This window comes from Polyodon spathula, chromosome 20 (assembly GCF_017654505.1).
Source record: "Polyodon spathula isolate WHYD16114869_AA chromosome 20, ASM1765450v1, whole genome shotgun sequence".
Classification (NCBI taxonomy): domain Eukaryota; kingdom Metazoa; phylum Chordata; class Actinopteri; order Acipenseriformes; family Polyodontidae; genus Polyodon; species Polyodon spathula.
Window position 1 is genome coordinate 19821001 of NC_054553.1, and position 112094 is coordinate 19933094.

Below are 112094 nucleotides of genomic sequence, written 5' to 3' on the forward strand. Positions count from 1 at the left end.
TTACAAAAATGTAATTATTGAATTGATTATCCAGTGTTTATATCCATGTATATAATGAGGAATGTAATCGATCGAAAAACGGATTTTTTTATTTAATCGTAGCAGCCCTCGTACACACCGATGATTGTACCCATATTTGGAGAGAAAAACACCCAGCCACTATGATTGTCGAATAATTAAAAAATGTTAATGATACGATTATCACAACTATTCATAATCACGATATATCGTTGTGACAGGATAGAGGGCAGAGACTAGGAGACAGTAAAACTGCAGTTAAAGCGCTGCTGCGCTGTTTTAATCAACAAAAATAAATCGAAAAGTCAAACAAAATACTGCTCACGGAGCCAAAAATAAAAGGTCAAACAAAAACTGTTCAGGCTGGGCTGAGCCTTACTGAACTTTGTAACACAAAACAAATTTAGCAACACAATAACATTCACCCCAAAATACCTCCACCAAACAAAGGCATTTCCCCCTTTTTTATAGCATGTGGCTGGAGCCTAATTATCAATTACTCAATTAGCTCCAGCCACATTCTCACATGTATTTTGGCAGGGATAGGAAATTAACTCCATCCCTGCCAACCACCACCAAATCACCACACAACAATATTTACAGACAAGGCCCTGCCACAATCGTACAATCAAAAAATGGTTTCATCCCTTTACAGAATGGCAGCTGGTGTTCGCAGCTATCACCTCATCAATAACAGAGTAGGGCTGCAGCAGGTAGACTCGTGCAGGGCGGTGTGACAGGCCAGCAGGATCAGCGGCAATTGAAGATCCCAATCCCCCTGGTGTTCACTGATGGCAATCTGCTGAAAAGAAATGGAAGAGAACCAAACTCCCTGCTTCCCTAGACCTCTTCAGCTCCCACCTTTCCTCCTTCTCCTCTACTCTCTCCTCTTGCGAAATGCACCGATTTCCAATCTATTATCCAATCCTTCACTAACAACCCCCCGAAACTATTCTCTACCTTCTCCTCCCTCCTCAACCCTCACCCCCCTTCTCCCTCCTCTAGCTGCTCCTCCTCTGATCTTTCTATCTCTATTCCTCTGGAATCTACCATGCTCTCTCTCCTTCTCAGCCAAGAACTTTGGAGTAACCCTGGACCCCTGCCTCTCCTACTCCCAGCACATCTCCACTCTAGAACGCACCTGCCGATTCTTCCTAAGCAACATACGAAGAATCCAACCCTTCCTCACCAACTACTCCACACAACTCCTTGTCCATTCCTTGGTAGTCTCCAACCTAGACTATTGCAACTCCCTCCTGGCCAGCCTCCCTGCGTCCACCACCTGTCGGCTACAGCTCATCCAGAACTCCGCTGCTCGTCTGGTGTTCTCTCTGCCTCACTTCTCCCACGCTCTTCCACTGCTCCTCTCGCTCCACTAGCTCTCAATCACAGCTTGGATCCAGTTCAAAACTCTTCTACTCACCTACCGATGCCTTGACCAGACTGCACCCAGCTACCTCCAGACCCTCATGTCTCCCTACACCCCCACCCGACCTCTCCGCTCCGCCTGCAGTAGAAAACTGCCTGTACCTCCACTACGCTCCCCTGCCTCCAGAGCCCGCTCCTTCTCCACCCTCGCCCCGCAGTGGTGGAATGACCTTTCTACGGATGTCAAGACTGCCCAGTCCCTGACCACCTTCCAGCGCCTCCTCAAGACACACCTCTTCAGACAACACCTGGAAAACTTGACTCTTCCCTTCTGGACAATATAGCACTCTGCCTTTAATGCACTAACTTGCACTTACCTGCTCCCTATTTTACTGTATTTAATCCTGCACTTAACCCAATCTGTAGTATTTTGTATTTCCCTTGCAGTCGTATCTAACCCTGATGTAACTATCAACACAGTTATCTGCTCTTGAACTGCCCCAATATCAAATTGTACTGTGTTTTGTATTTGCTCTTATTAGGACTGAAGTCATTGTATTTTGTATCTTGCTCTTAATTGTACTGTAATTCTTGATATGTTTGTATACAATTGTAAGTCACCCTGGGTAAGGGCAATGCTAAATAAATAAATAAATAAATAAATTATTATTATTATTATTATTATTATTATTATTATTATTATTATTATTATTTTATTATTATTTCAATATTGCGTAATTCATAATTATTCAATGCGTAAAACACCCAATAAGCAGATTATCTGGAGCGCTGGCGCTAACACAACTGTAACAAAAAGACAGTGATTCTTGGTGGTAAATCTTCCTCCTGACTTGTGAGGGCGCTAAGTAACGGTAACAGACTACTTGACCTGACTTTTCATTCCGAGGGTTAAAAGGAAGTCGGTCATGTAGAAAAGAGACAGAGCTTCTGTACACTAACTCATTGACCCGGAAGGGAAATAATATAACAGCCGCGGATTACAGGCGCGTCTGCAGTCGTTTACCAAGGGGTCATGAGTGACGGTATTGTGTTTTTGGGGTAATGAGTGATGGTAATGTGTTTTCCCTTATCAAGATCCCAAGAATGTTACATTACTAGAACTATATGGACCTGGTTAGTATTAAGAAGTAATGAATAGCTAAGATGTAGTGTAACCCATTGATACAAGGTACAAAGTAAAGAAAACCTTTGTCTCAAAAGGGGACTGATTTTAATTGGAATTCTAACCAAACAGGGATTTGACCCTTTTTTGTATACTGTCGTGCAAGGACATTGAATTCCCAGACTATTCTTTTTCAATTAAAATGAGAAAAAAAAAAAAAAAAAAAAATAGCTTTTGCTGAATGGAAAGTAGGAATGTCAATTAAATTCATGGAGTTTGTGCTTCACATAAAACGATGGAATCCAGAGATAGCAGGCAAGATGTATTTTCAGCACCTGTTATTCAAGGCCAGAGATTTGAGCTCAAATAATCTGTTCTACAGAAGCAGTGTACTGCAACAACATACACGAGTCCTGCAGGAAACAGAATTCAAAATTCTTCAAAAAAGAAAATATATAATACTGGTGAACAAGTGTGTCTAATACAAACAGCTCACAAAATTGTCAATTATCTATTGACACGGAAAAAGCCATAGAAGAGATGGGGACAATTTCACCCTCCAGGTGACCAGGCCAGTGCAACACTGTCTGAAAGCACTGATATCAAACAGAGACTTCTTTAACCAAGTGTAGCACCAGCTACCATGGTGTAATACCAGTACATGTATACAATGACTCTGGATCAAAACGGGAAATTTGTGTGTATATATATATAACAAATGCAAGTGCTCACCAGGTAAGGTTTATGGAATTAATTGCAATCGCTTTAAGCCAAATATTATGTTCATTGTTCAGTGTTTCTCATGTGAATTTTCGATACAAAAATAGGTCACTAATCATTGAGTTATCTGTGATATATTAACATATTAAACACTAAGCAGGCTTGCAGCAAATATTGAAAACCACATAACTTGTACTTTAAATGGTACATAAGGACCTTTTTATTTTATTGTGTTAAATGTTCCCATGTTATTGCTACAACTGTTTATGTAAGGTGTGTATATTGTTTTAATTAATTTTTTGAGCACTTTTTTAAACTTTTAAATTACGTTCCCTGCCTCAAGATGGCTTCCCATGTACTCGTATGGACCACTCAGAACTACATTTCCCATCATCCTCTTGCTCACATATGTCAGTTACATATGTGAGCCGGAGGATGATGGTAATGCCAGTACATGGGAAGCTATCCTGAGGCAGAGAATGCCATTTAAAAGTTTAAAAATGTGGTCTAAAAACAAAATGAAAACAATACACACCTTACATAAACAGTTGTAGCAACACATGGGAACATGTAACACAATAAATAAAAAGGTCCTTCTGTACCCTTTAAACTAGAAATGGGGGAACGGAGGATTTTAAAAGAAGGTCTACAAAATCTAATAAAGGTTATAGAATCAAATCCCTCCCGTTGCTCTGTGGTTGTTAATAAAACTCAAGGGGCTTGCTTAAATAATCTTATACTGCAACTCTATATAGTGGTCTCCCGGCATGCACCATAAACCAACTGCAACTAGTTCAGCCTTTCGAGATGTAAAAAATGTGCTCACATCACCCCCCCCGTCTTGCCCAGCTGCACTGGCTACCTGTAAAGTTCAGGATTATTTCCAAAACTCTCCTGATCACCTCAATGCCCTTCATCACACAGGTCCCAAGTACGTCCTCAACTTGCTAACTTGCTATGTCCCTGCCCGCAAGTGAGGTCCTCCGACTCTAGCCTGTTTGTAATCCGTCTCTAGCCTGTTTGTTATCCTAAGGCAAAAGGGCACCACACTTGGAGAACGCTCGTTGAGCTTCATGGCTCCGACTCTTTGGAACTCTCTCCCAGCTTTGGTGCGTGACGCTCCCACCGTCCCTCGCTTTAAATCAACTCTTAAGACACACCCGTTCTCTTTTGCTTTCCATGCTCTTTAAGCCTGATATCTGCTATCAGCTGCTGTGTTGATGATACTATTTCATGTATTACGTTACTATCATGTATTATGCACTTTCCACTGTATTTAGTGTATTATGCATTGTTTTTTTTTTAACTGTATATCTTGTATTATGCATAAAGTATTATGGATTTTCTTGTTGTACTGTGTCTTGTAAAGCACTTTGTGATGGTGGTCCACTATGAAAGGTGCTATATAAAATAAATATTGATTGATTGATTGATTATATGTATCCCTGTTTCATCAGTTCAAACCACTGCTGAACAATCACCTTATGTCTAACATGATTTAGTACTAGATCTTTATCCAATAAAGCTCCACTTATTATTGAGTCAATTAAAGATCATAAATCTTAAGAGAAACCTGGCTACATGCTGACAAAAGTATGTCACTGATAGAAGCATCTCCCCAAACTGTACATTGTTTCAGAAGGCATGTCGTATGGGGTGAGGTGGGAGGATAGCCTCCAATCATTGCTCTAATTATAATATTACACAAAATATTACTGAAAGCTATTCCTCTTTTGAATCATTAATACTAACCTTAACTTTAAAAGGTAAATCACCAGGGATTATTGTAATAAGTTACCGTCCACCCAAATCCAACCTCTGATAAATATGACAGAGTTATTATATATTGATAATGAGTCTGATCCAAAGTCAGTGGAATTTTTCAGGCTCCTAGATTCCTTAGATAATGTTCAGTGTGTTAAAGGACCTCCTCACAATCATTGCCATACTTTAGACCTAGTTATCACGTATGGCCTAGCCGTTCGCAACCTGTCAGTGTTAGAGCTAACCATCTCTGATCATCTTGCTATCCTTTTTGAGACCAATCTACCTGTACCCAACCAAACTGCTCTGCTGCGTACTATTAAAAAAAGGGTAATAAATTCTTCAGCTGCAGCAGTGCTGTCTCATATGCTAAGATTAATACTGCCTACAGCTACGAACTCACAGTCAACTGATGAAGTAGTAGACACTTATTAAAAAACTTCTGTCAAAAATCTCCCTAAAGCGTACCTCACCTTGGGTAAATTCAGAATTATGCCAAATGAAAATAGAAGGTCGTAAACTGGAAAGCAGGTGGAAAAATAACAAACTATATGTCCACTACAAAATAACCAAGTGCATGTCCACTATGAAATAGCCAAGTGCATGTCCACTACGAAATAACCAAGTGCATGTCCACTACGAAATAACCAAGTGCATGTCCACTACGAAAAAACCAAGTGCATGTCCACTATGAAATCTGGAAGCAACAGAGGGCAGCCAGATGTTCATATTTTTCCTCACTTAATTGAAACAAACAAAAATAACTCTCTGGTCCTTTTTTTCCATTATTGATAAGCTGGTAAATCGGTCCTCTGATGCTCCTCTGCATTGAGAATCTCAACTTTGAAATGTGAGGAATTTCTTAATTCATTTCAAAATAAGATTATTAACATTAGGAATCAAATTCCCACGGGTAGCTCTCCTTTGAATATGCTGTGTAATCAGATTAGTTTTGCTATGGAATCTTTTTCTCAGATTACAGTACACGATCTTAGTGCATTGGTCATGCAAATTATTCTTCCACTTGCTTGTTGGATCCAATTCCAACCAAAATTCTAAATGCAGTTTTCAATGATTTGAGTGAAATGATCTTGGGCATGATAAATAACTCTGCTGTTTTCAACAATTCATTTCTTGAGGGTAACAAAGTGCTTGAAAAGTTTCAGTGGGCTTTCCATTCTGCGCACAGTACTGAGACTGTGCTCATCATTGATGAATGATCTACTGTTAAGTGCAGACTCTAGTTGTGTATCTATTCTTCTTTGTTTACATTTAAGTGCTGCGTTTGATACAGTGGACCATACCGCTTTAATTAATCTTCTCAGAAGTTGGGTTAGATTGTCCGGTATTGTCTTAAAATCGTACCTCACCAACAGACAGCAATTTGTTTCATTAGGAGACTCTGGGTAGGATTTTCAAAAAACAGTGTTATTGTATTGAACTCGTGGTATAGTAACGACAGCTTTAGTAGAAAGTGATTTTCAAACGAAATGTGTTAATTAAATCAATCCGTTAATGCATTGGAATTGAGTCGACGCGGTCTGGTGCTTTTTGGGCTATTTTCAAGAGGTCTCATTGGGCTAGAAAATGAAATATATATATAATATATATATATATATATATATATAGAATATATATATATTTTTTGATATATGGATTAACCCCCCGTTTTATTTTAATACTTCTTTAAAAATGAATAACCTAATCACAAAGTATTTAATTGAAATACTGTCCACAACCTTTGCAGCCTACCCATTGCAGTGCACACAAACTATGCAAAATGGTTTCAATAACATATTGTGCATGACCACACCCACCGCTGCGCACAACCATGCGAGTGGACTCAGGAGTGAGAGATGAACGATTGTGTTAATTGATGAGGAGATTGAAGGTTTTTTATGGTTATGTGTTATATTTCAATGTGTGGGGCATACTTACAATTAACCGTTTTTTGTGGTTTTTTTGTGTTTATTTTAAAAAGAGGCAAGCTGTTCGGTCTAATTTTTGCAATGTGTTAATGTGCATTTAATTGACGTGGATGTTTAATTAATTTAATTGATGTGGATGTTTAATTAATTTAATTGATGTTGATTTTTAATTAATTGTATTGATGTTGATGTTTAATTAATTTAATTGATGTTGATCATCTAATTAGATTGGTGGTATAACTTTAACAGATTGAACTGTTTTCTTTGCATTACTGTTTGGTAAACAGTAGCAGCATTCGTGCTTCAGTAAAGGAATCACGGTGTAATCTGGTTGCTCGTATGAATGTTGATTTCACCTATTAATTCGCTCCATTGCCACTGTACTTTGCATCCATACATCCCTTCCTGTGATGTCATCAAGCGATGTGTTCCAGGCTTAAGGTTACAAATTGTTAAAACAAGTAAACAAATCTCATTCATAACTACAAGTATATAAAATATTTCCATAACACAAATATTGAATTATCTAGGTAGTCTCTGTATTGTTGGCATCACAGCGGCAGTCTGTTAAATTTCTGTTTCAAGGTGAGTTATAGTCTTTTATTAATTAAAACCCTCCTTTTCCAAGTGCAAATTAACTGCTGATAAATTATGACAATTAACACGGATTTGCTTTTAAATTCCCATGCAAACAAAATAAATAGTCCCAAGAAGCAGTGCTCCTTAAGATATTAACATTATTTTGTAAATCAACATAATTCCAGAAATCACGTTAGCATGATTATTTAATAATGAGATAGGCATAATGACCCCTAGAAAATGCCCAAAGCAATGCTATGTAACGATTTGTTGATTAACACTGGAGTTATAATTTAAAAACTTTTGAAAATCCTGCCCTGTGTGGACTTTCATGGGTTGCCTGTAGCATTCCTGTGGCATTCCCCAAGGCTCTATACTGGGACCCATTCTTTCCTCTTTGTATATGTTACCGCTGGGTGAGATAATCCATAAACATGGTGTTAACTGTCACTGCTCTGCCGATGACACACAGCTCTACATCTCTGTAAATTCTGATGATACCCTGGCTGTATCAGCCTTAGCTGAATGCTTTACTAATGTGAAGAGGTGGATGTTCCATTTGTTTACAGTTAAATTCTGATAAGTTCTCAACAGCAACTAGAAGTCACAAAATCTCAAAACAAATAGGTATGGACAATTTGACCACAAACATAAAAACAGAAGTGGAAAATCTAGGGGTCTTATTTGAAACTGATTTATCTTTTGAGTCGGATATCCGCAATGTCACCAAAGTGTCCTTTTACCATTTGCAAAACATTGCTAAAATTAGGTCATTTCTCTGTATGATGCTGAGAAACTAATTAATGCTTTTGTGTCTTCCCGACTTGACTACTGCAATGCTCTGTTCCCTGGGCTTTCGGGTTCTCGCCATAAATCACCTGTAGCTTATATAGAATGCAGCTGCTAGGCTTCTCAGCAGAATGAAAAAAGAGACAAGATATAACACCTGTGCTGGCTTCACTGCACTGGCTCCAAGAGAAGTTTTGAGTTGTTTTTAAATTTGACATATGACTTATAAAGCACTCGAATGTGTGGCACCAGATTATACAAAGAGCTTCTAGTCACATATATACCTTCTTGTGATTTAAGATCAGCTGATGCAGGCCTTCTGTGCCTCCTACAAGTGTACACAAAATGAAGGGAGAGAGCTTTTAGCCACTTTGCTCCCAAGCTGTGGAATGAAGTGTTACATCAGTTGATGACTTTAATTCAAAATAGATAAATAAAGTATTGATTGATATTGAAGCGTTGGCTAAAACAAGGTGCCAGTTAAGCGGTCTGTAAGTTCACAAATACCTGATTCTGCATAAAATGTGTAAAATCAGTAGTTTCATCAAAATACTTTTTTCAACTAATTATAAAATACACCTAGTGCATTAGAAACATTCCATATGCAGCAAGTTTCATTTCAGTTTACCACACGCAGAGCTGGCTGTGTCGACACAACTGGTTGACAGTTCCTTAAAAGTGAAATCCCCCTCTCTCTGCAAACCGTGTCCCTAAACAGTACCCAAATACTAGTGGAAAACATTGACAACAGAACATCTATAATACCTATCCCAGCATCCCTCACAAACGTCTGATTTGCATTCAGTGGCAAAACATTGCAACCTGTTTCTCTCATCCTGAAAACACTAGTTTTTTATACTTTCTTCTTCATTTTGACCATGTTCACGGCTGAGGCTGGGTGCTGCACCCATGCACACTGAAAGTGAGCACCATAACCACAATGCAAAAGAGGCGGGCTCGTCTGTATTCATGTTTTTAGAGCTTTGAGCCTCAGCTCAAATCAAATCAAACCAAATCTGACAGGACGGAACTCATAATGACAGTGCATCATACAACAGTGTCTGTTACACACATTCAAGCCCCCTGTCTAGTCCTCCACACTTGCTGTTGTTCTAAGTCTAAATGCTTTATAACAGTGGTCCACAGCAAAAGACATTCCAGCCCAGACATCCTTAATTACATATCTGAACCAATGAAACCTTGTGACAGAAAGACAATGATGCTTCGTGGTAAATCTCCCTCTCGACGTGAGGGCGCTAAGTAATGGGAACAGAGTACTCTGGACTGCTTGGCCTGACACTTCGTTCCGAGGGGTAAAAGAAAGTTGGTCATGTAGAAAAGAGACAGAGCTTTGGTACACTAACTCATTGACCCGGAAGGTAAATAATGTGGCAGCCGCGGATTACAGGAGTGGCTGCAATTGTTTACCACGGTATAAATAGGGGTCAAAGTGATGTATTGTATCTGTTCCTTTGTTATAGTTTGAGTATTAAACCTGTAAGGACCCATGAGAGACCAAGTGATCAAAGTTACCGTGAGTGTTTTGCTTTGTTTGTCTATAATTGTTTTGTTTGTAAATATTAGATGGCTAACATGTTCCGGAGCTGTCTTGTTTCACCCACCACGAACACTGCAGCACGCACCCAGGACTGGTGACCGTTTTTGTACATTGTGGGAAAGATACGTGTGTTTATTATTTGGGACTGCAACCCTTTTGTTTGTTACCAGTGCAATACACATTGTTGTGTATTGTCTGGAATTATTGTTTGGTCACCAGACCAGGATTATAAACAAATAAAAAAACCTTTTCCAACTGGATTACAAATCTCTGTCTGTTCATTGCGCACTGCATCACTCCTGTACCTATACACAATCAATTACTTTGCCACAAACCTCTGTTCAGATATCAGTTCATTAATTATTAGATAACCTCGACACCCTGGTGTGGAACAGCCCTTGAGGACCAGCGTTATGTACTCCTGCTTTAGAATAATGCAGTCAATTCCATTTTTTTTTTTTTTTTTTTTTTTAAATGAACATTGGCAAAAATAATGTTTTCTGATTTGCCTTGGAAAATATTTGCTGCTAACACTGAACAAATCGGTATTATTCACTCTTTTCCCTTGAGAGTCCTTCATAAAGAAAAACATTTCTGTCTGTTTTATTTGACTTCTTTGCTCTCAAAACAAGCAAACAATTTGTTTTCCCCCAAAATGGTGCACGAGACCTTCAGCGTTCGCACAGCTCTTGGTTACATCCTGTGATATCCCAGACGAAGCTCCTGGTATTTATTATTAAGAGTACTGGAGCTACACAGGGAGTACAATGTAGTGCATCAAAGTACCAGAGCAGCACACATCTATATCAAAGGTGCTGCACAGTGAAGAGTGTGGCTGTCAGTGTCTATAGAAGAGAAATGTAGTAGAATGATCCTATACAGACACAAATACATCTATTCTAGCCAGTTACAGATAACTGCTTTTGGTTTATTTGTTGAATCAAGAAATAAAGGACACTAAGACAACCATGGAAAACACAAACACCAATTTGTTTTTCACTTTTATGTACGCACATATTCATTTCAATATCTGCAAAAAACTTTTGAAATTGATTTGAAATCGCTTAGTACCCTTTTTAAAGTCAGACAAACAATCAATAATGGTGGATTAAATCCCTCCCCCGCAGCTCTCTTATTAAAAGACGGTCCTACATTGACTTGCCTCAGACTAAAAGCAAGCTTTCTGTATGCCACTCAGAGGGGAGCCTATCTAAACGCACAGTGCCCTCACAGAACAGGCTGAGCTCTTGAGAGATTAAGAAAGAGTTCTGGGGTAAACTAGAAAACTGTGGTTAAAACCAAAATAGACATGATTTTCAGCTTTCATCTGGAAACCCTTTGCTGGCTGGAGTGTTGCAGGAAATCAGAAACTCTGTGCACTTGAATGAAACAATCCCAACAGCTTGAAATAAACCAAATCAATATCAGGGAAAGAAGGCTTTGTGTGAAAGAGGCATATCAATTAAGAATTCCTGTTGTATTTATTATGCTATATGATGTTTAAAATAATTGTATCTAATAAAATGATTTCATAAATCTCACCTGTTTTGCAATTCTGTTTGCTACATTTTTCGCAAATACAGTTTGAAAGAAATACATTTTATAGCAAACATGTATCGTCTGTTTAAAACATTATATCTGGTATTTCTTTAAGTTCTATGCCTTGTTCTCATGATATCTGTTACATGTACATATCTTGAGGGACTTCATCTCAACAGTGACTTCTGGGTCAAAGCATGTCAGTCAACAGGGGAAACAGCTGATTGATTTATGACAGGAAAGAAGGCAGTGAAGGGGTGGGGACTATTTCGCCTGCCAGGTAATCTGACCAACCAAGTGCAACACCAACCAAAAATACATGTTTACTGTGACCTGTGTTTCTTTCAGACAAATTGAGAGCACAACCAGCAGTGCACAGTTATGGAGGATATACCATGCCAAAATTAAGAAAAAATAAATAAATACATGTAGAAATAAATAAATGAATAAATAAATATAGAAATAAATAAATGTTGAAATAAATAAATACATACATGGACATGTATTTATTTATTCATACATCCATACATATTTAGTATGCAAGTCCTTTTAATGTGCTGGGGGAGGCCAGAGGAAAAAAAATAAAAAAAACAATAAAACGTTTGACCAGTAGATGGCGAAAGAGTTCTGTACATTTCTGAAAGGGGTCTTTCATGTGCACGTTATTTTGTTCCATAAATGAATACATATGTACAGCTCAATACAGTTTAAATACTGTATAATTGCGTCTACAGTATTATATTTGATCCTGTAAGATATGATAGTCTATAGTAACCGATGGGCCTCTGGCTTGCTGCTACCACCTGAACGTACTGATAGAAACTCATCGACGGACATTTTACTAGGGGCCTGAAAAACAATACACTAGGCAGATTGGAGTATGTGTTACATATGTATGGAGGATATTCCCTGCGAAAATTAGAAATAAACAAATAAATGAATAAATAAATACATAAATACATAAATTCATAAATACACAGACATGTAGTTATTTATTTCGAGATTTATTTATTTATTCATTTATTTATTCATTCATTTATTTACTTCGCTGGTTCTTTTTTTGACGTGGTCTCCATATTTATTTTTCTTTTTCAATGTGCCGCAACTGCTTCTGTCAATCACAGCCAGTGGGCGGTGTCAACGACCCCATTGGCTGACAGGGATTGTTCCACTCCCTTCACACAGTCCATGTTGATGTTGATCACATGTTCGTACAGTTAGATGTAGTGTGAGACGAGCTAGAAAATGGAGAAGACGATAAGAAACCTTCTTCGAGAAGCAGCAGATCGATTGGAGAGCACAGCAGCAAAGGTTCAGTCTCCTCCACTAAGCCAGGCTAGAAACCCTATAGACGGTACATTTGACATTTAAAACACAGCAGTTTTTATAAGATTTTCCCTACATTTACCTGATCAGTTTCCCTCCTTTTTTTCAGGCATTGGCCTGTGCCCTGATCTGTTTTTCCAATATCAGTTTATAGTCATTGGAAGTGGTTATTTCAGGTTCAGTAGAACATTTCTTTTTGTAGTTTTTTTAATGTTTATTTTGCTTATCTAGTTGAAGTTTCAAGTATATTTGCACCATATCGAGAATCACCTAAAAGAAGACGATCTATCCCTCTCACTACTAGTCAGCATCGCCGTGTCGGTGTAACATATACTCACTATTTCTGCTGTCGAGGTGGCCAAACGGAGTGCATCGTGCCCAAAAGAACTCAGAAAGATGCTCTGTGTGGCAGGACTGGAGGAGAAAACATATTTAAGAAAACAAACGTGGTTGTTCATATGTATGTATTCACATTTTTAAACATATATATGTTCTAAGTTATTTGTTTTCTAAATACTTTTCTTCCTCAGTGTATACTACTATTGTCTGCTAACATATACATATATATATAGACCACTACAAAAAGGACTTAATATGGAACAAGTAAGAGCAAATTGATTTCTTGTTATATATTCCAGGTGTGTTCATAAAACAATGTCAGTAAGAAGTTTAAATGTATTTAGCATTTTTATGTAGGGGGATTTGAAATATGATATGATCATTTGTCTGTCTTTTTAAATATGCATAGACTTCAGCAATAGTGTAACATTGCATTTGCGGTGAATAATGTTATAAGACTTAATGATTCATTTCATAGGTTCCTGGAATTTCTTCATCTGCTGGACCATCAATGAAGCGTATCATACGTGAGAAAGACTTCTCCTTTTCTGAAATAAAGAGTCGCAGCGACAACTGTAGCGGTATGAATTTTTTCTTGATGTATTTATTGAAGGTTAACAAATGCATAAACATTTTACTTTAGTTTAAATCAATGGTTTTAAACCTTTTTAACCCAAAGACCCGCCAGCAAACGCTTTAAATTTGACTAATGAGGAAATGGTACTTTGGAAGTCTGTTTTGTTTTGAGCGTGACCCGAAGTGTGTGCAGCAGCAGCCTGATTGGCACATGAATATCCGAACTGTGGCTCAGAGCAACAAGGAACATTGCAGAAGTGACTCCAAGAAATGTTAGAATTATATGGTAATAATAGTTGTTAAATGTAAACTTGAATAGCCAAATTGTATCGACCCATCTGAGCATACCTCAGGAACCCTAGTGGGTCCCAACCCACAGATTGAAAACCACTGGTTTTTGTGTGGTATTTATGCCAGTTGTTCTTGGCATTCTTTACATAGCACTGTTGTTTCACAAGGATCCTTAAAGTACTTACAAGCATGTCACAAAGACGGCCAGAGTGGGTGGCGTCAAACCAGAAGCAGGAAAGGTTTCCTGCTGAGGTTTGGCTCAGCATTTAATGAATTAACAGGCAGACAGAAAATAAACTGTTGGAACAATACAAAAATAGGACACGGCACATTCACCAAAATAAATAGACAAACAAGACGGACTAAACAAAACAAACAATGGACAAACAAACAAACACGGTGAGCTTCTATCTAACGATTACTTTTGTTATTATTTCTACCTCCGTCTCCTATCCCGTTCTCCACTCACCGAACACCCAACCACGAATATGTGACAACGTGCATCTATATATACTGTTGTGCTGGGATTCAATTACCAATTAATTATTCACTTGAATCCCAGCACGTGAATTAATAAAGTGCAATTCCCCGTGCTCACATATTACTACATTTTACTTGCACGTGAAGTGCTGTGCAATCCTCGTGCCTAAATACACATATACATTTTTAAACACTCGTGTTACACAGACCCGTTTATATCCCGTGTACCAATGTCTATACACCAACATTTAAACACACCACACGCAACACATAACAGATAATATACACAGGGGCGGGCACTTTGTCACAAAGCATTACTTTACTTTGTCAATTGGTCTAACTCCCACATACCACATTCACTAGATACCAGACTACACCTACAGCAGGAAGATGGGGTGCAAATAGTTTTAATATATTTAACTTATATTTATCAAGAAATAAATTTTTTTGAGTACTCCTGATTCTCATTTACTTGATAATGTGTGGCATCTGCTTATGCATATGATCAGTTATCCTTAATTGCCTTTATGTTAGGACCAACATTGCTGCTCACAACTTTTTAGCCTCTTGATATTAAATTATTTTGAATCCATGTGTGAGGCGTGTGAGTAAAAATGGATTTTCCAGACAGTGATTTACGTGTAACAATTAAAATTTTATTTAATATTACACGAGAAAAAAAAGAAAAATAATAAAAAAAGGATGTGAGGGAGGGAGTGCGGGAGTAATCAAAAACAAAGGAACGGGAGCCTCTTAGTCCTCGTCGCGTTCTGCTTTAATCCAAAAAATAAAACAAAAGGAATAAAAACAGAAAAGAACCAGTTAGTAAAGCCCCCGTTCGTGACACAGTCCACAACAACCAAGTCCTCCTCCAGCCTGTTTCTCCCCGCCTCTATTCCTTAGGACCAACCCCGAACACAGTAGCACGTTCCCTTTAGTATGCAAACCCCGCCCCGGTAGTCAGTGGATCACCAATCCCAAACTGACAGGTATCCTTAATTTCACTTGACTCCAGTGGCTGGAATTTACATACTCGTACTTCCGCCCCTCACCAAGGTGCCGCCCCTTAAAAAGATGACTTTTGTCATGGTCACAAGACCTTGGTAAGGGAAGTCCCGAGTTGGTTTGATGCCTTCTACTGTTGGGAGGCTGAATTGCAGACCGAAACCCCTTTGACTCATCACATATCCCACCCCTCAGAGTGGAGCCGAAGGAACACTCGGAAACCTCTAACCCCTCCTTTTCCCCTCCCTCCCGGGAAAAAAAATCAGCGTTTTGATGTAACTTACCCGCACGATGCCTTATTTGAAAGGCGAAGGGTTGGAGCGCCAGGTACCACCGCGTAATCCTAGCGTTTGAATCCTTCATCGTGTCTAACCACTTTAAAGAAGCGTGATCTGTGATGAGTACAAAGGGTCGTCCCAGAAGATAGTATTTTAAGGACTCCACTGCCCATTTCACTGCCAGGCATTCTTTCTCTACCACCGAGTACCTCTGTTCTCTCGGCAGTAACTTCCGACTAATATATAATATCGGGTGTTCTATACCATCTTTCTCCTGGGACAGAACCGCCCCCAGACCAGTGTGTGATGCATCGGTCTGAAGGATGAACTCTCGGCTGAAATCCGGGCTTATTAATGCTGGGGCCTGACTCAAATTAGTTTTAATAGATTCAAAGGCTGTCTGACACTGTGCACTCCACTTAATTTTATTTGGAGCGTTCTTTTTAGTGAGATCAGTGAGAGGGGCGGCTATAGTGGAAAAGTGTGGAATAAAGCGGCGGTAATAACCAGCCAATCCCAACAATGATCTCACCTGGGTTTTTGTGGTAGGTACCGGTGAATCCAACAAAGCCTGGACTTTTGAAACCAACGGTTTCACTCTACCCTTACCCATTATGAAACCTAAATATTTTGTTTCTTCTTTTCCAATAGCGCACTTTGCCATGTTCGCTGTGAGTCCCGCCTTCCTCAGAGACTGTAGGACAGCTTTTAATCTACTCAAATGTTCTTTCCAGGAAGAACTGTATATGACTACATCATCGATATATGCAGCTGCATACTCTCGATGAGGTTGTAATACCCTGTCCATCAGTCTCTGGAAAGTTGCGGGAGCTCCATGAAGTCCGAACGGCATAGTACAAAATTGAAAAAGACCATCTGGGGTTGAGAATGCCGTTTTCTCACGAGAGGCTTTTGCTAATGGAATTTGCCAGTATCCTTTCGTCAGATCCAAAGTTGAAATAAACCGAGCTCGCCCCAGCCTGTCTAAGAGTTCATCTACCCGAGGCATGGGATATGCATCAAACTTAGAGATAGCATTCACCCTCCTAAAGTCTATACATAACCGTAGTGACCCATCTGGTTTGTCTATTGGTACAATTGGGCTACACCACTCACTTCGGGAAGGTTCAATTATCCCAAGTTTCAACATACACTCCACCTCCCTCCGGACAGAATCTCTCCGACTTTCTGGAATGCGATACGGTCTCTGTCTAACTCTCAGACCTGGCGGAGTGATAATAGCATGTTCAATCAAATGCGTTCTTCCGGGCACGTTAGAAAACACATCACCAAACATTTTGATTAAATTGCTTACCTCTTTGCGTTGATCAGGAGTTAATTGTTCCCCCATCGGAACCCCAGCTGCTGATACTGGCTCAATTGAGGGTCCATAGTCCTCTCCCTCCTGTTCGGGAGATATAAAATGGACCTCCCGTTCTTTCCACGGTTTGAGGAGATTAACATGATAAATTTGATTTTCCTTCCGACGCCCAGGCTGTCGGATCTCATAATTAACTTTTCCAATTGCTCGAATGACCTCAAAGGGACCCTGCCATTTAGCAAACAACTTAGATTCTGATGAGGGAAGCAACAACAACACTTTGTCTCCAGGTCGAAAGTTCCTAATTCTTGCATTTTTATTGTAGCTTTGCTGTTGCTTCTGCTGTGCCACTTTGAGATTGTCATGTGCCAATCGACCGACTAATTCTAAGCGATCGCGTAGCTGTAATACATATTTCACTATATTTTTAGAGTCTTTTGACTGTTCTTCCCAGCCTTCTCTTATGAGATCCAAGATACCCCGCGGCTGCCGACCGTACAAGAGCTCAAACGGAGAGAACCCCGTTGAGGATTGTGGTACCTCACGAACTGCAAAGAGCAAGTAGGGAAGCAGTTTAGCCCAATTACGTTTCTCCTGATCTACAAAGCGGCGCAACATACTTTTTTAAAGTCTGATTAAATCGTTCAACAAGCCCATCCGTTTGAAGATGAAAAACTGAGGTTCGAATTGAACGGATTTTCAATAATTTGTATAGTTGCTGAATACAGCCAGACATAAAATTAGTGCCCTGATCAGTGAGAATTTCTTTCGGGATTCCCACCCTAGAAAATATTTTAACCAATTCATTTGCTACTACTTCTGCACTCATAGAGCGTAAGGGAACAGCTTCTGGATATCGTGTTGCGTAGTCCACTACTACCAAAATATACCGATATCCTGACTCTGCTCCCTCCAGAGGGCCTACTAAATCTACACCAATCCTCTCAAACGGTACTCCAATAATTGGCAGTGAGACCAGAGGTGCGGGGCGAACCAACTTAGGGGCAGCTAATTGACATTCCGGACACTCAGATACATACTTCCGCACAAGACCATAAACCCCAGGCCAAAAAAACCGGGCCAGAATTCGTTCCTGAGTCTTTTCAGTTCCTAAATGACCTGAAAATGGAATGTCATGCGCCAATCTCATGACTTCTGACTGAAAAGGCCTAGGAACCAATAACTGTTTTACGAGCTGTCCCGTCCCGGGAGCCCGGGTTATTCTATATAATAAGTGCCCAGATACAGAAAAATGCGGAAATACCACTGGTTGTCCTTCCTGCATATCCTTCCCCTCAACATATCTAACCTGTTTCCAAGCATACTGTAATGTGGGATCATTTTGTTGTTCATAGCCCAGGTCAATATCTCGGTCCCAATGATTAGGTACGCTGAGAGGAGTGTCTTTTATTATGTGACCTTCCACATCAGTAACCTCGCAGCCCCGGTCACACTGAACACCTACTCCTTTACCCTGCCGTTTACAAGATTGGTTTACCTTTGAGTCAGACCCCTCCCCTTGTCGTCTCAGAGTTCCCTCATATTTTTCCACCCTGCGCTCTCTCTTTGTTTTTCTCAGGCGGATTTTAGGGTTAAACAGGTCGGATTGTAACGGGAAAATCTCGCCAATTGTTTTCTCCTGTTGCTTAGATTGTCCCCTGGTAGAAACTAAGACCATTTCCCGACCTAAAATACGATCAAAAAACGGCCAGTCTCTTCCCAGGAGAACAGGGTATGGTAAACATTGCGCTACAGCCACTTTAACGTAAGCTGAGTAACCATCAACAGTAAGTCTAACTTTAGTGGTGGGATAAACCCGAGTTTCTCCATGGATACATGAGATAGCCACTTTACCCTGTGGCTCCCAGGTTACCCCCTCCAAAAGAGCTTGTCGAATCAATGTTTGTGCACACCCAGAGTCTGCAAATGCATTAGTACTCTTATCCCCGACCTGTACTCTTAATTGATAAGGGCCCTCCCAACATTCCCCAGTGTTCTTACCTGTTACTGCCGACCAGGATCTTCTTGCCAGGTCTACCTCCATCATTGGACAATCCCTGGCTATATGTCCGGGCTCATTGCATCGGTAACAGACTGGGGTAGAAGGCACCAACGGGGTTTGTTTGTCCTGTGAGTCGGTGACCGACAGGTTAGGGGGGTTTTCTCTCGCCCAAGATGGGGCTAACCTCGACCTCCATGGTCTGAAGGTCTGGTTACCTCCTCTGGGCTTCACTGATGGGTTGGTCCTGGTTAGTTTAGGCGCAGGAGTGGGGTCAGAGGCGGCGCCTTCATTCGCATCCTCATAAGCCTCCGCCAGGATGATGGCCTTCTCGAGAGTGGTAGGTTGATTCCTTTTAACCCACTCCCGATTTCCTGGCGGTAGTATGGAGGTGAACTGCTCTATAGCGATCTTCTGCACCAGTTCTTGGGGTGTGTGTTCTTCCGGTTGCAGCCACCGGGTGCACTGATCCAGGAGATACTGTCCCGCAACCCGGGGCCGCACCCCCTTGGACAGCTGGTATTCCCGGAAACGGCGCCGGTATGTTTCTTCTGTGATCCCGAGGCGTGAGAGAATGGCTTCTTTTACTTTTATATAATCCGCGGCCTCCGGGGCCATCAAGGCTCTGTACGCGGCTTGCGCCTGTCCTGTCAAACAGGGTGCCAATTTCATGGCCCAGTGTTCCTTGGGCCACCCTGCTGCTTCTGCCACTCTCTCAAAGGTGACCAAGAACGCCTCAGGATCATCTTCCGGAGTCATCTTCTGTAGCTTTGGTTGTGAAGAAAACATCCGGGCAACCGCTGTTTCCGCCGCTGGTGTCGAGATTTTCTCTACCAGCTGACCAAAGAACTGGGCGAGCTGTTCCTGGCGCCGTGCTTCCCTCTCCTCTCGCTTCTCCTCCTGCTCCCTAAACATCGCCAAAACTGTAGCTGGATCCATATCCCACTTCTGACACCACGTGTGAGGCGTGTGAGTACAAATGGATTTTCCAGACAGTGATTTACGTGTAACAATTAAAATTTTATTTAATATTACACGAGGAAAAAAGAAAAATAATAAAGAAGGATGTGAGGGAGGGAGTGCGGGAGTAATCAAAAACAAAGGAACGGGAGCCTCTTAGTCCTCGTCGCGTTCTGCTTTAATCCAAAAAAATAAAACAAAAGGAATAAAAACAGAAAAGAACCAGTTAGTAAAGCCCCCGTTCGTGACACAGTCCACAACAACCAAGTCCTCCTCCAGCCTGTTTCTCCCCGCCTCTATTCCTTAGGACCAACCCCGAACACAGTAGCACGTTCCCTTTAGTATGCAAACCCCGCCCCGGTAGTCAGTGGATCACCAATCCCAAACTGACAGGTATCCTTAATTTCACTTGACTCCAGTGGCTGGAATTTACATACTCGTACTTCCGCCCCTCACCAAGGTGCCGCCCCTCAAAAAGATGACTTTTGTCATGGTCACAAGACCTTGGTAAGGGAAATCCCGAGTTGGTTTGATGCCTTCTACTGTTGGGAGGCTGAATTGCAGACCGAAACCCCTTTGACTCATCACACCATGTTTATTATTTTAGAGCACAGGTGACTTCACTTCAGAGCACAGACCTTGTAGAAGAAGAAACAGTTGAGGTGCCATCAACAAGTGTGCCACGCGTGCAACAAAGCCTTGGTAATGTGCAACAGCTTCAGCCTCAAGTAATCAAAGCAATTGACAAAGTCTTTGTTGTTGCCCAGGGTGGTTTGTGAATTATTTAAGTTATTTTAATGGCCTTTTGTATTTGTTGAGTAAAATCATATCTTAATTTTCTATGATCAATTTGCATATTTATTTTCAGAGTGGAAAACTGTATCTAGCCCCTCTGTAGCAGATGACCTCTTCAGGACATATTTGATGACACAGCAAGAAAATGAAAAGCCTGTCTGTCAAAGTAGATTTGAGAGGGTGTGGAGAGCCGAGAGAGAGCTGTTTTGTCATTTTACAAGATGTCTAAAATACTATGGGCTAGTCCTTTAACTTGCACACTGGAAGGTATTTAAAATTTGCTAGTAAATCATATTTTTTAGTTTTTAAGGCACGTTTGCTCTGATAATGGCGTCATATTTTATTTCCATAGGCGATGCAGCTGTGGGGGAAGGTGTAAATCGTGTTATTTTTTCCATGATAATATCAAAGCTCCAGTGTGGTTTTAATATTAACTTGGGTAAGCATATAATTAGCAGTAAATTAGGATTTTTAAATATATACCTGTATATAAAAATGCAGTTTGTTTGAAAATATAGATGGAATTTACTTGTTTGTGAATATTACAGATAGTAATATACAGTAATATACATCACATGATTTTGAAAAATATCAAATGTCTGTTTCCTCACTGAGCCAGTGTGCTCCAGAGTTCAGCAGCTTGTTGCTATCTGCCCTAGGTGTGCTGCGTGCAAAAAGGAAGTCTTGACTGTGGGATGGGAATATCGCTGTTTGGTGGGGAAAAACTATATGAACTATGAATATTCTAAATTGGGTAATAAATTGTGGGTAAAATAATTGGGGACAGTAAATTAAAAATAAGTAGCGGTATGTATGTTTAGTTATCTTCAGAATTTTAATTGTATTGCATTTTGCCAAGTCTCAAATATGATTTATTTATTAACCATTCATTCAGGATTCACTGGGAAGACATTGACATTTGAAGGAGAAACCAGTCACCTAATTCCATCAACGTCCGAATTCCTTCTGGAGAGCGACTTGTTACAAGTTTCTGGACCAATGATTGGCCATTTTTTCATTCGTGGTGGTCCATGCCTAGCTGGGCTGAGTCCTGCAATCATACATGTTTTGCTTGGAGGTGCACCAGACACAGCCGCCATAGAAATTGAAGATTGCCCAGACATTGACATTAGAGAGACTATTACATTACTAAGTAACAGGATTTTCATTTGAAGTATGTGTGCACATGTTTATACTTAGAATTCATAATGTTTGACTTTAAAAAGTGTTTAAATATCTTATTATGGTGCTTTGTGATTCATTTTGAACTGCATTACCCACTGATAGTTTATGTATGTTTGTACATCTGTTTTCTCTGTGTTCTAGCTTGGGGGAACCAAAGATCTCACGGAAGAAGAATATCATTCTACAACTTGCAGTTAGCTGGGATCTTCCAGGGGTGACCAAGGAAAATAGGCGCTGGCTGATGTTGAAACTACTCCTTCACGCTGTAATAACTTTGATTATTATTTCGTACATTTCCATTCTAGGTTCACAATTTGGTTTTTGTAATGAACTTAAAACTGGATTTCCAACAGTTAATTTTTTTTTTTTTTTTTTTTGTCAATTCCTATGTGTACATGCTTAGTAATCTTTTATTTACTTTTGTTATTCATTTAAAACAAAAATGACATTAGTTTAATCTCTGAATTGTTCTGGTAAGTTATTGGCAGAACAACAAGGCAGGTAACAGCTGTGGAAGGGTCTTAAAAAGACTTCAATTTGGCCTCTCCTAAAGGAAAGAGGAGACGTGGTTCCTTTACTATTTCCAAGGGCCTCCGAATCTATGTATAGCTCTCAGGTATGTTACATTTTTTCACACTTGGTTTTTAAAGCTTGTCTATTAGCAAGTATTAAAACCAATCACTTTGAACAGGACTATAAGATGATGCAGAATTAAAGACAGGTACTGAACCATTTCAATGTAGGAATTCAAAAGAAAAAAAAATGCCCAGTAAGAATCAATTATCTGCTTCAATCTGCAGTTAACTGTTTGTCTTCACTGATTTTCTTTTTAAAGGTAATACTAGAAAGAATTACCTGGCCTACTGTCAGTGAGAAGGAGGAGGAGTGGGGTGATGAGGATGAAGATGATGAGTGTTCTCTGGAGACAAAATGTCATATAACAGGGTTCTTTAGGAGGTTTATTGAGAACAGTAAAATTCAACGTAGTATAATGTAGAATTAGATTTTTAACCATATCATCAATTCTGTACAGTAAATGATGTAAGCATTCTTTTAAAACAAGAAAGTGTATTTGTTTAAGTGCAAAGCACGATTAAATGTAGGGTTAATGTAGGTATTAAAACAGTGCTCCTCAGTTAATTTCCTCTCTCTCTCTCTCTATGTGTTGTAATTGGCAAAATTGAAATTCAGTTTATGTCATGACCACAAATTGTCACAAATTATGTCTGCGTGGGAATCATGATATTGAGCAGGTTGTACTGGTATTTTTAAGCTAGTAAGGCAAACTGATAACTTGCTTGAAACAAAAGCTGTGTTTTTACAGACTGAAAATGGAATAATCAGTTTAAGATTTGTATACTGTGTTAGTAACTCAATTTTTCAGTTGCCAGTACTAAAAACCATACAGTTAAATTTAAAAGGGAAAAAAGCACTAATATTTTTTTCTTTCTTTTTTTTTTTTGTAGCATCACCAAAAGAGCTGAAAAATATTCTCAAATTCTGGGTTGGGTGGGAGATCCTTCCAAAAAAAAAAAAAAAAAACACAAACACAAAAAAAAAAAACCTTTCTGTTCAGGTAACAGACAGCAAACTCCCCAACGCATCTACCTGCTTTGAAACTAGTGAGAGCGTTTTAAAAACAATTGGGCATTCCAAATTGGGTGAAAACAGGAAAAGTAATTGGCAAAAAAAAGAAAGAAGCTGTTTGGGGGGGTTTTCTTCTATTTACAGAAGCATTTTTTTGTTGTTGTCTGTTAGTGGTTTATTTCTGAAAAGCTCCTCTTCTCGTTACCCTTTTTTCCCCCCCTCAGTCTCCGATATCTGACTGATTAAGAGGTTGGGACAACTTTTACTAAACCTGGTTTTATTTTTATTATGTTTGTCCCAATATAGTGGTTTAAGGCCATAGTTTCAGGAATTAGCATGTGTTTTACAATACAGTCAAACCTGTATTAAGTTGTAACTGTATAAGAAAAAAGAAAGGAGGGAGAAAACCAAAACCCCCGACACTCCACCTTCAACCCCCATCCACCCACCACCCCGATTGTCCCCAATGAGAAACCATATACTGTTTTTTTTTGTTTGTTTAAAAACCACTTCAAATGTGAATTGTTTTCATTTATTTTGTAAAACATATGTCTTTGTCTAGTTCTCTAGTGTTTCTGAGATTAATTGCACAGTTTCTGTATAAATACTCCAATCACACTCATTTTGATCTTCGGGATTGGGCAGTGATAAGATTTCTGTTGCTGTTAGCCAACAAGGAAGTTGAATTTCAGGGACAGACATTCCCTCAGCATCAGGATTGTATGGTCCAGCCCAATCAATGCCATATTTCTCATTAACCTTAAAAAATAAGATACATAAAACTCAGTTTATAAATGCTGCATCTATTTATGTCTTTCAAAAAATGGTGGACTGTAGTAAACATTTATTTTTGAATGCACACAAATGTCAGACCTGTAATGGCTGCGATAAACTAATGTTTAGTCAAGTCATGACCTGAGCAAAAATGAAGTTCAAATATTTTTAATTCTAAATGGTTGTGACCCGTCAGTCCCCCCCTCCCCCCCCCCAGTACAAAATGTAATACCCGGGTAGGATCTTCTCTGGCCCATTCAGAGTTGTATCTCAGCCATAACTGGACTGGAGTCTGGTTACCTTCTGTTCTCAGTTTGTTTATTCCAGCCCTCTGAAGAAACTGAGTTGCTTCTGGATTTGCAGAAGTCCAATGCAGTGCATAAAGATGTATTTTATTGTCTGGATTGAGCAGTCCCTCAGACTCCAGATTGTAGAAGAACTGATAGAACAGATCCACGACATTACTAAAAACATCCCTCCATAACCGTTCAGTTCTAAAAATAAAAAAGTATAACAAAAGCATAACCAAGACCACTCTTGTTGATATGTACAATTTATATTTTCCTCCTTCAGTATTTCAGTTAAAGTGGTAGATCCTCAGGATTTCTTACAGCTATTCTCGCAACAATGAAAAACATGCCCACCATGTGAATTAAAAGGGCCCGAATTATTCAAATCTACTTCAGTTTAACAGCTTTAAGCTACTGAAGGTCAGTTAAATTGATAATGTAGTACCACAGACAAGAAGCGTCATCCACCTAGTGTAATATTAAGTTCATATTTACCTTCGATTGTGCACACTTCGTCCAGTGATGTGTGAATTTGAAGTGTGCCACATCTACATTTTCCTCACCTTTATCTGATCTCACCCAGTGTTCAAGCACAGTTGAGGCTTGGTGGTTGGTGGCAGCTTTAAGGTAGACAATCAGCCGGCTAAATCCGTCAATCCCTCCATGAATGACTATATGCCACCTGTATAACAAAGAGATTTCAAAACAGGTTCAGCTCACTGATTCTGACATTTCATAGCTATTGCCAAAAGTAATAAGGGTTTCTCAAACTTTAAAATCATTGTATTAGTACAGTACAAGGTGCGCTCCTGTTGTCTTAATTTGGGGCAGTGGTTTATAACACCTTTAGGACTGCAATACAAAAGTTTTAAAGATTAAACATTATTTAAAACAAGGCCAATATTACACAACATTTCAAAACAAGAACTTCACTTTTTAAAAATGCATTTCACTCAATTTGAATTTGTTTTTGAGGATTTCAATGTGGGACTGCCAGGTGAAATGCAACTACATGCGTGAAATTCAAGACAAAAATGGTACCTAATGAGTTTGTGGTTTCCATCGATGCGCCACAGACAGCTAGGAGCTGGCACTGAATATTTTCTCCAGCAATGACACACCCTTGTGCTAAATCACCTACAGGTCGATTTGTACTTGACATTTTACAGCTTTTTAAACTCAAACTAAAATCTAAAACAACTGCACCTGTTTATTTTCAGCAAGACAGTAATATATCCTAATTAAAATAACCACTACTAATAAGGGTTACTCTGTTGTATGTTGGTTCGTTTCTGGTTCCACTTAGGAGTGGGGAAAACTAACAAGAAAAAAAAAACAAAACACACACACCTTGCTCTGAATCCGAATGCCTCGCGATTTCAGGTGACCGAGCATCATTCTGTAACCAGCACTGGGGTGGTTATGATGGATTTCAAAAACAATACCATCCAGCTCATCATCACCCAGAGTTGAATAGAAGTCTGAAACCCTACTGGGAAAAACAACAAGCACTTCTGAAACAGACGTCAAGAAATAAACCGTAAAACCAATTTGTGCATTTCGCGCTTTCTTACCCAATACTACTCTCTTCCATTCTTCTCGGAATTGTTCTTTCAGACACTGACATCAAGTTGGCACTGTCGGAGGCAGTCAGACCAGACACTATGATATTCGACCGCGCTGACTGCTCTATATATACATACATACATACATATATATATATATATATATATATATATATATATATATATATATATATATATATATATAAGGAATGCAGGCTCGCCATTCTTCATCACTCCCAATGCATTTTTACAACGATACCCCTCATCATACTCTCGAAATCTGAGCCTGTGCAGAATTTATTCCAATTACACGGGATCTATATCATCACCTGTAACTGCTAACACCTGCCCTAATCGCTCCAGCAACCATTCAACACGGTATAGAATATAGTCCTGAGACACAGAGTTTGCATCTATGTGATTAGCAAGAATCATCAGGTCTCTTCTAATAATATTGGAATATTAAGCCATTTTTGTAACTACTTTGCTGGAAAAAAAACCTACTGGGTAAAACAGTAGACAGCATCAACTACTCCATTGGCTAATTATTAGCCAATGGGGTCGTTGATGCCGCCCACTGGTTGTGATTGACAGAAGCAGTTGTGGCACATCGAAAAAGAAAAAGAAATAAATAAATCTCGAAATAAATGAATGAATGAATACATAAATAAATCTCGAAATAAATAAATGCCTTTGTATTTATGTATTTATTTCGATATTTATTTATTTATTTATAATGTTGGCAGGGAATATCCTCCATACATATGTGCTTGTTCTCGCGTCCGATAATATTTTTAAATGAACGTTGGTTGCTTGTGGCTTGTATAAAATAGAGTTAATATATGAAGGTGTACTGCAACAGAGTGACTATGTCAGCCCCAGTGGCCTAATGGATAAGGCACTGGCCTCCTAAGCCAGGGATTGTGGGTTCGAGTCCCATCTGGGGTGAATAGTTTTTTTTTTTGTAAATTTAAATACGTTTACGATTTTATTTTTTCACGACCTGTGTTATATTTCATTATTGTTTTTTCACAAGCTGTATTTCATTGTTTATTCCAGTGCCTTTTCTTTTTATCCTAATTATGAGTGAAATAATTATAAACTAAAACGGCACATTAGCATTCAGATTCATTTTACATGGCTATACATGCGTTTATTTTTATTTTTTTTTTAATGTTTTTCTCGGTCGTTGCTTATTTTTGGTATTGACTGCATTACATCAGGCTGTCTCAGTTATCTTAAGACATTATATTTAAAAAAATGAATAACGTAGCAAAATAATAATGTGACGTACGAAGACAATAACCAAAAACTGGAATACAAGTTAACATTGAGCAGAGTGGCGCAGCGGAAGCGTGCTGGGCCCATAACCCAGAGGTCGATGGATCGAAACCATCCTCTGCTAATTTATTTTGTCATTTTATATTTTAGCCGCTTTTACATTTAATATAATTGAACTCGGACTACCATTATAGAAATATATATTTCGTATTAACAATCACAAAGCAGTATCTATAGTTTATATACAACCATTATTTCACAGAAGCGTTAGTCAGTTCAGTGTGCCGAGTAGGAGGGGTGGCACATGGGTTTATTTATTTGTTCATTTATGTATTTACATTTTGGCATCCTCCATAAATAAATAGCTGTTGTGGAATTGTAATGTCTTGAAATAGTCTAGGGAACCAGCCAGGACATGAATTATAATATATTGAGGTTCCATGGTGTAATGGTTAGCACTCTGGACTCTGAATCCAGCGATCCGAGTTCAAATCTCGGTGGGACCTTAAGTTTTTAGTATTGTAGCCTGGCGAGCTGTAGTGGGCTCGACTCGGCTGATATGAACAAAAACAATCGGATACAGACTGCAGGAACAAGAGCCTTTATCTTCATCTTCAGACAAGACCACACAACACGAACTGGCTGTCTATACCGGTCGAGCTGGAGCCTCAGTACAATCCGCTAGAGAGCACTACACACTACAAAATACTATTCATTTATACATATTTCATTTTGTCATAAAGTATCCTCGATAATAGTACGCCAAAATGAAAAATACATATAAAAAGGTCGAAATAAATAAATGAATACATAAAGAAATCATAAATATATGTCTATATGTATGTACTTCTTATTTCAAATCACACGTCGCTATTATGATTAGGGCGGGACATATCTCCATACCAACCAAACCAAGTCTCCGAGCAGCATATTGCCGCAAACGCAAATAAACTGTGGTGAAAAAAAATAAAATAAATCCATTCAAGATGGCAGCGTCCATGCTCCGAAGGGTGTCTGTGTGTGCCTCACGATTTAGTTTGGGAACTCTTCGGATCCAGGCTGGATTTCTTCACGGGAATACAGGAAACGATTTCAGAAGCGCTTATAGTTTAGAGAAAATCTATCCAAATTCGAGTTTCAACTACGGGAGCAGAGCTGTGGTTAGTAGTAATAATTACAATTAAGGACAAACTGCTTGAAGCCATGTTTTCCTGATCAATGTATTGCTCTAGTACAGAATCAATTACAATAACTGCCCACACTAACATGTCAGTCACTGCGTTACTATTGTAAAATAATGTTCTATCTGCATACAGTATAATATGTGAAATACATTTAGAAAACAGAAAGTACTGATTAGAGGAGAAGCCACAAAATGGAGCTAGGTAGAGTACTACAGGGATCAGTATTATTACGCCCTCCTCTCGCCCTAATCTACATTAATGATTCTGGTATAGTAAGCAAACTTGTTAAATTTGCAGATGACACAAAAATAGGAGGAGTGGCAAACATAGTTGCAGCAGCAAATGTCATTCAAAATAATCTGCTTTCAAAACTGGGCAGACACATGGTAAATTACTTTTAATATAGAAACGTGTAAGGTACTGCACGAGTTTATGTTGAAAAAAGGCCAACAAAATGTTTGGATATATAGTGAAAAGTGTTTAATTCAAATCAAGGGAAGTAATGTTAAAACTGTACAATGCATTAGTAAGACCTCATCTAGAATATTGTGTTAAGTTCTGGTCACTTCACTACAAAAAGGATATTGATGCTGTAGAAAGAGTGACCAGAATTATTCCGGTTTTAAAAGGCATGTCTTATGCAGACAGGCTAAAAACAAAAATTAAATTTATTCACTCTTGAACAAAGAAGACTACACGGCGATCTGATTCAAGCATTCAAAATTCTAAAAGGTATTGACAATGTCGACACAGGGGACCAGGGGTCACAAATGCAGATTAGATAACTGGGGATTCAGAACAGAAAATAGGAGGCACTTATACAGAGAATTGTGGGAGTCTGGAACCAGCTCCCCAGTAATGTTGAAGCTGATACCCTGGGATCCTTGAAGAAGCTGCTTGATGAGATTCTGGGATGACTAAGCTACTAATGACCAAACAAGCAAGGTGGGCCGAGTGGCCTTGCCTCGTTTGTAAACTTTCTTATGTTCTTGTTATAGCGGTACGTACACAACGTTTCTCACAGTCAGAAGCATATGAACACCAAAAAGACTTATTTTTGACTGTATATACATATAAACCAGTATGATGGACCCCTTGTCAGTTAGTCCCAATGTAACATTTATGAAGATGCTCTTTTACTTCTATACAGCAAGAACAGGCTGATGTTGACCCCTACAGTAGTGTGTTATTGACATGCCATGTTTTAATTGTCAACTTTTTGTGCTTTTGTTTTCAGGGTGGAGGACAGCAGACTGATTGTGATATACCTGTAGGTAGGTGTTCTGTTAACTTAAATACCCACACTGTGCTGTTTAAGAACATGACCCTTGAAAAGATATTTCTGTACTATTTCTTATTTTTTAAAAACTTTATAATTGGAAAAATGCAATTTGACAAGGTCCCCAGGCAGTCCTGGAAACACTCAGGTGTTTAATTGCTCCTGTTTTTTCTATATCGATTTTCAGTCTTTCTGAGGATTGCGTTACATGTTGGCCAGTTCCTACTTTGTGTGTCCATGAATGGTCCCCCACTGGTGTTGACAGTCCAGGGACTCCTCCGTGTGTGTTACAAACCTTGTCATTTTTACACCCTTCCAAGTCAACGCAACAAGCATTTTCTGGATTATTTTAAGATTGTTTTCAATCAACAGAACCCTTAATTATCTGGTTTCACACTCCCTGATCAGCACTAATCATGGACTACCATACCCAAGGTAACATTACACAGTCCAAGATCAGTTTTAGTCAGGGGTGGTGAAAGCAGCTGAAGGTGTTTACAATTAATTGGATCTGGGAATCAAGAGCTTTAAAAACAAATAAGCCCAGACTGGTTTAGAAAAGCTTGTCTTCGTTCAGAGTGTACAACAGTCCCCCAGCTTTCACTGCTATGTAGTGTTGCATTGATTTACTACTTTTTATAAAGTATGTTATTGTGAAGCACAGCAGGTTTACTGACTTGCACCTTTTTGTTTTTATGTAGATCGCCTCACCATTACCTACTGTCGAAGTAGTGGCCCTGGAGGCCAGAATGTTAATAAAGGTATGGAAATGGAAGTCTTTGTTAAAATATTCACAAGCATGTTTAATGTACAGGGTGATCAGTAGCTCTGTTGTGGGGAAGCATTCTCCTCAGAGTTAACATCACAGGTTATAGAGGATCAGCAACTGTTGTTATAGTACACTGAGCTAGCAAGCCAAATCCATTATGTATTACCAGCACTTATGTTCCTATATAAAAGATGGATACACTATGTTAAACGCTTCAAATTAGATTTTTAATGGTATTTTTTTCACACCTATTAGTGAACAAATAAATCTGGCTAATGACTTTTGAGCACGACTCTTAATGCTGCCATTCCCGTCATGAAGGAACACAGTCGACATTGTGTATGTATTTACTGCAGATCATAATCATTTTTTGTTTTATGTCTTTGTATTGTCATGCGACCAAAACGTGTTAAATTTACTAAGTCGGGTTATAAAAATAGATAACCTATTGCCATTTAAACATGTTCTGTACCTATATATCTATTATTAAAGCAGTTTAAAAAGGGACGTGTTGATGAAGACACCATGGGACTAACTTGCCTGATGACCTTACCACAATAACATTTAAGACAAGACATGGTCACGTGCTAGACGTGTCTCGCCTTGCAGGCTGTTTGTAGTTAACATCCATATATAATCAACACTAGTTTAAATATTGTCTTTCAGAGATTATCCTTTGTATTTAATGTATTATCTTTTTGGTACTGAAGCTATTCAGCATTAAGTTAGTATTCCTCAATTTAGTTGCATGTTATTCCTCCCTTATTGCATAATATAATCAATAACTTGATGACCTATTATTATTATTATTATTATTATTATTATTATTATTATTATTTTTTAGTGGTTGCCTCTCGCCCATCTCAAACTTTTCTCCTTTTTTGCCATCTTTATTTTTGTGGATCGGGCATAGAGCCAGTAAGTGATATATCATCAGAATGTGGTATGTGTACCAAACTTTGACCCGTGTAACGTCACAAAATGGGAAGCTGTCCATGCTTTGACTGAGCACTGCATAAATCACTACGAACAAGACAAACTATAGTTCAACCCCCAAATCCTATATGTTTACAATTCAACCCAATTTGTTGCTCAGCAGTTAGTCACATACATTTGCTGATTAGTGATAAATGATATTAAAAAAAAAAAAACTTTAAGGGCCCAACCCAGTACATCGTCCCCCGTTCATATGGGCGTTTCCTTGTTTTTCTGAGCTGAAATCATTTCCACATATCCAGGGGCAAGCACAGCAAGGTGGACCACTTTTTAACACCTACCCCAAAATAATACCACCCTATTGTTACACACCTACCACCATAATAATGTTGGACTCCAATGTGAACTATGCTGTGTTAAACAACTGGAAGCATCAAGTCAATATTAAGACACAATTTAAAAAGGAAAAACTTTGGCGATTGTTGTAAAATACTGTATTATAAATTTAAAGTATGTATAACTTAAGTGTGGGTATTTTTTAACTCAAACTGTGGTGCGGCCTTATCATACTCTGACATTCACAATACCGGAGAGCATTCAATAAAAATGTGGTTATTTTGGATATTAAGAACTTCTATTTAATGAGAGCTCAACAATAAACCTTTTAAAAAATAATTTAAAGAAATAATGCATTCTGGCATATAAATATCTGCATTTATCATGTAAATTATGATTTTTTTTCTTATTTTTTGTAGTGTAATTATTGACACCTAAGGTTCGAAACTGGAATTTTGAGGTGATCTCTATCTTCTCCCATGCCATAAAAAGAAAAATATAAAAAACAAAACATAACACCTGCAGCATATTGTTAAAGCCTCTTGTAATAATTTTTAGTAAAATAACCCATTGAAAACATATATAACAAAAGAGTTTCTTAATTTAAGGTACTTGATGACTGCACCTATAATCTCACAAATACCAAGGTTTGTTCATCATTCTTAAATGCTCTTATAGTAAAAATAAAGCATTTATGTTTTCAGGGTGTCTATAGAGCGTAGCAGATATTTTAAAACATGTACCTCCATAGAATAACTTCATAATAAAAGATAAACTTGAACAAATGTTACAGGGCTTATTGTTACCAGGTATTGGAGACTGACCCCCATTTCTTTTTAAAGTTTGGCGCAATATTAACCAATCCTCCCCAAAAAAGAAAAAGGACACACCCTCCCTCATTTTAGAAAGATCTTTGGCCGGAGCAGGGTCTCTCTAAAAGCTGTTCCGTACAGTTTTTCAGGACAGCTGACTACAATAGTTCTTTAGTAGAAGACTATACTTATAGTTATTTTCTTTACTCTATAGTTAACATTTTTAGAAAGTGTTAAACTCTATTCTGTTTTATTCATGTATACATGTGCCTAATTTTCTTTCATTTGTTTTGTTACAGAATCATAACATCTTGCTTTTATTCAATGATACCCGTTTGCTTGTTTCTAATTAAACTTCACTTAGTTATAGCTATTTTCTTTACTCTGTATTTAATGCTTTCAGAAAAAGTTCTCTTTTTTGCTTAGTTGTTTTATTTTGTTTTATTAATTTATACATGTTGAACATTTTCTTGAAGTTGCTTGTTTCAGGGTACAAAATATTCTCATTTGTTAACGCTCATGCTGACCTATTTTAAAATGACTTTCTATAATTTTAGCGGTTTTTAATTTTATTTGCTTTTTAAAAACATGATTAAGCAGTTTTAGTGTATAGAATTGTATTCATGTTTTTAATCTTAACGACAAAACTAATAGTCAATGGCCCACAAATGACAGTAAACAATCTCCTTAAGAATCATGTTTATTTCCCCCCAAATACCCCAGCTCTATATCTATCTCTATCTGTCTGTCTGTCTATATATATATATATATATATATATATATATATATATATATATATATATATATAATATTATATATATAATATAAGACCTATTAACATTAACTATTTATTTAGTTTAATTTCTACAAGAAACCTTGGATAAAAAGTCTGCTTAATAATAATAAATTAAGGACCTCAACTAGAGCCTTAATCTTAATAACCTATATTTATTGATCACAGTCAAATACCTTATAGTACAGTACTTGAATAAGAAATGTTTTTCTACTGTAAAGTGCTTTGGGGCTTAGTATCGTTTTTTAATTCTTATTTTTAATGTTTCCATCAATTAACTGTTACTGTTAAACAAGTATCCCAAACATTTAAACGTGTAAGAATTAACACAATTACAAACAAAAATATTATTTTATATAGTACATGTGAGTCCTTCTGTTTTCCTTCATACGAGGCTGATATATATACACACACACAGTGATTAGTAAAATAAAAGAAATGACGCTATTTTATTTTCCCCAGAGGTGTGGCTGCCTGTATGTAGATAAATATCTATAGAGATCATGTAGTTATAGGATACTTAGCAGTCGTTATATTTTTAATATATTTATATATATATATATATATATAGGAGGGGGAACTATTAATAATAATTTAAAAAAAAAACAAGCCTGGTCTCTTTACACATGTTTTAATATCTAAACATGTAAGAGGCAGAATATTTTGATAAAAACTTTACGTTCTATATGTTTTTTTGTATCTTTATTTGGCTGTAACATTTAGATGGTAATATAACAAAAATTGCAAAAACTTTTAAACAGATGCTTAGCTTTATTTTTCTTCAATGTTTCTATATTTAATCTGTAAAAACTCAAAGACCTATATAGACACTAAATGCTTTTGGCGAGTCATCCCCACACCAGCAATCAGAACTAGTGTTTTTGGCTTTTGTTACTTCTCTACACACCAATTTAAAACTTTCTATGTTTTATTCAGCATTTCTCCTTTTTCTTTATCTTTGTTATTGTGAAAGGATAGTGTGTTTTATTTTATTTTGATGATTCTCAGGCCTTTCTCTGAAATGATTCAACCTTGAATTTTAAGAGATTTTAAAAATAATAAGTCATTTTATAATTCTCTATCCCTTTAAAACCACATGTGTGTGTGTGTGTATATATATATATATACACACACACACACACACACATACACACGTTAGAAAGTGTGTATTTCCTTAAATGTAACTTAAGGCATTTTCTCTCTTTAAACACCAATATAGGGTATTTTCTGTTTGATTCTCATATTCTACATTATTATTGTGTGATGTGATAGTGTGTTTGATGTTCATTATGTTTATCCTAAGCACTGTTGTTACATAAGCATATAAATGTAAAAAACACAGGCCCCTCAAATGTCTTCGTTTATCAAAGACTGATTTATTCATTAGTGTTTGTATCGTACGGACATATATGCAATAAGAAAATATATATATATATATATACGCATGTATGCATGCAATGAGCATATATGTGTTGTATAAACACAAATATGTAGGTATGGTTTGAAGTCTATAGACAATAAAATGTTTTAAAAAAAGATATGCAACTATTCTTATATTCATATATGTACACCCCCCAAAGGTCAAAGGTGTCATCAATCAAAACTAAACAGTTTTGACATAAGCTGTAGTACTTGTACTACTCCACATTCCTCATTGTAAAATGCACAAGAAAGCTAAAAACACTTTTACATTTTGTTCTAGTAAACACAAAAGCTGAAGTCCGGTTCCACATACAAACGGCTGATTGGATTCCTGAAGATGTGCGACAAAAGATGATTTCTCAGGTAACATCAATATTAAGATTACATATTCACTGGAGTTGACTGCTAATAAAATTTAAGAAATTTGAAATTTGTGTTATACCAAGAAAACATAAATTAAAATCAGACATTTGTCTAATTAATTTGCTGTAGTTAAGGCTATGATTTTGGCGCTGTACTTTTTAGTACATTTTCCGGGCAAGGTGCAGCAAAAAAACAAAAATTCACGGAAAGTTCACCAAATATAGGTTTAGCTACATCAACATGCACAAGAGCTTTTAAATAGTACACCAAAACCAATAACTATTGCTTTTGACTGCTGGCAAGTTTAGAGTACAAAACTTCAGACTCCGACATCATTTCTGGTCAGAGTCAAGGGTCTCCGACCCTGTGTGACAAGTCAGAATTACGTCATCTACAATCTTGCAACGCACAGCTTTTTTATAAATCGTCAAACCTTTCACCTGTCTTTCTAAAATATCTCACTGTCACATACCCGCATCTCTTTAATTAATGTTTGAAATTCTCCCTTTCGGGTTCTCTGTTGGTTGAGAGGACGGATTTTGATTATTTATTTTTTAAACCTCTAGTATAGCGGTACAAACTCAGCACATCTACTTAAATGTATTCAATGATGTAAATGCAGTTCGTATTTAAAGTATGAACAGCTGCAACCACTTTGCGCAATTAAAAGGATTGAAGCTGCACTGCTAGCTGTCTGCGCCTGATGTATCACATTTATCTGTGACAGAAGAGTGAACCAGTATTTCGAGTTTTCCACGATTCTGAAATTGCATGTTGTAAAAGTGTCTCTAAGTCGGAAAACTTCTGTTCTCCCATGCATTGTTCTTTCTTTACAGAAAACAGCTCTCACTTTTTTTTTTTGTATTTTAGCTGCCGTCCATTTACATGCTTGCTCGTTCAGCTATCTCATTTACTGGCCTACATCGATACAAGTACTGCATGCATACACAAGCAAACAATTTACAGACGCTCGCAGATTTGTATTTTCAGTGCACGACACTGCATTTTTTAAAGGAATTAAAGGAAGCGCCTTATCAAATATGTTTTTACATCCATTTTCAAGACTTTATTCAAATTCACGATTTTCATGAGTTCCATGACCTCTGTGACAAAATCATACATCAGGGGATAGCAGCGTGACATAGTGCACAGTTGCTTGACACTGGGACATTTATGAAATTGAGGAGGTTGTATGTACTTTTTTTTTAAGTAAATAAATATCAAGGACTTTAATATGTTCTACTGTTTTGCACTACATTGTAATACGCCAGGCCTCAGAACTGGCTGGTAAAACACTGTTTATTTATTAATTTTGCATCTCAGCACACAAACCGAATAAACAGAAGTGGTGAGTTGGTCATCACCTCGGAAGTGAGCCGGTACCAGATGCGCAATCTGTCTGACTGTTTGCAGAAAATCCGAGACATGATCACTGCTGCCAGCGTTAAACCCAAGCAGCCTTCCCAAGAAGACCTGGCTCTCCGACGCTACAGGTAATCTTCCTGTCACACCAGGGTCTGATCAGGGCTGCCGAGAGCTCATATAAAACTGTGGTCCTTCCCTTAGCAAACAATCTAACCGCACTCTTCACTTTGCTCTAAGAGGGTTGTTATATTGGGGTCACTTCTTGGTTTTTGGGTAAAGACATAATAGATATTGTTTTCATACTCATTTTCTCTAATCCAGTTGTCTTCATGTTATAAACCGTTTGATCAGAGATGCCATACCCTTAAATTATGCCCCCAGGGGCTGCTTAGGGAATTATTATTATTTTTTTTTTTTTAATTTAGTCATTGCCAATTTTTTTTTTTTTTTTTTATATAATTTTCTCTCAATTTAGAATAGCCAGTTATTTTTAGGCTCAGCTCACTGCTGCTACGACCGTGCTGACTCGGGAGCAGCGAAGGCGAACGCATGCTGTCCCCGAAGCGTGTGCCGTCAGCCGACCGCTGCTTTTCACACTGCAGACCCACCATGCAGCCACCTCAGAGCCACAGCGTCGCAGGACAACGCAGCTCTGGGCAGCTCACAGGCAAGCCTGCAGGCACCCGGACAGTCTACAGGGGTCGCTGGTGTGTGGTGAGCCAAGCACACCCTGGCCGACCTAAGCCCCCCACCCCCATTCGGGAGGCCTGCTGCTTCTGTATTTCTAAATGCATTTGTGTGTATAAATACCTCACAGTGGAGGTCGCTCCCCGCCCCCCTCTTTATGTAGAGCAAATTAACATTGTTTTTTTTTTTTTTTTCAGGATAGACAAAATGAACCGAGAACGTCTGCAACGAAAGAAAATACACTCTGCAGTGAAGCAAAGCCGACGCGTGGAGTTTGACTGAAGGCGATGCCAGAATATGAAGGATGGCTGCTTTGAAGCAATCTGTAAAGAATAAATGAATGATTTGTACAAGTTGTTGTCTGTTCCTCGTTTATTTTGTTGGCTGGTTTTGCTGTGTTGAGTAACTGGAAGTTATGGATGATTTTCTAAAGAGTTTCTCAAATATTCCACGTACATAAAAGTTGATCAATTTAAAGAGGCATGTTCACTGTTACTTTAAAATACTGGCTGGCACAGTGGACTGTAAATTAACATCTTAAAATAGTCATTTCTCAGGTTGCACGCTTGCCTCTACTGCACATTGCTGTGTGTTTACAATGGTTGTGGGGTTGGAAACGTAGGTCACTTGTTTGCTGAGCAGTGTCAAAGTATGGAAATGGTAAACTGAGTGTGTGTCAGATTTTTTATGCCTAAAAAAAGTAGATAAGCAGCTTGTCTGGACTGCTGGTTTTAGTTCTCAAAGGGATTTATTTAAGCAAAGTGAAACTGGACGTGTACACTGAACCTCAACTACGTCATCACCAGTGCCTAAGATTACCATATGGTTCAGCGGGACAGTTGAGGCTTTTCACCTCGCACCCCACTGCAATCTGGTGTATTTAACCTGTCTCCAGTACTCCAGTACAGCAGGACTACTCTTACCAGAAGGCGTTGGGGTGTGAGTTGAAAAGCCTATAGTTTAGACAATTTAACAACAGTTATGATGGCCCAATAACTTTTAAAACAAATAACAACTTAATAGAAAAGAAAAATGTATGTTGATATGTTTATCTAGTTGTTTTCTGTTAAATATCACTGTTTTGTATATGTGGAATGTTCTCCCAAATAAAAACTTCTGTTTGTTTAAAACATTACCACCTGTCAATAGGTCATTCAGTACACAAACTGGTTGTATTTCAGGTGGCAAATAAATTGTGTAAATCTGTGAAACCAGTCGTGGAACTAATCTAGGTAAGGAATAGATCATTTGAAATATACTGCACTATACATGAGTTATGTTTCTAACGAGATCAGACTGAGGTAGAACGTATTTCTATAGTTAAGTTCAATTATTTTCGTTAGCACACTAAAGGAAAAGAACCCATATCACTTTTTAAACCACATAAACAACTACACTGATTTAAAGTGTATTATTTAATATAAAATAGAAATTAAACACGATTAATAAATAAAATTAAAAAAAACGACCACGAAGGGACTCGAACCCTCAATCTTCTGATTCGAAGTCAGACGCCTTATCCATTAGGCCACGCGGTCATTCGGAATAATAATGTTTTTTCGTAAATACTAGTTTTTTTAACGAAGTGAACAAATTCAGAACAACCAGAGTCCCAGAGAGGTACATAATTGAAAAAGCGGCTAGTAGGTCCGCCCAGCGCCTTAGTCTAAAACTACGTACTTACCGAATTGTCTGTTATTTTCCTATTGCTGAATCATGCCCCACCCCTCGTACTCAGGGCACAAATGGAATTGACTGACGCGTCTGTGAAATAATGGTTTATATAAACAGTAGATACCGGGATGTGATTGTTAATATGAAATATATATTTCTCTATTGGTAGTCCAAGTCAAATTATATTAAAATATAAACTGACAAAATAAGTTAGCAGAGGATGGTTTCGATCGATCGACCTCTGGGTTATGGGCCCAGCATGTTTAATACTACGATCAGAGATCTGCTTTCCACAACCGTTCAATTAAAATATAACACTATTTTACTGTATTAATATAACAAACGGATTGATACTTTATATGAATTATACACGAATGTAAGAATTTTTTTTTTCTGTAGTGGTGTACTTTTTTCTTTCAAATAGCTTAAATCTATAATCGTTTGCGCGATGTATTTTAATATCAAATATATACACTATTGCAGTTTTGTTACAGGATACATTAGTTTATCTCTAATGTAATCACAGTTTTACATATAGACTGCACCTGTTTTCATTTACGCCCCAAAATCTGGGCCGCTTTGCTTTTCAAATAAAATTCAACCCAGTTTTTGGGACTCAGCTGACAGCGGAGTTTCTAAGTCATGCATGCACAGGTTACAATAACTGGATCGTGAATTAATTTATGAGTAACCCTTAGTACATTAATCAAAGTTCATGTATTTTTTAACTTGCCCCAGAAAACATTTATTTTATGAAAAAACTGAAATAAAATGTAAATGTTAAAAAAAAAAACATATTTCTTATTACAATGAAGAAACTACACTGCACTGAAATAGATGCATGCAAATTCATTAAAGCAGTCTTTTTCCTTTATTAAAGTATAATATTATTACAAATTTTTGGGAAGGAACATGGTATTCCAAAAAAAAAGACATCTCGTTTGCTTATGTAATGCCCACCAATATATTGTAGCATTTGGGGTTCTTTTGGGGACAGAAATGAGACTGCCACCATGAGTAGATGAAGGCTGTTTATTTTGACAATAATTAAATAATCACAAAATAAAGTGAGAAAAGGGGACTGAGTCGAAAGTGAAAATAAATGATAGTTTTTCTTTTACCCTACCCTTCCCAATCTTTTCCCCCTCCCTCTTTTCCACCAAACCTGCACTCCCTCCCATACACACCACCATACAACCCCTGCACACATACACCCACCATGCAACCCCTGCACGCACACACCACCATACAACCCCTGCACACATACACCCACCATGCAAGCCCTGCACGCACACACCACCATGCAACCCCTGCACACATACACCCACCATGCAAGCCCTGCACGCACACACCACCATGCAACCCCTGCACGCACACATCAACATGCAACCCCTGCAAAGGCGCAATATAAATCTGGTGATATGGAGCAATGAATCTGCTAGTAGGGGCCTCCAATCGTGGTCATGGAGGGCCGGTGTCCCTCCAGGTTTTTGTTCCAACTGTAACCTTAATTACTTAAGTAACAAACGTGTGCGCTAGGCTGAAAATTGCTACAGAGCACCTGTGGTGCATGCAAATAATGAATCCAGAAGCACCTGTCCTTAGGTGGCACAAATCACACTGTTGCCTTATACTTAAAGCCATCACTTTTAGTGCATATTTCTGAAACAGAAGCACCTAGAACCACCATTCAAATGGTTCTAGACTCAGGGGACCAGCCTGAATGTAACATGCCCAGTTATAGCAATTCTTGGGAAAAAAAAAAATTCAGGGTGTTCAGCCCCATCCATGTCTATGTCATGATGAAAAAATGACTTTGCCGAGGCGTCCTGACACCTAGAACCATGTAAAATGGCAACTCCTTGTGCAGGGGCCCTGTGGGCCTCAACAGAATCCGAGATATGCCCTGTCAATAACGTCTAAAAACTATCCTTCTTGGGGTCATATCTTAATGACCCCGGGCCCTAGAACCCCTCTTTCTCAGGTAGCCATCCGTTTTTCAAATGCTACATTTTCAACACATTTTCACATTTTCAGCATGATGGCTTGTCAAGGCTGGATTTCCAATAGCTTTTGAGCTCCAGGTTGGCAAAAAAGTCTAGATTGGGATTCTTTCCAGCTGGGGACACGTCACTTAGAGGGATCGACAGGGGTCCCAAGGTGGACCCCCGTACCAATTTTCAAGTCTCGTGGACCTCCGAACCCGAGATACAGCACCCTGAAAAATGTCTATGGGAAATCCCATTATAAAAAACACCTTTGGAGCAATGCCCGCCATCTGGCGGCGGGTAGCGTACGAACCAGTGGCCGGTTATTTTCTTTAACTGAGAGTCATGTGCACATGAAGGAAGTGCTCCCTTGTTCCTTGCCCCATGGGTCGTGGAGATATGAAGTACGATATGAGACCATCCCCTCCCTATGGCAAATCCCATTATAAAAACACTATTGGGTAAGGCTCGGCAAATGGCGGTCACGGGTTGTACGAACTCGAAGGAACCCAATTTCGTTGGCCCAGGGTTTGTGGCCTTATAGAGTATGACAGGAGGACCACCCCCAAATGTGATTTCCTATGGCAAAATACTACAAACAATGTCCATTATATATAAGACCTGAAACCTTTACATTTTGTAGTGTACTTATGCAACAGAAGCACCAGTTAAATCCGTTTGAAGTGTTTTATGATCACAATCTTGAGGTTTGATCTTGAGGTAGACATTTTTAAATGTCACACAATTATGCAGAGATGGGAAAAAAAAAATACTGTGCACACTATTTTGTATTAGTTATATTAATTTTGACAAATATAAAGCAAATACGACTGTTTCCAAAGAGATTACCAAATACTGGTCTTTTTAATTCTGTGCATCCAAATACAGTGCCTAGAGAAAGTCTACATCCCCTTTCAAAATTTTAACCTTTTGTTGCTTTATAGCCAGGAATTAAAATGCATTAAAATAGTTTTTTTTTTTTTCTGTTTCTCTACACATCCTACCCCACAACTTCCAAGTGAAAAAAAAATTCTAGAAATTTATAGAAAATTAGTTAAAAATAAAAACTGAAATAGCTTGGTTGGATAAGTGTCCATCCCCCTTGTGATAGCAATCCTAAATTAGCTAAGGTGTAACCAATCGCCTTCAAAATCACACACCAAGTTGAGTTAAATTGTAGTGATTCACATGATTTCAGGATAAATTCAGCAGTTCCTGTAGGTTCCCTCTGCTGGGTAGTGCATTTCAAAGCAATGACTCAACCATGAGGACCAAGGCGCTTTCAAAAGAATGCCGGGACAAAGTTGTTGAAAGGCACAGATCAAGGCATGGGTATTAAAAAATATCAAAGGCTTTGAATATCCCTTGGAGCAAGAGTCAAAACGATTGTTAAGAAGTGGAAGGTGTATGGCACCACCAAGACCCTGCCTAGATCAGATTGTCTCTCAAAACTGGATGACCGAGCAAGATGGAGATCAGAGAAGTTACAAAGAGGCCAATGGCAACCTTTGCAATAGCTACAAGCTTTTATGGCCAAGACTGGTCAAAGTGTGCATGTGACAACAATATCCCAAGCACTCCACAAATCTGGCCTGTATGGTAGGGTGGCAAGAAGGAATCCATTACTCAAGAAAGCCCACCTTGAATCCTGTTTGAAGTATGCAAAAAAACACTGTAGATTCAGATTCTATAGCCATGTGGAAAAAAGTTTTGTGGTCTGACGAAACTAAAATGGAACTTTTTGGCCTAAATGCAGTGTGTTATGTTGGCGCAAACCCAACACGACACATCACCCCAAAGAACACCATCCCTACTGTGAAGCATGGTGGTGGCAGCATCATGTTATGGGGATGCTTCTCATCGGCAGGGACTGGGGCACTTGTCAGGATAGAAGGGAAAATGAATGGAGCAAAATACAGAGAAGTCCTTGAGGAAAACCTGCTGCCCTCTGCAAGAAAGCTGAAACTGGGACATAGGTTCACCTTTCAACGTGACAACGACCCAAATCACACAGCCAAAGCTACACTGGAGTGGCTAAGGAACAAAAAGGAAAATGTCCTTGAGTGGCCCAGTCAGAGCCCTGACCTAAATCCAATCAAAAAGTTGTGGCATGACTTGAAGATTGCTATCCATCAACGCTCCCCAAGGAACCTGACAGAGCTTGAAAAGAAGAATGGTCAAATATTGCCAAATCTAGGTGTGCAAAGTTGGTAGAGATCTATCCCAACAGACTCACAGCTGTAATTGCTGCCAAAGGTTCTTCCACTAAGTATTAACTCTCCATTTTATTGCAACTGAGGTACTGTTCAGTTGAGCGAAAATTGTAAAGGGGTACTTGAGCTGAAACCTCCAGGTAGAAGGGGGTCCTGTAATAAAACTACAATAGTGTAGATATTTTATATTAAAATACATTGCACAAACGATTACAGATATGCTATTTGAAAGAAAAAAGTACACCGCTACAGAAAAAAAAACAATTCTTACATTCGTTCATAACATGATAATTCATATAAAGTAATAACCCATAGTTTGTTATATTAGTACACCAAAATACCACGTTATATTTTAATTGAAAGGTTGTGGAAATAACGTTATCTAAAAATCAGAGCAGCCCAGAATTTGGGGCGTTATCTGAAAATTATAGTGGCCCAGAATTTGGGACGTTATCAGCAAACCAAATCGGCCCAGAATTTAGGACGTAAATGAAAACAATGGCAGTCTATATGTAAAACTGTGATTACATCAGAGATAAACTAATGTGTCCTGTAACAAAACTGCAATAGTGTATATATTTAATATTAAAATATATCGCGCAAACGATTACAGATATTTGCTATTTGAAGGAAAACAGTTTCACCACCACAGAAAAAAAAAAAAAATTCTTACATTCGTGCATAACATGATAATTCATATAAAGTAATAACCCATAGTTTGTTAAATTAGTACAGTAATACCACGTTATATTTTAATTGAAAGGTTTTTTAAAACAGATCTCTCACTTTCTTTCTCTCTTTGATGGCGACCGCAATGTTAAAAATGCCTACAAGCTTTTCCACTCGTGTGACGACATATTCATGTGAAAGACATGGACCAATTAAAACGCGAGACTGTTCTGCGGTTCCATCCCAAAAACCAGGCGGGAGTCTTATCTCTTCGTATCGTGTTTAATATGATGCTGTTAATTAATTAATATAGCTTTAATCGTAGTGGTTAACGTTATTTTAGGGTGGTAAGGTAGTTACATTTCTAAACGCAGTGAACTTTATATTATAATTCTTTGTGGTAGATATATTTAAATAAAATCAATAAATGCATTATTCTGTGTATGTGAAGATCATGCATTGTCGTGCGATTTATTTTCATGTGCAATTGTATTTGTGTTAGAATGTGTAAGCATTTTATAAAAAATGAACAGGAATTTGTACGACCCCCTACTCAAGACAGTTGAATATATATTTTTAAGCAATACAGTCTATATATCAGTATTGAAACTATATTAATCATTTAGTTAATATATGTATTACACGTATTGCATGAGAATAATGAGCTTATTGTGGATTTAAAACAAGCATGCATGCAAAAGAAATACAATAATGTGTACCCCTGCTGTATTATTATTTATTGAACGCTAATGACAATAACAGTTAGTACAGCTGTTACAAACGTGTACCATAGAAAAGGGTACAGCAAACTTAATGTTAAAGCAGTGATGTATGGTACAGCATATTAAACGCAAGGTAAATATTGGAAAACTGCAAGAACCACTGCAAATTTACTGTGGTGACTTAATTTAAAGAAGCATACATAAACACAGTACAGTACTTTCTATGATGGGAACGACATTTTTAAAGCAAATAGTAAGGTTTTGTCTAGGAGTGAGTTCAACAAATAAATTATACTTAAATGTATTTAAAAAGCACTATATATACTTTTTTTGTTGCTAAAAACACATTTAATTAAATATTCAAAGGCAGACATTTGTTAACGAAAAAAAACATATTTGAGCAATGCAATAGATAAATATACATTAAACACGAATTTACATCAGACAGATAAGATGAAAAGATAAAAAGCGCATGTGCAGTATAGGTGAGATTTACTTTCTTCGCGGTCTACCAATTTCCCCAGACAACGTGTTTAAATGGTTACTGATGCAACTAACAACTTGAAATATATGTTTGTTAATTTTTATGAAAAAAGCAAACTGATAAAGTTAAAATTAAATTCAGTTAGATTCTAATTGTGCATATGGGCATTTTGCCAAAAGTAAATTAAATAGCTAAAGAGGGGATAAACATCTGGAAAGATTATAATCAGATGGGACTCGAACCCACAATCCCTGGCTTAGGAGGCCAGTGCCTTATCCATTAGGCCACTGGGGCTCACGTAAGGTCGTACCTTTTTGCACAAATTTGTGCGCCTGGCGATCGCAAAATACGGACAAAGGTACCTGGTAAAAAAAAATAACGCTTTACCTTTTACCGGTACTATGCAATATTTTACTGTCACCTCGGATTTTTCAGTACACTTTGCAAAAGCAGACACAAGCAAATGAAAAGTATTTCCGAAGGTTATACTTTAGATTTGATGGCTAAAGGTGCCATCCCACAACTGCGTTGTATTTAACATCAGCCATTATGATAGAAACGCTTGTTCAATTAAACACTTTTTAGTAGCTTAGAAATAATAATGCTAAAAGTAAGGTCCCACCGAGATTTGAACTCGGATCGCTGGATTCAGAGTCCAGAGTGCTAACCATTACACCATGGAACCCCTGTACGTGCTTTGGCACAAGGGGGCGATACACCATGGCAGCGGCTAACGACAGTAGTATTGGTGTGAATCAATCAGAAACAATTTTATAAAGGAATAAATATGAATTTACAGAAAATAACTGTTCCAAAATAAATGCATAAAATAAGATAAATGGGTTGGCCAAGAAATAAACTATGCCCTGCATTCTCGAGATTGTGGAATATTCATAGAATTAAACTTCATGCTGAATCAGCTCTCTGCACACTGTACTGCATTCCCCATATCCCTGCCTGAATCAGGTCTCTGCACACTGTACTGCATTCCCCAGACCCCTGCCTGAATCAGCTCTCTGCACACTGTACTGCATTCCCCAGACCCCTGCCTGAATCAGCTCTCGGCACACTGAACTGCATTCCCCATATCCCTGCCTGAATCAGCTCTCTGCACACTGTACTGCATTCCCCATATCCCTGCCTGAATCAGCTCTCTGCACACTGTACTGCATTCCCCATATCCCTGTCTGAATCAGCTCTCTGCACACTATACTGCATTCCCCATATCCCTGCCTGAATCAGCACTCTGCACACTGTACTACATTCCCCATACCCCTGCCTGAATCAGCTCTCTGCACACTGTACATTCCCCAGACCCCTGCTTGAATCAGCTCTCTGCACACTCTGTTTAACACATTGCAGGTGGCAATGCCATTTCAATACAGGGCTTTAACAGCCCTGCTTAATGCCAGTCTCCCAGGAATGACAATCAAATTCAGTGTGGCTGCACTACCCCTGCTTCACATTATTTTATTTTGCTGCCTTTATTTAATTGTTTTAATGTATGTTTGTTCGGTGGCTAGTTTTGCTGTCTGTGTCTAAATAACAAAAAAGACTTAATCTATGTCTAGAGTACTTGTTGTGGTTAAACGTTGCAAATGCTTTGTCATTGACATTGTGAGTGTGAGATCTACACTCTCAGCGGCATTGTAAGCGTAGCTGCTGATGACAGATTCCAATGGGAACGCAGCTTATAATGGTGAACAAAAAACATTCAACTAATGCATCTGCCCGTGTGCATTTTTGAAACACCTAATCTATACATTATCAGACTTTCTTCTGTAAGACAAGCCACCAGCCAGTAAAACAAAACAGACCTGGTATTACTTTAATAACTCTTTTATTGTGACAGAATTAGAAATGTAGAGACAAAAAAAGCTTACGATACATTAAGAAATAAATACACTTTTATATGAGTTTAATGGCTTGTTATAGTGTCAAATAATAAAGAGCAAAGGAGTAATCAATAATCTAAACACAATAATCAATAATCTAAACACAATAATACAATTTGGCAACCCTCGCCCTCCATGGCTAAATATTACAGGTAACACTGTTTTGTATTTTGTTTTTATTTTACAGTATCATGTCCCATAGGTTGAGATGTAAGGGAAAATATATTGTGTGTTGCCTGAAAAAGAACACTTGTCAAGACAGGGTTAAATACTCTCCATTTGTGAAGAGGAGCTCCTTCTCTGTACCATCCTGTTTGGCACAGTTCGCTTCAGAGCACATTTACCAGAGCTCTTAGACATTAGTTATAAGTTAATTACATTAGTGAAAACTGGAGTCACCCTGAGAAAATCCGAGCAGTCCTCATGAGAACGAGTCCTGCTGTGGTAGGAGAATTGCAATGTACCTCTTGGGGTCTAGCTTTCGAAGCCTGGTAACATCATGACATCAGTTACTGGTAACACAATTATGTTTGTGGTAAAAACAAAAAAACAACAACAAAAAAAAAAACTAAATTGTAAGGCAAAAGACCTAAAACATTTGTTTTTGTTTTAGAACTGAGAAAGTCCCAAGGCTGCATCATATATTGCTACATATATTTAAAACATATTTTTCATTTTATTTGCCCTCAGACAACTCTAAAATCCTGCTAAAGCTGCAGCAATATGAGAATACACAAGTTGTTGTGTTAAGTGATTCTGCTACACAAACCCTGGCAGCACCGATCATGTCTGAGAGAGACAATCCCCATTGCAGCCCCTATACAGAGACTCAGCCTGACAGATTTCAGTGTCTAGGAACAATATGCTTTCTCCACCATTGCCGTTTAGTGCCCAAGTGATTTTATAAATAAACTGGTATAGATTAACAGAAATTGTTTCTTTTTATAATAACCACATAATAACTGATATAACTGATATTTCTTACCTGTACCAAATAGCTCTATAAACACAATTTTTAATTTAAATGTACAGGCTTTTGTGATAACTTCCTGCTGTCTGAAAAGGCTGGTGGTTATTTTTAAAGAAACACACAAATTCACATGTTCCCAATTAACATACATTCCACATTGTACAACGCTGTAGTATCGCTGTTGCAGTGATCTACATTATATTACGCCGTAACTGTATCATGTATGACAGTCTTATTACCTGAGTAGCAATCAAGTGGCTTGGTAAGTAAAACATTAAAAAAATGTTTCCCTGAAATTGGCAAAGCAACCTTCTGGCTGGAAAAATAATTGTGAGGACAGCACAAGTTCAATTCCTGTCTTACATGGTAGAGGTGGGGTCCTATTACCTGTAACACAGGAAGGAAATGAGGAGAGGAGGCCAAGAGCAGCCAAGAAATCAGGACAAGGTGACAAGATAAACGTGTTTCATGGGAGTCCAAGTGAAAAGAAGATGTGGAAACAAACAAATCAGCATGAAAACTCAACCAAAGTTTCAAGGTTACAGTATGCTTTAAGGCAGGGCTTATCAAACTCGGTCCTGGGGACCCGCTGTGTCTGCTGGTTTTCATTCCATCCGAGCTCTCAATTACTTAACTAGACCCTTAACTGAACTGATAATTTGCTTAATTAGAATTTTTTACTTGTTTTCAGCTCAAACAGTTGCAGTTCAATTTACTTATACAATGTTATAGCTAACTTGAAATAAACAAGTAAAAATGTCTAATTAAGCAAATTATCAGTTCAATTAAGGGTCTAGTTATGTAATTGAGAGCTCGGATGGAATGAAAACCAGCAGCCACAGGGGGTCCCAAGGACCGAGTTTGAGAACCCCTGCTTTAAGGCATGGGTGGGCAATCAGCCCTTCAGCCCTTCAGGACCAGGATTGCCCACACCTGCTTTCAGGTGATGTTTTTAAAGCCTTGGGTTTTTATAGTAAACTATAACACTAATTTAACAAGAACTTGTATTGTAATATTGTGGAATGGCCAGGAATGTTCTCAGTTAAATCAACAGGTATTTATTTACATGTAGGGCGTCTAGTTTTCGTTTTTATTTTCCATCTCTCTCCCTCCCTTTAATTAACAGTTGTTAAGTTAAGTTGTTAACGGAATACCCGACTGTTTAAATTAGCGATGCACTACTACAGGGCTTCTCAAACTCAGTCCTGGGGACCCCATGTGGCTGCTGCTTTACATTCCAACCGAGCTCTCAATTACTTAACTAGATGCTTAATTGAACTGATTTTCTTTTACTTGTTTTCAGCACTTGAACAGTTGCATATTTCAAGGTAGCTATAACATTTTACGAGTAACTTGAACTGCAACTGTTTAAGAGCTGAAAACAAATAAAAAGGTCTAATTAAGCAAATTCAGTTCAATTAAGGGTCTAGTTAAGTAATTGAGAGCTCGGTTGTAATGTAAACCAGCAGCCACATGGGGTCCTCAGGACCGAGTTTGAGAAGACCTACATTACTAGAAACTAACGCAGTGAAAATTAATAAGCTGAATTCGGCGATTACAGCCAGAATGAAATGCAGGTTAAAATAGAATCAGGTGAGATCAATGCATGTAATTTCTTAACTCAATCAAGATATGAGGGTAAAAAGAAACAACTTCCTTTGGTAATTAGTTTTTGATTAAGAAAGCAAATTGGCTCAAAATATGTTTAAAGGGACAGCACATGATCAAAAATAAAACCTGAAAACTAGAACCCCTATTTATATGTTAGTTCAGTCCCAGGTTCTATAGAAGGGTGAAAACATTTTATCATGAAAAACATAAGAACACTGCATAAGCAATACTTTCGGAATATTAAAAATGAACAAAGACTATAAAAAAATTAATAAAACATAGCTTTCATTAAGGGACATGCCCCTTCATATTAGGATAAAACACATTCACTTATGCAGCTTCAACACTGTTATGTAGCACCCTCACAGCTCATAAAATGAAACCATTCTTTCAGTGTCTTAAAAACCTTAATTCAGTTCCAGCACACAGGGCTAATTATAATAATATTATTATATTAATAAGCCAAGGCTCAATTGATCTCCATAAGGACAGTGTTATAAGGCAATGCCTAAATTCACAAAAAAAAAAACCTAAAGGCTAAATCAAGCCTTTTTTTTTACTACGCAATTTAGTTTGCAACACTGTGGAATGCTGGAATTCAATCTGTAAAATAAAGATATATGTCTAAAGCGCCCTGTCTTTGTAAGATAGTACAAGCTCTGTGTGTGTTTTAGTAAGCGGATTACATGTTTGTTCCCATGTTACAGCTTCATGGGTGTTTACGGTTCTAAAGGTGAAATACATTTCTTTGCAGTGAGTGTAAGAGGGGTGATCCCTCAAAAAACAGACCTAATGCTACTGCATTAATACTGAGAACCCTGGCTGCAGATTCCCTGCTCTTTATCAGCGGTTAATTAAGCCAGGCAGGTAGTCCAGTAATACGATGAAACGGAAAGGGGAGCTGCGTGGTTCTGTTTATTTGCTGCTCTTGCTGGTTTTACTGGATTTCATGTCTGTCTTGGTCTTCTGGATGCGTGAGAAGATCTCCTTGAAGAGGGCCTTGTACTCGGGGGTGGTCTGGCCTAGCCTCTTGTCCACCGCCTCTACGTGCTTGCTGATGTTCTCCACGGCCTTGCGCTCCTCTGCGTCTTGGGAAAGCTCTGGCATGTGGCAGTCCCTCAGGGAGGTGTCTCGAGAGACGGGCCGGGAGGTCTGGACGCCCATGTGGCGCAGGCTCTCCTCATGGCGCCGGCACTTGCCCAGGAGCTCCTCATACTTCTCCAGCAGGGCATGGTACTGCTCATCCACCTCGCGCAGGATCGACATGCCCCGCTTGCGCACGTTATTGGCATGCAGGGTGTAGTTGCCTTGGTGCCGGCTGGCGGCATCCTTGGTGACGATCGTGTTGAGTGCTGTGTCGCTGCAGCTCTTCCGCACTGGGCTGGCGGCCGGGGGGCTGGTGGGGGACAGAGCATGGCTGCGGCCTCCGCTCCCCCCTGCTTCGTCCGTCTCCGGGGTGTTGTTAAGAGGCTCCAGCAGGGCCTCGGCCAGGCTGTCCTCTCCGATCAGCAGGTACTTCTTGATCTGCTTCATCTGCTGCAGCTCCAGCAGCTCAGCCTCCAGCTCGTGGATGCGCAGGTGGCAGCCCTCCGCCTGGTGCAGCCGGTGCTCCAGCTCTGAGTACTCATGCAGCATAGCGGCGCACTCCCGCTCCGCCCCCTCTTTGCGCTGCCGCTCCTGCTGGATCTGAGAGCGCAGCAAGCTCACCGTCTCCCGCAGGCGCTCGTTCTCATGTTCCAGCGGCTTAGGCTCCAGCTCCGACTGCGAGCTCCGGATCACAAAGCCATCCTCGTACCTGCAGGAGTGATGAAAACAAAATGAGTGAGAGGGACCGCTTGGAACATCCAAGAACTGTCACAAATTTTAAAAGGCACTACTTGAATCGGGAGCTAAAAAGCAAATTGGTGAGGGTACAAACGTGCAGGGTTACATTTACAGTATGGTCAGCATGTGCTGAGGAAGGGCAGCGTTAGTATGTGTGAGGGAGGGCAGTGTTAGCGTGTGTGAGGTAAAGCAGTACTATCGTGTGTGAGGGAGAGCAGTGCTAGCGTGTGTGAGGGAGGGCAGTGTTAGCGTGTGTGAGGGAAGGCAGTGTTAGCGTGTGTGAGGTAAAGCACTGCTATCGTGTGTGAGGGAGAGCGGTGCTATCATGTGTGAGGGATGGCAGTGTTAGCATGTGTGAGGGAGAGCAGTGCTAGCGTGTGTGAGGGAGGGCAGTGTTAGCGTGTGTGAGGGAAGGCAGTGTTAGCGTGTGTGAGGTAAAGCAGTGCTATCGTGTGTGAGGGAGAGCGGTGCTATCATGTGTGAGGGATGGCAGTGTTAGCGTGTGTGAGGGAGAGCAGTGCTAGTGTGTGTGAGGGAGGGCAGTTAGAGCGTGTGTGGGAAGGCAGTGTTAGCGTGTGTGAGGTAAAGCGGTGCTATCGTGTGCGAGGGACAGAGGTGCTAGCGTGTGCGAGGGACGGCAGTGCTAGCGTGTGCGAGGGACGGCAGTGCTAGCGTGTGCGAGGGACGGCAGTGCTAGCGTGTGTGAGGGACGGCAGTGCTAGCGTGTGTGAGGGACGGCAGTGCTAGCGTGTGTGAGGGAGGGCAGTGCTAGCGTGTGTGAGGGAGGGCAGTGCTAGCGTGTGTGAGGGAGGGCAGTGCTAGCGTGTGTGAGGGACGGCAGTGCTAGCGTGTGTGAGGGACGGCAGTGCTAGCGTGTGTGAGGGAGGGCAGTGCTAGCGTGTGTGAGGGAGGGCAGTGCTAGCGTGTGTGAGGGAGGGCAGTGCTAGCGTGTGTGAGGGACGGCAGTGCTAGCGTGTGTGAGGGACGGCAGTGCTAGCGTGTGTGAGGGACGGCAGTGCTAGCGTGTGCGAGGGACGGCAGTGCTAGCGTGTGCGAGGGACGGCAGTGCTAGCGTGTGCGAGGGACGGCAGTGCTAGCGTGTGCGAGGGACGGCAGTGTTAGCGTGTGCGAGGGACGGCAGTGTTAGCGTGTGCGAGGGACGGCAGTGTTAGCGTGTGCGAGGGACGGCAGTGTTAGCGTGTGGGAGGGAGGGCAGTGTTAGCGTGGGGGAGGGAGGGCAGTGTTAGCGTGTGGGAGGGAGGGCAGTGTTAGCGTGTGTGAGGGAGGGCAGTGCTAGCGTGTGTGAGGGAGGGCAGTGCTAGCGTGTGTGAGGGACGGCAGTGTTAGCGTGTGCGAGGGAGGGCAGTGTTAGCATGTGTGAGGGAGGGCAGTGCTAGCTTGTGTGAGGGAGGGCAGTGCTAGCGTGTGTGAGGGAGGGCAGTGCTAGCGTGTGTGAGGGGGGGTAGTGTTAGAGTGTGAGGGAGCATGTGGCGGTGTGTGTACCTGGGTGATGAGCACAGCTCTTTGAGGCAGGGGAAGGAGTGGATGGTCTTGCGCCTCTCCCTCTTCTCTCTCCTGACACACAGCTGTTCCAGGCTGCGTAGCTCTTCCACCTGCGCCTGCAGCGCCTCCACCTGGCCCTGCAGGGTCTCGATGGTCTCTGTCATCCTGGGGAGAGGGGAGGGAAGCTGTTAGCAAGACAAGACCCGGGTCAGACTGTTAACAATAGAGACAGAATTCAAGCTGTAAACAACAGGGCTACTGAGGTCAGGGAGTACAAAACAAGATTCTCCCTGAGCAACACATCAGGTGCATAGGAATCAAACAGCTCGGCCGTCTGTCCTGGGGCTGAGCAATCCTGGTGCCTGTCATGTGTAATTACACACTGCACTTCTCCCAAAACATTTTTATTTATGAAGAATTTGCAGGCCAGTAAAGTCGAAGGAACATTGTCAACAAAAATCCTTCATGTGCCAGATAGGCAGTGGGGTCCAATTCAAATCCCAGTGTGTTACCCTGAACCCCTAGCAGAACCATTAGCAGACTACAGCATTACCAGCAATGGCAACATGATGGATTGGGAACACATGTTGCACAGCGGATTCTAAATACTTTCACTCTAAGTCTATATGAATCCCTCTTGTGTTTCCCCCAGCGGTGAGCTATTGACTCCTATTGTCATCCATTAAAACATTGGAAAGGAGTCCATGATAAAGCAGTATTAGGAGTTCAGGGAGGCGATATTCAGATCTGCTGCTGTCTGCTACTTCAATGGATTACCAGCAGTGTGTCTTAGTTCATGCTACTGGGATTCCCCAAAGTCAGAATACAAACATATTTTCCACTGTGACACTATTCAATCGATGGCATATTGTAGCAGCCCTTCAGTTACACAGGTCTACCGCATTACTATTGCAGCATCATGGTCTGCATTGCCATTGAAGATCATCTGGAAAGGGCAATGTTTTTCAAACAACCAGAACAGGTGCTAGAGCAACACTGCTGAGCATGTGCAGCAGCATGTTAGTGCTTGAGCAGGGCAATGTGCCGTGCAATATCCCCTTCACACAGGATGGAAATGACTGCTGCCACACAGCTTCAGCAGCCAGCTGTCACTACCTGCTGCCTCTGAATCTAAACACAGGCTGGGAATGGTGCTAGACTAATGACAGAGCCGTTATGCTTTTAGACATCTGAAACCTGCACGTGGCTGCACTGGTACTTTCCTGCCCTTACCGGTCACTTTTCTGCTGGGCTGCCTTGCTCTCCAGGACGAGCCTGTGATTGGTGCGCTCCAGGCTGCGCGCGCTCACGTCCAGCTGCTCGTACACCTTGGCGTGCTGCTCGTTCATCTCCCGCAGCATCTCCAGCTGCTTGGACAAGTACTGTGAAGAGACAGCACAGAGACAGGCCCATCACAGACTGCCTGACCAACCCAGGGACTGGTGGCGACGCATAGGCCCGTCACAGACTGCCTGACAAACCCAGGGATTGGAGGAGATGCTTGGGGTTTTTGCAAGGAAAGTACATTTGAGAGATTCTAGGTTTGGATACAATACTAAAACAAATTTCTTTACTTTAATACAAGCTTAGTTAAATATGTACATATCACATAATGAAGTAAGAAGATAACATAAACCTATAAATATATGGACTGCCCATGCTGCTGTACATTTGGACAAGCCCAGAACACATGTTACATGTTGCCCCCTGTACCCCACACTGCCGCCAACCCTGTGATGCTGCACTTCTCAGAACAAACTCCCTCCTAATCCAGAGGCTGGAGGCACTTGCTCTTAATTGCACCCCGACAATATGTTTCTGCAGTGGGCACTGCAAGTCTTAATATGGGAAAATTATCTAATCAGGCATTGTCTTTCACGCCTCTTCTATCAATGAGAGATTTCTCTGAGGAGGCCTCATCTTTCACTCCTCTTCTATCAATGGTTTAATTCCTTCATTGATTATCTATGTATTACATTTCATCTCAAAATGAAATCACTTTGATTCATGGCATCCCTATAGACATGTTTTAGAGATAAATTAATTGCAGGTTTGCTGCTGGTGTGCTGTGTGTCAATATAAATCAGTGTGTTGGTTAGCTGGCTTTAGTGATTGGTTTCATGAAGCCATTTCCTTCCTACTTTCTAGTTTCCAATTCATAGGCTGGTTATGAGGTCAGCATGTAACACTGCTGTGGAGGAATGCAAAATAAAATCCTTCACAGTGGCAGTACATACACGTTTTCTGGTTTTAGTTTTGATCATTTAAATTATATCACCTTTTGGTTCAAACACCAACATAAATAATGATTTTCAATATGCTATTTAAAGTGTTGCATATTCAGTAGAAGTTGTTATAGTGTAGCATCATACAGGTCTTATGTTGTTGTCATTGTTAAAGGATTTAATATCAGTATATTATAACTGATAGGTTTTCCATTTCATGGAGAAATGGTTTCCTGGACTATTTTACAATGTTTCTATACCAAGTCCACAATTACAGAAGCATTATTAGATGAGGCAACTTCAATGATTTATTCAAACACAAAACTTAGTGATATTGTTATCTTTACTTTTTCCAAAAGTATTATAGTAGTTCAATACTGAAAAATGAAAACACACCAAATATTAATTACATACCAAATGATTTTGTGTTCACTTTTCCCCATTCATGGTTCAGTCACTGTATCCTGTTGCAATGGAGGTACAGCACGTACTGTGGACAATTTTAATGATGTTTCCATGAACTACTCTAGTTGGCTCAAAATGAATACATTACTCTCCACAGTACATCAATTGAACCGACTTTCATTGCACATCCCACGTCTTCTTTTGAAATAGAAAGTTAAAGGGTAACCTGTTTTTGTGTATCGGCACTCCTCACATTTTCAGTTCATGCAAATACATGTACAGCAAAACCGTGCCACTGACTTTCAATGCAGCCTTCCTGGGTTCCGTTGCACGGCAACGTCACTCCTCCTGGGTTCCGTTGCACGGCAACGTCACTCCTCCTGGGTTCCGTTGCACGGCAACGTCACTCCTCCTGGGTTCCGTTGCACGGCAACGTCACTCCTCCTGGGTTCCGTTGCACGGCAACGTCACTCCTCCTGGGTTCCGTTGCACGGCAACGTGACTCTTCCTGGGTTCCGTTGCACGGCAACGTCACTCATCTTGGGTTCTGTTACAGGGCAACGTCACTCTTCCTGGGTTCTGTTGCAGGGCAAAGTCACTGTGCAATTGCTATTACATGCTGGTGGGACCAGCATGATACTTGTTTATTTAAATTCACTGTGTTTGTTAGTGTGTCGATCTGCTCACCGTTTAAGTGTTAGTCTGTTTTTGTTTGTCCATTTATTTTGGCGTAAAGTGCAGTGTCCTGTTTCTGTTTGTTTAAACCTTTTATTTTCAATAAACCTGCGCCAGCAAGCGTCTCCATCATTTCACCTCATCTGTCCTGTCTCTGTGTATTCATTTCCTGGTTCTGACGTCTTCACTCGGCCGTCTTTGTGACAGTGACATACACAGGTATGTAAAGACAGATGGACAGGTACACTGATTCTCTCAATAACCAAGAGTGTCCTAACCATACGACTGTACCTGCATGAGCAGCTCTGTGGGTTAATGTAAAACTCCTAAGTGTGAAAGGCTTACCTGTACAGGTAGATATGGGCATCTCATTGAAGTGACAATATTGGGCAATTGTTGAGAATGGTATGTAGGGCCAGGGGCATCAGACTCTGTGGATCATTTTAAAGCATGCCACATTTTTCTATTAAATTCAAACAAAGGAATAACAAAGCTCTCAGACTGCCTGAACCAGGAGGACCTTCTCGCTTGTCACTCTCCCTGCAGCAGGACTCTCCATCCTCGCTGTTCCGTATCAGCAGCTAGTTGAGCATATCGAAGTTTCTTCCTCTCATACGCCTCATCCACAGCATCTTCCCATGACACTGTTAACTCTACCAGATGAACAAGGTGTGCTGATCCAGACCACAAGACAATGTCTGATCGAAGGTTAGTGGTGGCAAACTCAGGTGGAAAAATAAGCAATTGACCAACATCTGCCAGCATCTTCCAGTCTCTAGCAGCTTCCAGTTGTCCTGAGCGAGGCTTGATTTTAACACCTTAAGTTAATGGGTTATATTTTGCCCGAGTTTCCATACCACTAGAAATATGAAGCTGGCACCTGCAATGGTTTACGATATATTAGGATCTGTTTTAATGATCTAATCAGTGATGGTCATAACACTGCCACTCTAAAATGTATAACTGTATTTAACAGTGGTGTGGGAGTCTGCTGTGAATGAGAGAGCAAGGACAAGGACAAGGGTGGACAAGGGTGGACAGAGGAGCTCCAGGAGAACATGCATATGGGCAGATCAATATGCTGGTACTCCAGGAAACCACTACCAGGAATGCCTGTGCTACTAAAAATATTATAACAAGATAATGTTTGCGTGCATTAGTTAATGTTCCGTTTCTTTTTTAAAAGCAATATACATGACCCTACAGGAAGGGCCAGGTTCTGTACCCTACTTACTGTATAAAACAGCTGAACTTCAAACACACAGGAGGGAATGTTTGTCTACTGGGCTCAGGTTTGACGCACACAAGAGCATGCGATCACACATTTCAATTCATCTTCTGTTATTATGAAGCACAGTGGATTAGGGAGGGGCTGTTAAGAATGATTAATGTACAGAGAATGTGAAATGAGACAGAAAGAAGTACTTTATAATGAAGTGCTTCATAATGCCTCAATACCCAACTTGTCAACTTGACAAAATACACTTAGAAAGCCAGTGGACTTGAAGCTTGTTTCTGGCTAAGATACAGCCCCTCTTACTGATAGTTAACTAAATCCTGAAAAGGATCTCTGCACGATCACTACAGTTTACACTAGATATGTGGGACCTTGCCATTCTTTCCTTTTTAACCCCAGGATTACATTGCAATTAAGGCACTGGTACCCTTATAATGTCTTTTAAAAAGATGACGGTATGCAGTTGTTTAATGCTAGTACTGCATACAATGACACAACCCACCAGTTATCTACTGCTGTTTGTTTTATTGCCAGGTCATTTTTAAAAGCTGCATAAGGATAGAGGAGCCATACAATATCTAGGACTGCTGCAGTTGTATTTGCTCTGTTGACATTCAGAAAGATGCTTCCTTGAACTTTTGTCTTTCAGGTAAAAACGTTTCTAAATGCCTAATACTCAGAGTGCCCCTAAATTTACTGTGACACAAACAGTGAAGACATAATACAGTTATCAATGACAGGGGGATTTCTATCGCTCTGCATCACAAACACTGCCAGTCCCAATTCAAACTGTGTTCATTTATTAGAGTTAGTGATTTATGGATTAATTCTTTAACCAGGAATAAACCCATTGAGACAAGGGTGTCCTGGCAAGATGACCATCAAGCAACACACAGCAGTAATTTCACATCGTTAAAAGCAACATCATAAATTCAGTCCGGGATCAGAATCATTTACACTTCTATAGTTATTGGATCCTACTCATTAAAGTAAATGTAACCATTATTCAAGTCATTATTCTATGTTTTGCTGAGGCATTTGTATTATTTATCTGATGCACTATCATATCCTGGATACTGTAGTCCAGATTATTCCATGCCACAGAGGCACTGTGACTAAATGCTGATTGGTCAACACAGTTCCTTCTCAAAGGCACTTGGTAAGTAAATGAAAGGCTTGATTATAAACTGGTCTTCGGTATATTACTTATACTGTATTTTGCTCTATCGCTGAAGGAAACGAATAGGAGCGATTTCAAATTTCTTTCTTAGTTTAATGCAACCAAAATAAAACCCAATTCAGTATCTCATCATGAGCTCAGAGGGGTCCCTATTTCTCACCTCTATCTCCTGCACTTGCTCCTCATTGGTCAGGTACATCTGCTGCAATGAGTCCTCCAGCTCCTTGTTGCGCTCCAGCAGGGTCTTCCCGAGCTCAGCGGCCAGGTGCAGGTCTGAGCAGAGAAACAATGGCACACTTCATCTATACCTTCAAACGCACAACACCAACACAGTGAGAACCCCATGTTGGACCACATTTTCACAGTAGTTTTATCAGACACTATTGTGAAAACATTTTAGGGGAAAATAAAGAACAGAGCCCCTTTTTCTGGCCCACCCCTGGCTTAAAAAGATTTATTGAAAATCCAAACATCCCTTCTAGACTGTTCTTTGTATGCATATTCTCCCGTGACAATTGCATTGAGTTTTCTAGCACCCAGTTATTTTTCTCCCCAATTTAAAATGGCCAATTCATCACAGCAGCTCCCCACAAAAGCTCAGGAGAACTGAAGGTCAGTGGGCTTCCCCTGATCCCCAAGCCAATCTCCTCTTCACCCAGGAACTCAACAGTGCATGCAGGTAAGACTCCGCCCTCCTGAAGACAAAGGCCAGCCCTGCAGATCTACCTGAGCTCCCCAAGCCACTGACCAGTAGAAGCTGCTGTAGCAAGGTGACGTGACTCAGCACCAGAGCCAGTGCTGCAGAATCCCCAATGGTGATAAGCAACCTAGCACAGCTAGTACTGGAATGATTCACCACACACATCACGTGGCCATACTTTTACCACGTGGTCCACCTAGGAACACTAACCTGAAGTGACTTATTACATGACAAATATAAAAATGATCAAAACTCATTCTTCCAATAGAATCATAAAACCTGTCTGCCTAAGCAGATGTGAAGTACAGGGCTACAGAAAGTAGCTCTAGACAAGAACCTAATGGTTCTGTTCTAGGAAGGGCACACTGTCAACTAGTAGCAACTAGCAATGTAGACTGGGGTGCAAACAGGGTGGCCAGAAAAAAAAAAAACCTGTATCTCCTTTATTTAATTAGAAAACGTAATATCCTAGCAGCCCTTTAAAGTAACTGTAGCTAACAAAATAGTTCCATTAAATTTTCCACTATGCACATTCATTCATGATATATGACAAATATGCAATTTTAAAAAGTCAACATGTATTTTCATTTTAAACATGGTATCTGGTACTAGACTTGGTTAAAGAAAGCCCTGTTTAGAAGCTATGCTTTTAGTCCAAGTCATTTCACCTGGAGCCCTTCACTGGCTTCTTTCCTGTCAATAACCAGTCAGCTTCTTCCTCTATTGATTGACATGCTTTCAGCCAGTAACTTGCTTTGACCCAGAAGACACTCCAGAGGTGAAATGACCCAGCAAGTACAAGTGCAACAGATACCCCAAGAATAAGGCATAGAAACTGACTTTAATTAAAGCTAAAGCAGTACCTGATATATTCGGAGGGGAGTGGAGTAGACAGAAAGACAGCACTGTGTGACAAGGGCAGAGGGGAGTGGACCAGACAGACAGCACGGTGTGACGAGGGCGGAGGGGAGGGGAGCAGACAGACAGACAGCACAGTGTGACAAGGGCAGAGGGGAGTGGAGCAGACAGACAGCATGGTGTGACGAGGATGGATGGAGTGTAATTACATGTAGCTGCCGTGGGGCCGTCTCTCCTGTTGTGTGCATATCTTGAATCACAGAAGCAGCTCCAGGGTCCATACCCAGCGACACTCCCCTCAGGAGGGCCCAGAATCGCTGGGCTCAGCTCCACACTGGCTGCATCCTGCCCTGCACTGTTTCAGTTATCAGCTGGTAACATCTTCTCGGACCCTCCGAGGGGTTTACAAACAATCAGAACGTCTTTGCTATTCATAATAAGACCCCATGTTACTAATTTTATACAAAGACTGATAAATGGTAGAATAAATGTTTTTCTGAAGATCATCACCATCTATCCAAACATATCTTTGGGTGATTTTTTGGAGTCCCCCCCACGCAAGTCATTACGACCTAAACTTGGTACAAATAGAAAAAAACTTGAAACCAAATGTTTTTCACAGAATTTGGAAGACTGGTTCCTAAGGGTCTTACAGCAATATTTACATTTTAGGACCCACATCCCCTACAGGTTTTAGGCTGAAGTTCCAAAAAAACTTGTCAGTTACCTCTCGTCTTGCAATTTGCCAGAAGCGAGAAGGTGCTGCTAGTTCTGAAAAGCCCTGTTCAATACGAGAAGAACGAGGTTCTACACATGATGGTAGCATCTAAATTGCTCCCAGGGTCAAGGTCCCATTCTCACTTTAGGTTAACCTTTGCAAGGACACAGCTCGAAGGGAAAATTAAAAAAAAATAAATAATGGCTATCATTTCTGAACTCAGCATTTCAGAAAACCCCCAGGTGAATTTATTCTAGGCAAATCCGAGATGTAACAACAAATCTCTCCTCACCTCTCCTCCTCTGAGTTGGAGGAGTCCTCTTTATTACTTGACATCTCCTAGATAATGACTCCCACTTCTTTGAAAATGGCTGCCTGTATGTCATGGATGACTTGATTGGGCAGTAACTTTTTTGTTCGTCTTTTCTCGTCAATCAGTTACATTCCTGTTTGTGTACTCAGGCAGTCACGTCTTTTGTTGATGATTTTAATACACATCACTATTCTCGAATTTAAGACACAGGACATTTTTGAAGAAATACGGTATGTTATATGTTTTCTATTTTATTTTTACTCAATTATCGTAATCCAGATCACAAAAGACACACCATCAAGAGGCCAGGGACTATTACATCACAAGCTATATCAATACCTAAAGGGGTTATTGCTAATTAAATAATTCCATAAGTCTGGCACTTTAATTCTCTGCGTAGGTCTCACACGTGAGGTTCTGAAAGAAACAAATGTTGCAAAAATGTATTTTCATTGTAAAGAATGAAATCTAGTAGATTAAACACCCCTTCCTAGGTCAAGCTTCCGAGATGGACGGGCAACGAAATGTCCCTTTTCTGGTTTAGTTGGCATGGAATGACCAATGCATTAAATGAATAAAATCACATTTCAAGGTACTTGCCCTTAAATTTTTGTATAACAGGTTATTATTTTTATTTTATTTATTTTGAAAACACTGAAATTAATTTTGGTATACTGTAGAATTGTTATTAATTTTGGCTGAAGTCATTACACTTCAATAAAATGCATTCTACAAACTAGACACAGAACATTGCTAATTATAAATGATAAGAGATAGATCCCAAAAGAATTGACTATGAAACAATTTCCTTTTAAAACTCCACATGCCACCATCTCTCTAGGATGAATGTTAATTATTGAATTAGTTATCTCATAAACACTTCCCTTTATAGCCCTCTGTATGTCTTTGATAATATCCAGACCCTGACAGAATGAATTGCTGCAAGCCTGTCTTTTCTAACTGAGGAATTGAAAAACCGATATAGAAAATCAATGACCCTCACCGCTGCCGAGTGAACGATCAGGTATTACCTTTCAAAAGACTGCTTTCACACTGCAATTGCTGTGTGCATTACCTACACTGCTACATTCAGTTTTCATTTCATAACACTCTTCACAAACTGACTTATGAAATTCTTTTACAGACATCAGCACACAAACACATCTTTATATCCTTTTACATGTGCAGCATTTTAACCTGCTGCTCATCTTCTGCTAAATAAATTCAACATCTCAGCAATCTATAACCATGCTTTAGAATAAGTGCAGTGCTTCCATTATAGTGGGGTGGTTATACTGAAAAGTATGTTATGAATCATGCTAGAGGCAAGGAGGAAGGGCTGTAATGGCAGGATGTTTTGCAATGTATTTATAAGGAAGGGAATGCATTTCTGTATTTGGTCATTTTCCCCAAAGTATTAACAATGAACAACCCAAAGACAAACATGCCATTTTAACCTAAGGTTAAAACCTGGAGCTCAGCTGCAATTGTACCATTGCCAGCCTGTGTAAGAGAGGTGCGACACGTCTCTGTACAGAGAAGGATACTCCGGGATGCTCATGAAATGTTATTCTGTTTACATGACATCTACTGTACACTGTAAGGAAAAGAAAGTGTGTTTGAACCGAAATAGCTGAATTACTATCCTTAGATGAAGCTGTGCAACTGCTTATTGTAGCAATGTGGTGTAATTCAGAACAATGCGAGTCACCTGGTCAGTTCAGTCATTGGATTTGAAGGAAAGTATTCACCTGGTCAGTTCAGTCATTGGATTTGAAGGAATGTATTCACCTGGTCAATTCAGTCATTGGATTTGAAGGAATGCAAGACAGATTCCAAAATAAGATCCAGTTAAAAAACAAACAAACAAAAAACATTCTATTTGCAGCATTGAAAGCAAAAAAGTTATCAACACTAGAACTCTCAACATATATACCGTATTTCTTCGAATTTAAGACACGGCCTAAATTTCCCACCCTCAATTTGAGAAAAAATACAATATTAAAGATGCTCTTACATTCACTTGGTAAAGTAACATGGCTGTAACAACAAATCTCTCCTCACCTCTCCTCCTCTGAGTTGGAGGAGTCTTCTTTATTACTTGACATCTCCTAGATAATGACTCCCACTTCTTTGAAAATGGCTGCCTGTATGTCATGGATGACTTGATTGGGCAGTAACTTTTTTGTTTGTTTTTTCTCGTCAATCAGTTACATTCCTGTTTGTGTTATATGTTTTCTATTTTATTTTTACTCAATTATCATAGTCCAGATCACAAAAGACACACCATCAAGAGGCCGGGGACTATTACATCACAAGCTATATCAATACCTAAAGGGGTTATTGTTAATGAAATAATTCCATAAGTCTGGCACTTTAATTCTCTGCGTAGGTCTCACACGTGAGGTTCTGAAAGAAACAAATGTTGCAAAAATGTATTTTCATTGTAAAGAATTAAATCTAGTAGATTAAACACCCCTTCCTATGTCAAGCTTAATCAATGGCAGCAGTAGCAGCAGTGCATGTGTGTGAGTAAGCATGCACTTCTCCACGTTTACTTAAAAATGTTATAGCCAGGGTTTTCATTCCTATTAACTACGGTATTATTGTAAAGAGAGTTCATCTGTACATTTTTTGATTTTACTGCTGTATTTCCACAGTATCAAAACTTTTCAATGCATGGTACAGGTTTGTCTCATTGTACACCACCCGTTGCTGAGATGGAGGGAGTATTTCATTTCTCCCCTGATTAGTATCCTATTGGGTGTTTGTATTATTCTCTCTTGCAGTTTTTGTTGAGACCATTTTGTGTCCTTTTTCAAGCACAGGAATTGCTTAAGAAAACACTCTTAAAAGCTGAATTTCTGAAGCTAGCTGGCTTTAGAAATGACACTGTAGCAGCTGTGAGCTAATCAATAGAAATTCTCAATGCTAAATCACTGTATACAGCTGCACACAGACATTATAACAGCAGTCATTTTTATAACCACCCAACTTTAGATATTCAGCTTCCAGAAATTACAAGAGGATGTCAAACAACAAACATAATAGGATATTAAACTAAAGATGCTCAGAAACTATATTATTAAAATCAATTAATATTGTGTGTGTGTTTTTATTTTTCTGTTTAAATAATAAAACGATATATTCCCTGTCTTTACCCAGTGGCCAGTGGGAACTGTACCCAACCCAGGAGAGACACAATAAGTGGTCCTGCATTGACAGCCTGCACGGGAGGAAGGCCCGTGTGGAGTGCTTAGCCTGGTCCCTAGAGTGTGCCATCGGGAGGGAGGTACTTGTGGAGTACTTAGCCTGGTCCCTACAGTGTGCCAACAGGAGGGAGGCTATTGTGGAGTGCTTAGCCTGGTCCCTAGAGTGTGCCAACGGGAGGGAGGCATTTGTGGAGTGTTTAGCCTGGTCCCTAGAGTGTGCCAACGGGAGGGAGGCATTTGTGGAGTGCTTAGCCTGGTCCCTGAGTGTGCCAACGGGAGGGAGGTACTTGTGGAATACTTAGCCAGGCCCTAGGGTGTGCCACGCTCACATTACAGCAATTAATAAACACAATCATCTGCTGCCTCTCACAATGCACTACATACTGGCTCAGTAGTCGACCAGAAGAACAATACAAATTGGGCATTCCTTCTTATTTGATTGTAAAAGCTAGCACTAATTGTGGGGGATTTGTGAGCCAGATTAAAGCCAGAACTGATCACGGTGAATGGATGTGACTCCCACTCATTCAACTGAAAAAGTGCAACTGGCTATTGATGACAACTGAGTATTTGTTTTGTGATTCAATGGGTTTCCCCTGCCCTAGCAGGGTTAGGATGTTTAAAGCCAGCGAGCAGAGCTATGGGTTCTTGCTACACGTGGCCTGTCTTTGTCTTTGTCTTTGCCTGCTCTTGCTCTTGCTCTTGCTCTCGCGCTCTCTCTCTCTCTCTCTCGCTTGCGAGAAGGCCCAGGGCACCTTTAGGCGAAGCTCGGTCTGCCAGCACAGTGGAGCACCCTGTGATTTAGTTTGTATGACAGCGGTATTGTCTTTTGTGGCCCCAGGGCAGGACTTGGGAAATTCACAAAAAAAGTGAAATTGTTCTGCATTAAAAGCAAAACAGGGTGGTATTTGTTGCTGAGATACTGATGCACGATGTGTGATGCGGCACAATGCGCATTTACCAACAAGCAGACTGAATCCAGTAAGTGTGATTGCACCAATATGCCGTGCTACACTATTTATAGAAACAGGCATCAGCGGAAGAAGACATGACCTGATTACAAACGTGATGTTACTGGAAACATGGCTCAGTCTTTAGGACCTGCTGAGTCACGCTCAGTTTCATAAAATTAGAATCATGTCACTACTTTGTTGCATTGCTTATTAGAAAATGACTCTGTAAATTCAGGCAGTCATATTTTTGGCTTCTTAGAGTGACTTTCATTACTTTATGGCAAAAGTTTTATTCTCTAAATGCTGTTGGTTGAAAACCTTAAATAAAATCTTCAATAAAATGAGAACAAAGTGTAGAGAATGTCCCTGAATAATAATAAATGCCAGTGCAAGGTTATTAAAACAGCTTCATGTGAGAATATTGGTTTGTAAGCAAGTCTGTGATCGATTCATTTCAGCTCGAGACATCTTATTATGTTATGATTAACTGTTTCAAATCTCTCATTGGGAATGCATAGTGTGCATCTGAATTGGGGGAATATGGAGATACCTGCTGGCCTGGTCAAATCACACTTTTTACATGCAACGTATGCTGATAGCTTTAATTTTAAATTTACAGCCGCACACAAGGAAATATGGTACTGTACATACATCAGTGATGCACTGATGAGATTTTCAACATAATCAACCAATAACCTTTAGCACGATGTGTTATTTTTGTTTCCCAAGTTCTTTGGACTTCATTAGATTTTATAGTTCAGTAGCTACAGCACTGTATTGTTTGAATCAATCAGTATTGTTTGAAACAAGCAGCACTTTCATGCTGGGACTGAATTGATTGCTGGCAATTAGCACAGTAAGAAGACAGACAGGTGCTGCCTAAGTGGGTGTTTGTATTGTATTACACAACTGGCAATCTCAACAGTGCAACTCTGGGGGAAAAAAGCCAACTGTGAAGTGCCTCAGCTTGGTTACTCTAACCTTGAAATGAAAGTTTTGCAACTTTACATTGTTCTATTAATTGATGCCTTTTACAACCAAATAACTTTAATGTGTTGACACAATGGATGTTAGACACAATAGCTGCTGGCCAGTTTGTCATAACCTTTTGAAAAAAACAGTGCTGTCAAATCTCAATCGCTTATCGCTTGTTACTGTTTATCAAATCAACCAATTATGAATGCTTTTCTTGCACTAACTGTATGCAAATTCATGTCCTGTGATCCTCTAGTCTAGATCTACAGCAGTGAATGGCAATCAGAAACGCACCACTAGAAACTCCAGTAGCAAACAGGTCAAGCCCACAGATGTGGGGTTGCAGCAGAATACCGGTAGTATGATATTACAATGCCACAATATTATGTCCTGCCGTTATCATCAACACTTTCCTAGCCTTACCGGTGCAATAGTGATATTCAGGATTTCAGCAAGTTCACATGGTTCAAGTTCAAGTACTCAATACTGAAAACAAGCAATCCATTATGAATATTCTCTTTACAAATGAATGCAATCTTTTTTTTAAAAGATATCACAATACAAAAAAAAAGTTATAGTTGAAACTCTACAACAGTTGTGCTATAATTGCAACACAAATCTTCAACAAGGGACAAGATTGTCTGTTTCCACTCACACAATGTGCTGGGAACTACATGGTACTACCCATCATCCTCTAATCTGTTGGCCTGTCTGTGTAGTCACGTCACTGTCTTCTCTAAATAGCAATCCACAACGGACTAGATACTGTACTGTTTCCTTGTCAGAAACCCCTTAGCTCATTACAAAGTCTTTTACTCTGATAACCAAGCCCTGGATCGCAGGAGTAACAGTAACTAGAACGCGATGTTTTTTTCTTGTCATCTGGTAATGGAACCCTGGGATGTCATTAGTTTCACATTAATTTTCTCCTGCATCATTCTCTGCCTGGCACAAGCTGGCATTTGCATCCCCTTATCTTCTTAATAATTTGTTTCAAATTTATGGCAGGAGGTTGGCTCTGGTGGGTGAGGGATCTAAAATCAGCAGGGACTGTTTCGCCTCATTGTGCTACAGTGCTCCCCTACTGGCCAGTTGCCCAGTGAGCACAAGCGGACACCTGCAGAGCTGGCTTTTGTCCTCCAGGGGACAGTGGCTGGCTGACTTCTGATTTAGTTTCTAGTTGTTAAGAGAGAGTTGGCTTGGTCGTGGGATCGGAGGAGGCCCACACTGACCTTCACTTCTCCTGAGCTGTTTGGGGAATTGCTGCAGTGAGGAAGTGTAGGTGGACATTCTAAATTGGGGAGAAAAGAGAGGATAAAATAATGGGGCACTCGAAATCAAATAAATTAAAATTCTCTCAAGTGAACTCATCCTCTGCCTCAGAGATAGTATTAATTGACAACATTATATTTATTTAGAAATTGTATTTGCTGAGAGGAAAATACATAATCATTCTATTAATAATACATATATTTAAAAACACATGTAAAAAAAAATAATAAAAATGTCAAGGCCTTGCTGGTTTTAATTAATACAGCTTTTCAGTAACATGATATGCCATTGATGTTGCTTTTTTCTGGTAACCCTGTGTAATGCCTGCAAAGCCATTCCTCTTATTACCACTATCAACTTTTTAGAGGCAGGAAAACATCACTCGTTCCAGGCATGTGACACATTTCTCAAGGTCAGCTGACATTGAGAAGCGTTTGAGAAGGTGAGTCTGCATCACTGAGCTGCCAGTCACCTTGACTGAGAGTGCTGCTTCTTTATGCAAGCAATAAGGGAGCTTGGCATGGTGATCAGAGGAAGCTACAGCACACAAGCATGCATGGTGTCTCCTAGAAAAAGGAAAACATTTCGGGGTAGCATTCTGCTTGCGAGACGTTTTGCTCTTAAAATATTTAGCATATTTTTAAAGAGAAGACAATGATCTATTCAGAGATACCAAGATATTTTGTAAGTAAGGGGTCTGGGTGAGGAAAAACGGGCAATACAATCCCCACCACTGGTCTTGCTGCAAATCAACTGTTGTCATAATTTGTGCAGGTACTGTGTCTGTGTCTGTGTGTGTGTGTGTGTATAAACACAATGGCATTCCTTCTGGTTTGTTTACTTTCTGTCATGCAAAAGATTAGGCCTAAGCTGTTCCCATGGATTTCCATGCAAATATTACCCTTGAAAGCTGCTTGTTTGTGTTATAATTATTAGATTGTGTTGAGTGTATACTCAGTGGCATACAGTTCTGTGTCAGTCCTGCCACACTGTAGAATAGAAACTGCTATTCTCCCTTTTAAAACAGACTGGAAGATTCCCATATTCCGTAATGTGTCTGTTGTGATGCGACTCATAGTAATCACCGTAAGAAACATACACATATCACAGGACCATACCTTAACAAGAGTACCGCACTACACATAATCCTACAGCTGTATAGCATATACAGGGATCGTAAGGCTTTGTATAGGCTACTTTTGGGTTGTTGATGCAACATAAAATGTACAGCAATAGTAATATTATTGAATAACAAACACAATGTGCATTCGTTTTTGTAATGCAACATGGCATGTGTCTTTGTGTATTCATTAATTAATGTACCGTATTTATTATTTGCGACATCAGATCTGTCCTGGTCCCCGCAATGTTGTGAATTTTTTTTTCACGAAATGCTGTAACAATTCCACGCATTGCATAGCCCTGGCCACCCTACCTTGTTCCAGGTCTTGTTGATCATACCACGGCTCCTCTTCCGCGGTCTCAAACTCCTCCATCCTCCCAGCGCTCAGCATCAGGACGCCGAGCCCTGCAAACACCGGCCGGGTAATTAGCTTCCCGTCGTGGAGACGGGTGCAGAATCCAGGTAAACAACAACAAAATTATGTATCCGGCTTTACGGGTAACAACAGAGCCGATTACGGAATGTCCTAAAAGTGGTCTTATTCCAAATCCACAGCGATATGTCTGGAACAAAGGACACGGAGCACTATAGTAAAGAAAAGGTAAACACTGTGCAATTCCGGTCACAGATACGTGAGAAGTAGCTACGCCAGCGGGTCTGAAGCTGTATACCTCGCACACTGTGCAATAAGTATTAATAGTGTGAGTGCAATTTATTTACCCGTTTTAAACCCCCTGAATGATGTGTATCCATCTGCACCTTGTCATAACCAAACCTACACAACACAGCAACGCGCCACTGTGGTCGCTCTGAAGCTATGCGTACAATTAATGCTTCGCCTCACAAGCCAAGAGAATTATGCAAATGTGCCAATGATGTTAGCAGCTACTCAGCTGTGTTATTGTAGCTGGTGCCCTGCTACGATATCTCTCCTCCTTCCCTGTATTCCCTGCTTTGTATCTTCTCTATCTCCTTCTGATACAGACGTGGCAGCCAGTTGCAGCTCCCCCCTCGTCACTCTCACACGCACACATGCAGTCACTCACAGCGTTGACTCAGAATTGCAGATGTTCACCGCCTCAGTGTGCCAAACAGAAACGCAGAGGAGTCCACGAGCAGACCCTGAAAGAGGGAATGCTTCTCCAGCTCAATAGGGACCTCTAGCATTGGTTTCTTCAGAACACGTTACTGCAATGCCACACAGAAAACATCAGTGGTTAATTTGTGCCGGGGCTTAGCACCGGAACCTCTTCAGTTAAGTTAAAAACCTCAAACAAATATTTGCTCTCAAATGCGTTTTCTTAACATTCTAAACACAGTTCTTGCGTCTGCGACACAGTCTGCTGCCAAGTTTGTACTTTTGTACTTTACGATTTTATTTGAGTGGGTGTCTTTAATGACATTGGCAGCACAACAGGACTGCGACTTTGTTGTCGTTTTTTATTCACAAATAAGCTTACTTGATTTTAAAAACGTCTTCTTACACTATTGGTTTGATTAAATGAGTACACAACAAAATACGAAAGCTTAACATTAATTTCAAAAAGAACAACAACAAGTTTTAATGAAATAAAAACATTGTAGCCTAATGCAGTATTGTCACTTGCCCGGTTTAAGTGATAACAGATATATCAGCAGCTGTATGTTTGTCCACCAACATTGCACAAGTAAGCTTCTAATGCATGTGGAGTTTGTAAAAAATATTTCTTCACTTACCTAAGAAAATTGTAACACTGTTATAACTTGTTTATACAGAACTACGTTACTAATAAGTAGGCTATTCTGCTGCAGTCGCGGGTCTGTGCTAGTTTTAGGTGAGACATCGGTCGTGTTCTTATAGCGCAGATTTCCACAGTGCTGCACAGAATCGCGGTGATGCGCAGCAGACGTCACTCAACACCCTCAGAAATCTGTGCAGCTTCTGCATAGCCCAGCGCAGCTTTGAAATGTTACTGCGGGAGGCTGGCGGCGGCTGTGAACCTAAAGGGACGATGCATAGATCACGAGTGACCTGCTAATCGTTAGCAGAGGCGAACGTTAGGTTATTACCAGAACACTGGTTCCCTGAAAAGAGATTGACAACCATTACCGAATGGGAAAGAGCCTCTCTGACCGTCAATCTCTGAGCAAATATACAAAAGCTGCCCTATCAGGGCCCTGATGTGAGGGGGAAGTCCCGCCCACGTCCTTCTGAAGAGGGACATCCTCACAGTAGCACATCGCCATTTTCTTTCAAAAACAGAGGTCAGCTGGGGACACAACCTCAAAGGCTAATGGTTGTCATTCTCTTTTCAGGGAACCAGGGTTATGGTAATAACCTAACCTTCCCTTTAAATTCGAATGACAACCATTACCGAATGGAAAAGCTGTGCCAAAGCTGTCGTTGCTCCAGATTACCGACAGTACAGCCCCGCGGCGATAGCAACAGAGCCCACATGACGCCTTAGGGCATGCCGCCTGCATACTTCTAGAGCCCAGAGAGGGTCTCGTTCGGTTTGTCACATCAAGGCGATAAAAACTCACAAATGTCTGACTACCTGTCCATATAGCACCATTGCATAACTCATCTAAGGAGGTGCCATGAAGGAAAGCCCACAAAGTTGCCTGGCCTCTGGTAGAATGGGCCGTAATATCCCCCAGTAAGGGGGAGTCCATCTGTTCATATGCCAAGAGTATCACATCTGTCACCCAGTGCGCTAGACGTTGCTTCGAAGGGCCTGATCTCTAGAGTGGGACCCATAGCAGACAAAAAAGCTGGTTGGACAGTCTCCAGGACACCTTCCTATCCAAATAACAACTCTGAGCCTGAACTGGTCATAGCGTGTGTTGTCTATGGTCCTCCTCTGACTTGTGCGGGGGAGGTCTGAAAGATTCCAAAACCACTGATTGGTTAATATGAAATGAGGATACCACCTTTGGCAGAAAGGATGGATTTCTTCTTAATGTTACCCGCTAGTCACTTCCAGTGAAAGCCATACATGTGTCATCGATGGACAGCACATGAAGCTCACTTACTGGCAGACGTAATGGCTACTAAAAATGTTACTTTTAATGAAACAGTGCGCAGTTCTGCTGATGCCATGAGTTCAAATGGGGAATCCATAAAGGCCCACAAAACCAGTTCTAGATCCCACTTGGGGACCATAATTTTCATGGGAGGACGAAGCCTCTGAGCCCCTTTAAGAAATTGCACTGCCAGGAAATGTGCCCCAGGGGACACCGAGTCAATTTTGTCATGGCACACTGATATTGCTGCCAGGTATACCTTCAAAGTGGACGCTGATTTTCCTATGTCAAACAAGTGTTGTAAGAAAGTTAATATCATCTCAATCGGGCAAGTCACAGGATTGTGACCTTCGGTAAGGCACCAGTCTTGGAAAACTTTCCATTTATGTGAGTACTGGGCTCTAGTGCTCGGCGTCCTAGCAGACTGTAGTGTTTCTACTACTGCATCTGGCAAACCTCGTCTGAATAGACGGCTCCGTTGAACAGCCAGACCCAGAGTTGGAGCTGGCCTGGGTTCGGGTGCCATAATAGCCCCTCCGCTTGGCTCAGGAGGTCCTTGTGCAGCGGAAGCTGCCACAGCTGATCCAACAACATGTCGGAGAGGAGAGCAAACCAGGGGCGTCTCAGCCATCTGGGTGCAAACAGCAAAACCTGTGCTGTCTCCACCCTGATCCTCTCTAGTGTCAGGAGTAATAATGGTAGTGGAGGAAACTCAAACAAGAACCCCTGTGGCCAGGGGTGAGTTAGCATATCTACTCCCAGGGAACCCCTGTCTCTCTCCATGGAGAACCATAGGGGAGCAATGAGTGGACTCGACTGTGGCAAAGAGGTCGACTCGTGCCGGTTGAAACCTCTTCCAAATCTGTTCCACCACTTGAGGATGCAGCCTCCACTCCGAGCTGTCTGGAGCTCCTCTGGACAGGAGGTCTGCTGCCTTGTTGTCCACACCGGGGAGGTGAACTGCCCTGATGGAACACAAGTTTCTGTGCGTCCAGGACAGGAGTGGTGAAGGCCCGGTGAGCGCAGGCCGCCTTGGTGATTTATGTAGGCTACCACTGTGGTGTTGTCCGTCCGGACCAGCACATGTTTGTGCGCCAATTGCTGGCAAAGATGTGATAACGCCAGGCTCACTGCTTGCAGCTCTTGTATGTTTATGTCCCTTCCACTGACCTCTTATTCCTCTCCCGTTCCAGACTGCTCCCAAGCCCAGACTGGAGGCGTCTGTAGTGATCACTTCCCTTCTGTGAGGGGATCCGAGGCGAGATCCGAGGTGCAGATTGCTGGGACACAGCCACCACTCCAGTGTCTGCCGGCATTGCCTGGACACTCGCACCAGCTGGTACCGATCTCAGTACACCTTGAACGCATTCACCCAGGCTTGAAGCGGGTGCATTCTCAGCAGCCCTAGTGGAAGGATTCTCGAGGTGGCTGCCATCAGCCCCAACAACCTTTGATATAGTTTGACCTGTAGGAGAGCATGAATAAGGAGAGTGTGACCTCCAACGACCGAATCCTGTCTTCCGACAGTGAGGCAAGCATGCTCATAGAGTTCAGTTTAATCCCCAGGAACACTGTACTGAGACGGTATGAAGTTGCTCTTCTGTTGATGTATTGAGAGCCCTAACTTCGCCACATGATCTATGGCCTGTTTTGTGTGTGCCTCTGCGCTTGCTTTTGACTGCGCGCAAAAAAAACAATCGTCCAGATAGTTTAGGATCCGAATACTCCGCAACCTGAGTGGAGCTAGCGCTGCATCCATGCACTTTGAAAATGTGCAGGGTGCCAGTGAGAGGCTAAATGGCAGCACGCAGAAGGTGACGTGCAGATATTTACTGTGCGCGGGATGGATCAGGATGTGAAAATAGGCATCTTGCAGGTCGATCAATGTGAACCAGTCTCCCAGTTGGACGGACTGGAGGATACGCTGTGCTGTCAACATGTTGAACTTCCTCTGCTTGAGGAACAAGTTGAGGACCCTGAGGTCCAGAATTGGTCTGAAAACGCAGTCTCTTTTGGGCACCAGAAAGTACTTGGAATAAAAACTGCTGAGGGCATCGTTTGGACTTACCAAGCGTACAGCGTTCTTCCTTTGAAGATTGGCGATCTCTTGTTGAAGGAGAATCGCCCTCACTGGTTCGACGGTGGTGAAGAGCACACCCTTGAAGGGCGGTGGACCTATGCGGAATTGTAGAGTGTATCCGTGTCTCATAGTCGATAGCACCCAGGAGTCCTGGGTGCAGCCTTGCCATGGGTCGTTGCCGTTGTTTAGTCCAGTTGTGGGGGGGTTTGGTGACAGCTGGGGCCCCTCAGGGGTGGTCTCCCTTGGGCTTGGGAGGGGGCGGAGAGCTGCACTGCGGGAGGAGAGATTGCTAATCAATCATTCAGTTGGAATCGCGGTACAACTGCACATGAATTAATAAAGTGCAATTCCCCGTGCTCACACATATACTTTTTACTTGCACTTGAAGTGCTGTGCAATCCTCGTGCCTAAATACAAATATACATTTTAAACACTCGTGTTACACAGACCCGTTTATGTCCCATGTACCAATGACTATACACCAACATTAACACACAACATACAACACAAAATACACACAGGGGCAGGCACTTTGCCACAGGGACACAATAAACATGGATCTCTCTTTTACTTTGGAAAGGTTAAATGGAACAGTTGAAAAGAAGCTGGATAAATTTGGGGACATCAACTACGCATATGGAGGCGAGAGGTTTGGAATTGAAAAAAGGAAGGAAAAAGTACAAACTTCCTGGAAAGTCTAGATGGCAGCAGAAGATTGAACGCTTCTTTTAGAGAAAGGAGGCAGTTGAGGAAGCAATGGAGGAAACACATACAGATTCAAAAAGGCAGAAGCCTATGTCAATTCCTTCAGACATCCCACCTATCAATCCACCCGAATACCAAATGGAGGACTGTGCACCCAAGTGGAAAGAAGTAGAGCAAGCTGTGAAAAAAGCAAGGCCATCATCATCTCCAGGGCCTAATGGAGTTCCATACAGAGTGTACAAGAGTGCTTCTGGAGTTCTACGAATCCTGTGGAAATTGATGAAAGTGGCATGAGAAAAACAGGTTGTACCAAGAGCATGGTGCCGAGCAGGTGGAGTCTTTATACCAAAAGAAAAGGATTCTACAAGCATCAGTTACTTTCATCCTATTTCCCTATTAAACATCGAAGGCAAGATTTTCCTCAGCATTATTGCTCAGAGAATGTCAACCTACATATTAAACTGCTTCATTGACACTTCAGTACAAAAAGCAGGCATTCCAGGTTTCCCAGGATGCTTAGAACACATCAGCGTAATCTGGCAACAAATTCAATCAGCAAAAAAGGAGAGGAAGGAGCTCCATGTGACATTTGTGGATTTGGCTAATGCATATGGTTCAGTGCCACATGAACTTCTTTGGGCAGCATATGATATTTTCAGCGTACCGATGACAATAACAAATTTAGTGAAAGCCTACTTTGGAGACTTACAATTTAGATTTTCAACTTCAGAATTCAGCACTACATGGCAATGCCTAGAAGTTGGAATAATGGCAGGATGTACCATTTCTCCACTGGCTTTTACTATGGCAATGGAAGTAATTATTAGGGCATCAAAATGGGTAGTGGGAGGAGAGCGCTTGGCTTCTGAAATGCGACTACCACCAATTCGAGCATACAGGGATGACATGACAACAATTATTACAACCGTAGCCTGCACATATCTGTTATTGGGCAAATTAACCAATAACATTGAATGGGCACGAATGCATATCAAGTCCACTAAATCAAGGAGCATCTCTATAATTAAAGGCAAAGTAGTAGATAAAAGGTTCTACATTAATGGTGAGGCAATACCAACAGTGTCCGAGAAACCAGTGAAAAGTCTAGGGAGATGGTACGATGGGGAGCTAAAGGACACAATTCATGTTGGAGAAGTTAGACAACAAGCAGTGGAAGGGTTGAAGAGCATAGACAGCAGCGTTTTACCAGGCAAACTGAAACTGGTGCTTTCAGTTTGGTCTACTGCCAAGACTGCTGCGGCCAATGACTGTGTATGAGGTTTCCTTGACAACAGTTGAGAAGCTGGAAGCTTTAATCAGTGCATGCATCAGGAAATGGTTGGGAGTTCCACACTGCCTCAGCAGAGTGGGACTTTATGGTAAAGGAATATTGCAGCTACCAATCTCTGCTCTAACCAAGGAGTTTAAGTGTGCCAAAGTCCGACTGGAAATTATATTAGTAGATTCACGCGACAAATGCGTAATGAGGCAGCACCTGTGTTGAAAACTGGAAGAAAATGGATGGCAAAGAAAGCTGTGGAAGATGCTAAGGCTGCCCTTATTATGGGGCAAGTTCAGCATGGAAAAGGAGGTTTTGGTTTCAGTTCAGCTTCTCCTACATGGCACAAGGCAACCCCAGCTCAACGGAGGAAGCTGATAGTCAATGAGGTGCAAAAGCAGGAGGAAAGGATCGGGTGTGTAAAGGCCATTTCCCAGGCTAAGCAGGGAGAATGGATGAGATGGGAGAGTGTGGAACAATGCAAGATCGGTTGGCAATACCTATGGACAATGGAACAAAGCAGGATCAGTTTCTTCATTAGATCAGCATATGACAGTCTCCCACAGACCCTAAACCTCTGGGTGGGTGAGGATCCCTCATGTCCTTTGTGTTCATCACCTGCAATATTAAGGCACATTTTGACAGGATGTAAGGTGGGTCTTAGCCAAGGACGGTTTACTTGGCGCCATGACCAGGTGCTGCGATGTTTGACCTTAGCATTAGAAGACAAGACCTGACCAATAAGTTGCCACCAGTTCCATCAAAGCATTACACACAAAACACAATATTCCTCCATCCAGGGAAGCAACCACTAAGAAAAGGTGTTAAAACGAAGCCTTGCCCAGGACAACTGGAAGCTGCTAGAGACTGGAAGATGCTGGCAGATGTTGGTCAACGGCTTATTTTTCCACCTGAGATTCCACCACTAACCTTTGACCAGACATTGTCTTGTGGTCTGGATCAGCATGCCTTGTTCATCTGGTAGAGTGGTAGAGTTAACAGTGCCACGGGAAGATGCTGTGGATGAGGCGTATGAGAGGAAGAAACTTCGGTATGCTCAACTAGCTGTTGAAGCTAACAGCGAGGATGGAGAGTCCTAGTTTACCCAGTGGCGGTGGGTTGTCGAGAATTTGTGGCACACTCTACAACCCGGTTTCTCAGAGACATCGGGTTCAGTGGCCAAGAGTTGCATCGTACAGTGAAGAACTTATCTGAAGCAGCAGAAAGGAGCAGCAACTGGCTGTGGTTGAGCCGGAAAGATTCTGGATGGGGATCTCAAGCACAATAGAAAGAAAGCAATGCTGATGTACAGGTAAGTAAGCTGGGCTGAGCTGAGTGGGGGGTGGAGGGGGGTGATGCTGGGATGCCAGAATCACTGCTGAGCCCTCTTGAGGTATTGTAGGCTAGTCAACGAAACACAGAGGATATAATGTGCCCACTTGAAGACCCCAGAGATGTACCCTACTTAGCTCAATCCAGACGGTTGTCATGCTGATGCGCTGGGGAGACCGCACTGGGTTGATCCCCAGAGCCAGCATTGCAGCCGTTGTGTGTGCTGATGTGCTGGGGAGGCAAAATGAGCTGATCCCTGGAGCCAGCATTACACTTTAGCAATTAACACCAGGCAGAAGGATATTTATGCAAATGGATGAAGATGCAGATGGATCACATTAGTTTTCTGAGTTCAAATCAGCATGAAGTTCAACATCTACTCTCATGTAATGAAAATCTTAATCTGATCTCTGTGGTACACCACTGGTTACCTCGCTCCATTTTGAGGTTTCTCCTCTAATCAGTACTTTCTGTTTTGTACATGTTAACCACTCCCTAATCCATGTACATGCATTTCCGTGAATCCGCTGCTTCGTTCAGTTTGAAAATTCATCTTTTATGTGTGACTTTTTGGAATATAAATAAACCATATCATATGCTTTGCAATTATCCATTTTCAATGTTGCATCATCAAAAAAATCAAGCAGGTTAGTTAGACACAGTCTCCCTTTCCTGAAACCACGCTGACTGTCTCGCAGGATACTGTTACCATATAGGTAATTTTCCATTTTGGATCAATAGTCAGACTTATTGGTCTGTAGTTACCTGGTTCGGTTTTCTTTCCCTTTCTGTGGATCGATATTACGTTTGCAACTCTCCAGTCTGTCGCTACTACCCCTGTGTCGTAAATAACTTTTTTCATTTCTTTGAGTACTATTGGGAGGATCTCATCTGACCCAGGGGATTTGTTTATTTTAAGAGCTCCTCGACCCTTTAATACTTCTGTTAAACACTTCGGTTATGCTAAAGTTATTTACAACTGGATAGGAACTGGATGACATGTGGGGCATGTTGTCCGTATCCTCCTTTGTAAAAACTTCTGAAAAATAATCATTTAATATATTTGCTATTTTTTTTCTTCGTTTATGATTTTGCCATTTGTATCTCTTAGACATTTAATCTCCATCATGTTTTCTACATGTTAACCATGACCTAATCCATGCACATGCATTTCCTTGAATCCCTACTGCATTTTGTTTGAAAATTAATCTTTTTTGCAGGTGTCAGGGTGTGGAGGATGATGTGGTGTAGGTGCAATCCAAACAAAACAAAGGTCTCAAAATATGTTTTTAACCCGCAGGGCCTTTTAGTATTTGAGGCAAGTCATTTTACAATGCTACAAAACAAAGTGTCCATACCAACAGGTACGCAAAACAAATTTGACTTGCATGATGAGGTGGTGAGGTAGTGTTGGGTGATGTGCCTCTTGGTTCTAGTTGCAGTGGTTGTCTGTGAGTTTCAGTTCCAGCTCCAAGGGCTCCCGCTGCCGTCTGTGTACAAAAGATAAGAAAACAGCTTCCAGCTTGTTACGTACCAATCTCCAAAAGACAAGGGAAGTATTCAGCAAAACTGTGTCCCCTAAATACTAAATCCAGGTTCTCCACAGATTTGCCCCACAGAAAGATGGCTGACTTCCGGTCTAACTAACCCTACGGTGACTTTTCAACCGGTGCATCTCCTGTTGAGGATACTTCTAGCCTTGCCTAGCGCACTGTCAGGTTGAGAGGGAGATTTGCAGCTCAGCTTCATTTTCTCCCTGTCACAGCGGGACTTTGTCAAAAGTTTTCTGGAAATCTAAATAAACCATGTCATATGCTTTGCAGTTATCCATTGTCGATGGTGCAGCCTCAAAAAAAATCAAGCAGGTTAGTTAGACACGATCTCCCTTTTCTAAAACCATGCTGACTGTCTCCTGGGATACTGTTACCATATAGGTAATTTTCCATTTTGGATCTTATTATAGTTTCCATAAGCTTGCATATACTTGAAGTCAGGCTTATTGGTCTGTAGTTATCTGGTTCAGTTTTGTTTCCCTTTTTGTGGATCGGTATTACGTTTGCAATTCTCCAGTCTGTTGGTACAACCTCTGTCAAGAGACTGTTGCATGATCTTGGTTAGTGGTTTGTAAAAACTTCTTTCATTTCTTTGAGTACTATTGGGATGATCTCATCCAGCCCAGGGGATTTGTTTATTTTAAGAGCTCCTAGTCCCTTTAACACTTCTGCCTCGGTTATGCTAAAGTTATTTAAAACTGGATAGGGACTGGTTGACATGTGGGGTATGTTGTCATTATCCTCCTTTGTAAAAACTTGTGAAAAGTAATCATTTATTATATTTGCTTTTTTTTTGTCTATGATTTTGCCTTTTGCATCTCTTAAATATTTAACCTCCTCTTTGAATGTTCTCTTTGTTATAATATTGGAAAAACATTTTGTAATTGGTTTTAGCTCCCTTAGCAATGTTCATTTCTATCTCTCTCTTGGCCTGTCTAACTTTCTTTTTGACTTGCATTTTCAGTTCCAAGTACTCTTTCTGTGTACTTTGTTTTTGGTCCCTTTTAAACGCTCTGTAAAGTGCCTTTTTTGCTGAATATTTTTTTTTTAATTGATCTATTAAACCATTTTGGCAATTTTGTTTTAGATTTAGATTTGTCTACTTGGGATGAAATTATTTTGCACCTCTAGTACTACATTTTTAAAAAAACAGCCATCCTTTTTCTGTGGATGCTTTCTCTATTTTACTCCAATCTACTTCTGTTAGTCTTTGTTGATTCAGAAATGTCTTCGTCTAGACCAGAGGTGTCAAACTCAAGGCTCGTGGGCCAAATGCAGCCCTTAGAGGTACTTTATCCGGCCCCCCGCAAAGTTCATTCATTAGTGTAATTTGGCCCTGCCCAGTCTGAGTCTATTGGGTTATTACACGTAAGAACTCCAAATCTCATCAGCCATCAGAAAAGTAGCGGGAAGCTCAGAGCTAAAGAAACAGAAGACAGCGAGAGACAGCCAATCAGATCTTGTGCTTGGTGCTTAAGCTATATTTTCAGTTAGACACTGTATCCTACTGGCCGTCAAGAACGATAATATAACTCAAAATGTCCAAGCAAAGAAAGATTGATAAGGAAGGCAGATTGTTTCAGGAAAGGTGAGAGTTTGAATATTTATTTATAGAGCAGCAAGAAAATCCCATTTGCTTGGTATGTAAGGGAAGTATTGCGGTGATGAAATAATTCAAATTTAAGGCACCACTATGAAACAAAACATAAAGAAAAATATGGTGAGTTTGAAGGAAAGCAAAGGCAAGAAAAAATGGCCAAATTAAAAAGAACCCTTGATTTACAGCAGAACATGTTTAAAAGGCAAAAAGTGAAAGTGATGCAGCCGTAAAGGCAAGTTGTCAAATCACTTTTCTGAGTGTGCTTTTGTAAAAGACTGTATGCTTAAAGTCACAATATTTTTCAACAGCTTGAGAAGTGTGCGCGCAACATGAAATTACAGTGGGAGAAATTTGCTGGATTGACAACAACAGATGGAGCGCCTCCCATTCTGGTGAAAAAAATTAACTTGTGGCTTTGGTGTGCAAAAAACTACAGGAGGTGAATTGTCCACTGACACTTATAACGTACCATTGTATTCAACACCAGCAAGTGCTGTGTGGGAAGGTGCTGAAAATGGATCACATAATGGTCAGGGCAAAAGGTTTGAATCACCAGCAATTGCAAAAGTTGCTTGACGAGCTTAATGCTCAATATGGTGATTTGCCGCACCACAATGATGTTCGCTGGTTTAGCCATGGTGCAGTACTTACAAGGTTCTTTGAATTGGGTTAAGAAATTTTCATGCACAATAAAGGGAAAGAAATTAGACAGCTTTCAGATGCAAAGTGGTTGTGTGATTTGGGATTTCTCTGCTATATAACCGAACAGCTCAACAATTTAAAGTGAAACTGCAAGGCTGTAAACAAGTGTGGCAAAGTGTCCACCCCTGTGTATATTTTGTGTTGTATGTTGTGTGTTAATGTTGGTGTATAGTCACTGGTACATGGGATATAAACAGGTCTGTGTAACATGAGTGTTTAAAATGTATATTTGTATTTAGGCACAAGGATTGCACAGCCCTTCACGTGCAAGTAAAAAGTAAGAATATGTGAGTGGAGAACGGGATTGGAGATGGAGGTAATAATAATAATAATAATAATAATAATAATAATAATAATAATAATAGGTAAAATATCAGCTCACCGTGCTTGTTTAGTGTTAGTCCGTTTTGTTTGATCTCTTTGTTTTGGCTATGAGTGCCGTGTCCTGTGTTTTGTTTGTCTTGCAACCTTTTATTTTCTGTCTGTCTGGGCACTATTAAATGGTGAGCGAGACTATTCGCTCAGCTTCACCAAACTCCATCTCTGTTGTTTATTTCCTGGTTCCTGGTTTCTGGTCTGACGTTCCCCACTCCAGCCGTCTTTATGACACATGGTGTCATCGTGGGATTACCAGCGCCTCCTAGACACAGACGAGAGCAGGAACCGCAGTTTCTTCTTTAAAAAAAAAATGTAAAAAATGTCAGAAGACGCCGTAAGGTTGAGGGACTGGATCCAGGACAATTCTGGGCTGGAGGCCCAGTCCATGCCCTTAGCCATCCGGGTCCTGTGGCTGATGGACAGTGAGCAATGGAAGACGTATGAGAGGGAACACACCCCAAACTCCCTGGAGGAAGGTGTGGAGTTGGTCCTCTTGTTGCAAGAGGCAGTCTTCCCAGCGACAGCGAGTAGAAATGACAGCGAGTGGGAGAAGTACAGGCGTGGAAAAGTACAGAGCAGTTTAGAAGCAGTAAGGAGAAATTGCATCTTGAATTGCTTTAATCAGAAAACAGAGGACATTGGGGAAACACAGCAGCAGCTCAAAGTCAAACAGTCGCGTGTGTTTTTCTGATAACAAACAAGCTGAAACTCAGAGCAGCTAATTCAAATTCAGCACCGTTCTGAGACACGGGCGAGGGGAGGAGCCAACAGCACAGCAGAACAATGCAGTTAAACGAGGCAGTCTTCCCAGCGACAGCGAGTGGGAGAAGTACAGGCGTGGAAAAGTACAGTGCAGTTTAGAAGCAGTTTGAAAGCAGGTTGACGGCTGCAGAAGAAACTAAACTTCAAAAAAAAAAAACGATCTGTGACACCTGCTTGTTGTGGGAAATCTGAGAAAACCCAACGGAGCTAAGCCAAGTGTGTGTAAAGTGCCGCGAGATCCAGGATTTGCATAAACTAGTAAGTATGCTAGAAATGGAGCTGGAAGAAGTGAGACAGCAACAGGATCTTGAGGAACTGGCACACCCACAATTCATGGAAGTCTGCATCACCCCTAACAGACTGAAAGCCACCAGGGAGATAAAAGGTCAGAACAGCTGGGTTCAGGTAGGCAGAAGCAGGGAAAAAAAGAAACTTCCTCAAACACAACCACCAGAAATCAAAACAACCAACAAATTTGAGTCACTTCAAAATTTTGATGAGCAGAACCAACAACAAGAGAATGAAAGGAACAACATCCAGGATCCCATTGACAGTGGTGACCAGACAGCAAAAAGAAGAGAGGTCATGATTATTGGGGACTCCATATTGAGAAACACAGCAAGTTCAATTCGCAGTTTGGACCCCCTTACTACAACAGTGTGCTGCCTTCCAGGAGCCTCGGTCAAGCACATCACTGAGAACGTGGACAGGCTCCTAGAACGAACAGGAGACGACCAGGTAGTAGTCGTCCACATCGGTACAAACAACATTGGAAGAGACAGACCAAAATCCCTGCAAAACAAATTCAGAGCGCTAGGAAGGAAATTAAAAGAGAAAACCAAAACTGTGGTATTTTCTGGTATACTACCGGCACCTTGCAAAGGACCATATGGACAGCTGGAAATAATTAATCAAAACGCATGGCTGAAGACGTGATGCACACGGGAAGGCTTCACCTATCTTGATCATTAGACCACATTCTACAACGAGGACTATCTGTATAGACGGGATGGACTGCATTTAAATAACAAGGGAACCAGTCTACTCGGAGAAAAGATCCTCGAGCAGGTTCAGAAGCATTTAAACTAGAAAGGAAGGGGGGAGAAATCAACAAAAAAACAGAAGGGAGACCGCATCAAAACAAGAACAACAACTCAGGTAAGACAACCATTAAATGTATTTATCTAAATGCTAGAAGTATCAGAAACAAAATTCTAGAACTTGAAGCTACTGCACTAACAGGTAACTATGATGTGATAGGTGTTACAGAAACGTGGTTGTCTGAGAGTGATGGGGACGAATATAATATTTGTGGGTATACACTGTATAGGAAAGACAGGCAGGACAGAAGAGGAGGAGGAGGGGTAGCGCTATACATAAGAAACAGTCTTGAAGCCCAGGTGTTAAACCTGGACAAAGAAAATAAAACCGAATCAATATGGGTCAGAATAACGGACAAAAATTCAAAGGGCATAATAATAGGAGCATGCTATAGACCGCCAGATTCAGATGGTGAGCAAAATAATCTGTTATACAATGACATTAGAAATGCGTGTAGCAAAGGAGAAGCCATACTAATGGGGGATTTCAACTTCCCCCAAATAAAATGGGAAAACCCGGTGGGTAGCACGAAGGATGAAATAGAAATGGTGGAAATGACAAATGACTGCTTCCTAACACAATTTGTCAAGGCACCGACTAGAGGGGAGGCATGCCTTGATTTAGTCTTTTCAAATAACGAAGATAGAATAACTAAAACAGAGGTCAGAGAACCACTGGCAAACTCAGACCACAACATGGTCTCATTTGAAGTGTTTTTTAAAACCCCAAAAGTAATGACTAAAGCTAAGGTTTACAATTTTAGAAAAGCAAACTATGAAGGTATGAAACAGAGACTAACAGAAGTAGATTGGAGTAAAATAGAGAAAACACCCACAGAAGAAGGATGGTTGTTCTTCAAAAATGTAGTACTAGAGGCGCAAAACAATTACATCCCTAAAGTAGACAAATCTAAATGTAAAACTAAATTGCCAAAATGGTTTAATAGATCAATTAAAAAAAATATTCAGCGAAAAAAGGCACTTTACAGAGCATTAAAAAAGGACCAAAAAGAAAGTACGCAGAAAGAGTACACAGAACTGCAAAAGCAAGTCAAAAAGGAAGTTAGAAAGGCCAAGAGAGAAATAGAAATGAACATTGCTAAGGGAGCTAAAACCAATTCCAAAATGTTTTTCCAATATTACAACAGCAAGAGAACATTCAAAGAGGAGATTAAATGTTTAAGAGATACAAATGGCAAAATCGTAGATGAAGAAAAAAAAATAGCAAATACATTAAATGATTACTTTTCACAAGTTTTTACAAAGGAAGATACTGACAACATGCTCCACATGTCATCCAGTTCCTATCCAGTTTTAAATAACTTTAGCATAACTGAGGCAGAAGTGTTAAAGGGACTAGGAGCTCTTAAAATAAACAAATCCCCAGGTAACTACAGACCAGTAAGCCTGACTTCTATTCTATGCAAACTTATGGAAACTATAATAAGATCCAAAATGGAAAATTACCTATATGGTAACAAGGTCCTGGGAGACAGTCAACATGGTTTTAGGAAAGGGAGATCGTGTCTAACTAACTTGCTTGATTTTTTTGAGGATGCAACATCGATAATGGATAATTGCAAAGCATATGACATGGTTTATTTAGATTTCCAGAAAGCTTTTGACAAAGTCCCGCACAAAAGATTAATTCTCAAACTGAACGCAGTTGGGATTCAAGGAAACACGTGTACATGGATTAGGGAGTGGTTAACATGTAGAAAACAGAAAGTACTGATTAGAGGAAAAACCTCAGAATGGAGTGTGGTAACCAGTGGTGTACCACAGGGATCAGTATTAGGTCCTCTGCTATTCCTAATCTACATTAGTGATTTAGATTCTGGTATAGTAAGCAAACTTGTTAAATTTGCAGATGACACAAAAGTAGGAGGAGTGGCAAACACTGTTGCAGCAGCAAAGGTCATTCAAAATGATTTAGACAAGATTCAGAACTGGGCAGACACATGGCAAATGACATTTAATAGAGAAAAGTGTAAGATACTGCACGTAGGAAATAAAAATGTACATTATAAATATCATATGGGAGATACTGAAATTGGAGAAGGAATCTATGAAAAAGACCTAGGAGTTTTTGTTGACTCAGAAATGTCTTCATCTAGACAATGTGGGGAAGCTATAAAAAAAGGCTAACAAGATGCTTGGATACATTGTGAAAAGTGTTGAATTTAAATCAAGGGAAGTAATGTTAAAACTGTACAATGCACTAGTAAGACCTCATCTTGAATATTGTGTTCAGTTCTGGTCACCTCGCTATAAAAAGGATATTGCTGCTCTAGAAAGAGTGCAAAGAAGAGTGACCAGAATTATTCCAGGCTTAAAAGGCATGTCATATGCAGACAGGCTAAAATAATTGAATCTGTTCAGTCTTGAACAAAGAAGCCTACGTGGCGACCTAATTCAAGCATTCAGAACTCTAAAAGGTATTGACAGTGTCGACCAAAGGGACTTTTTCAGCCTGAAAAAAGAAACAAGGACCAGGGGTCACAAATGGAGATTAGACAAAGGGGCATTCAGAACAGAAAATAGGAGACACTTTTTTACACAGAGAATTATGAGGGTCTGGAATCAACTCCCCAGTAATGTTGTTGAAGCTGACACCCTGGGATCCTTCAAGAAGCTGCTTGATGAGATTTTGGGATCAATAAGCTACTAACAACCAAACGAGCAAGATGGGCCGAATGGCCTCCTCTCGTTTGTAAACTTTCTAATGTTCTTATGTTCTTAAGTAACGCTGAATCAGCTAGGCTGGTCAGTAAAACATTGAATCCCTTTGCATGGAGAATCGCAGTAGCTAAGGCTCATGGTTCATCAACTGATTCAGATTCAGTTGTATTGTGTCTGCCAACTGATGATGTGAGGCAGAACAGTAATTGGATACCAGAAAATATGAATAACAGTGAGTTTTGGCCTTCTTCAGTATTCTGGATGGAAGGCATACCTCTCAAAGTGACCTTGTGTGAGCAGAAAGAAATGTATAGTAACAATGTGTACAGATCCAGAACTATTGTACATGGTGCAGAAGTAACCCTGACACATAAATTAAAACATAATCCTCTTGTTAATTGTGCATGTAATATGTGCCAAAGCAAGTCATCAGTGATTGGGCCCAGACTTTGTCTGGCCTGCTGTCATTTGGCTAAACACTGTAGAATCTGGTTTGAATGCAATGATTCTACAGGAGTTTCTTTGTCTCATTTAAATGTAAACCCAAAAGATATTAAGAGGATTGAATGCATGTGTTGTGAAGGAAGTCACTTAGTGAAATGGGCACATCTAGTCAAATTAGAATGTGTAGAAGGTGCCCCAGCTAAACGTGTCCAAGTATCTTGTAGGTACGAAGTGAGGAAGATGGCGTCTCACACCTGTGATGCTATACTTTGGATAAAGAGACCTGTGATGGTATTTTCGGAACCAACCAGAGCTGAACCCGGCACAGAAGTTGAATCCTGCTGGGAATGTGGGGATAGGCTGGACATGGACGAGGCAATTTCAAATATGGAATGAACTTTGATATAAAAATGAAATGTTAGAGGCTTTTTTGGAACGAGGGCTAAAGAGGGAGTATCCTTGTACGACTAGTAGATGGCTCTCTTGTTCCATGAAATAGGTCAGTCTACACATGTTTTTAATTAAGTGCTTAGTAAAATGGGAATTTCTAAGAGAATATATAATGAACGATTTACCACTTGCATATCTTATCTTTAGAAAGCATGACGCTTGATAAAAAGCACCATTTCAGCTAAAAAGTGAACGTTAATCTACAAATTTATGTTCCAACAAAATAAGATAAGAAAGGGATTCTTTACCACAATAAATTAACATTAATCCTTGTACAACCAAAGTCTTAAGAAAAAACCTGTCTCAGCTGGATTTTGTATGAACAAAGAACAGGGTCAAGCCTAGTTCAGTCATTATAAAAATATAAGAATTGATTGCAGTTATACTGGTTGATGTTTGGATTTAAATCTTAAAGGGAATCACCAAAGAAATAAAGTGATATTATAAATTCTAGGAGCAACTGTTAAACTGAAGTAAATTAATTGAAAGATTATCTTATAATGAAACAGGTTCAGTGCTAATTGATACTGTTTATAGTTCATAATAGTTAAAGAATAGTAATTAGACACGAAGGTATTATAAATTAATAAAATAAATGATTAACTCCTTTTTTAGACAGCATGATATTTGAAACTAAAAATAATTATTTGATTTCATAAGATTAATAATATGTTTTAAATATTTGCTATAATAAAAAACATATTGTTTAAAACTGACAAGTATTATTGCTTGTTCATGACTTTAGTGATAAGAAGATTAAAAGCTGGAACAGTATTCGATTTAATTAAATGGGAAAATGATACAGGTTCTTTCTCCTTCTATTGAACAACAAGACCTCTAGACATTATGATATCCATTGAATTATAGAACATAAAAGGCGTTGTGTTATGTTTTTGTGTTAAGTTTGTAATGATATACTATAATGTACCTTGTTGTTAATCAACTATACTATTGTCTAATGATGGTAGATGGAGTCCTTATAATGTGGTTCTTTGAAACTGCTGCATTGAAAAAGGGGGCCTCTCTCCTTATCCAAAAAGAAGGAATATCCTTGGGTTCCACTTCAGCAAAGCTGCAAGTCTTATACATTTGGAAATTTAAGGTTTATGGTTTAGCACAGATAAGAATATATCTAGAAATAATATGCAAAAATTATGGCTTAACAGACATTCATAGGTCATAAATCTAAAAACTGTTTGCACAGACTCTGGCTTTGTAAAAAGCAAGAAACTGTGGAAAACTGCTTGGAATAGCACATTCAAAAGTCAGGTACAGGTCAGAGCCTGGTTAGTACAATTTTTAAGGGAGAAATAATTCTAATGAAAACTATTACCACTTAAACTTAGTGAAACTAATTGACTTAAACAATCTTTTGTCAAATACCCTGTTAGACATTGGTATATGGAATTAAAACTGACTCATTAATAAAATGATGAAACAATATGAGGTTAAAAGAAACACACACCTTTAATTTAGTAAAATATAATCAATTAGAAGATGATGTCACATATTAAGAACATCTCTCATATATAATACATATAAAAATAGTGTTTTGCATGCAAATATAACAGTAGTGTTTTTATATTATATTATAAACCAAGATCCTGGGAACATTGGTTGACTTAACTTTTCAGATAAAGGAGGGGCTCGGAGAAAAACAAGGAATGAGATCATAAGAGTTGAAACAAATGTGAAGTTTTGAATTTATTTGAGTACATGACACCTATTAATTCTGAAAAGTTAGTCTGGATCTTTTGAAAAACTATTATTTGTGAAATGGATCAAAACTGTCTCACTGATTAATGATTGGATTTAATTGAGGCGTCCCATGTATTCCAGTGGGACGAAAAACCTATATAACTCCTGGGTAAATTACAATGGAGCACCACACTTATCACAGACAGGGTAAGGTGGTCCATCTTCTGCAAACCAAAACACAATTGAGCTGAATGAACTCAGTTTAATTAGCCTAGTGAAGACAGTCATATTCTTTTACGATCTATATTCAAGGGTAAGCATTAATCAATTATTATTTAATCTCACATCTCACATGTATTGCATGTATTGCTATAAGGGACTCACTTTAGAAATAAGGGAGTGATTTGTTGAATGTGCTGAAATAGACCATTGGATACTTTAAGTGATATGTTCTTGGCCTGCTTGTCGGCCTTGAATACATACATATATACATGTATTAAAGTGTTAACGTTGATATCTGTTAAGACTCTGGACTGCCCAGTGAGTGTCAGCTGGGGATACGAAGTAGCCTGTAACTACTCTATCCAATATTTTAACCATTAATAAACCGAAGGAGTACTGATCATACTCCAACTCGTAAAAAACTTTAAATACATGAGTCTGTCAATTTCTTGGGTGCTATATTATTCATCTGGATATATTGTGGGTCCAGTGCGGAACAATACCCCACTAGAAGTAATATCATCTCTGTCCTCCTGAGATAAGAGTATATGCTGAGCTATATGGAAAAAGTACGTAAAGAAATCTGAAACCATGGATTTCGTGACAGTCTGCTACCTGGAGGCAGCTATAAACAGAACAGCAGCCCAGGTAGCAGGGTCTCCACCGCACAGAAGGGGGGACCACAAGAGTCCAACGCCCAGACGGGGGGACCGCGGGGATCCAAAGCCCGAGAGGGAGCTGTTCCCTCTTCCACCAGCAGAGGAAGAATGCCCTCTGTGCCCATCTCCACCAGCAGAGGGTGAGTGCCTGCTGGTATCACTTTCCCTATCGTCACCACCTGGAGGAGGAACAGGTGCTTCCTCTTCCTCCATCACCTTCCCCTGCAAGTGAGGGAGAGGCACACCAGTCCCCTGCAAGTGAGGGAGAGCCACACCAGTCCCCTTTAATAAGGGTAGACTACACGTCGCTCCCACCTCCATCGGCAGGAGCAGAGCAGCAGGAGCTGCCTCTGCCACTGCCACCTCCACTGCCAGGAGCAGAGCAGCAGGAGCTGCCTCTGCCTCCGCCACATCCACCAGCAGAGGGTGAATGCCTGCTGGGTCCTTGTCCACCAGCAGAGGGTAAATGCCTGCTGGGTCCCTGTCCACCAGCAGAGGGTAAATGCCTGCTGGGTCCCTGTCCACCAGCAGAGGGTGAATGCCTGCTGGGTCCCCATCCACCAGCAGAGGGTGAATGCCTGTTGGGTCCCTGTCCACCAGCAGAGGGTGAATGCCTGCTGGGTCCCCATCCACCAGCAGAGGGTGAATTCCTGTTGAAATGCCTGGACTTGTGGTCCCCCCTTCTGTGCAGCATGTCCTGACTCACTGCCTCGCTTCGCCCAAGGATGCCTGCCCCACTTCGCCCAAGGATGCCCGCCTCGCTTCGCCCAAGGATGCCTGTCTCGCTTCGTCCAAGGATACCTGCCTCGCTTTGCCCAAAGATACTTGTCTGGCATCACCTGTGGTTGCCAGCCATTCCACATTGCCTGGCGTTGCCAGCCGCTCCGCATCGCCTGGGGTTGCCTGTTGCTTCGCATCGCCTGGGGTTGCCTGTTGCTTCGCATCGCCTGGGGTGGCCTGCTGCTCCACATCGCCCGGTGTTGCCTGCTGCTCCGCATTGCCTGGGGTCTCCGGAACAGCTTCACATGGGTTCGCCAGAGCTGCTTCGCCAGGGGTCTCCACCACAGCTCTACTGTGCTGGGGCTGGATGAGCAGGCCCAGAAGCCATTGCTGTCCATGAACATACATATATATATATATATATATATATATATATATATATATATATATATATATATATATGTGTGTGTGTGTGTGTGTGTGTGTGTGTGTGTGTGTGTAATAGTATTAAAATAGGTTTACTGAAGAAGGAACAGAATGCATTGTACTGATGATGTTTACACTAAACAAAAACAATGTTATTTTGATTCTTGCACCCTTGCATCTATAGACATTATCTTTCGGGCACCCACTGCTGCAACAAACCACAACTCAACTCCTGCTATTATTTAAGAAGACTCAACAAATATTTAAATTAGTATATTGCGGCTCTTTTCATTAACATATTTTCTCTTAGCATATAGGACAAAATATTTAGTTTGCTAAGTGTCGCAATGAAAATACAAATTGCGGTATGTTTGCGCAGAAGGGAGCAGCAACTGGCTGTGGTTGAGCTGGAAAGATTCTGGATGGGTATCTTAAGCACAATAGAAAGAAAGCAACCCTGAGGTACGGGTAAGCAAGCTGAGCTGAGTTGAGTGAGGGACGGAGGCGGGTGATGCTGGTACGCCTTAATCACTGTTGTGCCCTCTTGAGGTGTCGTGGGCTAGTCAACGAAACACAGAGGACAGAAGGTGCCCACTTGAAGATCCCAGAGAAGTACCCTACTTAGCTCAATCCAGACGGTTGTCATGCTGATGCGCTGGGGAGACCGCACTGTGGCTGATCCCCGGAGCTAGCACCACAGTTGTTGTGTGTGCTGATGCACTGGGGAGGCAAAATGAGCTGATCCCAGGTGCCAGCATTACACTTCAGCCATCAACACCAGGCAGAAGGATATCTACATCAACAGAAGGAAAGAAATGCAAATAGATGGAGATGCAGATGGATCACATTAGTTTACTGTAAAGCTATGTCTTAGTTGGTGCTTATCTTGGCGAGAGGCGAGAGGCGAGTTCAAATCAGCATGAAGTTTTAACATCTACTCTCATGTAGTGGAAATCTAGTGTGTGCCTCCCTGGATCTGTATGTCTTTCATTGGCATCAGACTTGATATTTCACCTGAGCTGCCCTGATGAACCGAGATGGGCTTTATTTAGCACAAGCATGGGGTGTATGAAGGTACTTGTCTGTCTTTATATCAAATGACATCTTTACATGTGCATACAGTGGGCATGACATGGTGGGCTACGTCCTCATGTCAGTGATGACTCTTACCTTGAATTTATAGCCCTGACAGGGTGATGGTTTTCATTGACATTCTTGTTTAGTGTTCAATTGCCTTTACAGTAAGCCCAGTAGAAGATGCCACATGTTGAATTTATCTTAAAAAATCATCAGATAGTTTTATATTTCCTATTGATTTATTGTAAAATACTATAACTGTCCGGAGTCGTTTTTTTTTTTTAACTACATATGCCACCAATAGTCAGTTTGTATGCTGTGTTTGAGTTTGAAGTAAGAAGTAAGGTGAGGTTCCAAAAAATGTCTCGGGTACATGATCGATCTGTTGCATTAACTGAGATTTTTTCTTTAGAATGTAACAACATCTGCATGTTTGCTTAAGTTCAACTCTTCAATTGCAATCAAATAATTTTAGTTAATGAAGAAGTGGTGAAGGTCATTGTCATACAGGTAAACTAAGGGGTTGGTTTTATTAAGGTGGTTTTATTAATCTTTTCCAGCCTGGATAGTTCACATCTTGTTTAGAGTATTTTTGTACCCCCAGGGAGTCAGATCTCTAAACCAGCTATGTCTGCACAGCACTGATCAGTTTAAAGCAAGGTTTGAGACTAAACATTTTTATTTTAATTGTACTATCAGTGGTGGGTAAAATAGAACCACATGACATAATGGAACTTGAATTTGCATTGTGATTTGATTGTGGTACAGCTTTGGATACATATTTTACACTTCATTTATTGTGTTTAAAATACTATTTCAGTACTTCAGTTTGTGCGTCATGTGTTTGAATACAAATTCAGGCAAATAAATAGTATTCAGAAATGTGTAGGCTTTTAACAGAGATACTGAGATGTGAGGGGCAGGGTAGCATTCCATGATAAGGGAAGCAGTGATAATGGCAGAGCAGCAGGACCTTTAACAAGAGGAAGTTCCACTAAACAATGACCATTGTTAATATGTTTGATTAAGGGTGGTTTTAAAATCCATTTTGCTACAGCATTTGGTTTGTTAACGTTTCTATTTACACTTCTTCCCGGTGACAGGGAGATGTCTGTATGTTTGTTTTAACTACAGTCTCTTTTCAGTTGCAACCCATTTTCTTCAGTGAAGATGTTGGTCCACACATATTAGATTCTCTATGCTTTGTGTGCTGGACAAAAAAAGAGTTAAGAAACACATACTGTACAGAGCTAAGACGTGCTGCACTGAACTGCTCTTTATGTTGTCTCTTCATAGTACAAAACCTACAGTACAGAGGCTAATGAGAGGTGAGATGTAAACATAACCCTTATTCAATACCAGGTCCCCAATAGAGTATATATTTACAAGAGCTAATCTGTGTAGATTGTTTCCTGGACAGGACCTACCATGTCTGCAATGAAAGATTCAAAATGAGACTCATGCATACTTTTGGGGCTTGTACAGAAGTGAGCTGTATTTTATTACCCAAACATAGTATACAGGGGTTGTAAAATATTGTATTATGGAAGTGGAGGTCTACATGCTAGTTCTCCCTGGTACATTGAGCCATAATTACATGTCTGTATGTGTATATATATATATATATATATATATATATATATATATATATATATATATAGAGAGAGAGAGAGAGAGAGAGAGAGAGAGAGAGAGAGAGAGAGAGAGAGAGAGAGAGAGAGACTTAAATATGAAAAAGAGTTGTTTCCTGGGTTTCCAACAATATATATAGTCAAAAGTTGGTAGGAAATCAGAAATATGCACTTACTATTTTGATGTCGGTCTTCCGAATTTCTGTGCGTATGTCTCAAACCCAACACACAAAGAAAAAAAAATGTGCACTAAAAATTTGAAATGACCTTGAATAAAATACTTAACACAGATATAACATATGGCCTTTTTATTACACTATGTAACACAATTTTTGTTCCTGGGTAGTAAGTGTTATTTCCTAATTGCTTAAATGCCTCAAAAGTATAGAAAATGGTTATTATTCCCCACAAACCTTGCTTTTGTGACCAGGACAGTGATATTTTGAAATTTACCTATTTCCAATGAGAAAACGGGCGAATTTGTGTCTTTTCGTTCACATTAAGTCAGAAAAAAACAACATATGAATCCAAATTAACTTGTATTTATACTAAAGTAATACAAAAATGACTACAAAAGAGTTTTTCGAGATTTACGATTATACTGTAAATCACTTTCACGAATCAGCCCCCAGATGTAGTCTCCCATCACGTTCTCTGTCCTTGGTAGTGGCGTTCAAAGTCCAGTATATCCTGGTGGAAGCACTCGCCTTGCTCCTCCGAGTACGCTCCCATGTTCTCCTTGAATTTATCAAGATCAGCATCAAGGATATGGACTTTGAGGGACATCCTACAGCCCATTGTGCCGTAGTTCTTCACCAGAGTCTCAACCAGCTCCACATAGTTTTCGGCCTTGTGATTGCCCAGGAAGCCCTGAACCACTGTGACAAAGCTGTTCCAAGCCGCTTTCTCCTTACTAGTGAGCTTCTTGCGGAATTCATTGTACTCCAGGATCTTCTTTATCTGTGGTCCGACGAAGACACCGGCTTTGACCTTTGCCTCAGACAACTTAGGGAAGAAGTCTTGAAGGTACTTGAAGGCTGCCAACTCCTTATCTAGAGCTCTGACAAATTGTTTCATAAGGCCCAATTTGATGTGCAGTGGTGGCATCAGCACCTTCCGGGGGTCCACCAGTGGCTCCCACTTGACGTTGTTCCTCCCCACAGAGAACTCAGTCTGCTGTGGCCAGTCCCGCCTGTGGTAGTGCGCCTTGGTGTCCCTGCTGTCCCAAAGGCAAAGATAGCTGGGAAACTTGGTAAAACCGCCTTGGAGACCCATCAGGAATGCCACCATTACAGCCTCTTGATGCCATCTCAGAAAAATGCAGATATGTATCCACTTAGGCAGCTGGAACTAAACTGAACTGGTGGGCTTAAGACCCCTGTATTTGTACTACTATTTATATTACTGGAAAGTTCTAGAAAGTTCTAGAAGTTACTCCAAGTTTACCCAGCACTGAATCTATCTGGAATGTTCTGGAAAATATGTAAATTTCAAAATATCACTGTCCTGGTCACAAAAGCAAAGTTTGTAGGGAATAATAGCCATTTTCTATACTTTTGAGGCATAAGCAATTAGGAAATAACACTTACTACCCAAGAACTAAAAAAAAAAAAAAATTGTTACACGGTGTTATTTAAGGTGACAAAATATTACTCCCCTCACAGTCTACCAAGAGGAACAAATAAAAGTAACGTAGCGTAGTTTGATATGTGAAAGCATTGTAAAGTGCCATTAAGCACGATGTAAGAGGAGGCATGGAAAACACAGAAAGCAGAAAAAATAACAATACAGAAAACCCTGGAAATACACAGCTTTGTTATTGGAAAAGCCCTCATCGTAGCGTATCGCCTGTATTAACAGTACAGTCACAATCCCATCAGCTGTGATAGGCAACAATATAAATAAGAAAGGTGAAAACTAAAAGGTTAAATAATTCTTCATATCCTTGGATAAAATACCAAGGTGTGATTGTGAAGGCATTTACACATCATTTCTATGCACGGTAATACATCAAATATCAAAAGTGCCTCACTCTCCCAAAATATACCGTACTTAAAATTAAAAAAAAATATCACATTAGGGTTGTTTACTATTTACACATTTTTAAGGGTTACTCATTATATCCGTTTTAATATATCCCCCCAAAAGTGAACTTGCATAAATGTTTTTAAAAGGTATTTTCGTGTTGGTATTTCTGTTTCTTAGTTTTTTGTTTTTGTCTCTGTGTTATAATATTACCCGTCGTTCTCAACATCTTACTCCAGTGCTTAGGTCCTTACTTTGTTTACCAGTGAGCTACCAAATTGATTTTAAAATTGCTGTAATAACTTATAAGGAAGGTCCTTCATGGACTAGTGCCGTTCTAGCTCCAAGAACTACTAATTGTATTCTCCTGCTCTTTCTATGAGTTCAGAAAATGCAGAACCTTAAGTTGTTCCAAAAAGTCGTCTTAAATCAACTGGAAGTAGAGCTTTTTGCTGTTGTGCTCCTTGTTTGTGGAACTCTAGTCAGGATACCATTAGACAGATGGAGCATTGGTAACTGGGGTGTGTGTGTGTGTGTATATATATATATATATAATATATATAGCGTGTGTGTGTGTGTGTGTGTGGCAGGGCAGGGGAGAGCACTGCACATTATAAGAGGGAGCAGGGCAAAGCCCTGCTGTAAAGTATTTTTGTTTTGTATTATGAATTATTTATTAACAAATATGACAAGGAAAAGCTGTGTGTTTGATTATTGTTTGGCAGCAAGGGTGGGGGAGGCCCATCCACATGAAAACCCAGTGCAGAAGGTGGCCGTCTCCCGAGTTAATTAATTGATTGATTTGTTGCTAATCGGGAGATGGTGACCAGTATAAAACCCTGCAGTTTTCCGTGTTCGAGGTGGAGGCTCAAGAGGAGAGAACGAGAAACTGAAATTAAGAACAAAATGATAGGATCAATGACCTGGGGTTTGTTGTGCTTTTGTGTTTGTCATTTGATTTGTTTATCTGTTTTATTTTTGCTCTGTGAGCGGTAGTTTGTGTTAAAATATTTATTTATTTTTGGTTAAATAAAAACAGTGCCACGATGCGCTTTGCACCAGAGTACCTGTGTGTGTGTTTGCAGTTCCTGTTTCTGGACTGACGTCACCACTACTCAGTACAGCTTAATAAGTACAAATAAATAAGTACAACTTATTTAGTAATATCTGACCATATACAATGAATTGCACAAGAAGGCAAACATGATATTAATTATGTAATATATTACTAGATTGTGTGTTAGTTTGGCATTTAAAATAGGACTGTGGCAATGTTTGGGAGGTCTATGTACACTAGTACAGTTTATAGAGTAGAGTGGTGTTCGATTCGAGTACTCGGAAATTGTAATGTTCAAGTACTTGCCTCGAGCAACAGGTCTCAAAAATCCCACCGCTACTATTAAAGACTGCAAACTTTTAAATCTGAGGCAGACTTTTCAATATGAGTCACAGTACTCTTTAAAATTCTAAAATATTGTGCTATTTTATCCCTGTTAATTACCTTTTCCAGAAGTGAAAGTATATTTCCAACTTTTTTTCAATTGTAAGCACAATTTGCTTTCGCTCTGTACAGTGGGTGAGTTTGTCTCTTTGTAAAAATGTTTTAAACCATGTAATTTTGGGCAAAGTTACTTATAACAACATAAAAAAGGCAGTAGGTTCCAGTTTTTGTTGTTGTTAAATGAACCTTTAAGAAACACACTATTCTAAAAACATTATACCATCTGAAAATGTGTTTAATGTGTATATAGTATATAGGGTTATAGCTTCACTAGCAGCTTTAATTCCAACCATAAATATAAACATTTCAATATATACTTTGACATGTATGTGTTTTGTATTTTTTTTTTTTTTTTTTTTTGTAGTTAAATCTTTGTATTTTTTTTTTTTGTTTAAATACTAACCAGGGCTGTCTTTGTAATATAAATATCGTGTGTGTTAACGTAAATTTTGTGTTACAATTGATCAAGTCTTTTTACATGGTTTCGTGTAGGTATGAAAGGACATCCATATATATCCATATAATTATATTATATATATATATATAGATATATATATATATATATATATATATATATATATATATATATATATATATATAGTGCGACGGACGTTCCATGACGTGCAGCGGACACCGCGGATAATAAATTGCGGCCTATATTTTAAACACAAAATTAAAATACTTAAACAAACAAAAACACTTGCTCACAGAGCTCAAAAATAAAAAGGCAAACAAAAAAAAATTTTTTCCGTTTGTTTTTTTAGTGTTTGTTGCGGTGGGGCAAATGAGACACAGGGGCAGAGGGGGAGACCCCATTCTAAAAATGAATAAACAATACTGTACTGGGCTCCTTACCCTGTTACATACCACCCCCCCCCCCCCCCCCCCGGCCAAGGTAGGAGGTTCTCCACCCACTCCTTCTTTGTGGCTGGCAGCTCCCTCTTCCCCTGCTCTGGCCACCGTTTCTCCTGCTGCGAAACTGCTGCGGGTGAGCTGGTCTCCTGACCCCCCCCCCCCCATTCTTCATGGCCAGCAGCTCCCCTCCACGGGACTCTGGCCACAGTACTTCCTGCTGCCATGCAGGATTGGCAGCGACCCAGGTGAAGCAGAGTCAGCAGTGATCCCAGGCGAAGCAAAGCTGGCAGCGACCCCAGGTGAAGCAGAGCCCTCAGCGACCCCAAGCGAAGAAGGTCCTTCAGCGACCCCAGACAAAGCGGGACCCCCAGCACCACTAGGAGAAGCAAAGGAAACATAGGGTGCTCCAGGCCATGCAGAGCAGCAGGCAGCCCCAGGCCATGATGCGGATGTGGCATCCCTGAGCGGTGCAAGGCAGGCATCCTCGGCTGGTGCAAGGCACGCATCCTTGGGCGGTGCAAGGCAGGCATCCTTGGGATGCGGTGGCTGTGGCAGGAGCTCCACCTCTCCCTGTGGGGGACCCAAGACCCTTGGCGGTGCTGGGGTTAGCCCTCTTCTCAGCCACTACGGCCGGGCGGTTTTCCCCCGTGCTCTCCTCAGCAACCTATGCAGGGACTGCTAAGGACTGTTCTAGTCCCTCCAGTGATGAAGGGAGAGGCAGTTCCTGCTTCTCTTCCTCTGGCGGTGTTGGAGACAGAGGCAGCTCCTGTTGCTCTGCTCCTGGTGAAGGCAGCAGGGACTCCTCCCCTTCTGGCTGCGAAGGTGGCAGGGGCTCCTCCTCTTCTTGCGGTGAAGGTGGCAAGGGCTTCTCCACTTCTAGCTGCAGTGGGGGAAACAGCAGGCATGCTCCCTCTGCTGGTGGAGGTGGGAGCAGCAAGCAGTCCTCCCACGGTGGTGGAGGTGGAACCAGCAGGTATTCTCCCTCTGCTGGTGGGTACCTGGGCTGTGGACGTTGGGCCTTCCCCCTCTTGGGCTGTGGATGCACCGACTCCCCCTCTTGGGCTGTGGACGAACCGACTCCCCCCTCTTGGGCTGTGGACGCACCAACTCCTCCCTCTTGGGCTGTTGTTTTTCATGCTCCTCCACTCAGGCTCAGGTCGTTCGGGCTCCTCCCACCTAGGTGCAGGACGTTCGGGTTCATCCCATTCAGGCGCAGGTAGTCCTCCTGGACATGACCAAACTCAGTACACCTGATGCACAGGGGTGCCCCTTCAGCCCTCCACTGCTCCTGCTCGGCCTCCCAGTATGGGGAACCCAGTCGGGTGGGGTCCTATGACTACCATCTTCACTCACCTCTCTCCTGCAGCAGCCGAGGCTTCCTTCCCATCCTCCTCTACAAATAATAATAAGAAAAAGAAAAATGAAAAAACTGCAATACCCTTTCTAGCCTGCGTCCAGGAGGCACTGGTGATCCCGCGCTGGACACCACGTGTGACAGGCTGGCCATGAAGGCCAGAATCAGGAATAAAAACAAACAAGGTACTGTAGTGGAAAACACGCTGCGTCACTGTTTATTTAAACACAAAAATAAATAAAATATTTAATCAAACAAAAACACTTGCTCACAGAGCACAAAAATAAAAAGGCAAACAAAAATGAATCACGAACAAAACACACAGGTCCGGCTTGTCAGTAGCCTTCCCGGATCCTTTAAGTTTGCTTAGTTTTAAATTTGTTTCTTCTCTCGCTCTCCCATTCTGCAGCTGCAGGTTTATATACTGTGGCCGAGGGGTTTAACTAGCTAGTAATTATTACCCCTCGGCCACAATCTGCACGAGTTTATTAATTATGTGTGACTGCCGACTAGTTTAAAAATGCACTAGCCGACAGCCACACATTACCACAAGGTTTTCTTTTAATTACATACGGTCAGAGAACGAGCCGCCTAATCTCGCCTCTGCCAGAAACAAAACAATACAATAAAAACACCAGTCAGAGGGTTGGAACACAATATGACCGAGAGGGCTCGGTCACTAGGGAAGATGCTAATCCTGCCCCTCTAAACATACTGGACATGTGGCACTCAAGCGTGGACATAGTGTGGGGCCAGCATAATGACCCATCACTAGTGCACGCTTGGGGACAGGTCCAGTCTATTGAAGGTAAGGATGTTTATGGCGCTGGGGCACTAGTATTTCCGCACTTCAGTATCAAGGGGCAACTACTGTATAGGACAAACATAGCCGCGGGCAAACGACAGCCTGTAACATAATAATTTGTTCCCCCATTTTGTCAGCCCAAGGTCTGGAGGCTGGCGCATGATATCCCTTTTTCCGGGAACCTTGGAGCTGAATAAACAAGGGAACAGATATTGGCTCGATTCTATTGGGTAGGACTTCATACTGATGAGTTTAAATATGTAGCCACATGCTCAGATGCCAGCAAGTAGCGCCGGGTCGAGGGCACTAGATTATGCAATGCGATACCCAGTGGCAGTTCCATTGAGGTCCACTAGTGCAACTGCAATTGTAAAAATAATTTGTGCAGATTATGGCTAGAGTAAGGATCCCCAAGGAGATTTTGACTGATCATGGAACCAACTTTCTGTGTAACACATTACAGCAAGTGTATAAAATATAAAACATACGTCCCATCAGGACATCTGTTTATCATCCACAGACGGATGGTTTGGTGGGACGTTTTAATCAGACCCTAAAGCAGATGCTGAGATGTTTTGCAAATCAAGAGCAAAAGCATTGGGCATCGCTCCTTCCCTGCCTCCTTTTTGCAGTGAGAGAGGTGCCGCAGAGTTTGAGTGTTCTCCCCCTTTGAGCTCTTGTACAGCCGACAGCCTCACCGCATCAGCGATCTGTTGAGAGAGGGGTGGGAGGAGCACAAAGGCTTGTCCTAAAATGTAGTGCAGCATGTGCTCCTACTAAGAGATTACCTGGATTTGGTCAGTCGTTTGGCCCAGGGCAACCTCAAATTGGCTCAGCACTGGCAACAGCAGCATTAGAATAAAAATGCATTAATTTGAAGGTTTCGACCAGGAGACAAGGTAATGCTGCTGCTTCCCTCCTCAGAAGCTAAATGATGTGCTATAAATGAGTGCTCATATGAAGTGATTCAGTCTATAGGAAATTCCTCTACATCGCCTTTGGCCTTATTTATAGCCCCAGACAATGTAGACGATGATTTAGGCCCCTGCCCTGAGACCCCTAGCACCAAAATCATTCAGATAGGGGAACAGTCAGCAGACGGAGCTGCATCGGCTTATTGAGGAGTTCAGCAATGTTTTTTCTGACATGCCCTGCAGAACTAACTTGGTTGAATATGACATTATCTCTCCACCAGGTGTCACAGTACGAGAGAGACCTTACCGGATCCCAGAAAATTGACGAAGTGGTGTTCACAAAGAGGTATGGGACATATTTGAACTTGGGGTGAGAACCTTCTCGGAGCGAGTGGTGCAGAACTGTTGTCATAGTGGCTAAGAAAGATGGCACCAACCGCTTTTATGTAGATTTCTGGAAGGTAAAAGCTATTGCCAAGTTACCCTATGCCTCGGGTCGACAAACTTGTAGATAGACTGGGAAAGGCGAAGTTTATCTCTACTCTGGACTTGGCAAAGGGATACTGGCAGATCCCCTTAATCCGCAGTCCTAGAGAGTAAATTGCATTTACAACCACTCAAGGGCTGTTTTATTTCAAAACCATGCCATTTGGGCTACGTGGTACACCTGCTGCCTTTCAGAGACTGATGGACAGGTTTTACGCCCACATCATGAAACCTGTTGTCACCAAAATCCAGGATTTGGTAGACACGGTGATCCCCAAAATCAAGACTCAGGTGAGATCGCTGCTAGGATTAGCCGGTTAATACCACCACTTTATCCCTGAGTATGCCACAATGGTTAACCCTTTAGTTGACCTCACTAAAAAGAGTGCACCAAATTTAATTAAATGGTCATTAGAATGTCAGGGGGCATTTGATACTGTTAAGCGAAGACTCTGCCAGGCCCCCACTTTCATCACACCAGATTTCACCAAAAGATTAATCCTCCACACCGATCTGTCGGATGTGGGTTTGGGTGCGGTCTTGTCCCAAAATGTTGATGGAGTAGAACACCTAATACTGTAAGTCAGTAAAAAGATGCTCCCTCAGGAGTGCAACTACTCCGTAGTCGAAAAGGAGAGTTTGGCCATTAAATGGGCTCCTCACTCTTTACGATGCTACCTGCTGGGACATTCATTTCATCTTGTCACAGACCAGGCCCCACTCAAGTGGTTAAGTACAATGAAGGTTAGCAATGCCAGAATAACTCAGTGGTATCTGTCATTGCAGCCCTTCATGTACCACATCTTACATCGTGCAGGGAAAGACCACCAAAATGCAGATTATTTTTCCCAGGAGGGAGGAGTAATGGGAAAGGTAGATTCAGCCTAGTGTTCTTTCGGCTCCACTCTGAGCGGTGGGATATGTGACAGAAAGACAATTATTCTTGGTGGTAAATCTCCCTCCCGACCTGTGAGGGCGCTAAGTAACAGGAACAGAGTACCCTGGACTACTTATCCTGACATTTGTTCTGAGGAGTAAAAGGAAATCGGTCATTTAGAAAAGGGGCAGAGCTTCGGTACACTAACTCATCGACCCAGAAGGGAAATGATGTGGCAGCCGCGTATTGGAGTAGCGATTGCAATCGTTTACCAAGGGGTCATGAGTGACGGTATAAATAGGGGTCGAACCGTCGTAATCTGTTCCTTCGTTTTGGTTTATGAAAAGTGACCCGGAAGGACCTGTGTTTTGTGTATCCGTATCGTGAGTGTCTATTTGTTGCTTGCTATCACTAGACAGCTAACACGTTCCAGAGCTGTCGCCAGAGGCCAGCACAAACTCGGAAGAGCACTGCACTTTATCACAAATACTTGTATTTGCACCACTAGCACTAATTCACAGACTTGTGTGTGTGTCTTGTGTTTTGTGTGAGTGTATAATAAAAACGGGACTATTATTTCGGGACATACCCGGGGATTACAAATTAAGTAACACACGCTGCTGTATTACTTAACAACATTTATTGTTTACTGTTTGTTTGCCGTCAGGTACTGGACGCAAAAATATCATTAAACAAACTTTGCACCTGGATTATAATTGTCTGCACATGCACACTGTCACCAACTTTACCACAGTCCCCTAGGGAGCTCAGGATTGTGACGGAGTGTCTGTACATGTATGGAGGCTCTGCGTACAAGTATAAATATGAGTAATAGCACCCCTACATAACCTTAGTAATTAGCAACTGGTAATATGAAGACTAATTGTAGCTGACTAAATAGTTCTGTAAATGACCCCTGCCATGCCCATTCATTTATATAGATCTCAAATATGCAGTTTTGACAACAACACATTATAGCAAACATGTATTTTCACTGTTAAACATAGTATATGGTACTTCACAATGTTAAAGAAATCTCTTGTTTACAAGCCATGTTTTAAACAGTCTTGCAGTTCCTGGGCGATTTCACCTGGAGAGTGAAATTGTCCCTGCCCTTCAGAGCCTCCTTTCCTGTCAATAACCAACCAGCTGATTCCTAATGACAGACATGCTTTGTAGCCAGTAAGATGCCAAAGGAACCAAAGGCCTATAAGCATCCAAACCTTCCTGGAGTGAATTTATGGGATCTCCCCGGAACTGGTTCCCCTACATTCCAACATGAATGAAGAAGGTTGATTTGAATAAATATGACTTCTTTGTCATAATGGCTGCCAGAAGATTTACAGAAAACGATACAAATCTTGCTATGGAGATCAAAAAGATAGGGAAACAGTTCTACTTTATTCGTACCCAAATTGACAATGATATTCATTCTTCTGAATTAGAGGGCATTGAATATTATAGAGATGAAGTACCTCAAACCATCAGAAATGACTGCATTGCTAACTTAGAACAGATTAGCATTCAGGAGCCTCGTGTTTTCCTCTTGTCCAGCTACCATGTCAATGAATACGACTTCTCTGCATTTACTCAAACTATTGAAACTGAGCTGTCAGAAATAAAAAAGCATGTCACAGAAAGAAGAAAGGATATGCCTAAGAAGAGAAGCGGCTGCAGGCTGCTTTGATAGAAAAGGCTGAAGGCTGCTTTGATAGTAACAGCTGCAGGCTGCTTTGATATGAAAGGCTGAAGGCTGCTTTGATAGAAACGGCTGCAGGCTGCTTTGATAGAAACGGCTGCAGGCTGCTTTGATAGAAACAGCTGCAGGCTGCTTTGATAGAAATGGCTGCAAAAGAACATTCATTTATTGTTGATTTACTTAAAGGAAAGATAACTTGAAAAAAAGGAAGCCTTGGTGCTCCACATTCCTGTAATGGTTTACATTTATTATATTCACATGATAAGTGCAACAATGATAAAGTAAACTATGGGGCCTGACAAGTCTTTCCATGTTATTAATGGACCCAGAGTACCTTAAGACAATATGCCCCAAATATAACACTGTTTCTGTCATTTGAGCTACTGTTTGACCATCACACTTGACAAACCTCTAACCGTCTTTTCCTTTCTGTCACTGCTGCTGTGGCACTGGAACACCCAAACCCACTAACATGCCTGTTTAAAGTGCTGTTAGATCTATGCCCTTCCCTATTTCTGACGGTGTATGTTCCCTTATTCTGATACTCTCATACATCTCCTTGGCTGAGATGGACAGTACAACAGATTACTAGATGAGTTTGGCTAATCTCATTTGTCCAGTAATCATTAATTTAGACATGTTTAGTAAAATTAAACCAAACCTCTTTATTAGGAACACCAACCATTTTCATTGGTTAAAACATCAGTATGTGCTCCCATTGGCTAGAAAGGTTGCAGTGTTTTTGGCACAGTGCGAGATTGACAGTTGGAAGTTTGTCTGTTTGCTGGGAAGTTTGTCTGGTTGATTGGAAATTTGCAGGTCTGTACAGCCTTTCGTATTAATCAATTGACAAATTAATTAATTAATTATTAAATTAATTAACAAATACATTTACAAATTACTGGATGAATTGAAAAATGTTTGGGCGAATTGCTGGACAAATTGACGAATACAAAAATTGACAAATAAATTGACAAACGAATTGACAAAATCACGAATTAACAAACGAATTGACAAACAAATTGACAAATTCACGAATTAACAAACGAATTGACAAACAAATTGACAAACTAACGGCCAGATAGTTTTGGCACAAATGGTGCTCCATAGAAATGCCTGAAATGACTAAATTTATCCAATGGGAGCTTGTATGTAAAATGTGAAATTAAATTATTCTAATTTATAACTGTCTCTGTTGCACTGGATACTGCTTGAACTCCACACAGTGAATAGGAGCACAGTGACAAACGTGTGTGATACCGTATGATTCACCCCTTAAACCACTAGAGGGTGTGAGTGGTCAACACATCCACTCTGGTACGCTTGTCATGAAATGCAATGGATACATGAAACACTTTGCAGCTACATTATAGTTGAACTTAAATTAATTGGGAGGTGGCTGCAGTTTTTTGTATTTTCCACTTTGAGTAAGGTGAGTTTTACAGAGTTTTGGTGATGCAGTCCAAGTTTGCATGCATCCCTTAAATATGAAAAGAACAGTGTTTGTCATATTTTTGTGTTGCACATGCTGGCAGAGGTGATCTCCTTCTAACAAATCAACATTTTACGTCTGACTAAAACATTTTAAAGAACTTTGAGTAAAGCACGACCAGGACTAACTGCATCCTCACTCCCTGCTTATAGAAAACCCAAACCTGTCATCATTCACTCGGGAAATTGGCACTAACACATGTTGTGTGCACAGGTAGTACATTTATATATTAAACCTGAGTGAAAACTGACCTTGTTTCTTAAAAAAAAAACATTACGAATTAGTCATTTAGCAGACGCTTTTATCCAAAGCAACTTACAGAGACGAAGGGGTGAACTAGTGGGAAGCCTGCTGACCTGTTATGTCCCTGCCTGCAAACTGGGTTCCTCTGACTCAGGCCTGCTTGTTATACCCAAACAAAAGTGCACCACACTCTGATAGCGCTCTTTTAGCTTCATGGCCCCGACTCTCTGGAATTCTCTCCCAGCTTTGGTGCATGCAGCTCCCACAATCGCTCGCTTCAACTCAACTCTCAGGACACACTTGTTATCTCTTGCATTTAATGCTCTCTAAGCCTGGTATCTGTTATTAGCTGTTGTCTAAATTGCTATTTTAGGTTTTTCACTCCCTCTTATTTGTTTAATTCTGCTTGGCACAAGCATCCACATTGTTTAGAATCCACATCCTAGCCTTTTATTTAATGTATTGTGCCTATATTTAATGTATTTGCATTGTTTTTTACTGCTGTATTTAATGTACTATGCCCTGTATGTAATGTATTATGCATTCTTCCTCACTATCTTGTAAAGCGTTTTGTGATGGCGATCCGCTATGAAAGGAGTATATAAAATAAATAATGATTGATTGATTAATTGAACTATGCATCAGCAACTGCTGCGGTCACTTGCAATAGGACCTTGGTTTTAAGTCTCATATGTATTTGATACCATTTTCAGAGGGAGGTTAACTACTGTAAGTCCAGATAGTAAGGTCTGCTGGGTTTTATCAAGTAAACCAGTGGTGCACAACTCGGTCCTGGAGGGCCGGTATCCCTGCAGGTTTTTATTCCAACTGCACCCTAAAGCACTTAATTGGACCTTATTAGAAGCTTAATTGGTCCAATTAACTAATTTAGGGAATGGTTAGAACAAAAACCAGGAGGGACACCGGCCCTCCATGGCCTGAGTTGTGCACCACTGGTTTACACTGTTATCACTGTAGAGTGCAGTCAATAGAGCATACCCTTGTAGCTGAATGTGCCAACAGATGACCTTGGAAAGAGGAAAGGGAGGTGGTGTCCCAACAGTTCAAACAACTTTGGTGACTTTAGCTATGCTTTACCAATTAAAAAAAGCTGGAAAATGTTAGGGGTCCCATAGCCATGAGGTTTCAAGCTGACTTACCCTGAATAAGGTTGAGGTATTTGTGGTTACGCACAAGGGTGCGGCTTCACATGTTTTCTAGGTAACGTGTAAATTGGGGTACACAGCTTTTTTGCTAATTGAATTTTTAGGAAAAGTGAATTTAGATTTATAGAGAATATGTTATAAAAACAAAACAAAAAATCATAACATACAAAATTTCTGTCATGGGCGGACACGGTGATAGAAAACGAGCCCTTGACATGCCAGAAATTCCATATTTCATGGTGTTTTCATGACTCTCGAATACTTACATCAGTAAGAATATACTGTACATACTTATATAATAGTGCTTTAAAAACTTACCATTGCATTAGCTAGTTTGTGAAGGACTGTGGCAGGGCGTGGGACATGGGAACTATGTAGTTTATTGTATGTTTTGGTGTTAATTGTCAATAGATTGGTTTAATTAATTGTTTATCTGCTGTGGTGCTCCGCCGGGACGATTACCTGTCTGCGTGGAGCAGCAGCTGAAAGCAATCAGCTGTTCCAGCAGGCAGATGTCGCTATGATCGGGGCTGCTGCAAGGCCTGCGGTTTTCACGGCACCTTTGATTTATAGTTTGTTGTACTGTGTTTTATTTTTGTGGGTTTTTTTTACAGTCTTGTACCGTCTTCTGTGCGCTACCGTTGCTGGTTTCGTCTCATGACATTATTGCTTGTTTTTTTGTTTTGTGTGTAAATAAATAGTGAGCGCTGTGCTGGTGTGTTGTTCCCGCACTGAAGCAGGCAGACAGGCAGGTGAGCTGGAATGGAGGCACGGAGAAACAGAAGTGCATTGAATTAACCCAAAAACAATTAATAAACTACATATTTCCTATGTGCAGGGCTTACGCCTTGCCACAAGGACTATATTAAAATAAATGCTTTTGTTAAATTAATCACTGCACTGACAATGGTCTGTTATTTATCAGTTTGGAGCATAACAGAGATTTACAACTACATGGCCTGCTGATGTTTTTAATTACTAGTGATTCTATAGCCGTGCTAGTCTCTAATTAATAAATACATTTAAAACAAATACATTGGTTACATGACATACTGGTATCTCATTTATGCCACGAAGGTCCACGCTTTCTATAAATATCAGGAAAAACACTGTCGCTACGTGAGCTGATTAAGATACTGCACAGTGCGTGGTAATCTATATCTATAACAAAATTGTCAATGTAAAAAAAACAAGTCAGAAAAATGCAACAGCTGTTTAAAGCGGTGATACCAAACACAAAAGCTCAAGTTAGCAGAAGCAATTGGGGCAACCTTGTCAAGCATCAAGCAGATAGGCACAATTGGAAAGGTGCTGGAGCCCAACATTCACACAATTGCTGCTTCTTACTTGGCTTCTTTTTTTGATCACTCCACTTTATTGTTCCACTTCACATTGAAATGCTCATTCCCTTATCAGCTGGGTTGTAACCAGAATAAAGATGCTGAGACACATACGCGCCAAGGAAAGTGCTCAACACAGACTTAAGTGTTCTTGGTTATCCTTACAAGCAGTACTACAGAGAGAAAGACACAGGGAATGGGAGAGGCGTCATCACAGGCACAGACAAGTATGCTTTGGGAAGACACACGGACAACATGCAGGTAAGGTAGATCAGGGCACACATGGACAGACATTTAGCAAAATTACATTACACTTACTTCTAAAGATGCAACGCGTTTTAGTAAATTTAACCGTTAAACTTCACATCCCGCGTTGAGGTAGAACGCAAACGGAAACACCATTAAGTGGGTTGGCATTGCAAAGGAGATGAAGGGAGATTTCACAATTATGATCTAGTGACTGTTTTCTATGCATTATATGCGAATGCATATTCACCATTGGTACACCGTTAGAAAAATGACGGTATTAGACTCCTCCTGGGCGCTGCCATAATAGGGTCACACGACTGTGATACTGCACGCCGATTGGCACAGTGGATATGCCAGATTGTGCTAAATTAAAGACTGACATATAGCGTGTTATGGAAAGTAACGATCATTTGAGTTGTATATAACGGGGTGTATATAGTACACTTATCATCAGAAAGTAAGTACTGTGAGATGAATGATCCTGCTTTTAGCTCAGTTTTGGTGCAAATAGCGTATGTTGTGTTTTGCATCTAAATTTTATATATATATATATATATATATATATATATATATATATATATATATATATATATATATATATATATATATATATATATATATCCGTGATTGTTTTGAGCTACATTTGTGCCATATAAAAATGTGGGAACCGTCATCCGTGTGTGTGTGTGTGTGTCCATCTGTCAGCGGTTGTTGTTCTTATGCAGTTCTACGGTTATGCACCATACAGCGCTGTGAACACGGTTTATATTTTCTGCACTTAAATTAAGGATAGTTCATACTTGGGTCAAGGTATGCATTTAATAAGGACAATTAAATGGTATTCTTTTCTGAATGTACTGCAGCGTCGCGGTAATTCTTTAATAAATTAAAGAATTTATTGCTGTCGCCTGCTCTTTCTTTTTCCTGGATCAATCTAGGTAAAGCATCAGTGTGTCCTCCACCTGGAATGGGACTCACGACCTTCCAGTCAAGAGCACAATGCTCTAACCACTACTCCCCATATGCTACAAGTAAAAAAAAAGCACTAATGTCTCGTTGTATAACTACTTATTTATTTATTTATTTATTTATTTACCGACATGAAACATACTTTTTGTATAGGTATACAAATGTCAATTGCTCTGGATAAAAGCATCAGCCAAATCAATTATTGTGACATATTTTTCTGGCTTACTAGTTATTAATTTATTTATACATTTATAATATAAACATTAATTTCTACATTTATTTATTTAAAAATATTTATTTCTAAATATATTTATTCCTCTATGCATTTTTTAAATCATTTATTTATTTCTACCTAATAAATTATTCCTTTATTTTTAATTAAACGAGGAACTACAATTTATCAGAGATCAAAGATTTAGAGAAGGAAGCTACATGCCACTCTTGTGTACAATTCCATTCTATGATATCTATCAAACAGGAAATAGAGCATTTCTAGAATTGAGCAGAACCTTCAGGTTTTCAGCACAAGCTGGTCAGGCATGGATGTAAGCTTAAAAAATTAAGACATTTCAATAACAGCACAGTGGCGCAGTGGGCTAAGGCTATGTGCTCTTCAGTTAAATCATGTTGTAAGCTCAAACAACAGTAATTAAAATCTATATATATATATATATATATATATATATATTTTGTTTTTGGTGCCATACATTCTGTTTTAAAACATAAATAAATATTTTAATATAAATGGTGTGGATATCAAACTGCTTGCGTTCCCTGGTTTATTTTGACATTGATCAACATGTGGAATCACATGATTGGTAGATGTCCAGTTATTTAGCTTTTCTGTTTGAAACTTCAATACACACTCTTAAAAAACTAAAAAGTAAGAAACGGAAGAAGAAGAAGAAGAAGAAGAAGAAGAAGAAGAAGAAGAAGAATTTACCTTAGTTTGACAACTTATATCTCATTGGTTATAAGAGGTATTTAAGTTTTTTTTCACATTTCGTGTAAGAAAGTTTCAGACTTTTGGTACTGGTACAGATGGTAATTCTAAGTGATTTTGCCGCTGCAACATGGTGAAAACAGCAAAACTCTTGGAGCTGTATAGAGACTCACGGTAGTTTCCAACAAGTTTTTCTAAATAGCATTTCTCTCAGTTACTACAGAGCAGACAGTATGGGGCTTGTCCCTTCCCACAGGTGGACTGGGTGTACTGAAGTGCATTCTTCAGACCTGCTCTTTTGTCAAGTCCTTTTGAAATTCCTCTATTAAAATATCCTCATGTAAGTAAAAATATGAGATCAACATTTATGTCCACCATGAAATGTTTTACATTCTGCGAATATCAGAGTTTTGTAAACAGTGTTGGTTTTAAAGGATGCACAGTATGTTTAACAGTAGAATGTGTTTTCAGAGCAGTGTATCACAATCATGGGGTTTCCGTGCAAGTTTTTTTTTTTCTTTTAAATCGAGACACACATGAGAAAAATGTCTCATATAAAATGCTTTTTTGGGTTTCCATTCGCTCAGTTTATTTTTCTCGAGTGAATGGGAAAGATGGGGGTTGATAAAATACTTGTGCTGTTTTTGAAGACTAGTGAAATTTTGTGAAAATGTGGTTTCCATGCGCAGAGAACAGGAGTGAATCTAAGCTGCTGTAATAAAGCAAAATACCTCATGCCTGGCTGGTTAATAATGTGTTTTACTGCTCTTGCCCAAATTATTTTTCAAATGTCATTAGTAGTGAATACTGTTTCAACTAATGTATCTTACCACTCATTAATTAAAAATAAACTCAGAGGTATAAAATTAAACTGACCAACACGTATTGCAGATTACCATGGCTGAAAACTGGCGGATATATATACAGTGCCTTGCAAAGGTATTCAGACCCCTGACCAATTCTCTCATATTACTGAATTACAAATGGTACATTGAAATTTTGTTCTGTTTGATATTTTATTTTAAAACACTGAAACTCAAAATCAATTATTGTAAGGTGACATTTGTTTTATGTGGGAAATATTTTTTAGAAAAATAAAAAACTGAAATATCTTGCTTGCATAAGTATTCAACCCCTGTGCTGTAGAAGCTCCCAGTTTGCACCGATGAAAGAAATTGCCCTAACAAGGATACAATTACCTTACCATTGGCCTCCACCTGTGAACCCTTAAAGTTGCTGTCACATTTTCTGGATAAAAACCCCACTGTTGAAGGACGTTTGGTAATGCTGTGAATCTGAAGGAAAATGAAGACCAAAGAGCATTCTACAGAAGTTAGAGATAAAGTAATACAAATGCATAGATTAGGGAAAGGGTACAAAATAATATCCAAGTGTTTGGATATCCCAGTGAGCACAGTTGGATCAATAATCAGGAAGTGGAAGCAGCATCACACCACCCAGGCACTGCCAAGAAAAGGCCGTCCCTCAAAACTCAGTGCACAAACAAGAAGGAGACTTGTGTGAGAAGCCACAGAGAGGCCAACAATCACTTTGAAGGAGCTACAGAGTTCAGTGGCTGGGAGTGGAGTAATGGTGCACCAGTCAACCATATCAAGAGCTCTGCATAGCACTGGCCTGTATGGGAGGGTGGCAAGAAAGAAGCCGATACTCAAAAAGTACCATCTGAAAGCACGTCAGGAGTTTGCCAGAAAGCATGAGAGTGACCCAGCTGTGATGTTGGAAAAGGTTTTGTGGTCAGATGAAACCAAGATAGAGCTTTTTGGCCAAAACTCAAAGCGCTATGTGTGGCGCAAACCTAACACTGCCCATGCCTCAAGACACACCATCCCTACAGTGAAGTATGGTGGTGGCAGCATCATGCTGTGG

The 112094-nt window shown here is 40.4% G+C and overlaps 2 protein-coding genes and 5 non-coding genes across 10 annotated transcripts; 4 read left to right on the top strand and 3 right to left on the bottom strand.

Annotated features, from left to right (window-relative positions):
* Window positions 1-27032: 27032 nt before the first annotated feature.
* Window positions 27033-27105, top strand: trnar-ccu. The gene has a single exon. It is a non-coding gene; the product is annotated as a tRNA-Arg (tRNA).
* A 385-nt stretch (window positions 27106-27490) lies between these two features.
* Window positions 27491-27562, top strand: trnam-cau. Its single transcript has one exon. It is a non-coding gene; the product is annotated as a tRNA-Met (tRNA).
* Window positions 27563-27872: 310 nt separating this feature from the next.
* On the top strand, window positions 27873-27944 carry trnaq-cug. Its single transcript has one exon. It is a non-coding gene; the product is annotated as a tRNA-Gln (tRNA).
* A 460-nt stretch (window positions 27945-28404) lies between these two features.
* mrpl58 (mitochondrial ribosomal protein L58) lies at window positions 28405-37737 on the top strand. The gene is made up of 6 exons (XM_041219607.1): window positions 28405-28598; window positions 29860-29896; window positions 30603-30662; window positions 35250-35332; window positions 36656-36825; window positions 37582-37737. The coding sequence occupies exons 1-6, from the start codon at window positions 28425-28427 to the stop codon at window positions 37664-37666; spliced, it is 609 nt and encodes a 202-aa protein (XP_041075541.1). The 5' UTR covers window positions 28405-28424; the 3' UTR covers window positions 37667-37737.
* Window positions 37738-38849: 1112 nt separating this feature from the next.
* Window positions 38850-38922, bottom strand: trnar-ucg. The gene has a single exon. It is a non-coding gene; the product is annotated as a tRNA-Arg (tRNA).
* Window positions 38923-45747: 6825 nt separating this feature from the next.
* Window positions 45748-45819, bottom strand: trnaq-cug. The gene has a single exon. It is a non-coding gene; the product is annotated as a tRNA-Gln (tRNA).
* Window positions 45820-50221: 4402 nt separating this feature from the next.
* cdr2l (cerebellar degeneration-related protein 2-like) lies at window positions 50222-70625 on the bottom strand. 4 transcript variants are annotated; one of them, XM_041220760.1, is made up of 7 exons: window positions 70500-70625; window positions 69830-69971; window positions 69096-69188; window positions 58820-58932; window positions 54171-54319; window positions 52938-53102; window positions 50222-51405 (listed from the first exon to the last, which is right to left on the bottom strand). In XM_041220760.1, the coding sequence occupies exons 3-7, from the start codon at window positions 69172-69174 to the stop codon at window positions 50526-50528; spliced, it is 1386 nt and encodes a 461-aa protein (XP_041076694.1). In that variant the 5' UTR covers window positions 69175-69188; window positions 69830-69971; window positions 70500-70625; the 3' UTR covers window positions 50222-50525. The 4 variants fall into 4 exon arrangements, with proteins under 4 accessions (XP_041076694.1, XP_041076697.1, XP_041076696.1 ...); XM_041220763.1 differs by lacking the exon at window positions 69830-69971; XM_041220762.1 differs by lacking the exon at window positions 70500-70625 and having other exon boundaries at window positions 69830-70327.
* Window positions 70626-112094: the final 41469 nt, after the last annotated feature.

Coding starts and splice junctions, on each gene's coding strand:
- mrpl58 (XM_041219607.1), top strand. CDS start 28,425: ATGGCAGCGTCCATGCTCCGAAGGGTGTCTGTGTGTGCCTCACGATTT. Junction 30,663..35,249: donor AGGCCAGAATGTTAATAAAG/GTATGGAAATGG, acceptor ATTTTGTTCTAG/TAAACACAAAAGCTGAAGTC. Junction 36,826..37,581: donor CTGGCTCTCCGACGCTACAG/GTAATCTTCCTG, acceptor TTTTTTTTTCAG/GATAGACAAAATGAACCGAG.
- cdr2l (XM_041220763.1), bottom strand. CDS start 69,174: ATGCTGAGCGCTGGGAGGATGGAGGAGTTTGAGACCGCGGAAGAGGAG. Junction 54,320..58,819: donor AGCAAGTGCAGGAGATAGAG/GTGAGAAATAGG, acceptor GTCTCTTCACAG/TACTTGTCCAAGCAGCTGGA. Junction 53,103..54,170: donor GCCCAGCAGAAAAGTGACCG/GTAAGGGCAGGA, acceptor CCCTCTCCCCAG/GATGACAGAGACCATCGAGA.